Source organism: Phacochoerus africanus, chromosome 1 (assembly GCF_016906955.1).
Source record: "Phacochoerus africanus isolate WHEZ1 chromosome 1, ROS_Pafr_v1, whole genome shotgun sequence".
Taxonomy (NCBI): domain Eukaryota; kingdom Metazoa; phylum Chordata; class Mammalia; order Artiodactyla; family Suidae; genus Phacochoerus; species Phacochoerus africanus.
In genome coordinates this window covers 209,158,976-209,303,154 of record NC_062544.1, presented here as the reverse complement: position 1 = coordinate 209,303,154, position 144,179 = coordinate 209,158,976, and positions in this window count along the sequence as shown.

Here is a 144,179-nt window from a genome sequence, read left to right as displayed (position 1 = left end):
ACAACATTATCCCTTGGAAGTCAAAGCTCTGAGGTAAATTTTGCTTAGATTATAAATCCAAGCCCATTAGAATTTTAGGATTGAAACAGAAGTTTTAGTAATTGTAGCTGGCATTTCCTTTTACACATAGAATTATTTAAGCCTACAATGTGCCAAAGCTCACAAAGCAATAATTTAGGAAATACAATCAAATTCTGCCAAATTTCTTTTCATTGCAGTGTATTTTTCCCATCATGTTACACACACTTACACCACCCTCTCACACACAGTTAAAAATTACTGTACCACTAAAATACAAAAAAATTAAAACACATAAAAAGTAATGAGTTCAGGAAATAATACATCCAGAATATGTCAATATCCTTAAATGAACCTTGAATGAATTTAAGAAAAATTATAATAAACATAATAGCTTATCTCATGGATTTACAGTGTAGTTTAAAAGCCTAAAATGTAAAACAATGGGTAATAATAAACCTGTATATTCAGTGAAGTTTGGAAAAATGGGTATTTCCCAAGTTAATTTGACCAGGTAGTAAAGTATGTATTTTATTTGCTTTGTTTTATTTTGTTACTTTGTTGGATTGTTATAGTATTAAGGACAATGCTGGGTACAAAATACTATCTTGTATTAATTTGTATTTTTCTAAATGTCAACACAGTAGATATAGAAATGCATGAAAAGATTTCCCAAGAGATAAATAAAAACTTACCTACAAGACTCAAGGATTGAGGATCTACTTAAGCTTTATCCTAAGATAAACAAAACTATAAGAGGATGTCCTTCCTACTCTAGCAATGAGAAAAATCCAAATACACATGACCCTTGAATAACTTAGGTCTGAACTGCATGGGTCCACTTATACACAGATTTTTTTTCAGTAAATACCTACTACAGTACTACACAATCCACAGCTACGGAACCACAGATAAGAGAGCTGACTATAAGGTTATATGGGGATTTTTGACTGCATGGGGGGGAGCACTTCTAAACCTGTGTTGTTGTTAAAGGATGAACTGTAATCTAAAAATACATATTTTTTCTTGAATCTGTCATAGGTCACAACTCAACCAAGTGGTTCCAAGTGAACTGAATTCTATAGAATTATAAGCCCCTCTCAGTAGAGATGGGACCACGGGAATGTACACCTTTGGCAGCAATGCTAGCACAGAAACAGGTAACAAGAAATCCACTAAATTTTACAGAATTCATAAAGGCTGGGTGTGGGAGTCCCAGAAACAAATAATCCTCCACTGGGTGCTCAGAAGAATTATCAGAAGCAGTACAAGAGACTGAAGACAGCCCTGTCCATGTCACAGACATACGGGAATAATTGGCTGCTGTTGGAGAACAGACACAAAGCACTACTTACATATATAACAAAAAGATTAAACAAAGTAAAAACTTAAAACATGGAAGAGGGGCTTCCAGTATTCTTTCCTTGAGTACTATGCAAAGATCCACTGCTTCTGAGGGGATGTGTAGAAGCAAAAACTGCCTTTACTCTGGAGAGGGACAGAAACAAACTATTGGTACCAGGATAATGCACTATGCTAGAGCAGAGGAGGGCCACTACTGAAGGAAGAAAAAAGAAATTCTTCAGCTCCAATCTTGCCATGGACACAAAGCAGAGTCTGGCTGCCATGAGTAGGAGGGATAGGAACACCGAGAGATCCTATCTCCAAGAACCAGGTACGCAGACCTCACCTAAGAGTGAGATTAGATCAGGAGAAATGAGAACACCTACTGTTCCCAACATAGGCCGAGCACTGAATAATAATCCACAATAATCTACACCATGGCAGGGGCAAACACAGGGAAAGAGATCCTTTTTTATTTTTATTTTTTAAGTCAGATGAGAAGAAACTTATGAAAGCTTAAGATGGCACAAGAACAGAGAAAAATGTGCCCATACCTCAGATGCTACACTAACCATAAGACAATGGCAGGCCTCCATTAGAGGAAATCAAAACCTGCAGAAACTATAGAAACAATGAAACTCAAATCTTACTCACCTGTTGCCTAGATTGATTCAACCTCCACACTATCAGTCTGAAAAAAAAGTATCCATTTCTGGCATAAATATTAGTCACTCTAATCTCTATGAATCTTCTTTACACACTGTACAGCATTTAATCATTAGTCATATTAGTCACCACAAATAACACTCAATTTAGCAGAAGGCAAAAGTGACTGGAAAAAGATAACCTTTCAATAAAAGATGCTGGAAGAATTGGACAACATAGCTGATATAATAAAATACTCCTGAACTATTTCTTTCACCATATTAAAAACACCTGGAACTAGGAGTTCCCGTCGTGGCACAGTGGTTAACGAATCCGACTAGGAACCATGAGGTTGCGGGTTAGGTCCCTGCCCTTGCTCAGTGGGTTAACAATCCGGCGTTGCCGTGAGCTGTGGTGTAGGTTGCAGACGCGGCTCGGATCCCGCGTTGCTGTGGCTCTGGCGTAGGCCGGTGGCTATAGCTCTGATTCAACCCCTAGCCTGGGAACCTCCATATGCCGCGGGAGAGGCCCAAGAAATAGCAACAACAACAACAACAACAAAAAAGACAAAAGACAAAAAAAAAAACAAAAAAAAAAACAACAAAAAAAAACACCTGGAACTAGACCATGTCAAAATATAAGACCTGGAGTTATAAAACTCCTAGAAGAAAACAGAGAAGAAAATATTCATGGTAGTGGTTAGGCAAAATTTCTTAGTATATGAAAAGCACTAACCATGAAGAAGAAATAGATGAACTGGGCTTCATTAAAACTAAAACTGTGTGGAGTTCCCATCATAGAGCAGCAGAAACGAATCCAACTAGGAACCATGAGGTTGCGGGTTCGATCCCTGAACTTGTTCAGTGGGTTGGGGATCCAGCGTTGCCGTGAGCTGTGATGTAGGTCGCAGACGCAACTCGGATCCCACATTGCTGTGGCTGTGGTGTAGGCTGGTGGCTACAGCTCCGATTAGACCCCCTAGTCTGGGAATCTCCATATGCCACTGGTGCAGCCCTAAAAAGACAAAAGACAAAAAATAAAATAAATAAGTAAAATACATAAAAACATGTATTTTCCAAATGACATACAGAAATGTAAAGATAATCCATATGCTAGAGGAGGGTATTTGCAGGACATGTATCTAATGATGAGACTGTATATATATTTTTAAAGGATTCTTACAAACTCAATTATAAAGTTACAAATTAACCAATACACAGATGAGTCACAGATTAAAATTTAAATATACAGATGAGTCATAGATTAAAATTTAAATAAACACTTTAAATATATATATATATATATATATGGAGATAACAACATATGAACATGCTCAACATCATATTCATCAGAAAAAAAAAATCAAGTTAAAGTAAAAGTAAACCAAAATACACACCTAAAAGAGTGGCTAAAACAGAAAAAGAAGACACTACAAAGTGCTAACAAGGATGTAGGGCAGCTGGACATTTCATGTATACTGGTGGGAATTCAAAACATGAGCCAACTTGGAAAACCATTTGGTAATTTTTTTATAAAGTTAATTTCTAAAATGAAGCAATCACAATCATTGATACATATTCAGGAAACATGAAAGCATTTGTCTGCACAAAGAGCTCCACAGACTGTTTACAGCAGTTTTATTCACAAAGCCAAAGGTTACAAAAAAGAAATGCCCATTAACTGATAAATGAATAAAGAAATTGTGGTACATCATCAAATTAGGATAATACAAATCATTTAAAGTGGGCTTAACTACTGATACATGTAACAACACGTTCATTCATTACAAAATAACTTATCCTGAATGAAAGAAGTTAAGGCACAAAAGGCAATATAATGCATGATTCCATTTATGTGGCATTCTGAAAAAGGCAAAATTACAGGCATAGAAATAAGATCAGAGGTTGCCTAAAGGAGAGGACTGATGGACTGAGTACTGATTAAAAGTGGCTTTATAGGAATTAAGCAGTAATGTAAATAGTCTATATCTTGAATGCTGGTGATGGTTACATGACTGTATATGTTTGCCAAAACTCTGAACTAAACATCTTTCTAAAAAAGGATGAATTTAAATGCATTTAAGCTATATCTTATAAAAAAAATAATACGCAGAAACCTTAATTAAAAGAGAATTGTGAGATAAGAATGGGAAGTTCTCATGCTCATCCAAGTATAGCCAAACCCAACAGGAAGAAGAAAGACCTCTTCTCCTAGCAAAAACTCACCAATGAAAAGCCACAGATTCTTTGTTTACTACGGCCCTCTCAACTTATTTTTCTTTTCTATAAAAGAGTTCTCCTTCCCTTGGAGTATGGAGGACTTGCATGTGGCTCACTAGACCTTAAACTGCATTTCTCTGCTGATTGCGAATAAAACCATTTTTGCTAGAGAAATAACTGGCAGTCTATTTTAGGTCAACCCTCAATACACATGATCTATTTAAAAAAAAAAAGAAATATGGTTTCAAGTTGTTTATGGTTTCAAGTTGTTTCATGTGTTTTTTAGCTAATAGGCTCTGGGAAACCTATTACTTAAAATTGACTCAATCTTACATTCCTTACCAAAAAATGATGGTTTTAAATCCTGCTAAATAATCCATAATGTTCTTTCTGACTCAGTAAATGATTGTGGCAATTAACTCTTACTCAGTGAATAAAACAGATTAATTCAGTACATATTACTGATTTTTAACTCATTGATTAAAGGGATTTTCACCCAAAATTTCCATAATCCTTTTGTATTTTAAAGACATCTGTAAAGGAAATATCTTAAGGGTACTTCCCTGATTGTTCAATTACTGGGAAGAACTAGAATATTAAAAACTGGTATCTTAAATACTAGATCCAAAAACAAAGAGGATTTTCTATAAAGATATATTTTTCCAGAGTTTGAATCACATCAGTATCAAGAATAGAAACTCTTCAGAGCCTAAATCTGTATTTTTATAGTTTTGAATTATTCCACAAAAATATTTTGAGGGAGAAATTATAGGTACAGAAAATACACAGTCTTACTCCAGTTACTAGGAGCAGTGAATTCTACTGACATATAGAATTATATTTCATGTCTCATATAAATGATTCAAAATTTGATGACTGTCTAAAAATACAAAAAGTATTAAAAGTTTCAATACAATTCAGACTGATAGCTGAGCATTAGCATTTTCCTTCTGAAGGTAAATTTGTATTTTACTGTTACCCAAGACTTGAGATGTGGCATTTTCTGTAAGGGATAAAAATCATAGCATCCCATCAAAAATATTTTTAATGGTAAAAGCAATGTATTTCAAAATCTGGAGTTCCCTGGTGGCCTAGTGGGTTAAGGACCCAATGTTGTTACTGCTGTGGCTTGGGTTTGATCTGTGGCCCAGGAACTTCTTCATGCCATCGGCATGACTAAAAACAAACCAACCAAACAAAATCCACCTTTCAGCTAAAACAAATTTGTAATCAAGGATTGTATGTTTCTCCTGTCCCTTTTTAGCACACAGCACATTGTCTAACATATGGTATATATTATTGATGTATTTTAAATAATAAAAAATCCTAGAAAGCATAAACTTTTTAATAATTAGTCATTTATTAACTTCACATTGACAGATCTCAAGCCTAAGGCAACAGTTATATTTAAAGTTATAAATAGGAAAATAAAGTTTAAAAATGCAATTTCAATATATTACATCTGCAGACAGGACTCTGATGTTTATTTTGATGTAGATAATAATTCCTGATTTTAAGCAATTAAGCCTAATTACTTACAAGATCTGAAACTTTGCCCTGACTTTAAATTGCTCTTATGATAGTTGTCTTAATTTCTGGAAGTAGCAAGCCTCTTTTCACCTGGCTGGTGACACCAATTCTAATCCTTGAATTAAATTTGCAATAAAGCAGATACTTAAACATAATCATTCACCCAGTTTCCAAAGATATCAATCTGAAACTCACTTTGTCCCTCCCCTTCCAAATAATCACATAGATCTGATTTTACTAGCAAAATATTTCTCATATCTTTTCCTCCTCTAAATTCCTATCACTACTATCATTACCTTTCATGTGCTTACTGCAAATGTTCTTGGCTTTTGAGCTTGTTAATTTCAAACCATTTTCCAAACTCTTCCAAAATTACCCATCTGTAATCCAAAATTTACCACTCAGCTCTCCCACTGATTATGGCTCAGTGGCCTCAAATTGCTTACAAGTTCAATTTTCTGAATTTAATTTACCTTGTAGGCTCTTCTTGATCTGGCCCTGCCTATTGCTAGCTTTATTATTAGTTTCTCTCTGCTTCAAATATTACCCTCCAACACATGTAATATATACTACAGTTCTTTTAGAAATTTTATTGCTTCTTGCTTTTCAGCCACTGCTCATATTAGTCTTCCTTCTGGATCATCTTTTTCACTTAAACTATAATCTTTTTCACCTACTGTTTAAGACTTTTCAAGAATTATCTTCTCAAAATTCTCTTCCTATCTCAAGATCTACGAATTTGGAGGAGCTATTTGATCTCTACCAGAATACTCTATCCATGTCGCTGTCATCACACTTTCCATGTTGTAGTATAATCAACTTATATTTGCTTCTCTTGTCCTTTATACTGATGGAACCTCAAAGTTAGAGCCCTTTATATTACTTTATACTCACGGTCCCTAGACTAGTGTTTAGTACATAAGAGGTGCTCAGTTATCCTTGCCAAATGAATGACTATTTTATAAGCATCAGTCGGCTGCTTGGGAAATAAATTTTGCTTTACATCTTATTTTATGAGTTCCTCTTAACTAGAACACATAAAATCAGCGAAATTTAGATATGTGGGACAATAAGAAGAATGCACTGACTCTGAATTCTAAGAATAGCCTCCTATTAAAACAAGGCAGCAATTACATTGAAGTACCTAAGATAAACAACAACCACCTATATTTGTATAAAAATTTTAAATGTGTTTTCAATATACTAGAGCATCAGTGAGAGTTTTAAAGCTTACTTTGACTAAAAGTAATAATTAATTGACTTAAAATTAATCATCTGCTTAAATACTTAAAAGATATGAAACTTTCCCTTGGCTATAAATTACTTTTGTGATAAAGCATCTTGATTTTTGAAAGTAGCTGTTTTGTACAGTAATGAAAATGAACAGAAAAAAAAAATGAGTGGAGAAACCCAATATTAAGTCTGTACCTAATTCAGAAGCTTTTATAAAATCCTTCCAAAACTGTGTTATTCAAGGTCAAATTATTTATAAAGAGAAAACTGCTGCAAGCAATTTTAAAGGTACAAATTAGTTATAACATGTGCTGTGTTAATTACATCTAAAAATATACTAAACACTTATTCTGTTAGCACTTAAACATCTGTTGGTATATGCAGATTCTCTTAGATTTCACAATAAACTAAACGATTTTTTCCTTGAAAACTGCGTAGAACAATAGGCTACTACTAAGATAACTGCTTTAAAAATATTAATGACAAAATAGCCAGTTGCTTTGATATGAGCAATGTTTTGGACTTTGTGGGGTTTTTTTCCCTCTTGATGCCAGTGTGCTCTTGAAAGGCCTATAAATGAAAAAAAAAAAAAAGGACTATTGATAAAAAACAATTTGCGATCTAATCTTAATATCAACAATCCACGGACTGACCAAAATTCTTTTGTAGCACTAATGCCAGTGGAGTAGAGCCTTCCAAAAAGTCATGTGGCATTAATGTAGCTATAGATAAATAGATAAATCCCGTCTATACTCTTAACTTCCATTTATTAAAAGTAATTTACTAAGATACTGTCTATTATATCAAGGCAGTGAATCATGTCACAGGTAATCATCACAATATATAATTTATTTATTCTTCAAACAGTTCTTCAATATCTGCCATTGTCAGTCCCTGTGGTAAGCAATGAAGAAACAGAGATGATTCAGATGAGAGCCCTGCTTAAACTCAGAGTCTTTAGGAGTTCCGGTTGTGGCTCAGTGGTTAACAAATCCGATTAGGAACTATGAGGTTGCAGGTTCGATCCCTGGCCTTGCTCATTGGGTTAAGGATCCGGCGTCGTCCTGAGCTGTGGTAAGGGTTGCAGATGCAGCTTGGATGCTGTGTTGCTGTGGTGTAGGCCAGCGGCTGTAGCTCCGATTAGACCCATAGCCTGGGAACCTCCACATGCCTCAGGAGCGGCCCTAGAAAAGGTGAAAAGACCAAAAAAAAAAAAAAAAAAAGTCTCAGAGTCTTTGTAGACCAATGGTCAGGAGAAAGAATTTCAGAAGAGAATAGCATTAATTTTAACTCAGCCATACAATGTTAAGTATTCAGAGCAACTGAAATAATAAACTAACCCTATAATAATAGGAAAAATCATAAAAATCTACACTATAATTTATTTCTTAAGTGTAAAAATATATCTAGATTTAGTCACTAATCAAATATGTGACCAGAATAATCAATGTGTATCAGTTTTTTGAGCATAAGCTTCCTGTTTCTGAGGCAGGTGTACTTAAAAGTCAGTGGAAAAGGGGTTCCTGTCGCAGCTCAATGGATTAAGATTCCCACTAATATCCAAGAGGATGCAGGATCCATCTCCCGCCTTGCTCAGCGGGTTAAGGGACCAGCGTTGCTGCAAGCTGTGGCATAGGTTGCAGATGCAGCACAGATCTGGTGTTGCTGTGACTGTGGATGTGGCGGAGGCTGGCAGCTGCAGCTCCAATGTGACCCTTAGCTGGGGAAATTCCATATGCCACAGGAGCAGCCATAAAAAGAAAAAACAAGTCAGTGGAACAGGCTCATGGGTGGTTATTTTAGAAGCTTCTAAAAAGGCCTCTGCTCTTCTTGAGATAGCCAAGACCCTGAATTTCAGGCTTAAAAATATATTCCATTGGGACAAACATTGCTTTTTTCAGGCAAACTCTTATAATTACATATACTTTTTTCCCCTCAATGTAGAATATAACAGCAGGCCAAAATCCCTAATGGAATAGCTTACTAACAAGTAAACGAAGAAATGGACTCCTGGTTTTTGTGATATTATTACTGGCTCTACTCTTCCTTCTAAGGAAGGTATGGAATCTTCATACTATTTTCAGGTTTACTTTGAAGAAACTATTGATTTGACCACTTATTAAAGCTCTGGTGGGAATTTTCAAACTCTATTTCATATTTTGTGTTAATTTTGCCAAGAATCTGATTTGTGGAAATCATATGAGTTCCTTCTTTTCTTGTACCTATATGGAAGTTTTAAAGAAAACTTTGGAAAATCTGAAGTGGAGTTAGTAGGCAGAAATTGTTTTGAATTAGAAGTAATTTGATGTTGAATGCAAAATTCCTACCAGAGCTTTAACAAGTGGTCAAAATCAATAATTTCTTCAAGGCAAGGAAGATTTTCCACTAGAGTATCTAGAGGTAGCATGGCCCTGACAACACAACACCCTGATTTCAGCCTTCTGATACTGATTTTGAATTTTTGGACTCCAAAACATTGGGAAAATAATTTTTTGCTATCTCAACCTAAAAATTTTTTTTAAAAAATTGTTTAAATCTGGAGTTCCCGTCATGGTACAGTGGAAATAAATCTGACTAGCAACCATGAGGTTGTGGGTTTGATCCCTGGCCTCGCTCAGTGGGTTAAGGATCCAGCGTTGCCATGAGCTGTGGTGTAGCTCCGATTCGACCCCTAGCCTGGGAACCTCCATATGCCGTGAGTGTGGCCCTAAAAAGATGAAAAAAAAAATTACTTAAATCTAAACTTGAAAATAGAATGAAGATACCATACCTTCCTTAGAATTAATTTTTTTTGTCTTCAATTTGGGGTCTTTTTTTTCCACTGATGATTGATGTGTCTACCTCAACTTTTATTTCTGGCCATTTGGATGAAGTTACTTTTTCAAGCAAAAAAAAATTTTAATTTTTACATCTTCCTTGTGGATTTAATCTTCTATCATCATAAAACATTCTATTTATATCTGGTAATGCTTTTTTTTGTTAAAGGCTACATTGTACTATGTTAATATAGCTAGAGCAGACCCCCTGAGCTTGATGTTCCTCAAGTATATCTTTTCTATCATTTCAATTATTTAGTTTCCTCTTATAAGAAAAAAAAATAGATACTATTTTAAGGTTGATCTGGCAATCTATGTCTTTTAAGGTATACAGTCTGTTTACATTTAATGCAATCACTGAGCTATGTTTAGTTTATATCTAATTTCTAATTTTTTTACCCTAAATGTTTCTCAATATATTTTATTTTTTGCCATCTATTAGAATAATCAAATATTTTTATTATCCCACTCTAGTTTGATTAGCTTTTAATTATACATTTTTGCTATAATTTTAGCAATTATCCAAGAGATAACAATATCATCCTTGATTTATCAAGGCTTGATAAAATTTAGTATTAGTTTACAATAAACCTTGCAAACAATGCTAGGACTTTCATACCTTTCAATTCTATTTACCAACTTTCATGTTTTACGTTACTACAGTCATGCATTTTAATTTTGTGTATACTTTAAATCACATAAGACATGATTGTGCCTATTTTTTTAACTGCCAATATTTAGTATTGTTCATAATTTTTTGCATTTATTTTGTTTTTTATTGCTTTCTACATTTCTGTGATTTTTCTATTACTTGAAATACTCCCTATAGTACTTGTTTTAATGGAATTTTGCTTGCAATTGTGTACTAGGAATGTCTCTATTAAATGTCCTTTTTGAAGAATATTTTTGCCTGGTGTAAAATTCTGATTGTCATTTACTTTTTCAGCAGTTTTCACATATGTGATTCTACTCTTTTCTAGCTCCCATTATTTCAGTTGAAATGTAAGCCATAAGTCTACCCTGACTCCTTTTAAAGTATTTTAATTCTATCTACTTTTAAGATGTTCTCTTTATTTTTAGCCATTAATAGTTTTACTTTGATGTGCTTAAGTAATTTATTTCTCAATAGGGGTTTGCCATACCTCTTGATTCTATAAATTTCTTTCACTAGTTTTGGAAAATTCTCAGTCATTATCTATTCAACTATTTCTGCACTATTTTTTCTGTCTCTTTCTTATTTACCCTTCTGGGATTTCCAATTACATGTAGTTTGACATTTACTTTATTTTTCATATATACCTTATACTCCTTTAAGTTTTTCCATTCTTTTCTCTCTACCTGCATCAGTCTAGTTATTTTCTGTAATCTATCTTATAAATAAGTGTTGTCCAACAGAAATATAATTCAAGCCACATATGTAATTTTAAATTCTCTATTAGTATATTTTAAAAAGCAAAAAAGAAACAATAAAATAAATTTTAACAATGTATTATATTTTTACCCAGTTTCATTTTAATATTTAATGAAAATAGCAATATTAGATTTTTTTCATTATTTTTATACTAAATCTTTGAAATCCAATGTACTTCCTACTCACATCATCTCAAATTGGAATAGCTCCTTTTCCAAACATTCAAGTCACATGTCTCTAGTGTCTACCTTTTTTTTTGGGGGGGGGGGTCTTTTTTTTGCTATTTCTTGGGCTGCTCCCACGGCATGTGGAGGTTTCTAGGCTAGGGGTCCAATCGGAGCTGTAGCCACTGGCCTACTCCACAGCCACAGCAACACAGGATTCGAGCCGCGTCTGCGACCTACACCACAGCTCACGGCAACAGCAGATCCCCAACCCACTGAGCAAGGCCAGGGACTGAACCAGCAAACTCATGGTTCCTAGTTGGATTCGTTAACCACTGAGCCATGACGGGAACTCCTCTAGTGTCTACCATTTTGTACAGCATTGGTTAGATCAGTAATCTTTTCATTAAGAATGTTCCTACTATTGAATTATTACTTTCAACAATTGTATTTTTAATCCTATGAAGGTCTTAATCCAATTTAGAATATGGGAAATAGGAAGATGACATATGGATATATCCGGAGTAAATGTGTTACAGGTAAAAGCAATGGATGAGCATGAAGTTGAGGATTTGGGCAAATGAATGGTTGAAGTGATTAGCATTAGAATCTAGTCTGAAAGATGATGTACTGACTTGTTCAAATGTGGTACTCGCTAGACAGTGGTAATAAGGACAGGTAAAAGACAAGACATGAAGTTCAAATGCCTCAAAGGAACATGGTTTTTAAATGAATTACATAGCAATGGCCTATAAATATCACTGTACTTTTAGGAAAAATGCAGATACCACTTCCTAGTTGTTATAGGGTGTTATAGGGAGAAATGAGCACCTTCTGTTTAAGACAGGTGTAATGGAAACAGTGTCATTAGAAGAGAGCATATTTTCAGTTAAAGGGAAAAATGAGCAGAGTTGGTTACCAAAAACACTGGGCCAGGAGGATACAATTGTTAGGTTTCAGAGATTAAGAGCATAGTGAGTACTTGGTCAAGGGAAAAGAAGCTTGAGTATCATGGTGATGAGAATACAGCACAGGAAGAAAACTAGTTATAGTATGAGGGCTTAACTAACCAGACAGTTGCCAAAATAACTAACATCACAAAGTGTCTGGCCAGTGGATAAGGTTGAGGACTATCAGGAAGTCAGTCAGGATCTGGATTATTTACAGTTTTAAGAAGTCCGGGAATAACTATGAAGAAATCACAAGTCAAATGTGGTGCCATGGCTTTGACAGCTTGTGGAAAGGGAGTTTGCCTTTGTTGAATAATGAGATGTAAGTCTGGATAAATTTTCATTACTACTTCTATCTTTTATTGATATAAGATGACTATCTTTATCTCAAGAATTTTTCTGTGAATCTTTCTATTATTTGCATCATTATCCCTTGAATACATTGCTTGTGTTGAAATAGTAATGTCCAATTTTTCACATTTCATAGCCATAAAATTTTTATTTTGGCGTGACTCATATAAACCACCAAAAATTTTAATCCAATTAAACAATCTTTGGTTTTATTGTAGGATTAGTTTCATTTTCTTTTACCTTTTGAAATAAAATATTTAGGACTTCCCATCATGGCTCAGTGAAAATGAATCTAACTAGTATCCATGAGAATGCAGGTTCGATCCCTGGCCTCACTCAGTGGGTTAAGGATCTGGCATTGCTGTGAGCTGTGGTGCAGGTCACAGATGCAGCTCAGAACTGGCACTGCTGTGGCTGTGGCATAGGCCAGCACCTTCAGCTCCGATTCGACCCCTAGCCTGGGAATCTCCATATGCTGCAGGTGCGGCCCTAAAAAGACAAAAAAAAAAAAAGAAAGAAAGAAAAAAAAACATTTAGCTTTCCTTTCTGCAATCATGTTCTCTTCCTCCTATTTGTTACACATTTTTACTATCTCCTTTGTATTTTTCTCTTTGTCCCTATCTCCTCTACAGCTTGGAAAAGTATACATCCTGTTTATATCTACTAAAAGTTTGATTAAATTTCTCTAAAAATATTATCTAAATGATCTTTCTTATAATGTTCATGTCTCTTTCTCTCATTTGGTTTTAAATATTTGTTAAAATAATGTAGTTTTTTTTTTTTTTTTTTTTGCTTTTTAGGGCCACACCCTCGGAATACAGAAGTTCCCAGGCTAGGGGTCAAATTGGAGCTCCAGCTGATGGCCTATGCCACAACTACAGCAACGGCGGGATCTGATCACATCTGTGACCTACACCACAGTTTATGGCAACACTGGATCCCCGACCCACTGAGCAAGGCCAGGGATAGAACCTGCATCCTCATGGATTCTAGTCAGATCTGTTTCTGCTGTGCCATGAGAGGAACTCCCAAAATAATGTAGTTTTTTATTGTATTATAAATTTCATTCCTGTAGTTATTCTAAACTTTGCATGTATACACACCATTATAATCAGAATAAATGCCATAAATGTCCCTCTACTAGACTCTTAAATTTTTTTGATCATTTATTTGTAGTAAATTTTCAAGTGTGTTTTTTTTTTTTTTAAAGAATAAAGAGCAGGATATGCAGGTGGCATCTTTTACAAACCAACAAATGTTTGAGAGTCTTCTATTTTCTCCATTCAGAAAGAGCTACCTGGCAGCATATAAAAGTCTTGAATGACAATAATTTCCCTTAGAATGGATGATATTTCTTCCTAGTACTTAATATTGCTAAAAAAACCAGAGTGTATATTTTTAAGTTTCATGTTTTATCCTTTTTAATTTATCAATGTAGCTAAAAATGTTTGCCTAAGGATGTCTTGGTGCTAATATCTTTCTTATTGTTTAACTTGGGAGCTATTATGCTCTTTTGATATACACTGTCAGGTCTTATGTAAAAAAAATGGTCTTCTGCTATTGCTTCTGATCCATTTGTTAGAGACTTTCATTCAAAAACCCCACATGTGTTAGCATTCCAATATAATTTCTGCAATTATCTTCTTCCTTATAATTTTAAATATTCTTTTTCTAGAATATTTTAGGAAAAAAATTCCAAATTCGTACTTCATCTTACTGGTACACACACCCTCAGAATAAGTTCTGATTTTTACCATGTCCAATGTATTTTAGTTTCTTTGAAATCTTTCGCTAGCTCATTCATTTCCTTTCCCTATATCATCTAGTTGTCCTTTTACCTCAAACCATTCTTTCTTTATGACACTGCTCCTCATCTATAGAGTTCTATATCCTCATGCATTATTTGGAAGAGGTCAAGTAAATTTCTAAAATTTTTTTTGTTATACATTAAAACATTTCAGATGAATTCTGTGCCTCTGAATATCCCTCTTGTTTCATGAAAGTTCCAATTGGCCCCTCTAAAACAATTTTACATATCCTCAGGCAACAGGGAATCTGCATAAACTCAGTATTTGTTAAGAAAGGATGGTAGATGGCTTTCATCTCATTCTCGGTCTACTGATGTGGCTGTTAAATGCCATTTACAGACCTTAAATGGAGAACAGATTAAAATTGATGCCTCCAAGTTTCCACTGGTCTGCCACCCAGGAAATGTCTGCTCTTCAGTAGTATTATCTTCCTCTTTCCTTCACAGCATGATTGTCTTGGCCTCTTGAATAGGTATATTTTCTAGTGGTCAGTGCTACCAGGGCTTTTCAAGATTCTGCCTCTGCCTACAGAGCTTATCCAATACTCAATAAATATTCCACAAATATTTAATATCTACTATGTGCCAAGTATTCTGCTTAGTGCCAATATATAGTGGTGATCAAAATAGATGCATAACACATGTCCCTAGTCCTGTGAAGCTTATTGATCAAATAAGGAAATATGCCAAATAACCACATATGCCAAAAACAATAAGAAAGTCTGATAATTGCCATGTAATCATTAGCCATTAGCTCATTTTTCAATAAATATTCATTAAGTGCCTTTTTTTTTTTTTTTTTTTTTTGCTTTTTAGAGCTGCACTTGCAGCATATGGAAGTTTCCAGGCTTGGGGTCTAATAGGAGCTACAGCTGCCAGCCTATACCACAGCCACAACAATGTGAGATCCAAGCTGCATCTGAGACCCACACAACAACCACGTCTTTGCTTGCTTGTTTGACACTAGCTCCTGGTATGTGATCAGGGGCTAGACTGAAACGCACACAACAACCACGCAGTGGATCCCCCAACCGAATGAGTGAGGCCAGGGATCAAACCCTCATCGTCATGGATACTAGCCGGGTTTGTTTCTGCTAAGCCACAATGGAAACTCCCATTAAGTGCCTTTTTGATGCCAGTCATTCCAACATTCCAGATTTTGTAGATAGATCACTGAAGAAAGATGAATGTCCTATTCTCATTATCTTTTATTTTAGTGTGCAAGCTCACTGTCAGAAGAAAATATTAAGAGATCTGATTTAGTCATTAGCAAAGGCTTCTCTGTACAGATATGAAGAATTAGTAGACATCAACCCATTTTGTTAAAAGTGAGTAGAGTGAGAGGAAGAATATTCCAAGAAAAGGAAAAAGCAAATGCAAAGGTCCTGGTGCAGGTTGGAACAGAAATCTGCGTAGTAATTTTTACAAAATTCTAGTGGAAGCCTCCCTTAGTTTCCCCCTGATTAGTTTTCTATCAATCTTTTGTTTTTAATATTGTGAAAGGCATTCTTTTATGAATTTTTCAAAAAAAAATACTGAGAAAAAGCTATTAGTTTCTTATAACCAGATGATATTTTAAACCAGGGACACTAAACCCCTTTGTAACAGCAATTTTAGTTTCTTCACAGTTTCTTATCTCATGTGGTTCATCATTTCTGCCTCTCAGCCAGCTTCCTTTTCATCTCAGTCTGTTGTCTCATACTGTTGTTGCCTGTTGCCTCATACAGTTGTTTTATATCATCTTTGAACTTGCTTCACAGATTACATGTTTTATTCAATTATATTGAGAGGAAAAACCAGAAGCTATATTAATTTATTTCCTAAAATAAATCTACAAATAAATGTTCTTATTCTATCTCTCTTTAGTATAACTTGCATCTCATTCTTTTTGACTGTAGAGTTTTTTCATAGATCTCATATCAGGTGTACCAGCTCAATCCCTAACCATCTAGAAAAACAGGGAATTCAACCTAGCATTGAATTATTCGGAGTAAGGGAATCAGATTCTTTCGGAAGCTACGTTTCAGTCTAGCCCCTGATCACATACCAGGAGCTAGTGTCAAACAAGCAAGCAAAGACGAACAGCAGTAACTGTTCCCTGATTAATTGGACTGGAGTATTTCACAGTAGTTTTGAAAAATACCTGTGTGTATGTGTATTTCCATATAAATTTGAATATACATACATGCATGTTGGAAAAAGATTTTATTTATTTATTCTTCTCAAGTGGTTATAATAACTGTAGGCACTAGAATGAAATACCTAAAATTTCACCTGACATTGCATGTAAGAAGCCATGTCAAATAATTTTAAAAAAAAATAAAACAAGAAATAACACATAGAAGTGTACCTAAAAATGTGTACAAAAAAGGAAAGTATCAATACTGGAACAAGTATGATTCTTATTAATCTATTGAAACTAGGACTCTCTTCAAGTCATCCATATCCAAACACTCCAACAAACACTCAAAAAGCTAATCTTACAATATTTTTATTTCCCATGTATATTGAACACCAAAAAAGAAGCTTCTAGTCAATGGCAGTTAGTTTCACTACATATTTCATTTCCCAATTTCAAATAATTTTGATTAGTGTTAATCTCCAAAAGGTGATAGCCTTTGAGGAAGCCTATAAACAAACTGTCTGCATTTGCAAAACTAAAGATAACACTTTGGGCTATGATGACCTCTCAGAAGAATCACCTCCAAGACAGCAAGACAGCCTTTCTCTACATATCATCTTTTTAGTTATAACACCTCTAACTACAGCTAACTTATACATCAGATGCAAATGACAGCTCTCAATGCACTAACAACTCACAAATATCTATCCCTTTAAAATCAACATGGATCTCAAAATGCCACTTTGCAAAACTAATAAATTATACTCCCAAAAATGCATCTATAGAAAAAATAATAGGTCTGAAATCTATATGTATACTTTAAATCAACCTCAATTAATAACTGAAGCATATCCACTCAGTAAATCCAGTGAGTAAACAGATACTTAACTCAAAATGTTGGAGTCCCTTATTATAGAATTTTAGGAATGGTGGAGTAATAGAGATGTCCAAAATAGTTTCTTAAGTGAATTTTGGAAGAAATAAATATTTTGGTGTCCAGCCATGTACCAATAATCCCTCCAAATATATTCACAGAGAGGTGACTGGTTGATAACTCCCATCCATAAGCAGCTACCAACTGAGTAAATAAGACACATAAATCTCTGAATAATCACATTAAAAATCATTAGCAATTCTTTTAGTCAATTAGTCTGGGACTCTCTACCTTTAGATGTAGAATGTTAAGTTATGGGGGATAAAACAAGCCCTGCTTTCAGTCACAGACAGAATAACATCGAGTGCCTGATTGAAATGAGGCTGGACTTTCTCATTATGCTATAAATTCCACTTACTAAAACATGTTCCCACAAAGTCAGAAATATACTCTCTATAGATCACTGCAAATTCTCATTTTACATTGTTTCAACATTCATATCCATTCTGTGTATCTCTTATGTCAATGACATTCTACCCTACAATGTAATAAAACTGCTATAGAAACATTGCCACTAGTTATATTTATTTATCTTACAACTGGCAAAATATTTTGAGTAAGAATTCATTAACATTTCTCCCTTTTAGGTCTTTCATAATATGAAAATTCTATTCCTATAAGTGTTATAAATTTGATTGGTGTGATTATAACAATCGTCTTACACACAAATAAAATATTTATTTCATGCAGTATGTTCTTTGAAAAGTTACAAAAATATCCTTAGTTTCACAAATATTCTCACCAACAGAAATCTCAATTTAAAATTATTTCCCTTTTGATCACCAGAGCATAAAAACCAAAAAAAAAAAAAAAGGAATGGGTTATCTTTAGCTATTTCACAAAGTTTGCAGATAAAAGGGAAAATATAAATTAATGAATTAATGTTGCATCTTATTTTGTTTAACTAGCACATAATATATTAAATGAGCTACACTGATAATCTAAATCACAAACATGGGAGTGGAGGGCTAACAGAAGGATGAGGGGATTTTGTTAGAGGAAAGAATCTCTCTTCATCATAGCTGTCAACCTAGGTAATTTTTTGAATTCTATTTAGCAATTCCCTTCTGAAACACCATCACTCCAAATCACCTCAGTAATATTTCCACCAAGTTGATTTTCCTTGATGAGATTCTCCTGCAGTGTGAAGGCATCTTGCTGCTATACCACCTGGGGCAGCTATTTCCCTGTCATACTTCAAAGCTGCAGAGAGAAGGACTTGCTTGGATGGCCACCCAGAAAACCAAATGTGAACGATACTTGTTTCCTTCTGAATCATATCCTTCTTGGCCCTTATAATAGAGGCAGGGTAAGGGTAGGGAAACATAAAGCCTAGATTTCAGATTATTGGTACAGCAAGATAGATTTTCTTCTTTGGTATATCAACTACGAGATGTAAAAAAGTAGCTTTCATATAGATTTCATAGACGATGTCTATTGGATTAGCGCCCAGTTTTCTAGAACTTAATGAATGATCAATATGGTCAACTCTGAGCAGTGCTTATCCGCCAGTTAAAGACAAATCTGCACATTAATATTGATTTCCTCTCAGTTTAATGGCTGGCTTATTTTACTTGGTTCTATGGTCTTGAATGGACTTTCTCAGAACAGCTTTCAAAAACCAAAATAATTAACCTTAAACCAAAAGAATAATAAGTAGAGTATGTCTTACTAGAGCATATAGATGCATACAATTAGGACAAAATATCTACCTTGAAAAACAAAACAAAGAATTTTACACCAAAATGTTAATAGTTACACACTACAATTACAGAAATGCACTGCCCTTTCTCCTAACCAACATGCAAACACTGGTTGTTGATAGTATGTGTTCCTTTGTTTGTGTGTATACATGTCACTATTTTATACCCTTAGAACCTAGATCTGCTTATGTTCAATATTGGGTGACCAGTGTTCCAGTTTATTACCTTTTCAGGCAGAGGAAAACACTGACATTTTCACAAAAGATATCATCATCAAATAAGGTTTTTTCAATGATGGCAACATAACTAGAGGAAGCAAAATAAGGCTGAATCAACTTGTTATTAACAATGGGTAAGAAAAGCAGGGAAAAATCTCCGTATGGATCATCAATGCACAAGGTTCACCAATGGTGAAACTTCAATGAAACAAGGAAATATTATATTCCTCCTCTTGTAAATACTTCTGATAAAAAATACTTCTGGATATTGTGAAAGAAAAATAAAAATGAAGTTCATATTGCAAAGAGAGTCTAAAATGGAGGGAGGAAGCCATATAGAAAGTGTGACTTATGCACCTCTCAGCCTGGATGGAATTCGATCTTTTGACCACTTACTGTCCTCATGAAGTCACCCAGAATATCTGCCAAAAATCAAGATATTTATAAGACCCTAGCCCTAAAATAACTGGTTATTCCTTAAGGACAAATATTTCTTGACTCACATTAGGGTCAATCACAATTCTCACCAGGCAACATATAACGACCTGTGGCCTTTTGTCTTTAAGTTCCCAACTTTCCTTCAGAAGGGAAGAGAACACTCTCATTTTTTTAACCTCAAGCTGCGTCTCTCAAACTTCAAGTATGAAGATCTCAAATAAACTCTTTTATTCCCCATCTCCTATATTGTTTTTTTTTTTTTTTTTGGTCAACATCAAAAGTCCACTCAGCTCTGCTGGTCCCAGTCCCCATGGTAAAAATCATCTTCACGCTCTCTCACAAGGCCCAGAATATTCTCTTCAGAAAAGGGAGCAGCATCCAGCAGCTTTTCTGGGGTTTTGGCTAGGCTCCCTTATTGTGCTCTACCTTGTTAAGAATCTGTTAGTCTTCTGACTACAATTAAAATTTGAGAGAAATGACCTAGCAGCTCTCTTAGTGACAGTTGCCAGAAATCTCCTCATGTGTCACTTATTTATAGGATCAGCAACCCCCTAGGGTTTGATGATTTTTTTTCCTCAGATAGACTTGAATTGAAACTAGGATCTCCTTATGTAATACTATTTCATTTAAACCTTGCTGCTTACTCCAAGAAAGTCCTCTTGAGCTGGGAATAGAAATCTAACACACTGGGATTCTGACATCCTTAGGTTTAAAACATTGAATCCTAGGGAACTCCCAGAGAGAGGGGGGACATGACATGGTGAAATGGGACGGGGAAGAAGGTACAGGCAAAAGTCAAAACTTCTCTTTTTATTTATGGCAAATCACTTTATCATTCTCTGTACTAGTTACTTCACCTGCATAATGGGAATAATCATCTCTGCCTTATCCACCTCACAGGATTGTTGAAAGAATCAAATAAAATGATTAGATAAAAGGGGCTTATATGTGCAGAAAACACTATTTAAATGATGATCTGTTTTCTTATAGGAGATACTATAAACTACTAGTGGCTATTTATTAGCAGATTTTTTTCCTTTGGCTATAAATCATTTTCCATTAAAAACAAATAACTTAGAGAAAGAGCACCTATGGTAAACAAAATTTGATTCATCATCTTCCTTTCTAATTAATGACACCCAAAGTCAATTGCAAAATGATAATAATCTGCTTATCTGTATTTATACTATTTTCATCCTGCTTCTCGTCATATAACCATATGTTATATGGTTAACATATCAGGTAATTTTTGACCCAAAGTTTATGTCTTTGAAGATATTTTTAAGAGGAAGTTTTCTTTTCAAGCTCTGGTACAAGGAGATGTCTAATGATTCTATACAACCATTATAAAGGAACAATACATATAGTCCTGGACCATTAGAAGCACAATAGTGGTGGTGGGAGGTGTGGGGGAGCTACAATTACCTCCCTCATCGGGATATATTCCACAAAGGGGGTCATGTGTCCTGTCTCTCCTCACTAGTTTTTAAGAAGGATTTGGATGTTCTTGATATCTCCTAAGATAAAGTTTATCATCTAGGGAATAACTAATTGCTGTATTTTTGGTAGTATTTGTTTCTTTGGAAGATTTCTAAGCATCTCTTTCTTTACTGAAAAGAGTTATATTTCTTTACTGAAATTCTGAGATCAGCTTTCTGAAGAAAATGCAGACTTTCTAAGGAAGCAAGGAAAAATCAAAGAAAATGAGGCTTACGAAGAACACCAGAGAGGATTCTGACCCTTATCCTGGCACACCAACCACCTTGCTACGTGACCTTGAAAAGTCTTTCTCAGTTCTGAACATCAGTTACCTCATTTATAAAACAGCTTGAAATTAATGATTCTAAGTGGTTCTAAAGTAAGTCAAAGTTTTATTTCTCACCTTCTATGATTCTAAAATATTTAGAGAAAAGTATGCAAAAAAATTAAAATTATTCTACCCAAATCATGCTTGAAAGTACAGAAGAAAGGGTTTTTTCCTTCCTTTTTATACAACTATCCTTGTGGTTTCAGTCACTTATTTTTTCTCAGCTGTCAGCACTTAAGCATGAAGATTAATAGTTGCATTATTTTTTTCCTCAAAGGCTAATAGCCTCTTAATTGTTTTTAATGGGACATTTTGGAGGAGCCCCATATTTCCCACACAGCAGCACATTTCTTAGTATAGGGCCTCTGATTTAACACACAGCTCGGCATCAGCTGGTAAAGAGATTATTTTTAAAATACTAAATGGTATTAGGCAAATATGTAATTAGTTTTACCATATAATTTTGGCTCAACTATGGATAACATGCAGATTGCATTTGAAAGACTTGTGTTCTTTCCTAGGGAACGGTTTCATACCAGAACTGGGATGCATTTTTCATATCAATGTAGGTCAAAATATTGCTGCCTTATATTTAGTGCATATTCTTTAATGTGGAAAGAAAGGAGATGATACTACAGTGAGGCCTGCTGAAAATTTAAGATGGGCAGAGCACATTGATAATCAGATCATTTATTTTGTGCAATTCTAAACATAAGTGTGCTTCCTGTCAATGAGCCACAGTGGCAAGTAAGGGCCAGCAAGCACAGTGCATAGATCTGAAAAAAGTATGGTCTTATTTAAATTACTCATAACTAGAATCATTATATGATCAGACCACCCAAGATGGCTGTTCTCTTGCTCTCTGTACATCCCCTGTTTGACCAAACCCTGCTCACCTACACCCTGCTCACCTAACTGACCGTCCTTCTTAATCACAGAGCCTAATCATTACATACCTATGTACTTGCCCCCCAACATCTCCCACCTGCCCCAGCTAGCGATTCTTCTAACCTTTAGATCAGAACTGTCTCTACTATGATAGTTTATCAAAGGAAAGGTATGGTAAGGAATGTATCCCTCTGCTGGTTTCCCTGGCAGCTGATGAATCAACCTGACACCAATTCCCTCTATACATGGTAATATCCCCCTTCCCGCAGTAGCCAAGATGGCTGCCATGTCCTACCCACCATTTGCCACACCTGACATTCTGGGATGTCACTCCAGGACCTTGCTTCAGAAATGTAAGACACCCCCATCCATGAAGCCATGGATATCTCTGCTGAACTGCTGACTCTGGGCTCTTTCTTTGGTCTTAAGGCTGGGCAAGTATAGGGCCTGCAGGCCTACAGGGTGCAGCCCAAGATCATTCTGGTAAAAGAATAAGTCTAAAAGTCGAGTGGCCTCATTTCAAGCTCTATTTCATTTACACACCATATATATGTAAAATGGGAAATTCCCTTCTTTCTAGAGCTTTCTTCCCTCATCTATGAGAGAAATATTGATTCCCCAAACCTCACCCCCACAGATACCACCAGAATCTACTGTCCAGCATGCATTTTCCATCTGAGAAAATAACATAACCATGTCCGATTACCAGACACCACAAAAACTTACATCATCTGACCCCTCACCTACTTGTCACCCTGCACTCTGCACTGTTCATTCCACTCCAACCAGTGTCCTCACTGCAGTTTCTTGAAATTCCCAGGATCACTCAGATTTTTGCATTTACTGTTCCTTTTACTAGGAACCTTCTTCCCTAGTTGGAAACATGATTATCATCTTCTCCTTATTTTTGTTTTAATTTCCATGTATCCTGTTAGAGAGGCTTTTGTTTTTACATTATTCAATCCCTTCTTTATGTTCTAAAATTATGTGTGATTACATATTTTAAAAATCTATTTAGTAGTTCTTTCCACTCAAAAAGCTTCATCCATAAGTGGATGAAGGGGGACAAAAGGTACAAATTTCTAGTTAAGAGTAAATAACATGGGGGTTTTACGTACAGCATGGTGACTACTGTTAGAAATACTCTATTGCATATTTGAAAGATCTCATCACAAGAAAAAAAATGTAACTATGTGTGGTGATGAATAGTAACTAGACTTATTGCAGTGATCTTTCACCATATATACAAATATTGAAGCATTACATTGTACACCTGAAACTAATATGTTATATGTCAATTATATCTCCATAAAATAAAAAAAAATTAAGTGTAAGCTCCCTGAGGGCTAGAACTATCTCTGTCTTGTTCACTTTTATATCCTAATGCCAAAGAACACTGCCCAATGTGCAGCAGGAAATCAATATATATTTTTAACTCACTGAGGAAGTTGAGTAACTCCTAAGGTTTCTTTGGCTCTGACATTTGTTAAGAATTTTATATACATATATATATATGTTTATAAAATTAAGTGAACTCTTTAAGCTGACAGTCATCTGCAAAATTCTATAATTGCGAAAACACTTGCTATTGTTTTTCTGTTTTTTATTATCATCATGCTTATTCCATTTTGTTATTATTTTCATAATAAATCCAATTAATGTTGAATATAAAGTGTAGAGAAACCAAGAGGAAGCAAGACCACAAGAAGATAAACTGGAGATGAGAAGCATTTCTGATGAAGGGCAGGGGCTGAGGAAAAGAAACAGAATTAAAGGCTGTGCAAGATGGCAGCCACTCAGAGTTCCCGTCGTGGCGCAGCAGAAACGAATCTGACTAGGAACCATGAGGCTGCGGGTTCAGGCCTTGGCCTCGCTCAGTGGGTTAAGGATCCAGTATTGCCATGAGCTGTGGTGTAGGTCACAGACACAGCTCGGATCTGGCATTGCTGTGGCTCTGGCTTAGGCCGGCAGCTGTAGCTCCGATTAGACCCCTAGCCTGGGGACCTCCATATGTCACAGGTGTGGCCTCAAAAGACAAAAGACCAAAGGAAAAAAAAAAAAAAAAGATGGCAGGCACTGATGAAAAAATAAACTTCAGTTTTCTTTCCTGTTATGTTTTAAGAAAGGTAATAACTATTCTATTGAGCCTATCATTTATATGTCTTGGAGGAAGAGAGCAAACTAGGTATTTACTTCTGATTAGTGGCTTTGAGAAGGTGGAAACAATCAAAATCTATACAGGAAAGCAAAGAGACAAGGATAGAATTGATCACACGACTGAAACAGAACCGAGAGTCACTTTCTACCTCTTTCCTAGTCACATCATAAAGTGTAAAGTTCTGGAGAATGCACTAAGCTTGAACTCTGAAGCTAATGCACCCAAAACTTTATGTGCCATACAGGACAAAGAAATAAAATGACAGCACTATGGTTTAGACCAAAAGATTCAAAGCCCACGTTTACTCTGAATCGTAACTATCTATATACATATCCATATACAAACTTGCATAATTAAAACTGGTGTTTGTGTTGTGGGAAAACAAAAACACAAACACAAAAATGTCTAGGCAGTATGTGCATTATTTTGAGCTGAAAACACGGAAGGCTCAAAAGATTCAGGAAGAAATTTTGACTTTCCTCTAATTGCCTAAAGAATGTCAATAGAGGACCTGTTTCAGGAAAGAAGCTATCACCAGAGATAACAAAGTATGAACTAGACGTGTAGACAGAAAGGAACCTAGCAAAGTCTGTTGGTTAAAATTCGTCTTTGTGTCCCACTGTCTCCCTATGGCCCAGCAAACATCTGTTTACAAACATTTGCTTTCCATCTCCATGCCAATTGCCTTCCTCCCCAAATCACTACCTTCTCTTTTGTCTCTGGCTGAAGATGGAATTTAAGTTGAGAATTTCAGCCATTTGGCAAGTTACTCAGTTTTTATGAGTCTCTCTCATGTACACAAGTTATTAAACTTTGGTTTGACCTTCTCCCTGCTAATCTGTCTCACATAAATTTAATTCTTAGACCACCAGCCAGAACATTTCTTTTTCCTGGATGGAGAGTGTTTATTTGTTCATCAAAATTATTGTACCACTAAGTGAACTTAGAAATTCAGGGAAAGGGGACTATGCCACCCTGAGGGGCCCTCCCTAGTACAAATCCTTTCCAGCCCATCTCCCATTTCCTGGCTGAAGGAAATAGACTTCTTTCAGTTGCCTATCCAGGAAGGAAGGGAATGTGGAAATAAAGGAGGTGCAATCACGAAACTATAGTGTGTGGCGTTCCCATCCTGGCTCAGTGGTAACAAACCCGACTAGTATCCATGAGGATGCAGGTTCAATCCCTGATCCCATTCGGTGAGACAACAACCCAGAACTGCTGTGAGCTGTGATGTAGGTTCCAGACGCGGCTGAGATCCCACGCGGCCTATCCCACATAGGCCGGCAGCTGCAGCTCCAATTCAATTCCTAGCCTGGGAACTTTCATATGCTGCGGGTGAAGCCCTCCCCCCCAAAAAAAAAGAAAGAAAGAAAGAAAAGAAAAGAAAAATAAACAAACAATAGTGCAGCCCCAAGGAGGGCAGGGTCCTGGTTGCTTCACAAGAAATATATATAACAGTTCTTTGAGTTCTTTAAGAATTAAGGCCCCAGCCCAGGGGAAGGATGGCAACTTCAAACTGAGCACAAGATTCCTAGAACACTGCCCTGTTATTTCACCACCAACCAATCAGAAGAAAGACACACACTTTGCAGTCCTCACCCCTAAATTTTGCCTATAAAAACTCTTTCCTGAAGACCACTGGGCAGTTTGGGATTTTCGAGCATGTCCACTCATTCTCCTTGCTTGGCCCTGCAATAAACCTTGCTCTGCTCCAAACTCTGACATTTTGGTTGGTTTGGCCTCACTGTGAGTCAGGCACAAGAACTTGCATTAGGTAACAACCTGGCAGTATCAGAAGGAACAGCTTCCTGGAGGGAACTGTCAAGTATGAAAGGAGTTAGTAAGCTACCCTGTTAAAGAAATCTTAAAGAGAATGCAGGTCACAAGTATGCAAGCAGATCCACAGACAGATCATCAAACACTAACCATAGAGGGCTTCCCTGAGAAAAGAACAAAAATAACAGTTTGCTGAGGAGTGAAAAGAAATATGGGTCACATTTTATCCTTTAGGCTTAAGATTCTATTTTAAGCTTGGAAGCTTTCATGTTCCCACTGTCAAAATGTTCTGTGCTTTGTATAGAAACATCTCTGTCATCCGGAAGCTTACATCTTTATAACTCACTGGAGGTCCCAAAACAATTATAATATTGAATGTTTGTCTGTTTCTTTAGTAAGAACTAGTAGTTACTGAGAGCCTAGTAAACATAAGAATTCCTTTAAATTTCATATGCATACTAATGCACTTCATTCTAAAACAGAATATATAAGAATATTAGTTTCTCCACTTTATGGACGAAGACACTTAAGCTCAAAAAAGTGACTTTACCTACCCAAGATATTATCTCCCTAAGAATCCTCTGCACAGCTCTCCAAAGCCTGACTCTTAACTCTTAGCTACTGTACCAGATTTTCTTACTTACATTTTTATATAAAAATACATAATAATATTCCCCATAACCCTCAAAACATCCCTATGAGGGAATCTAAGCAAGTTTACCCCCACTTTACAGCTAGGAAAACATATACATATTTTGGAGAATAATACTGCCTCTCCTCCCCCACACAGTCACTGGCAGAGTCAGAAATCAAGAGTCCTAACTAAATATTTTAAATGTGTTTTTCCACGACATTAAGCTATAATATCTAGAAATCTGCTTTTCCTATTAAGAAAGTCAGCTAGGTCAATGTCATGGGATTTAGTGAGGAAAAAAACTAATAAAATGTGATTGTAAAATCCTAGAGAATTGCTGAACGGTTGGGCTCTCCCTTGCTGGTATTCATTCTAGAAATAAATAAATTAGAGAAGCATCCTGCGTTTGTTTGTGGAAGGGAGGGAGGCAAAAGCAGTGATCCATTATGCATTGTTTTCCAGAGTAGGACACAGATCAGCCAGCAGTGCCAAAGCCAGATTTTAAATATTCATAAGGTTGTGGGTGGCTGCCCAGAATAGGCTGCACTCCAGGGAAAGACATCCCATGCTTTCTTGTCACAAGGTACGCTATAACTGTGCACAGTCACAGGGACCACAACACCCAGCAAAGGGGGAAACCCTGGCCCCCCTTAACACATTCTTTGGTAGTTTCTGCTCAGAAACAGCAGCAACACCTGGGAGAGAGCGACTGATGGAACCAGCAAGGAATTTCTTTTGCATGGATCTTGGGAGATGAAGGGATTAGTATTTTACACTAGGCTTTTCACCCATGATCTCATGATTTGCTTTGCCTGTAAGACTAATTCAGTTCGTTCAAAACAGCTTTAGGCCAATGTCCATAATAATTTCTCAAACACTGCCACTGGTATTACTTTTTGTGATAATTGTAATTATTTTGTTATTTTTCCTTAAGGAAATTGCATTTCTGTGAAAATTCATTTGGGTCCAAATAAAGATAACACCAAGGAAAAAAATCCCTACAGGTATTTTATAAGAACTCAGAGGATTCCAGTTTGTTCAAGCAAGATGAATTATTCTTAAAGAAACATTTTATTCTAAGACCATAAAAACAAGGATGATCAGAAAAGGATCCTCTAATATATTAAGTACCCAAAGGCAGATCAGATATCTTAAAATATGTTTTTGAATTTATTGATTATAACACACGATAGTAAAAAATACATTTAAATTTCAACAAAGAGAAGAGAGGGTTTGGGAATAGGCAAGAAGAGGAAAAATTAGAGAGGAGTAACATTTTTATTCCCCACAAAACAGTAATGCCATTATTAGACAAAATGCACCTGGTATTTTTTTAAATTCTATTTCATTCCATTTTATTTTTTGATTCTCTTTTCAAAGTATTCATCATAATTCTTTTTTTTTTTTTTTGGACTTTCCGACACCACAGCTCATGGTAACACAACATCTTTAACCCACTGAGCAAAGCCAGGGATAGAACCCCTGTCCTCATGGATACTAGTCCCGTTCATTACCACTGAGCCATGATGGGAAACTCCATAATCTTTTAAGTTGATTGCACATTCCACCATTCAGTCTCAGTCTGCAATTTCAAAGAAATGTAAAGACTCCTCTCAACTAAAATAACCAAAACTTGAGTCACATATTAAAGATATGTACATATTTCTTGGAAAAGAAGTATCAAAGTTTGCTTCCTCTCAGAGCACATTTGTATAATCCCAGAGGATTAAGATTTTATTCATACAACTTTTCAGAGTATAGACATGAGAGAATAAAGCCAAGTGCCAGAAATGAGTGCCAAAAGAAATTAAAAAAATAATAACTCCAGATACTGGATTTTTTTTTTTTTAGACATAGACTATGGTATAATTATAAAACATATGATTAAAGAAAGGAAATAAAGATTAAAAACATGAGTAGAGAAAAGAAGATTTTAAAATAAGCATTTAGGGGAGTTCCTTCATGGCTCAGCAGTTAACAATCCCAACTAGGATCCGTGAGGACACGGGTTCTATCCCTGGCCTCGCTCAGTGGGTTAAGCATCCGGCACTGCTGTGAGCTGTGATGTAGGTTGCAGATGTGGCTCAGATCTCACGTTGCTGTGGCTTTGGCATAGGCCAGCCTTTGCAGCTCAGATTTGACCCCTAGCCTGGGAACATCCAAATGCCACAGGTGCAACTCAAAAAAAAAAAAAAAAGAATCATACGCAAAAAAATATATATATATAATAAATGTTACTTCCAAATTTATTGGGTAGATTAACTAGATTAACTAGAATATGAGACACAGCTGAGAACAGAATTAGTGAACTAAAAAAGAGATACAAAGAGGGAGTTCCCATCGTAGCTCAGTGGTTAACAAATCCAACTAGCAACCGTGAGGTAGCAGGTTCAATTCCTGGCCTTGCTCCGTGGGTTAAGGATCTGGCATTGCTGTGAGTTGTGGTGTAGGTCACAAACGTGGCTCGGATCCCATGTTGCTATGGCTGTGGTGTAGGCTGGTGGCTACAGCTCTGATTAGACCCCAGCCTGGGAACCTCCATATGCTGCAGGAACGGCCCTAGAAAAGGCAAAAAGTCAAAAAAAAAAAAAAAAAGAGAGAGATACAAAGAAAGGATCCAGAATACAGCCAGAGAGTAAAAACTAAGATGGAAAATATGACAGATTAAGAGACATGGATGTTAAAGTGTAGAGATCTAGTACATATAATCAGTTTCATTTCAGAAGATGAATGAGGGAATAGGAAAGCAGAAATATTTGAAGAATTAATGGCCAATAATTTCCCACTGATGTAAAATATATTTATACATATAAATATATATATGGCCGTCAATTAATCAAATATTGAGTCTACTAATTAAAGAGCTCCAAAAAAGATACATGTAAAATAAAATCCATCCTTAGACACAGAAAATTAAAATCTAAAAAGAAGACAAATGGCATAATAAAAAAGGGAATTATATCTAAAAGAAATGATTATATCAAACAATTGTTATACAATTTAATTTTGAGGAATAGCAGGCTAGAACCAAAATTCTGAATAACAATAAAATGTAAGTTGGAAGAGAGTGATTAGACTTAAAGTATCCATGGACAATTAATAAGTTTGAAGGCCTTGGTGTTAAATTTTTGTTAGGTTTTATAGATACATGCAAAGGTGATGAAGTAATATCTAAGATAATAAGTAGTGAATATATAACATCTAAAATTAGACAAGAATTCATACATTGCAAAGAAGACATGAAAGAGGGTAGAAGTAACAATTTTCATTAAACCAGCTACACTAATGATGAAATGTGAAGTGCTGTGGTTTATAAACACATCAGAATGTAAATGTCAATTTTTCAAAGTCTCCTAGCATACCAATAAATGCAACTGAATAACAATTAAAAAAAAAAAGAGGATAGCAATTAAAAGCAAGACATGAGATTATGACACGGAAATTTGGTTTAAGTGAATCCAGATATATGAGAATCAAATGTGAATACATTTGTGATGGATTAACTATTGCTACAAATTCTTTATTACTCTCCCTTTGAAAGGCAGCATTTACTTCCCCTCCTGCAGTCTGCAGGTGGTGGGGGTAAACCACTGCTGTTATCTCTGACTTCAGAGGTGGGCGTGCCCTGCCACCACTAGGGGTCCCTGAACAGGCACCACTTGTGGCCCCAATCACCTCGGAGTACCAGAGAAGAGGACATTGTGACCGAACACCACCTTTGTTGCTCTTGCACCCCTGGGAGCACACCAGCCCTATTGCTGCCACTGCCAAATGCTCCATGCAGGGCCCACATGCTTGATCTCTGAAACTTCCCAGGATCCTGCAACTAGAAGCAGCCTGTGCAGCACCTCCTGTGTAGGCTAAGTGAGACAGGGTGCTTCTTGAATGGTCTGAGGTGGGCGTGGCCTGCTACCAGCAGGGGTCCCTGAACAGGCACCACCTACAGCTCCAACACCTCAGAGGAGGTCACTGCAGTTAAACACTACCCATTGCTACTCTCACTCCCCTGGGAACTCACACGCCCTGCTGCTGCCACTGCAAAATGCTTTGGGCACCTGGTAAATCTGCCCAGGCTCATTACCAATTCTCAGGGCCCTGCAATTAGGAGTAGCCTGTGCCACCTTCCTGCATGTCTTGCTGCTGTTAAGAGCCCAGCAACAAGGCACTGACTACTAGCCCTACCCATCACCTCCTTCTCCCTGGAAACACACTCAGCACCCTGGGGATAACAGCCTTCTCACACACAAGAAAGAGACCACAAATATTCAAACTCCCACACCAAAAATAAATAGTAAACCCCAACAAAATACAAAGAGTGCTCTTGCATAGAAGTAGCCCTCCCAGACTATAGTTTGGCTTCCCTAAACTCACAAAAAAAGAAAAACATAAGCAAGATGAAGAAGGTCAGGAACCACTGCCAGTTAAAAAAAAATAGAATTCACAAGGAGCAGCAAACAATGAAACACATCTCTGTAGTCTGACAGACATAGAGTTCAAAAGGGAGGTAGTGAAAATACTTAAGGAATTAAGGCTGAATATCAAGGAATGATATGAACAGTAATGCAGATTCCTTTAGAAAGGAACTAGAAAATATAAGAAGGAACATAGGAAAATTAGAAAATTCATTCGCAGAATCGCAAACTGAGCTAAAGACACTAAAGAGCAGAATGAATAATGCAGAGGAACAAATTAGAAACTTGGAAGATAGAATAATGGAAATCACTCAATCAGGACAGCAGACAGAAAGCCAAAGGAAAAAACACGAAAGCAATATAAGAGATCTATGGGATAATATAAAGTGGGATGAATCTACGCATAATGGGAATTCCAGAATGGAAGAACAAGCGATTGAAAACATATTTGAAGAAATTGCATCTGAAAACTTTCTAACTCTAAAGGATACTGATATCAAGATACAGGAAGAACAGAGTGCCCAAACAAGTTGAACCCAAATAGAATCACACCAAGGCACATTATAATAAAAATGGCAAAAGTTAAAGAGAGTGTTCTAAAGGCAGAAAGAGAAAGCAAAGGGTTAATTATCAGGGAAGCCATATGGCTATCAGCTGATTTCTCTATTGAAACTCTACAGGCCAGAAATCAGGGGCATTATAGATTTAAAGTTCTGAAAGGAAAAAAAATGCAACCTAGAATACTCTATCCAACAAGAATCTCATTTAAAATAGAAGGGGAAATAAAGACTTTCTCCAAAAAACAAAAGCTAAAAGAGTACAGCAATACTACACCCATCCTGAAAGAAATACTGAAAGGGCTTCTCTAAATTAAAAAAAAAAAAAAAAAAAAAAAAAGAAGTAAGAAGAAATAGGATGCAGGAAACCACAATTGGAAAACAATCACTTAAATAAGCCAGCATACAGATCTAAACATGAAAATGTTAAAAAAAAAAAAAAGACTTCAAAATCATAGAACATGGGGAAGCAAAGTAAGAAAATGTAGATTCTTTTTTTTGTTTGTTTTAATGTGTTTAAGCCTATATGCCTATTAGGCTAAAGCAAGCAGATACAGGAAGGGGCTAACATACTTAAAAAACAGGGCAAGTACAAATCAAAATCGAGTATTACATTCACAAAAACTAAAAAGAAACGTACTCAAGCATAAAATAAATGGAAATAATCCAACAAAAAAGAAAGGAAGAAGGGAGAAACAAAGAATCAAATGGAAAACAAGGTTTAAAATGGCAATAAATACATATCTATCAACAAAAACCTTAAATGTCAGTGGACTGAATGCTCCAATCAAAAGACACAGAGTGGCTGACTGGATGAAAAAGCAAAAACCTTCAATCTGCTGCCTACAAGAAACTCACCTTAGGACAAAGGACACATATAGATTGAAGGGGAGGGGATAGGAAGAGATATTTCATGCCAATGGACAAAACAGGAAAGAAGGAGTTGCAATACTCATATCAGACAAAATAGACTTTAAAACGAAGGCCATAAAGAAAGACAAAGAAGGACACTATTTAATGGTTAAAGGATCCATTCAAGAAGAGGATATTACAATCATCAACATATATGCCCCAAATATAGGTGCACCCAGACACACATAATAAATACTAACAGACAGAAAAGGAGAAATTGATGGGAATACAATCATAGTAGGAGACTTTAACACCCCAATCACATCAATGGACAAATCCTCTAGACAGAAAACCAATAAAGCAACAGAGATCCTGAAGGACACAATAGAAAAGTTAGACTTAACTGACATTTTAAGGACACTACAGCCAAAAAAAATCAGAATACACATTCTTCTCAAGTGCACATGGAACATTCTCAAGGATTGATCACATACTGGGGCACAAAGCTAACCTCAACAAATTTAAGAGTTTAGAAATTATTTCAAGTATCTTCTCCGACCACAATGGCATGAAACTAGAAATCAACCACAACAAAAGAAATGAGAAACAATGTACTACATGGAGACTAAACAACATGCTACTAAAAAAACCAATGGGTCAATGAGGAAATCAAGAAGGAAATTAAACAATACCTCGAGACAAATGATAATGAGGACACAACCTCCCAAAATCTATGGGATGCCACAAAAGCAGTGCTCAGAGGGTATTTCATAGCAACACAGGTCTTCCTCAAAAAAGAAGAAAAATCCCAAATTGATAGCTTAACCCACCACCTAAATGAATTAGAAAAAGAAGAAAAAACAAGACCTAAAGTCAGAAGAAGGAAGGAAATCATACAGATCACAGAGGAAAAAAACAATAGAAAAAAAATAAATAAATAAAACCAAGAGCTGGTTCTTTGAAAAGGTAAACAAAATTGACAAACCTCTGGCCAGACTCACCAAGAAGATGAGAGAAAATATCCCAAATAAACAAATAAGAAATGGAAAAGGAGAAATCACAACAGATACTGCAGAAATACAAAAAACCATAGAGAATACTATGAACAACTGTATTTGACAACCTAGAATAAATGGACAACTTTCTAGAATCTTACAGCCTACCAAAACTGAATTAAGAAGAAATAGATTAACTGAACAGACCAATCACAAGAAATGAAATTGAATATGTCATAAAAACACTCCCTGGTCCAGGACCATATGGCTTCACAGGTGAATTCTACCAAACCTACCAGGAGGAACTTACACACATCCTCCTTAAACTTTGCCAAAAGGCTGAAGAAGGAACACTCCCAAAGACATTCTACCATGCCACCATCACCCTAATTCCAAAACCAAAAATATCACCAAAAAAGAAAACTATCAGCCAATATCTTTGATGAATATAGATGCAAAAATACTCAACAAAATTTTAGCCAACCAAATCCAACAATATATAAAAAAGATGGTACAACACGACCAGGTGGGATTCATCCCAGGTTCACAAGGATGGTTCAACACACGCAAATCAATCAATAACATACACCACATTAACAAAAGAAAAGTCAAAAACCATATGATCATCTCAATAGATGCAGAGAAAGCATTTGACAAAGTCCAACATCCATTCATGATCAAAACTCTTAACAAAGTGGGTAAAGAGGGAACATACCTTAACATAATAAAAGCCGTTTATGACAATCCCACAGCCAATATAATACTTGATGGAAAAAAGTTGAAAGTCTTCCCACTAAAATGGAACAAGACAAGGATGCCCACTTTTACCACTGTTATTCAACACAGTACTGGAAGTCCTAGCCACAGCAATCAGACAAAAAAAAAAAAGAATTAAAATGCATCCAAATTGGAAGAGAAGAGGTAAAATTGTCACTGTATGCAGATGACATGATACTATATATAGAAAACCCTAAGGACTCAACCCAAAAACTACCTAAACTGATCAACAAATTCAGCAAAGTAGGAGGATATAAGATTAACATTCAGACATTAGTCGCATTTCTGTACACTAACAATGAAATATTAGAAAAAGGAATACAAAAATACAATACTTTCTAAAATTGCACCCCAAAAAATCAAATACCTGGGAATACACCTGACCAAGGAGGTAAAAGACTTATATGCTGAGAACTATAAGACATAAATCAAGGAAATTAAAGAGGATTCAAAAAACTGGAAAGATGTTCCATGCTCCTGAGTTGGAAGAATTAATATTGAAAAAATGGCCATACTACCCAAAGCAATCTACAGATTCAATGCAATACCTATCATATTACCCATGATATTTTTCACAGAGCTAGAACAAACAATCCAAAAATTTATATGGAACCACAAAAGACCCAGAATTGCCTAAGCAATCCTGAGGAACAAAAACCAAGCAGGAAGCATAACTCTCCCAGACTTCAGGCAATATTACAAAGCCACAGTAATCAAGACGATGTGGTGCTGGTACCAAAGCAGACATACAGACAAATGGAACAGAATAGAGAACCTAGAAGTAAACCCAGACACCTACAGTTAATTAATCTTTGACAAAGGAGGCAAGAATATAAAATGGGAAAAAGTCTTTTCAGCAAGTGGTATTGGGGAAACTGGACAGCCTCATGTAAATCAATGAAACTGGAACACACCCTCACACCATGCACAAAAATAAACTCAAAATGGCTGAAAGACTTAAATGTAAGACAAGACTCCATTAAACTCCTAGAAGGGAACATAGGCAAAACATTCTCTGATATCAACCTTACAAATATTTTCTCAGGCCAGCCTCCCAAAGAAAGGGAAAAAAAAAGGCAAAAATCAACCAATGGGACCTTATCAAACTGACAAGCTTTTGCACAGCAAAGGAAACCAAAAAGAAAACAAAAAGACAAGTTACGGAATGGGAGAAAATAGTTTCAAATGATGCAACTGACAAGGGCTTAATCTCTAAAATATTCAAACAACTTATACAACTCAACAGCAAAAAAGCCAACAACCCAATAGAAAAATGGGCAAAAGACATGAATATTCATTTCTCCAAGGAAGATATAAAGATAGCCAACAAGCACATGAAAAAATGTTCAACATCCGTGATTATCAGAAATGCAAATCAAAACTACCATGAGGTACCACCTCACACCAGTCAGAATGGCCATCACAAATAAGTCTGCAAATAACAAATGCTGGAGGGGGGTGTGGAGAAAAGGGAACCCTCCAGCACTGTTGGTGGGAATGTAAATTGGTACAACCACTATGCAAAAACAGCATGGAGGTACCTTAGAAAACTATGCATAGAACTACCATATGACCCAGCAATCCCACTCTTGGACATATATCCAGACAAACCTTTGCCTGAAAAAGACACATGTACCTGTATATTCACTGCAGCACTGTTCACAATAGGACATGGAAACAATCTAAATCTCCATTGATAGAATGACCAGATTAAGAAGTGGTGTATGTGCGTGTGTATATATACACATGGAATAGTAAGCTGTTAAAAAAAAATGAAATATTGCCATTTGCAGCAACATGGATAGAACTAGAGACTCTCATACCGAATGAAGTAAATCAGAAAGAGAAAGACAAATACCATATGATATCACTTATATCTGGAATCTAATATACAGCACAAATGAACCTTTCCACAGAAAAGAAAATCATGGACATGGAGAACAGACTTGTGGTTGCCAAGGGGGAGGGGGAATGAGTGGGATGGACTAGGAATTTGGGGTTAATAGATGCAAACTATTGCCTCTGGAATGGATAAGCAATTGAGATACTGCTGTATAGCACTGGGAACTATGTCTAGTCACTTGTGATGGAGCATGATAATGTGAGAAAAAAGAATATACATATGTATGTATAACTGGGTGACCTTTCTGTACACTAGAAAATCGACACTGTAAACCAGCTATAATGGAAAAAATTAAAAAAAAAATATTTCCTCTCCTAAAGAATTTGGGCTGTCTCTGAACCTGCTTAAATTATAGAGCACAGCAATGGTGCCATTTTTTAAATTCCAAGCTTAGCTTTTAAGGGAAGCTCTCATTTCTTCCTTGGAATATTGACAATTGGAGTGCTCCTGCACAAAGCTCAACTGCTGGTGTGAAAATCCCAAGTAGCATAGAAACATCCTGTATGGACTTTGGTCACAGATAAATCTCAAGTCCTACCTGACAATTATGTGAGCCTCTTAGATATTCCAGCCCAATGGAGCCCCCCTGCCCTGGGTGTTCTTGAACAACGTCCTGTGGAGCAGAAGAGCTTCCCAGGTGAGCCCAGTAAACCCAAAGAATCATGGAAGATAGAAAAATGTAGTAGAACAAAAGTTTAAACCCAGAGCATGTGATTCCATATCCCAAGCTCTTAATTTCTGTGCATGCCTCATCTCAACATTTAGTTAGCAGTTAATATGTGCCAGGCTCTATTCTAATGTCTTTACACTATTAACAACAACACCTTACTACTTCCTCTAAAGAAAACAAGGTAAAAATTTTAAACAGAAACATGACATCAGTGCCAATCAAAAGCAAGCTAGAGTAGCCTGGGAAACAACATAGACTGTAAAGAAAAAAGCAATGCCAGAGGTGAAGGAGAACACTATGGAATGACAAAAGTCTCAATAAATCAGGAAGTATGTTAATTTAAAATTCATAATCACCTAGTAACACAGACTCAAATATAATAATTTATAGACTATATTGATAAATGAAAAAACCTAGCATCATAGGGTAAGATTTTTAACATAGTCATTTCAGTAATATGTACATCAAGCAGAGAAAAAGACAGTAAAGTAACATAAGATTAAAAAATACACTAAAAATTAAACTTTATATAATTTTAATTATATATAATTAGATATATAAACTATTATAAACTATATATAAACTATATATCTATAAGCTATGTATATACATTATATATATAAACTATTGAACCAAACTGGAAATTATACATTCTTTTCAAGCTTATATAAAGATTGGTCATGTGTTAGGTAAAAAATTGTCAGAACTTGGTAGATTTTTTTATTATATTCTCTGACCACAATGCAATTAAGACATATCAATAGCACAAACATAACCTGGAAAAACCCCATATGTTTGGCCACAGGAAAGCAAAATCCTTATTAAAAAAAAAAAAAAAGCTAGCAAACTGGATCCAAGAATGTACTGAAAAGTTAACACGTTAAGACCAAGCTGGATTTATCATAAAAAACGCAAAATTCATTTCATGTACTATCTCATTCTACTGGGTTAATGTAACCATCATATAATCTTATTAAAATGGCTTGAACTCTCAAATCATCTGCCTTGTCATCTATAAAATGGTGAATTAGCTTTATTCTATCTGTATCTCAAATGATAAACATAATCAAATGAAAATAAGTTCCATGAATATAAACATGGTTTGTAAACTGAAAAACTGTAATAATATAAATTATATTATTATGCACAAAAGTTGTTATTGATATTTCTTTTTTGCGCCTCAGCCCATGTCAAAACAGGTAATAAGCTATATAGGACACTATGGTCAAAATAAGGAGTAGTGTGTTCTTAAAACTGTGAAATGCAATGTAAAAGGGTCTATAAATTTGTATGTACACTCTAAATAATGATAAAATAAATAGCTTTTTATGCATCACCCAGGTTGTAAAGTAATGGTTTCCTCAGAGGCCCACTGTGAATCTTCCTTGATTACATCCCCCTGCCTCCCACCCAAAGTCAATCCTAATCCTGAAATTTGTGTTATTTTTTTTTTGGTCTTTACAGTTTTACCATACAGCTATATTCCTAAGTGTATATATATATGCATGCACAGTTTTACCTGTTTTTGAAACTTAAATGTGTGGAATCATATTAAATATATATTTACATTATTTTCTTTTTTTGTTCAACCTCATGTTAAGATTTTTCATAGATGTAAAATGTATAGGTGTAAATCACTGATATTTTCTACTGTTTATAGCTACACTATGTAAATATACCATAGTGCTATCCATTTTAATAACTGTTTCACACAATGAGCATTACTGTCCACCTCTCTAGTTGTACAAGGGTAAAATTTATCTATATTTTACTCCCAGAAGTGAAATTGTGTTAAAAGTTGGCACATTTTAGATACAATTAGAAATTCCCAACTAAGGAGTTTGTGTCTAGATTCATTCCCATCTCCAGTGGGTGAGCTTTCCTGTTGTATCACATTTTCAAAATCCAAGATACCACCCAACTTCTCAATTTTTGTTACTAGGATGGATTGAAATGATTTCTTGGGCTTTTACTTTCCATTTCCCTGGTTAACAGTAAGATCAAGTATGTTTCCTTTTTACTCGTTGTTCATTTATTTTCCTTTCTGTACAGGGCTTCTTCATGTCTTCGGCCCATTTTATTTTTAGTCATTTCTTATTAAATATTGATAGATACAAAACAACCTTAAACAATATACCTCAGATATAAAGAATGGAAATACAATGAATACTGGTACGCTTTAAAGAAAAGTAAATTACCTTTGAATTTCCTGTGTATCCTTCTTGATTCCATTACTCTTCCTCATCCACGAATATAAGGGCAAAACTAAATCATGCATTTATTAGGTTTTTTTTAGTTTCTTACTCTCCGCTATGATTTTTACATTGTTTTACTGTACATATGTGCTTATAAACTTTTCTTCTTACCTTCATGTTTAATAACACTTTTTCTACTAGCATTTGCTGGACTAGTCAGCATTACTCAGGAGAGTGATTCAAGAACATTAAATAAAAAGCTGCAGGTACTCACCCTTCAGCAGATTATATAGGTCTGCTTTTGTGAGCAGCTGCTTAATTGCAAATTGTTGCCTGAAATTCAAAGCACCAGCTACTTTGACTTTCAATTTGGGGTTACGCTTCAATTGACTAGTTTTATTCTCTCTCCTCTTTGTGTTTAATATGATGTTAATCATCAATCCTATCTTCTGTTTATTATATACTCAGGACTCTCCGTATATCTCATGTTCATCTGAACAATCAATAGTGAGGTGGGTGTGTATTCTGTTCATTTTTTATGTAATGTTTTCCTATATATTTTACATAAACAATTTATAATACTAGTTTATTAATTTCTACAATTAAATATACAGTTTCATAAAACATAATTATATCCTCATCTTTTGGTTTCCTATGAACATTCTGGGATTGTACTTTCATTATTCTCTGATAAATCAGGTTATACCAAGAAAGCATTTTAAAAGTCTTCTTGTCACTTTTTTTTTTTTTTTTGACCGTGCCCAAGGCATGTAGAAGTTCCCAGGCCAGGGACTGAACCCATGCCACAACAACCTGAGCTCCTGCAGTGACAACTCTGGATTCTTAACCTGCTGCTGTGTGCCACAAGGAATTTAAACTCTTGGGAATTCTAGTCCCATTGTGGCAGAGTAAGCATCCTTACTCTTCCTCACCCACAAGTGTAAGGGCAATACTAAATCATACATTTATTAGGTTGTGTTTACTTTAGTTTAGCTGTCCTGCTTTCCAAATAAAACTAAAAACTATGGGAAAAAATACAAATGTTAAATAATTTATAATGTGAAAGAATAAATAAAACCAGGCTGACTATAGCAAAAGGACAAAATCTGAAGACATGACTTCCTTCAGGAGGAGTTTCTTGTTGAGTTTCAATTTGTTTTCCTTTCATGGTTTACCACAGTTTTGAGTCCTAGTCACAGTGCTCTTTAGTAGCAAAACTGAGATAGAAATTTGACAACTTCCTGGCCAGGGGGACTGGAGAAAAGAGTTCTTGTGGGCCAGAGAGTGAAGGGAGGGTTCCAGAGGAACAGACCTAGAAAGGGGAGACCCTAATCCTGAGCATAAACCATCTAAATTCTCAATCCAACCGCTCTACCACATGTGCATGGGACACTCACAATCCAGTGAAGCAAAAGCTTAGAAACTCAATGAATATTTGTGCAACAGAGGGTCAACAAGGAGTTATGACCTTTAAGTAAAAGGCTAAAATAAAAACAAAAACATTCTCCAGAGGATTATATCTACTACATATTCACAATGTCCCAAGATTAACCCAAAATTATTCAAAGAAGAATCAGGAAAATATGATCCATTCTCAAGACAAAAGACAATCAACAAATGCCAACTGAAAAATGACTTAGAGGTGGTTGGAATTATCAAAAGCTTTAGAACAGCTTTTATAACTATGCTCCAAGAGGTAAAGGAAAATATAACTGAAATAAATGACAATAGAAAAGTATTAGTAGAGACATAGAAAATAAATAGAAGCATCAAATGGAAAATACACATTTAAAATAAAAGAATGGATTATCTCACTAGCAGATTGTAGATGAGAGAGAAGAGTCATTGAAATTAAAAATAAAATAAAAATTATCAATCATTTTCCTTCTACTAGAAAATCTGAATATTTTTTATAGTGTAGGTCCTCTAGTGATAAGTTCTTTCAACTTTTAAATGTCTGAAAACACCTTTATTTTGCCTACTTTAAAGTACATTTTTTTAGTTATGGAATTTTAGGTTTATGGCTTCTTTTTCAGTAGTCGAAAGAACAATAGTATGCAATCTTCTCATTTGTTTTATTCCACATATAAAATGTGGAGGGGCCTTTCCATATGAGGTAAGGGGCATTTCTCAATTATAAGCAATCCTTATAATTGCTCCTTTGTAAGTAAAGTACCATACTTTTTCTTCTCTGGTTGCTTTTATGATGTTTTTCTTCATTGGTAGTTTTGAATGGTTAGATTATGATGTGCTATTTTTCCCCAAAAAGTTTATTGAGGATCTTGTATCTTCAGCCTTAAAATTTTCATTAATTTTTTTTTTGTCTTTTTGCTATTTCTTGGGCCGCCCCTGCGGCATATGGAGGTTCCCAGGCTAGGGGTTGAATCGGAGCCATTCCCACCAGCCTACGCCAGAGCCACAGCAACGCAGGATCCAAGCCGCGTCTGCAACCTACACAACAGCTCACGGCAATGCCGGATCGTTAACCCACTGAGAAAGGGCAGGGACTGAACCCGCAAACTCATGGTTCCTAGTCGGATTCGTTAACCACTGCACCACGACGGGAACTCCTCATTAAATTTTTAAAATGTTTGACCATATATCTTCAAATATTTTTTCTGTCACCACTTCTCACTCCTCTAATTTAAATATCCAAAGTAAACATACGTTAGGCTAATTAAAGTCATCTAATAGCTCAATGATGTTCTGTTCTTTGTTCCTTATTATTCTCTGCATAGTTTGTTTCATTTTGATAACTTTTATTGCTATTGCTATGTCTTCAAATCCAATGACACATTCTTTTCTAATGTCTGATCAATTGTTAATTCATTTCTAGTTGTTCGCAATGAACATGCATTGCTTGTAAAATCAGAAAGAAAATAATAAATGTTATTTAAAATGGCAAAAAAGCAATTTACCATAAATGTATGACTTTATTTATGGATCTTTGATTCTATTTCATTGGTCTATATGTCTGTACTTCTGTCAGTACCCATAGTCCTGCTTATTGTACCTTCATCATAAAGTTTGAATCAGGAAATGTATGTCTCCAGCATTCTTCTTCTTTTCCAATATTTTTTTCCCTTTTCTTTTTTTTCTTTTCTTTTCTTTTTTTTTAATATTCTGTGTCCCTTGCATTTCCATATGAGGTAAGGGGCCTTTCTCAAGCCTTTTCTGAGCAGGTGAATAACATTGCTCATGCAAGGGGCCTTCAGGATCCCCAAGATTATGGCAAGTATTTTCAAATCCCATTATGGACATCTCATTCCTCAATTTTTTTTTCTCTTTTCAGTCAACTTTCTGTTCGCCCTAACTGATGGTGCTACCTCTGGCAGCTGCAATGTTAAAAAACTGTCCCTGGATGTTTCCCAAAAATGCCCTAGCAATAGAGCTATTCATACAGAGTGAATTCTGCCTGAGGTCAAATAAGGAAAAGTCTTAAGAATAAAGCGTTTCAGTGAGCTTCTAGACAGGTCAAATAGTGACACTTCTCTGGGGGGGATGTAGGGGATTTTTATTTTTATTTATTTATTTATTTTTCTTTTTAGACTGCATGTGTGGCATATTGAAGTTCCCAGGCTAGGGACTGAATCAGAGCTATAGCTGCTGGCCTATACTATGGCCACAGCAACACCAGATCTGAGCTGCATCTGCAACCACAACTCACAGCAATGCCAGATCCTTGACCGACTGAGCAAGGGCAAGGATTGAACCTGCATCCCCATGGATATTACTTAGACTCGTTACTGCTGAGCTGCAATGGGAATTGCAGGATTTTTAAATCTATTCTGTTTTCTCCAGTGGCTGCTGGGCTGCTGGTAATGCTGTTGATTTTCAAAGCTGCCACAGAGCTGGGGAAAGGGGGACAGAATTAGAGCAAATTAAAAACACCACAAAACTCAATGTTATTACTGAGATACAGCAGTTTTTCTTGAATAACACTCTTTAGAATGTTTCAAGCATTTCATTAATTTCTGGAGTTCTGAAAGTGATTTTGACAGATTTTGCCAGTGTTCTCATTGCTTTTATGGAGAAGCAGATTTTTCTGAGGACTTTAATCTGCCATTCCAGAGTGCTTCTATCTTTGATGGGATTTAAAGTCCTCCAGTCAGGTCTATAGCTAATCTAGATTCCCTACAAGCTTTGTCCCTCTAGGTTCCACTTGCTAGTCTTATGCTTCTTTACTCTGGGATTTTACTTTGTTGGTTTCAAGGTAGAGATTTTTTTTTCTGTTTCATTTTTAACCTGAAAATCCATGTGTTTCAGATGGGAAGGGTACCTTTCTGCATGAATTCTATAAATATAATATTGAACAAAAGTATAAGAACATTTGTTTAAATGATGGCAAGAATTCAGTAACGTGAGATGATTTGAAGATCAAGAACAAAACAATCTTTCTAAACTTCCCAGTGCTGATGAGAGATGAGAGCCATAAAAAAGATGAGAGCACAGCTCTCAGTCAGGAAAAATGGCAACTCTTCCAATACAATGGAAAGAAAGAATGGGAATAGTAATGGCCAAATACCAGGAAGTCTAGGATTGGGGAACTGGCAGTTAAGGATGATGTTGTTTTATGATATTTTTTATGTGAATGGAATGTAGAAAAAGGTTAGAAATGGTAGAATATGCTCTTGAAAAATATGAAGCCATGTTGAAAAAACAAATGTGGGGTATAGAGGGAGAAACCCAAGGATTCAGAGAGTAAATATTTCTCAGCTTTGAGAACATTGTAAGAGTGGAGATCATAAATCTGTAATGCCAATAATCTGCACCATTATGCGATTTAATATAACACTGGAATGCTACCAACTAAGGCTCACGCCATGTGGAACCCCTTCCTTTTCCACAAATATATTATGCCATTATGCTCTTTTATACCTTTATGCCTTGTTGAATGCCTTTCTCCAGTTGTCTATAATAAAGAGAATCCATTAAGAAGCACATTTTCAGGAGTTCCTGTTGTGGCTTAGTGGAAATGAATCTGAATAGCATCCATGAGGATGCAGGTTTGATACCTAGCCTCGCTCAGTGGGTTAAGAATTTGGCATTGCTGAGGCTATGGTGTAGGCCGGTGGCTACTGCTCCAATTTGACCCCTAGCCTGGGAATGAACATCCATGTGCTGCATATGTGGCCCTAAAAAGTCAAAAGAAAAAAAAGAAGAAGAAGAAGCACATTTTCATATCTAATCCAAGCTCCATTATCTAATTAATATTTATCAGTGTGAAAAGATAAGCTGATCCCTGTTTTAGTCAGTTCAGGCTGCTATAACGAATTATCATAGAGTAGGTAGCTTATCAAGAACAGAAATTTATTACTTAGAGTTCTGGAGGCTGGGAAATTCAAGATTAAGATGACAACTGATTCACTGTCCAGTGAGAGAACATGTCCTTGTTCATAAACACTGTCTTCTGGCTCTATCATTAATGGAGGAAAGGGCAAAGGAGCTCTGTGGGTCTCTTTTACTAAGGGCACTGATTGATGAGGGTTCCCTCTCATGACCCAATCACTTTCCAAATGCCCCACCTCCAAATACTATCACCATAGGCATTAGTATATTTTGAGGAGACAAAACATTCGGCTCATAACAATCCCCTTTTTATTATTTCAGGTTATATGTTATGATCATCCTCAGATGGCTTGAGACTTCATTAATAGAAATTTTAACACATTATTGGTCTTCATTGTAAATATATCCGCTGCTCTATACTAGATTTTATACACTTTGAGTGCAGAAAGCATGATTGTCCCTATTGAATACTTAGTACTTAACCAGGTAGCCAAAACATAATAGGCACACTGTTGACTGAAGCAGAGAGGCATTTCCTTATGACCAAAAAAAAAAAAAAAAAAAAGGATGTAGAGATTTCAGAGACAGACTACTCACTTCCTATTTTTTATGAGTCCTCTTTAAAAATTGCTGAACCAAGCAATATATATATTTATTTTTTTGGTCCTTTTGCTATTTCTTTGGGCCGCTCCCCGTGGCATATGGAGGTTCCCAGGCTAGGGGTTGAATCAGAGCTATAGCCACCGGCCTACGCCAGAGCCACAGCAATGCGGGATCCGAGCCGCGTCTGCAACCTACACCACAGCTCACGGCAATGCCGGATTGTTAACCCACTGAGAAAGGGCAGGGACCGAACCCGCAAACTCATGGTTCCTAGTTGGATTCGTTAACCACTGCGCCACGACGGGAACTCCGTCAAGCAATATATTGTAAAAACAAGCTTAAAGGCAAAAGATGGATAGGCATAAACAATAGATAAGTATTTTTTCTCTCCATGACTCTAAATAAGGTCAGAGGTTTGAGGCACTCTTAAAAATCATGCATTCCAGTTTCAAATAGAAGTGAAAAAAATCTTTACATATTTATATGTAAATTATCTCTAGGATATATTAAAATGAATAAATAAAAGTGAATAAAATTTATATGTTATTGCTTAGATAAGAACTGGAAATACGAATATATGTAGGTGTATATCTTTATTAACAAGATATGTAATAATTACCCTCCAATGAACTTAAAAGTTTCCTTACTTTACCTACAACTGCTGATTGTTTAATTTTTCCCCCTAAAGTGTATGCCTCCCTTAAAAAAACACTTGTAAAGTCATCTTTTCTGAGGACATTATTATCTACAACAAATGTGTGATCTTCTCCTTGAAGAGTGCAGGTGTCTGCATGTGAAATCTGACACTTGAGTTGCTAGGGTAACAGTCTGCTCCTTGATAATGAAAAAGAAATAGGTACTAGAATAAAATAGATGCACTATGCAAATAGACCAGCTACAAAGTCCATTTAAAAAAATATGTCTTGTTCCAATTTTGAGTGAAACACAGATAAATTAGGAAATGGGAACTCTTAGACTCATATTTTTCAGCTTCTCCCTGAGTCTGAGGGTGCTTCTCCCATGCTACTTGCCCCAAATTCTCAATACACTCTTACTTTCTTCTTTTTCTTCTTAGATAAGGCTTGCACCTTTATTTGTTAAGCTGTTAAAAAATGTTTACAGCTTGTAAAGTGTAACGTTTCTCCTAAAATGATTTTTTTCCATACTGAAAAAGTAAAAGAAAAGTGACTCCCACACTCTCTGCCTCTCCCTCTGCCAACCCAGTACTTTCCAAATGATGCTGAAATGATACTACTTAGATGTTCTTTTCCTAAGCCAAATACTTAGTTCTTTGGTCCCCTGATATTATTGCCTTAATATTATTACTCCAAAATCATCCTTTCTGAGTTGGGAATACAGATCCTGAAATCTAGAATATAATTTCAAGAGACACACAAAATTATGTAGAAAAATAAATCAACTGAGTCCTAATATATTACCTATATTATTAGTGATTTATTTAATCAAGGAAAAGCCAATACTTCTAAAATTTAGTTTCATCTGTGAAACGAGGAGGCAGGAGGTGGAGAAGCTGGATTTTAAAGGTTGCTTAACATAGTTATTACCTCTATTAAACTATTTTCAGTTCTCTCACTCAAATTTTTGTTCAGATAATATGGACTTGATGTCATTCAAGTTACTTTCTGCTCTAGCATTGTGTGATCACTTTTTACAATAATTTCTTTTTAAATAAAAAATTAAAATGTGATTTTCCTTATATAATATGTGAAAATCAAAAATTTTAGGTGAGATACGAGTTCAAGAAACCTTGATGGCCAATGCAGCAAAATATCAAAGCAGAAATTGACTTCAGTTACTCTAGAATTAAAAAAACCAATAATAAATCAGCAACAAAATATGATATACGAAATACAAAAGAAAATTAATACATGCACTGAAATTATAAGAGGAGGATATAAGAAGTAAAAATAATGTTAGAAGACATAGGTGCAAAGAAAGTACTGTTTCAACAGGTGAAATGGAATTAATCAGTGAACAAAAGTGCCCTCAGTTCGAGCATTGTGCAGTTTCACATCTAGGTCATGTTTGTCATGTTCTGGGACTTTGCATGGATGATTCTTTTTGTCTGAAACACCTTCCCTTTTCTAACAGTTCCTCATTGCTGTTGGAATGAAACAAAATTCAATCCAAATTCTTCACCTCACCTAAAGGCCCTGCAAGAACTAATCTTTCCCAACTTTTTGATCTCATCTCAACCTTCTCTCTTGCCATACCAGCCCTCTTCACCAAGTTCTTTACTGTTTCCAACTTTCCATATATGCTATTCTCCCTACCTAGAAGGTTTTTTTTCCTTTTATTCCTCATCAACTTTTATACTTCACCTACTTCTTTTATTTTTACCTACATCCACCAGGTCTCATTTCATGTATCATTGCAAGGAAAATCTTTAAATCCACCCTTACATTGGACAAGGGACTCTATTACATGTTTTCAAAGCACTCTGTAATTTGTTTCTTTAGAGATTTTATTACCGTTTCTAATCACATGCACTTATGTGATTTTTAAAATTAATATCCACCATGCAGCATGAAACTTTAAAATCCATGTAAGCATCGTTACTTTTTCCTTGACAAGAAACTGAATCATTCTTCTAGACACCCCAGCACTTAGCAAAACAACTGATATGCCAGTCAATTGCTAAACACTTTTTAATGAATTGTGTTAATAACTTGCAGTTAAAGAGATTATTACCTGATGAGAGAAGTATTGCCATTCTATCTTCTCATCAAAAAAGTACACAGTAGGCTGATATGCCTAAAAAATTTCCACACATGCTTTAAAAACATTTAATGACAGATAAAATGAGCTAATACCCACAAACACCTAGATTGGCTCGAACACTTAGATTGGCCACAAACACGTAATTGGAATTCACTTCTCAAGATTTCTCTTGAATCATCTTCTCTTACACAATGGAACATAATGGAGGTTAAATAAAAGTCTTTCTTTTCATTGTAATTGCATATAAAGTGTTGTTGGTGAAGGATTTAAAAAGTTTAACTTAAAACATTCACCTCTCTTCAAATATTTTTTCTCTCCAAGAGCTAAAGTCATATTCGGAAAGTCAGAAGTTTGTTCTCCAGAACCACTAAACAATTTTAGCAAACAATCTTCGTGTGAATATCAATTTTTGTATATTTAAAGATGATAAAATCCACAGAATTTTCATTGTTACATTTAATTTTTTTTTTTTTTTTACTGAAAGCATGAGATAATAAATGCACAGAGCCTCAGGTTTTCATCTGGGCAAATACATGCTTTCCTCTGTGATTTTCTTCTGGAAATTGTGTATTTGAGTGTGTGTGCAACAAACACATTCTCTATGTTAAATGCTAACAACTACTTCATTTTCAAAGAGAATATGGTTCTTCCTAGTATCACTGCCATTTAAATATATCTTCTCAATTTCATACAAGAAAACTTACATATAAATGTAAATCTCATAAAATATTTTGAGATTTATTATCTCTCTGGATCTTCAAAAACTCTTCCAGGATTGTTGGTCAGGGTCTGTATCTCTATATGACAGATGAAGAATCTGAATCCCTGAGAGACTGATTTGCAAAAGGTTGTTCTTGAAGTACTGAATATAAGGTTGCCAGGCAGAGTTCTATTTTCTGCTCATACAGAGAATATATGATATGTATCCTGGAATTGTATTACGAATTATAAATATGTGCAAATATGTTTCAAATAGCACAAACTCCATTCCCTAAGGATAGTGGGCCTCAAAAAAATCTTGCTTTTATTTGACTATAAGGGGAAAAACGGTGGTTTTGTGGTGGGATTATTTTCTCTCTTTTGTAGCCTTTACAAAACCAAATGATTATTTCTCAATCCATGGACATGTAGCCTATGGGTCATCTGTGGCTGTGTTCCAGTCTGTGGTTATGCTTGTGTTTGCCCTTTGAGTTTGCTTATTTTGGAATATAGGCTGAAGGCTTATTTCCCACAGGGGCCATGTACCTCCTCATGCAATAGTACCAGTGAAAAACTAATAAAGAGACTCCTCAGTTAAATACAGTTGGGAGACCATGGAGGTGTGGAGTTTTCACACCCTATGATGATAGCAGAACCTAACAGGGAGAAGAAAGACTTCTATTTTCCTGGCAAGAACTCAGCCAATGAGACTGTCACAACTCAATCAATGAAAAGGCATGAACACTTTCTTTATTACAGCCCTCTCAACTTCCCTTTCCCCTCAATAAAAGAGATCTCTTCCCCATTTTTGCTGGGTCTTGCTCATGGCTCACCAAGCTTGCAGACCCAAACTGTAATCCTTCGTTGATCTGGAATATACCCATTTTTGCTGGAAAAAAATAACAGGTAGGCTATTTGTTTTAGGTCAATATTTTGGTGGCCCATACAGGGACCCAGAGAAGACCACCAAAAACTCTGAGGTGAGAGAGCAGAAGATGCAGTACCCACATTGAGCCCATTATTACTCTCTGCTTTTCTCACTGACTCTGGGGTTTAAGGGTAAGTTTTTCTCCTGGATCTAAGCTTTCAATCTTTTTGCATTATAAAGCTCTCCTGGCTTTACTGGGGATCATCTTTAAGATTTTTGTCTTTTATGAGTAAGTCTTTGTGTATACAAGTGCTCATTTGGCACTTGAGCTTTTTTTTTATTCCTTCTTCTTCTCATTTTTTGGCAGCCCCATGGCATATGGAGCTCCCAGGCCAAGAATTAGATCATTGCCACAGTTGAAATATAAGTCACAGCTGTGGCAATGCCATATCCTTTACCCACTGTGCTGGGCCATGGATCAAACCTGCATTCCAGAAATCCCAAGACACTGCCAATCCCATTGCACCATAGCTGGAGCTCCTTCAACCTAATTTTTAAGTCATATTACTCCAAATAGATCTGGCTAACCTAGAGCCTATTCCTTTTGGAACAGGGACTGATTCATTATAACTGTGCTGGTTCAGTCTTTGGGCTATTCCTTGAAATAGAAGCTGTTTTATTAGATATGTGCTGAAAAGCTTTTGGCCTGGCTCTTCTGGGAACATACTGTCTCCTTAGAACTAGCTGGTATTAGGCATGTGGGCTGTTTAACTGTTTGAGCTATCTGAACTTATTAAGCTGTTTAGGCTGTTTGAAATTTATTTTTTTACTCTAGAGAAAAACCTTTAGATTGTTCAGAATCTAAATGGGATTCTGATTATTTAAATATTTTGAGGGTGTGCCCTCTCCTACAGGGACCACAGCTGATTTTCTGTTTAAAAACAGTGGTCTTTCTTTATGCACTTTTATATCATGGCAGTCCATTGGATCAAGGGCAATTCAAAATGTTGATGGCCATGAAGGAGAACTTTTGAAAACCTTAAACTTAATTTTCTTAAAATTGACTTGGACAACCATAGCTCTAGAGATTCCCAAAACGGAATGAAATGCCTATTTTGATTGGTATTTTGAGGCTTCCAATGTTTTCACAAGCCTAAAATTGCCTCTCTGCAAGATAAAATTTTAATATTAACTGAGGCTAACAAACAATTAAAGATAAAATGCCTTCTGAAGCCCCATGCCTTTCTTTCCTGGCTTCTTTGTCCAGGCTCCATTACTAACACCATCTCCTCTCTCTCCCTTATCCCCTTGTGCTCAGGCCCTTCCTCCAGCACCATTTTTCTCCTTTCTTTCTATGATACCTGCACCTCCTCTATAACCTCAGTTCCTCCCTATTAATTCTCTCTTTAAACCTCCCTTTTTTTCTGAAATTCTCCCCATCCCCTTTGTCTATAAACCTATAAGAACCTATTTCTTTAAAATTAAGCCTCCTGAGCATCTAGAAGCCAAGCCCCTAATTTCTTATAAGGGCTTATAAGCCTGGACTAAAGGTGAACTGTGAACCAGAGTCAAAGAATTTTCCAAGCTAACTGAAGACCCTCACAGATTTGCTGAAGAATTTAATATAGCCACTCAAATTTACCAATCTAGTTTCTCTGACTGACATCATCTAGTTTAAATGTTTGTCCGTGAAGTCCAAGCCTAGCATTGGATGAAAACAAATAATTGAGAAAATCCCAAAAGCTTTCAAGAAATAACTGGGAGTCCAGTCTGCTAAATTATTACATGATAGGGCTCCAGCAATTGCTAAGTGACCTCATTAAGCAATTCCTAGAGCTTTTCAAAGCCTGTTAATAGGAACAAAATTCAGGCTTGTGCACAAAATCTAATGAATCTGTTCATGAATATTAATACAGACTTTGGATTATTTTTAGGTAAAATTCTGGTCTTCCTTCCAATGTTGATTCCACCTGGGTATGTCTTAACTCAATATTAATCAATGGGCTGAAATGAAAACTTTCCCTTTAGTAAAAAGGACGAAGATGGGATGGGAAACCCTGTCCACTCCATATTTAATCTAGCAAACCAGTTCTCTCTCATTTTAGATGAGTCACCTAAAAGGAAAACAACTAAAATTCTTAATCCCCAACTCTAGTAAATGAAGGGCCATAAAGGATCTATTATTGTAAAGAGATAGGACACTGGAATAGAGATTGCTACAAATGTAATAAGCACTTTAGGTGCCGTCAGCCCTCTAATCAGCCTTTCCATTGTCCTCCCAATTCTCAATGACTGGGCTCTGAGAAACTACAGAGGCTCTTCCCAATCTTCCCTTTTAATTGGCTTGGAGAAACATTTTTCCAGATTGGGGATGAATCTCTTTTGGTTCTAATTAGACTCTGTTTACCACAGCCCTCCCTACTTCCTTTTTCCCTCTCTTTAAAAGAGTTCTCCATTTATTTTGGGGGGTAACTGACATGTCATTCACCATGGCTGCAGACTCTGAATTGTAATTGTTTGTTGATCTTGAATAAATTCATTTTTGCTAAAGAAATAACAAGTAGTTTATTTTAGGTCAACAGACCAAAGAGCAAAACAGAAGAACTTAGGTTGTCTCTAAGTGCTTCTGATTATCCATAGTTGCATCATGTTTGCTTATAGTCTCTTGGCCAAAGTATGCTACAGACTAAACCACAGGTCGACATCCTGGTGATGTGAACTTCTCCCTTAAGAGTTATTGGCAATGAACAATTGGTAAGCAAGTATAATCATAAAGAAAAAAGTTAACTATTATGAAAAAAGTAGTATATCAAAGACTTCTCTCTTGATCACAAATATTTATTCTCTCATGTCTACATGCAAAATATTCTAGTTTTTTCCCAGGGAAGATACCCTAAACTTTCACCCCACCAGCTTCTCAGCCTTGAAGTCCAGGACTCATAATAGCCATTATATCAGACCCACATTTAGCTTCTTTTGGTCCAGAGACCTGTAACTAAAAAGATAAGTTTGCACTCCCCTCACACAGTAATGCACAATCCATTTTAAAAAGGAAAGAAAGAAAATTGCTCATAGGTCACTGGGCTACAGAAATTATTTAATTCCATTAGGCAAGTATTATTAAATTTCTTACCTTGAAGCTTGGTAATGTGCCCTTGATTGAGCCGAGGTCCTCCTTTCTATAACTGAATTCACAGTTTATTATTCTCCAGGAATCTTTATTCTGCCCTCTGAGAGTTCCTCTCTTTTTCATTTTTGTCCTTGTCCAAATCTGAAGAAAGCAATGAAGAATGTGACCTCCTTGGAAACTGAGCAGTTTTTCGGCCTACGTAATGCCTGCAGATATTCTGAAAATCAATGTTGTTTCACATCAGAAATAATCAAGATTTCTCTTAATTCAGGTTTGATTTCAGGCAACAGCTTGTGCTATTATACACAATGCTTTTCAAGTAGCATATTCTCTACATCAAAAGCTTCTTTGAAAGATCACTTTTAATCCCTTTGTCTGGAGCCATTATGTCCAACTAAAAATATGTGTTTGGGTCCATATTAACTATAGAGATATCTTAACAAAGGGATCCATGGCTTATATCCTTGATTAGCTTATGCCTTGAGATTGAGTCTGATTCTTTGAATAATTTCTCTATTTGTTCTTTTATCTATTGGACATGAGTTGGAGTTGCAAATCTTCACTTTACGAGACTATGAATTTCTGGATTATTTTTTTTCCCTTACATCCCTGCCTACAAAAAGGCCAAGTCTTTTCTAAGTACATATAGTAGTGTCCGTCTCATATTACTTCTCCAATGCATTTGGTAAACAAAAAACACAGTAAAATTATGTATCACAAAACTCATTCCCCTAAATCTACAAATTTATTAGATACATTGCTTGCCTTCCAAGTTCTCAAGTTCTCAATACCATAAGTGTACCAATCTTTACCCCCAGTGATATTTATTGACATATTTTCCACACTCTAAAATCTTTCCATCACTGACCTACTATACATTTCTAATGACATAGCTTGGGATATTTTGTTAGGGCAGCACATATTTCTGGTACCACTTTTTGTATGTCAGCTTTGCTATGTAACAAACAACAACACCAAAACTTTACTGATTTACAAAAATAAACTTTTTTCACAAACTCTGGATGTTATGACTTTTTTTTTTTTTTAGGGCTGCACTTGCAGCATATGGAAGTTCCTGGGCTAGGGGTTGAATGGGAACTGCAGCCTATGCCTGTTGTGCAGGCTGTGACTATGCCACAGCCACAGCAACAGCAATGGCAACACTGGATCCCACCCACATCTGTGACCTACACCACGGCTTGCAGCAATGCCAGATCCTTAACCCACTGAGTGAGGCCAGGGAGTGAACCCATATCCTCACTGATACTAGTCATGGTCTTAACCTGCTGAGCCACAATGGTAACTCCATGCTATGGCTTTTCTTGTCTCTGTTCCATATGAGTTTTTATTCTAGGAAAGAGGCTGTGGGAGCAGCCTTTGTCTAGAACCACCCCACCTTTTTAGGAATTGAACTGTTTTCTCAGTCTACGTTATGTATGCAGATATTCTGAAAACTAATGATTGTTTCACATCGCAAATTGCAATATACTCCCTGCTTATGGCAGAGAAAAAGAGTGAAAGTTATCAGAGAATTTTTAAGCAGATATGAATGTCTTAATACATATGTTAGAATGCCTGATTTTTTTGTAGACAGTGTTCTTCTGCTACAATAGAAGCCCTTAATGGTATTATTCTGAGTACTTCATTGCCAACAGTCTCTGAAGTAGTGACTCTGAACATTGCTTTGCTGTCATTCATAAATCTTAGATCTATTAAAACTAGCAGATCCTCAGAGGTTATGAAGGTAAACTTATTATTATACAAATGGGAATTCCAAAGGGTAAAGAGGTGTCTTTCAAAAGGTAATACCATAAGTTAGTGTCTAAATAAGGGACAGAATTTGGCTCGTCTCACTCTTAGGGTTTTGTCCACTACTTTATGCTTCTTCCTTCTGAAAAACATGAAGTTATTTAGTAAAATCAAAGCTTTTTTGTTATTACTGCTGTTTGTGTTATTAATATATATAATGAAAAACTATCCAGTCTCATATTCACATATACTGTTTCACATGCATATACACTATCTGTCAGCTTAGGCTAAATTATACAGCATGTCTGCATCAGTTAGTTTAGGCCAGGTTATGTTATAGTAACAAATGACCCTCAAATCTTAGGCTTAATATGACAAAGATTTTTTTTCATTCATGTTTATGTGCACTTTAGGGTGGCATATATTTGTTTCATTGCAGTAAGAAAGATGGTAGGGCTGTGCAACAGCTCTAATTTCCATCCTGCCCCCACTGGAAAGTCTTCCAAATAACTTGTGCTCATGTACCATTGGCTAAGATTTATATTGATTGGGATTGATAAAATAAGTTTTCCATGGGCAAAGTTTTAGGGCAGCAGAAGAGGGGGAGAGCAGGAAATATTTCAGCTATGGTACAATTTGCATGCACAGATAATAACTCAGAGAAAAATAATATGACCATTTTCATTACTTTATTTCATTGGAATAATAGATTTTTAAATATTTTTGGAAAACTGATCAAAATATGTATAAAATGAAGCTCTTGCTGATTTTATCATGATTGTATCCTAGAATTCTCTTTCTAGCATGAAGTAGCAAGCACCTAATAAACCAATCTTCACACAAGTAAGAGATCTTGACTCTCAAAATACAGCTACCTGAGGGCATTGGAGATAGAAGCTGAGCAAGTACCCTTTGAAGGGGAAATGAAACTTGGAGTCCATGCCAGCAGGGAATGAGTACATTCTTTTCTAGCTCCTCTGCACAGAATGCAGTCACAGCAGCAGTACTGGACATGCGGTGGCTATAACTTTGGTAGAAAAAAATTCACCCTCACTTTGGCAGCAGAATCAGTGAAGAGAACCCAAAGAAACCAGGGCTTTGGGAAAGGAAAAATCCAAAGAAAAGGAATCCCTAAAACCTGAATCACTGACCCCTGAAGTATATATACATGGGGAAACTGAAAGCAATTAGGAGTTAGGGTTTGAAGAACTAAAGCACAATCTGAGCCACTGCCACTACAATTTACTTTGAGCTTAATTTGAGTCTAAGTTAATTTTCTGCTAAACAAAAGCACTAGAACTATTTATAGTACTATAGCAATATTTAGAACCTACATAACATTCACAATGCCCAACATCCAATCCAGAATCACCACATTTACAAAGAGCTAGAAACAATGACCCATTTTGAAGAAAAAGAAAATCAACAGATCTCAACCATAAGATAGCCAGATGTTGGAATTATAAGACAATAACTTTAAATACTGTTATAACTATGCTCAGTAAGAAAAATAGACTTCCAAGAAATAAAAGATAGGAAGTCTCAGCAGAGAAATAGAAAATATAAAAAGGAACAAAACAGAAATAGTAGAATTGAAAAATACAAAATCTAGGGAGTTTCCACTGTAGCGCAGCAGAAACGAATCTGACTAGGAACCATGAGGTTGCAGGTTAGATCCCTGGCCTTGCTCAGTGGGTTAAGGATCTGGCGCTGCCTTGAGCTGTGGTGTAGGTTGCAGTTGTGGCTTGGACCTGGTGTTGCTGTGGCTCTGGGGAAGGCCAGCGGCTACATCTCTGATTAGACCCCTAGCCTGGGAACCTCCCATATACCATGGGTGCGGCTCTAAAAAGGACAAAAGACCAAAAAAAAAAAAGAAAGAAAGAAATAAAAATACAAAATCTAAAATACAAATTTCTTGGATAGGATTAAGTAGCAAAATGCAATCTAAGTGAAGGAATATAGGTGAACAGAAATAATTCAATTTGAAGAAGAGAGAAAAAAGACTATGAAAAAATATAAAGTGGACCTCAGAAATCTGTGGGTCACTTCAAAACATGGAGGTAATTAGAGTTCTAGAAAAGAAAAGGAGCAAGCTTGTGGTAGAAAATTTTTGAACAAATAGTAACCAAGTCTGGCAAAATACATGTATTTATTAATTCTAAAAGATCAGCAAACCCCAAATGAGATAAACTTGAAAAGAATCACACCTATGCACATCATCATTGTCAACTACTAAAAGCTAAAGGTATGGAGAAAATGTTGAAATAACCCAGAAAATAAGAAAACTTTACATCCAGAGGGCTGATGACTCAAATGATGGTAGACAGGACATCGGAAGCCATTAAGGATAGACAAGAGTAGAACAGTATAAAGTCTAGAAAGGAAGAAATTAATGGTTAACCTAGAATTCTATATAGAGTAAAAATATCATTGAGTTTTTTTTTTTTTGGAGACTTTTTCAAATAAAGAAAAACTATGGAAAATAGAGTTTAAATTCTTCAGGCTTGGAGAAAATTGATATCAGAGGAAACTCAAATTTTTCAGAATGAATAAAGTTTAAATGAATAAAGATTTAAAGTAGCCAATATATGGTTAAGTACAAAAATAATTTCTCATAATTTCCCTACTATACTAGGTTAATACAGAAAATCAACTTCATTTTATACACTGCAGCAAACACGTGGAAAACAAAACTTTAAACAATTTATTTTGCATTTACCTCCAAATCATAAAATGCTTACATAAAAACTTTCAAATATGTGCAGTATCTTTACACTGTAAATTATAAAGAAGTAGCAAAATCAACAAAAACTGAAATAACTAGAGAAATACTACACATTCACGGATTGGAAAAATCAATATTAATAAGATGTAAAATCTCCCAAAGTAATCTATAAATTCAACAAGATCTCTCTATGAAGTCTAGAAAACGTGTTTATAGAAATTGAAAAGTCGATTTTAAAATTTTTACAGAAATGCAAATAATCTAGAATAGTGAAAGAAATGTTAAACAAAAGTAACTCTGAATGACCTACACTACCTTAATTTGAAAATTATAGTAACACTATAATAATCAAAACAATGGAGTACTGGCCCAAGAACAGATAGATCAATGGAACCAATTAGAGTATCCAGAAATAAACCCAAACATTGATGATGAATTGATTTTCAAAAAAGATGCCAAGCCAATTCAATAGGGAAAACATATTTTCAAAACACGGCACTGAAACAACTAGAAACCGGTTTGAAAAAATAAAAAATAAAAAAACCTCAACTTTAACTCACACAAAATTAATCCAAATAGGTAAAGGGCTAAATATAAGACTAAAACCATAAAACACTTATTTTAAAACAAACACAATTTTGGACACTTAAGGGTAAGCAAGCACATCTTAAGTAAAATATATAAGGCATAATCATAGGATATATAAATACATATGCACATATACACACATATATATAAGAATATACATATAAAAGACATACATATATGTTTATCTCAAATAACTTTTACCTAGAAAATACAAAAATTCTTACAACCCAAGTTTGAAGAAAAAAATCTGTTTTTTAATGTTCAAAAGATTCAAATGGACAATTTACAAAACAAGATATATAGTCATAAACACGTGAAAAGATACTCAATATTATTAATCTTTAAAAAATGCAAACTAAAAACACAATGAACTACTTCCTAACACCTATAAAAACAGCTAAAATTAAAAAGACTGACAATACCAAATGTTGCCTAGGATGTGGAGCCACCGACAGTCTCATAAACCTCTGGTAGGAGTGTAAAATGATACAGCTGACAAAAACAATTTGTCAGTTTCTTATAAAGTTAACAATAAGCTTTCCCTTTGACTCAGCCATTTCACTCCTAGATAGTTACACAAGATAATAATACCAGATGTCCATGAAAAGATATATACATAATTGTTCATAATATCTTCATTTGCAATACTCCAAAATGGAAATGAGGCAATATTCATCATGGGGTGAACCAAGAAAGTAAAAAAGTAAATGTCATCCATTCAATGGAATTCTGTTCAATAATAGGAGGGATTAAACTATTGATACATACAATAATACAGATAAATCTCAAAATACTTTTGCTGAAAGATGCTACACACAAAAGATGATAGTAGGAGATGATTTTCTTTAAAAAAAAATGCAAACTAACCTATGGTGACCAAATCATGTATGTGGTTGCTTGTAGCTTGGGAGGGAGTGAAGGACTTCCTGTAAAGGTATAAGAAGGATCTTTTAGGGATGATGAAAATGTAATCTATCATGTGATGGTGAGTTTATGGGTGTATACAGCCGTCTAACTCATTGATCATACATTTTAAATAAATACCATTTCTTGTGTTGTGTTTTTATCTTTTTTTAATTTTTTTTTGTCTTTTTTTTTTTTTTTTTTTTTTTTTGCTATTTCTTTGGGCTGCTCCTGCGGCATATGGAGGTTCCCAGGCTAGGGGTCGAATTGGAGCTGTAGCCACCGGCCTACACCAGAGCCACAGCAATGCGGGATCCGAGCTGTGTCTGCAACCTACACCACAGCTCATGGCAACGCCAGATCCTTAACCCACTTAGCAAGGGTAGGGACTGAACCCACAACCTAATGGTTCCTAGTCAGATTCATTAACCACTGCGCCACGATGGGAACTCCTTGTGTTGTCTTTTTGCTCAAGAAATTTGATATAAAAACATTTGGGTATAGCTCTATTTTTGGTTTGTTTTGCTACTTTCCAATCTGAGTGATAATTTCTGTTCCTGGTGATGGTACCCTAGATTACTGCAGATCAATTATTCTTCTCAAAACAGCCAGAAAACATGGAAATCATATTTAAAAGGATCTACCTGATGGTCTTACCAATATCTTCTAAAAACATCAGACTTCAGAGGCAAACACAGAGAGGCAAGAAACCCAGAGAGGTGGGCTGATTTTTTTTTTTTTTCTTAAGGAATTTGTGGATTTGCAAGCTATACCTGAGAGGCTGAAAACCATTAAGAGTTTCTGACAGTCTAATGGAATTCATTAAAAAAAAAAATGGAACACATGAACCACTAAGTAGGTCTCTGATAACATGGGTACCTGGAAATTCCGGGACAATTTCCATGAACAGAGGTAGCTAAAATGACAGTAATGAGAAAGAAGCAATCATTTGACTTGGAGGGAAAAGCACATATAATAGATGATACTGATGCTAAACTTTGAATTTGAGTTGTAGTTTCCCATGAGGTAGTGGAGCTGGTATTTCTAAGCAGAAGGTATAATTAATGACTAGTCCTCCATAAGGTTTCTCAGAGAGCTTCCTTCCCTCAGTACATAGCAGAAGGACAAGACAACAAGTTCCAAAATGTACTGAGGAGGTTCCAGCCTTTTCGCAGAAGTGACAATTAATGTACTTGCTTGCTCAGTTTCTTTCCCATAGTTAATCTACATTGTTCTAGAAGCAGAGTCCTACAGATTGCCATTTTCAGTACATAATAGCTGGTCAGGATGTAATATTAAATACCAAGAATGAACACCTCTCCTTTTAAAATTTTTACATAATTTATTTTCCTTATAATAATTTGCCTCATTCCTGTCACAAAAGTTTTTAAAAATTTAGCACTGTATTAACAAGGGCAGAATTCTTTAGAACAATCAAAATCATGGTGTACTTGGAATAAATTAATATCAAATTGTGCTTATAGTCAGATAATCCAATTCCCTCCTTTGAAATGAAATGGAGACCACTGTAACGAAGAGTAAATGTACACATTTGTTCTTCTATACAGAGACTCCTTCTTTATATGAACTCAACCATAATTTGAATCAAGTTAGGAATCTAGGGAAACACTCACCTGTGAGCACATACACAACACACTCACACATCCATGGTCAACCCTCTGGAAACTGGGTTCAAGAACTAGATCTTTCCTCAGAAGGGCCAAAGATTCTGAATATTTTGATGATACTCCATCTCCCCTCAGGAAAATCATGTTTCAAGTGCAGTAGCTCCTCAAAGTAGCAGCAATCCATGTATTAGATTCAGTAGTCAGTGATTCCTGGGTTCTGAGTGTACAGCAAAGAGGCAAGCAGAAGCCAGAGGCACCTACTTCTAAAACTAAGAAGCAGGGCAGGACAACACTCGGAATCCTTGTTTTCAAAGTCTCAACTGAAAACTCACCTGAAACCCGCACTGCTTACGGGGTTCAGGTTCATAGGCAGTGTACTTATACATGATTCTCCTAAACCTGAATATGGGAAGTGGGAGGGAGATGGGACAAAGAAAGTGAGGGCAGAAGGAGCTGTCCTTTAGCCTGACACCTCACCACCCCCTGCCATTTAGTACATTTATGGGGTTTTCTTAGCATGAGGGTGGGTGAATGCTGATCGTTCCAGCCCAACCCAGACACATAGAAAGCTCAGCCCATAGAGTCCCATACACATATACACACAACACATCTAAGCAATTCTAAACAGCCACGCTATCTTGTTTCTGGGAGATCAACAGTGTTGAAGTCCCCTCTCAATTGCCCAAGGATGGTTTAGAGAAATACAGTGACATCAAGGGAGAAAAGCATTAGGGTAGGCTCCAAACTGAGAATCCCTTCTGCTTATTTCTCTCCAGAAGAGTAATGGACTTAAATGATGTTTTAACTGCATATGCTATCTACATGTTCTTATGTACATGATACATATGTTTAACAGAAATTAAAGTGCCTGGATTCAAGTTTGTTTGTTCCTTTCCCACAGCCTACAAATTCCTCTTGCCGCTTCCTCTTGCCACTGGGAAAGAGGAATGAACATCTTCACAGTGGTCTTAACTAGGATCCAACATTTGGACTATGCCTTCATGAACAAGAAGAATCACTTCACACACAAACTTGTAATGGCTTGATGTCTGCATCATCAAGGGGCACTGGTCTCGCATTTTCCAAACAATCTCCAGTGGCTAACAGGCAGGTTTCTCTCAATTAGACACATGGTGACCAACACACCGGTTAGACCTATCCCAGCACTACAGTGAATTAGGATGGGCTCGTCATCCACTCTCAGGGACTTCACATAGTTGACAAACTCCAGAAAGTCTGAGGATTCATCAGATATGCCATGCTCAGGCCAAGCAACACACTGATGATGCATTATAATGTGCTCTTCTCTGGTCTCAGTTTTGTAATCAAGCAGGACCCTATGAGCCCTTCCCAGGATAGACCCCCCACCCCCACCCAGGTCCTGCACCAGTATTTTGTCTGTAGAAAAACTTTAGTCAAAGAATCAATTTAATCAGAGAAGTGAGAAAATATAGAGAAAATTTTAAACAGTCAAGCAAGACAAAATAATAATAAAATCAAAGAGCTTTGGTTCTTCCTCAAGAACAATAGACAATATTTTGAGCCATGTCCTTGGAGCTGTTTTGCAGGTAGAAAAAGTCAACTGTATTCTGCCCACAAGCACGTAGACCCCAGACTGGTTGGAACCAGAAGGTTGATGACACTGACTCCCAACTACCTCACCACCAACCAATCAGGAAAATGTCCATAAGCTGATCACACCCTGCTCCTTGACCACTGTAAGACTCCTCACTAACTCTTCCACAGGGGGCACAGTACTTGAGGCATAAGCCTGTTATGTTCCCTTTTGACTGGCAATCAAAGCTTCTTTTTCTGTTTCCTCCAATTCTGTCTCCACATTTCTATTTAGCATTGGTGTACAGAGGTAGCTGATTATTTCAGCAACAGTATTCAAGACCAGCAGTTAACAGAACATACGTGATGGTGCACCCTCTGACATCGGATTTTAAAGCTGCAAAGTCCATGATGTTGGGAGGTTGGAGTTTTTTTGGTTTTTTTGTTTTGTTTTGTTTTGTTTTTGGGTTTTCTTTTAATACCTATTCTTTATTGATTATGGATACTTTCCTTACTAGCCATATACAGTACTGGCGACATTTGGACTGCCCTCACTCTCGAGAGTCCTCTGGGTAACTTCTGATCACAAACTACTTGTTGAAATTGTGCACAGGTGCTGAGATCAGCTCAGCAGGATGGGGCTGGAGAATGAGTGCTGTGGAAAGAGCCAACACAAAACAAAACACAGAGATAGTAAAGGTGGGAACCCGGGGGACTCAAGGTCTCTAGGCTCTTATTTTACTCTTTTGAAGAGATCACATGAGGAGGGGCTATGGGTGGATAATCAAGCAAGAAGATTGGAAAAACATGTCTCGTGACATCTCCCCCTTTTTGTTTTTACAGGAGGGCAAAAACAGATCCCACAACTTCCTTTCTTCACTACTTCCCAAATCGCTTGCTTCCCACATCTACAGACAGAACACGAGTCCAAGTTAAGTCTCACGTAGAACTCCTCAGGCTTCTGCCATGCGTAGACTGACCAGCTTCCAGGGGTGGCCAGAGCAGGGCTTAGCGTTCTCTGACAATGGCGAAGAGTCTCTGGAACTTGACCATGAAGGGATTCTCGAGGTGCTGCACAGCCTCCCAGGTGTCCATGTCAGCCGCGGATGCAGACTTCTTGACTATGATGTGGTAGCGGAGGAAGGTTCCATGGGGTAATAACTATAACCTTTATAGCAGTTGAGGTTCTATGCAACCCTTAATTTACAAATGTAAATCAATAGCCACATCAAAGAATGTATTAAGGCCCATATTCTCAATCCCCACCCCTGAGTTGGAGAGTCTAACTGTGGGAAAAGGGGCGACGACCGCTCTAACTTCTTCCTGATAAAAAGGGGTGTCATTAGGGAAAGCAGTTAGGTCTCCATTCATGGGATGGTCAAGTGGGCCTTGATACACTACTTTGGATACCCTTTCTACCAACTTTTGAACATTGATAGCTTTTAATCAGGATGTAATGAAGCAAGAAATACAATTAATTATACAGGGTCTGAATAAAAGGATCAAGATCACAATGAATACAGTGAAAGAAACATTTTCACCAGGAAGAGGAGGTCAGCTGGTTCCACAAAGCAGCTCCAAAAGCTGGAGCTGGATAGGACAGCTCATGAATCTACTGTTGAAGATCTAACAGGGAATGAGACACATTCTGTGAACAATTAGGAATACAACATTTAGATTTTATAATAAAAAGGCCTTAGTTAAGGAAATGCAGAAACCTTGATTAGGCTCCATTGGCATATATTCCCCCCTCTTTTTTTTAATTTTATTTTTTGGGGCATTCAATTAAGCATGGTCTGTGAAATAACTAATTGTGAACTGAAAGGAAATAATATATTGCTCAGATTAACCTGATACTTTCCATGAGCTTCTGCATTAATCACCAGGTTTTAATACTAATAAAAGAAAAGCTTTACATTTGACTGACATACACTATCATTTTGCTAAAATGTGAGGGATTGCTGAGTAGTTATGTTGTGAGCCACATGGGAAGTCCTCCATTGCCATGTGAATTGAGGCTTTAACCTCTTACAAAATATCTCTTTCTAAAAGAGGAGGTGGACTCTGGAACAACCAGAAAGGCATTGAAAAAAAGAAAATGGATTCCCAGTCACAACTCAAAGGTTGTGTAAAAATTTTGTAACCAGCTTGCCAGAAACATGAATGTGGCAGATTCATGAGGGAGGGGCCCAGGATTGGAGAGAAGGACTGAAAAGTGGCTCCATATTCAGGAGGAAGTCAACAGGCTGTCTTCCTACATTTAGAGTCACTCAGGGCTCCTGAGTGGTGATAAGGACAGGAGCCATTATGGAAATGTCCCACCAGTCTTGATCCTGGGCCTGAGGGGTCCACCACAGAGACCTTCGTCTTCAGGGGCAGTCCCTCTTCCAGTGATCTCGCCAACATAAGGGGCACAGTTGAGTTTAAGGGCATTCCCATTTAAAGGATCCTTCTTTTCCACAGAGGAAACAGGCTCCGGGCATAGGTCTCTGCCCTAGTCCTCTCACCTTGGAAACTCCCAGGTTGACTCCCCATAGCGCCGTACTAGAGCCTCAGTCTTTTCTCTGTCTCTCTTCTTGTTCTCCTTTCATTCTTCCTGGCCCCGATTATAATATGTTTGAGTTGCTACTCTGAGGAAGTGTTCCAGGTCCTGATCAGGGCCAAAAGCCAATTTTTTTGGAGCTTTCTCCATATATCTGGCACCAATTGAGCTATGAATTTATCCTTAAGAATTATTTGGCCCTCCATTGTTTCTGGGTTCCTTGGTATATGTTTTCTCAATGCCTTTCTGAGTCTTTCTAAGAAAGTTGATGGACTCTCTTGTTCCCCTAGTAAACCTCCAATAGTTTTTAATGGGCTTTACTCGTGAGGCTTTTGATCCCTCTACTATGCAAGTAACAAAATGATTTCTATGCCAATTGTGGTTATCTCCCTCATCAACAGACCAACTGGGATCACTCATAGAAACCACCTGACACCCTGTGGGGAATCTTGTTCTATCTCTTCTAATTTGCCTCTGGCATTTATAGCATCATTCCCTTCATCTGCCCCAGCTTTGATTTGAGCAGTTTTGAAGACTTATGTATATATATATTTTTTTCTTTTCTTTTTTTTTTCTTCTTTATTCTTGTTGGCCTGATTGGCTGGAGACTGTCCAAGAGAGTAATTTATTAACAGAACACAGAGGTTGATGGCCCATATGAACAGGAATCTGCTTCCCCTTAGGAGACTAATCCCATACAGTTCCATAGGAACCATTAAGCACTATGACCCCCTCCGTAGCCCTGCATATATTCTAATGAATTTGATTTTTCATTCTGTTGAAGGTACATAAAGTCCTGTCAGGCATCCCATATTAACTGGTTCCACCTGATGGTAAGTGAAACTCCAGCCTGTAACTATTTGGAGTGAGAGGCTTTCTTTAAATTAGCCATTGCTTGGGCTAACATTGAGGTCTTAAAGGACTCTGTCCCCACTCCCTGACAGGCTTTAATATACTCAGCATTGCTAGCTTTTCCTTTTAAAAATCCTATGGCCTTTTTGCAATCAGTATTTGCATTAACACCATAGTTTTGAACGGCCTGTTTTAATTCTTTAAGAATTTTAAAAGGAAAGGGCTCATGAATGAACTCTTAAACTCCATCAGGGTTGGCGGGATCAACGCCTGGAGCCGCTGTCTCCCTGACAGTTACTGGAAAGGCTAAATGTATGGCATCCAAATCGCCTTCCCTTGGAGCCTGTAATATCCCTGTTGAATGGATGATAGACAGTTTTCAGGGATAATGCTCATCTTCTTTGCAACCCTAGAAATAGAGGTTTGATGAGTCCTCATCACCTTACTCCTAATTGGAGGCAATTGAGAAATATCAGCATCAACAATTGGAGCCAAAGGCTCAGGAGCCAAATATTCTCTATGATAATTTTGTTCAGGGACTGCATACTTAGGTTCCTCCAACAAAGGTGTAAACTCCCCTTCTTCTTCCTCTTCTAAGTCCTCTGTGGTTTGTGGAGGTTCTAAAACTGATTTAATTAAGCTCCAAGTACTCCAAATAGACACAGGAATTGAAACACCCTCATCATGCAATATCCTAGGTTCCATTCCTATGCTTTCCCATATCTTTAAATCTAATGTTTCTAATGTAAGAAACCAATCACAATATTTCTCAATAGCCTGAAAAAGTTCCAAAAGCTTACTTTCACTTATTTTTGCACCCCCTTTTTTAAGGCGTTGTCCTAACAAACAAATGTAAGGACTATAGTTTCCTGCAATTACCTTATTTCCCATTTTACCCTGTAAATACCTGAGAGAGGGAACATATCCGCAGGATTTCTTCAGCGTGGCCACGCAAAATTCCTCCCTTCTTCTCAGGGTCCACAGCACTTACAATGAATAAAAATTCCCACTGCAGTCGCAGTCCTTCATTCTTCATACCTGCCTGTTTGCCCGCCCCACGTTGGGCGCCACTTGCTGAGACCAGCTCAGCAGGATGGGGCTGAAGAACTTAAGGAAAGAGCCAACACAAAACAAAACGCCAACACAAAACAAAACACAGAGATAGTAAAGGTGGGAACCCGGGGGACTCAAGGTCTCTAGCACCAAGAACCCCGCCTCAAGAAACCACATGCTTTTATTTTACTCTTTTGATGCGATCGCATGAGGAGGGGCTATGAGGGGATAATCAAGCAAAAAGATTGGAAAAACATGTCTTGCAACAGTGGATGTTCAAGCAAGAAGATTGGAAAAACATGTCTCGTGACACACAGGTATGTGACAGGGGTCCCTGAGAGTCAGTGTAGTTGTTCATGAGGTTGGCAGCAGAAATATCTGTGTTCACATAGCTGGCTTTAATATAATCTTCATTCCCTGTACTAATACCCAAATGGTATCATAAGGCAGTACATCTTTATGTTGGTTTTTGTCCAAATTTTGAGGCAGTTTGCAAACATAATCTATACTTGACTTCTTTTTATAGAGTTATGAGCACTCCTCTTTTAAGAACCTTTATATTCTCAATATTATTCTTCAAAATGACCTAATTTTCAGGTAAATCTTGAGCAGAAAAAATGTTATCAACTGGCATTTACCAACCTCAGTCCTGACCTTGGGGCCAGAAAATGATGATTTGTTCTTGTTCTGCTAGAGTGTGACCTTGACCAATTAATTCACCTCTCTGAACTTCAGATTTGGACAAGGCCATCAGACTAGACTATAAAGCTATGAATAGCATGCCAAAAACAGCAGAGGGAATATTAAAATGCCAATCAATTCATTTGCTATATATCATGCTGATTGCAATAAAAATCAGTACCATACATTCTGCCTACTATGTGAAAAGTTCCATGTTAAATCTGGTATCATTGAGTTAGCCAGAAACATTGCCGACATCCTAATAATTTCTGTGAATCTTAAATGATGGCTGAAGGTTTCCGATATTAAATAGTAGTAACATGTCCAAAGGGAACAAAGGGAATTTTCTTTGAAAATTTCCCTTCTTCTTAAACTTCCTCATTAACTTAGCTTTTCCTTCCCTGGGTATAAAAACAGCTGAGGCAAAAAGACCGCATTTATAGTACGGTGACAAATTTTATAGAATTGATTTTTTAATTTTTAAAATGCCTAATTTGGAAAGGAAGAGAAGCATGCAATTAAAACAAATTACAACTGATAATGATTATGCAGAGGAAAAATTATCTTGGCATTTCCAGTTTCTTAGATCTTTTATAAACTAATTCTGGGTACCTTCATATTTACTTATTATCTATAGATATTTCTGCTGTTAATATTTTCCTGTAACAAGTAAGGTGGCAAAGATCGGTTGTGTGACATGAATCTTGAGATACAGACATAGTTTATTCTAAGTTCTCAGAACTTTGAGACATTTCATTAAAAATAATGAAATAATTTCTAATCAATAGTCACATACCCATGTAAACACACATATCCACTAACCACAGATATACTCTGTAGGGTGTGATAACAGATTGTGATCGTCTTTTTTTTTTCTTTTAGTGTTTTCAAATTTGTTTTATCCCAATGCATAATTTCCCTCTTAGTTGCCTCCCATAATACATCAACTGCAACATATACACACTACTGCATAAAATAGATGACTAACAAGGACCTATTGTATAGCACAGGAAAATCTACTCAATAGTTTATAATAACCTATATACGAAAAAAGAATGGATATATTTGTGTGTATGACTGACTGATGTATGACTTTGCTGTATATATGTACCTGAAAATAATACAACATTGTAAATCAACTACATGCCAATACAATTATTTATTTTAAAAAATCAGTGAAAATAAGTAATTTATTTCCTTAGCTGCTTTGGGAAAATAAAAAATCAGTCCGATAAGAAATAAGGATCTATCAGCCTGATCAGAGCCCCTTTAGGGAAGATTTTCCTTCCTGATAAAGCCCCCTGCTTAATTGGCTTGACCCTTCATCCTGCCTTGAATGCAAATGTGAAATCTCTTCTAGAAGCTGATGCAGGCATCAGTCGTTAAGCTTAAAAAAAAAAAAAAGTCAACATGTTCAGCATGGTAGAATAGAAAATTAGCAGAAGTCTAGATACTTCGTATCATTGAAAGTAATCCAACCTGGAACCAACTCCTTGAAAAGATATTGTTATGTGAGTTTATTAGATAGCTTCTATGTTTATGCTATAATTTCTCAGGTATTTTGACACTCTGCAGCCAGACATCATATACAAAGCATTAATAAATAGCCCATTAAATGAGTTGATACATGCAGAGCATTTAAACCCATTCCTGGCGTATAGCAAGGGTTACATGAGTGTTTCTTTGTTGTTGTTTTTATTATCTGAGCTCAAAACACTTATATCCATATGACTATTCACCCTCTTCATTTGGATGTCTAAGCACCTCAAACTTAATATATAAAAGCTCAAAGATTTCCTACCTCCAAACGCAATTCCTCCTAAAACTCCAATCAATTAGCATTGCTGCTCATACCAAAAATTTGACACCTTTTTGATTACTTTCTCTCAATGCTTACTTTCAACAAATTAATATAATTGTTAGCATTACTCAGAAAAATCATCCAAATCTGATTATTCTTTACTATCCCAACTGCTGTCACCCTAGTCCAAGTTCTGGTCTACTCTCACCCCTGCAATTAGTGTTCCTGCTTTCACTTTTTAGGCTGCTAAACTGCATGCTCCACACAGGAGCCCAGAATAATCCTTTTAAATATAAAACAGAACATGACAGATCATGTTGCTTCCCTACTTAGACTCCAATGGTATTTCACCATTCTTGGAATATAATTCAAACATTTACCATGATCTGTGGGACTTTGTGGTCAGACAACTGCCCATAGCTTTGGCTTTCTTTTTATTTTTTATTTTTCAATCGCTTGACTTCAATAACACTAGACTTATTGGTATTCCTTGAAGCCAATAATTCTTCCCTGACTCAGGACCTCTCCACTTTCTGTTTCCTCATCCTGAAGTGCCCTCTGCCTACACCTGGCTATGGCTTGCTGCCTCATTTCATTCAGGTATCTGCCAAAATATCATCTCAACAGATGGTGTCCCTCACTGACCCTAGTGAAGAAAGCATGGTGGAAGCAGAAAACAGCATATTTGGATTAAAGTACCATAGGATCTTGAGAGTTGGTTAGTATTATTGAGAAAAGTCTCTGAAGTCTTTTACATCTCACCTTTCTTATCAGTAAAACAGGTGAAAATAATGCATGATCATAAGGTATGGCCAAATTCTGAGCACACATCTGCATGAAAATGGTTCATCAATCACCTAACATGGTCAAGTTGTAAGATTCTATTTTATAAGTGATTGTGAATAACAGAGAATGATATTTTGCTGACGATGGTAATATGGCAAAACTATATATACTTCTATATTGATAAGACGATTTGGATTTTACAACTTCACAAATGGTTATACAGTGATCCTCAAAATAGTCCTGTGACAATAAAAAAAATATATATAGTACTACTAAAATCATTTATGTATGAGAAAACTGAGACCCTAAACAGCGAAATAACTTACATTCACAGCCTAGAAGGATTAGAATTTATACTTATTCCAACATTTTTACAACTAAAAATTTAATACCTTTCGAGGAACACTTACAATAGGTCTAAATGCCAAAGAGGAAGATATAAACTTAAATACTCTATCTATTAAAATCCACATTGACAAATTATTTAGTAATTTCCACTGTGTTTATACAAATACTGAACTATTCCTGCTTACACAAGAGTTTATTTTTCATTGCTACAGTTATCAAAGCAAAGAAATTGGAAATGGTTTGTAGAGCGTTACTAGTACTCTTCTGAGTTCCTGAGTTCGTCACTACAAATGAGAGGCTTTCATAGACCATAAAATTAACTTCCTCTACTGCCACTTGCCCATCTGCACGACAAGGCAACCTATACATCTTTGTTAATTGGAGAAAGCTAGTTTGGTTTATTTTCCTTTCCTTCCTACTAGCGAGACAAGCTATGTGAAGTTTTCCAGAGGGAAAACTCTCCTTGACAAGACTTATTCATGACAAGATGTCAAAGCAATATAGGGCAAAAGTTCCAAGGAGTGAATATGAGTGAATATTGTCCCCCAAACACTATATGCAATCAGGAAACTTTTCCAGATCAAAGATCCTTGACGTATATAGTTCAAAAATTTTTTTATACTTTAGTATTCTAGAAATGGGAAATACAGTAGGGTTACTCAAACTTTAGTCTACCATTATCCAGGAAGCATCATGCTTTAAGTCTAATGATTCTAGAATATGCTTTTCATGATCATGGGTTCAAACTGCAGCACATCATCATCAGAGAAATCAGCACACCAGGGCAACTTTTCAGTTTGAAAATATATGTCTGTGTTCTTTGTTTAAACTTGATTGATGTCTTGATTTCTACTATGTTCAAGGTTCTGTACTATATACCAAAGAAGACACAGAGATAATTAATTTTCTGACCTATGGTAGTTATGGTTTAATAGGAGTGATGAAACCATTACATAGATAACCTTAGAATGAAGACAAACGTAAAATTTCTGGAGTTCCCGTTGTGGCTCAGTGGTTAACGAATCCAACTAGGAACCATGAGGTTTTGGGTTCGTTCCCTGGCCTTGCTCAGTGGGTTAAGGATCCAGCGTTGCTGTGAGCTGTGGTATAGGTTGCAGACACAGCTCAGATCTGGCATTGCTGTGGCTGTGGTGTAGGCTGGCGGCTACAGCTCTGATTAGATGCCTAGCCTGGGAACCACCATATTTTCTAGGGTGCAGTCCTAGAAAAGACAAAAAAATAAAAATGAAAAAAAAAGACAAAAAATTTCTATCAAAGAAGAAGAAGATACCAAGTCTGGGAAGTTTAGAGTAATGAAGACTTATCATAGATTCTGGGTTATAGAGCTGGAAGGTAGTTAAAGATTATTTAGTCTAAGTCTCTTCATTTTCCAAATGAGGAAATCAGAACCCTGGGTGGAAAAGTAATTCTCCCTATTTCATACAGCTAATTAGTAACAGACCCAGAAAGAACAAAAGTTCTCCAAGTTCTCTGCCTTTTGATCCTTATAAGAATGGATGTTCACAATGTTTAAGAATAACAACCTTGGGGCTCAGGAGGATTGAACACCTGGATGTTTTTAATATCAAGCAGTCAAGTAGTTGCCACACTCATTGTTTAGAATTTTGGCCAGCCTCTCATGCTGCACCCAACTCGAACTATTCCAAAGGGAGCTCTTCAGGGGAACAGAGTAGAGCATTAAGAAAAGAAACAAAACACAATTCTAGCTTTGAACAACCCATAAAAATATCTAACTCATAAATTGCGTTGTAGCTCAGGATTCGGCCTCTTCTAAACTCTGTCTATAACCTTTAATCCCAATGTCTTGAACCTCTGCCACTGTGACCCATAAATCCCAATCTCCTGACCAGTTTTCTTTCCAGTACTCAGGTTCATACTGCCTATTGGGCAGTTACACATAGATATTTAATTTGTACCTCAAACACAAAATATTTAAATCTGATTGCATTATTTCCCTCGCCTTATACATTTTTCCAGTTTTATTCCCTCTCCCCATGTAATGAGAAATGCAAAATTCTCAAATAACTTTAAAACATGTTTATTAATAATTCAGTTTCTATCCTGTATCTTCCTCTGTGAAAGGTTCCCTGGCTGTTCTTTCTTCTAAGCTCTACCGCTTCCTAGACATGGTAAGTTTCTTAAAGTCCCTGGGGGTTAACATCTTCAATTGTAAAATAGGTATTGTAATTTCACTTACCCTAATAAGATTGTTATGGCGGCATTATGGGGGTTATTGGGTGACTACTTCTGCTTACTTTTTACCTCACTTTCTACATTATCTATAAAGAGCAGGCATGTTACCTTAAAAATTACAATAAACTTACAAGACCAAAGCAAAAAATACATTGAGTATTTTTTCATGTCATTTTCTGATTATTTTATGCAAAAAATAAAATGTACCTATTGTTTTAGGTTCAAAGAGTAATCACTGATGATATAACAAAAAGTAAGTCCCTTCATCCATGGCAGAAAAATTGTGCTCGACAAAATTCACTTCCTCTTTTCCTGGGCATACTGCCAAATCACTATATTTTCAATCTCACTGGCAGTCCACTATGGCCTAATGATAGTTTCCTAGCCAATAAGTAAAAGCGTAATGTGTCACCTCCAGGCTTTCCCATAAACCACTCCCTACACACACACACACACACACACACAAACACACACACACACACACACACACACACACACGCATGCATGCACACGCCCACGCACACACACTCACTATTCTCTGGGATCTTTGTCCTTCTTTCAGCTGAATTTTAATATTCAAGAAAACTTTGGAAGCCACAGGGAAAAGAGACTGCAAACTTGATCACCTTGAGCTCCTGAATGACTGACTATATTAAGTGAGAGAGGACCACCTCCAGCATTACAATCAGTGCAGAATCTCCATGGATTGATTGATAAGTGAACAAAAAATAGACTTCTGGTGCATTTCAGCCATTACACAATTTGGAATCAATATATTATAATAGTAAGCCAATTTTAAATACATTTGACTTCCTGCTTATAGTAATTAGAATAGACTGTGTTTATTATGCGATAAACAGAACCCCAAACCCATAATGGTTTAACACAGTAAGAGCTCTCTTGTTCCTAAACTTCTTGCCAGTCCTGGTGACCCTAAGGCATCTGTTCTACATGGAAAAAGGCAGGCATCCAGACTGCTATTATCTTGTAGCTCTGTCTTTTCCCCAACACAAAACCTTCTGCATAAGGAGAGGGACAGAAAGAGATGGAAGAGTTTAAAAAGGGCTTTCCATTTTTCTCAGCTCAAAAGTCACTCTCAGTCACATTTTATTTTCCAGGACTAGTTTCATAATTTTAGATAAATGTAAAAAGTTTAGAGAATGGAGTTCCTGTCATGGCTCAGCAGAAACAAATCTGACTGGCATCCATGAGGACGCAGGTTCAATCCCTGGCCTTGCTCGGTGGGTTAAGGATCTGGCATTGCCCTGAGCTGTGGTGTAGGTCACAGACGAGGCCTAGATCCCATGTTGCTGTGGTTGTGACATAGGCCAAGCAGCTACAGCTCTGATTCAATCCCTAGCCTGGGAACCTCCATATGCCGCGGGTGCGGTCCTAAAAAGACAAAAAAAAAAAGTTTAGAGAGTATAATCTTATGTGTGTTCAAGAAGGAAGAGAGAACTGAATATAAATGACTATCAGTCATGTCTATCATGCAACTGCAATCTATTTCTTATGTAACTACCAGAAAAATTCTGCACTCATGAAAGCATATTCATAGAATATTAGATTAATGAGTCTACTATAGACAGTTTCATGTCTTGCTTTTTTATAAAATATATTTTGCAGATTAAGATTAGATAATTCCTCCTTAAGTGCTGCATTTTCAAAATATGTCCCCTATTGGTGGACATTTGTTTGCATATACTTTCTTACAAACAATATTGCGGTGAATATTTTTTGGGTATTTATAAGACTATTTATGAGATAAATTCCTAGAAATAAATTCTCTAGGCTATATTTGCATTTTTTGAAATATATTTTCATGATTATATAACATAATTTCTTCAATGAGCTTGCCTCAATTTACACATTCTTACCAACAGTTTATAAGGGCAGTTGTTTCCCTTCAGTCCTTCAAAGATGCTATGTTACCAAAATCATGTAAGGAGGGAATCATGTTATTTACATATTAGCCCATCATATATTTATTTGTCTTCTTTTGTTTTTCTTTCTTTCTTTTTTTTTTGGCCACCCCATAGCATATGGAGTTACTGGACCAGGGATCAGATCCTAGCGGCTAGGGCAACACCAGATCCTTAACCCACTGTGCTGGGTTAGGGATCAAACCTGTGTCCCAACACTCCAGGGATACCGCCAATCCCACTGCACCACAGAAGGAACTCCAGGCCATCATATATTTCTGTTTAACTAAAAAAATTTTGCTCAACATTTACTTTGTTCCTAGTATTCAGAATTATTAAAAATGTTGTGTATAGATGTGTATCCACATTTTATTTTATTAGAAGTCCCTTTTAGAAACAGAATACTGGATCCAAGAGTGTAAAATATGTTAAGGTTCTCAACACATCAAATTGCTTTACAAAAAGGTTTTACCTATTTACACTATCACCAGAATTGTATGAGGGCCCATCTTACTGCACCTTCATCTACATTAGGTTTTATGATATTTCAATCTTTGAAAACCTATATACATAAGGCTAGTACTGGAATTTGATAATGCCATCTCTAAAATAATTAACTTATGAGATATTAGCTTGGCAGATACACAATTATCAAAAATATTCTGGGGGGGAATACATTCTTTTTTAATCTAATATCCTTTTAAAATTTAGCATCCTCTCTTTGCATGTGGTTCTTGTGAAGGTGTGAATCATATCATCTTGCTGCAGGATTCCCCTATCTCCCATTGTGGCCAAGTTCCCCAAGCTATACATATTCAAGATTTTCATTTATTTATTTATTTAGGCACATGGACGTGCCTGCGCCAGGCGTTGAACCCAAGCCACAGCAGTGACAATGCAGGACCCTTAATCACTAGGCCATCAAGGAACTCCCAAGATTTTCTTTAATACTGATAATGAGACAAGCTGGGACCTGGGACTCTTTTGCTGTGTTGCTTGTACCTAGACAAACATCTCCTTAAGCAACACAATATAAGAAACTAAGAGATTAAAAATAACTGCATGCATGCACAGTTGAGGCAAATTATGAATAAGATGCAAAAAGACCAAAAACCCAACTTCCACTTCTGAGGAGCCAGTAGTAAAAAAAAACAGGGTACCAGGAGCAAAACCAGGGTACTGAGCATGAACTCTGCACACAGCAACCCCTAGAGGGTGGGCAGACCACTGAAGCCACCCCTCTGGCCCAACCCCCTGGACCAACCCCTATTGTCACCCCATATAAGGAACCAACTCACTCCCCCTCAGGAAAAAAGCAAGGTGAACCTGTTACTTGTTTTTGATCCCCAATCCCTCCTGCTGCAGCAGAGGTCTCAATAAAGTCTTCCCTGAATTTTCTATTGATTAAGGAGGCCAAGAAATGTAGTCAGTAACAAAAGAACCTAGTTCCCACTTCCTTTTATGGGTTACTTAACTGAGAGGAAATAGTATGGGAACTGCCCGGGGGTATGTCTTATTTAAAATATGAAAAATGAGTTTTTTGCAGAATGAAGTTAAGGATAAATAGGAAGAAGGAAAAGAGAGAGAGAGTATATTAGTAGTGCTGGAGATCCCACTGTGGCACAGTGGGTTAAGAATCTGATTGTAGCAGCTCAGGTCACCGTGAAGGCATGGGTTAAAGGATCACAGCTGTGGCGTAGGTTACAGCTGCTACTCAGATTCAATCCCTAGCCTCGGGGAACTTCCATAAGTGGTGGGTGAAGTCATTAAAAAAAAAAAGTAGTGCTAAGTGCATAATTCCTGTCCTAGATGCTTTATTTTTCTATAGTTCTTCCTTTGACTTCTAAACACCCTATTCATCCTAGCCAGTGAAGGTTTTGCTTGTTTGTTTTTATTTGTTTTTTGTATAAGCTAATTTGAGTTAAGTTTCTGCCATTTGCAGCTGAAATAATCCTAGCTAATACAAACACTAAAGCAGTATGCATACACCCTTCTCTGCTACTTTGCATTCTAATAAGCAGAATGTCATGCAGGATATACAATACAAATCTTACTAAATTTCATTTTAAAAAGCAGTGTTAAATCTACAGGTACCTTCCAAATAATCAAGGAAAGGTTTTTGCAGAGCTAGGTATGACTTTAACATTATTCATTTGATTGCAATGTATTAATAAAAGTTGACAATCCTTTTTGGATATAAATGATAATTTAAAATTTGATAAGCCCTAACCTACTACCTCTAACCCAATTTCAGAAGATCGTTACCTGGTGTGCTTTTGATTAAAAAAAATAAGAGTCAGTAGTCTATATTTTGGAATAAAACTTAGATTAAGAAGTAGAGGCTTACATCTGGACATCCAACCAACCTTATCTGAATGACTTCTAGAGTCCCTCGTGGTTCCCATATTGTAATTAATATCAACTTGGTAGTAAATTTCATTTCAAAGTAGCAAATCTATTGCTAATCCAATCCAATTTATGTTGCAAGAATGCAATAATATATTGCTTTGATTTATTCCCCAATTCACATAAAAATGAACATTTTAAAAATCTGATTTTACCTACTTTAACTCACAGTGTTGTGTTTCTGAATAGCCTAGGTCAGTTAAAGTATTATATATAATTTGACACTTTAAAATCATTAGTAGAAGAGTTATATTACTGAGGACCAGACCATGTCTATGCAGAAAAGCCCCAGTTATATTAAAAAGTATTTAATTATATTTTTAGATTTTTTTACAAGAACTCTGGTTTTAAATATCTTTTATTTAAATAATCACACCATTTGTACATTTCAGTTGAATATGTAGATATGGGCAGGTTTTTTTAGAAAGAAATTAAATCAAGTTTCCTTTGGGAATATAATTGCTTTGCCTTGATATGGATCTTTTCAAAGTTAGCATACTAAAATTGTGTTCTTTATTTTTCATCTAACCTAAGTCCTCAGAAAAATGAAGTGATGTTAAAAACTATGTTTTGCAAAGAGAGTGAGAGTAAGAGTTCCAATTATCTACCAGTTTTCCAGCCACCTTAATACAATTCTACTAATAAAAATTTCACTGAGCATCTGGGGTCCAAGACTATGTGTCAGATATCACAGAATATAAGAAGATGAAACAGAGGCAACTGTGTTCTCAGATTAATGTATTGTTGAACAAAGTGGAAAAATCCATACAGTCAAAAGAATTAATTCAGTTATTACATATTTATTGAGCATCTGTTTTCTCCAGTCATCATTCTAAAGTGCTGTGAATACGGTAGTGAATGATGTAGGCAGGTGTGTACAGCAGATAGGGGGTGTGCATTTTAATGTGGGAGACAAGAAGTTTTAGGAGATACAACATGATGACAGAATAGCCAGTGACTGGGAGGTTACTTTACTTTGAATCATCAGAGATCTTGGATGACAACAAAGAGTCAGCCAGAAAGAACTGGAGAAAATATGCCAGGATGAGTGAAAAACTAGGCCTTAAGGCCTTTATTATATGACAAATATTATGCAGTGTATAGTAAAAGGATGAGTGTGCTAAGGTGCCCTAGGTCAGGAGACTATAGAGGCGCAATAAGAAACATGTGGAAGTGAAGATAGGGAACTCCTGAAAATATCCAAATGAACCTCACATTCCAGTAGGTTGTGGGGAGTTCCCATTGTGGCACAGCAGAATGAATCCAACTAGTAACCATGAGGTTGTGGATTTGATCCCTGGCCTTGCTCAGTGGGTTAAGGATCTGGCGTTGTTGCCCTGAGCTGTGGTGAAGGTCACAGACACGGACATTGGACCCCTAACCTGGGAACCTCCATATGCCACCAGTGAAGCCCTAAAAAAGCAAAATAAAAATAAAGTTTCAGTAGGTTGTCATCAAATAGACATGTGTATCAAGATCAAAGAATAGAACTCGAATATTAAACTTCTCTTTTTTTTTTTTTGGCCACACCCATGGCGTGCAGAAGTTCCCAAGCCAGGTGTGGAACTAGGACCATAGCAGTGACTTGAGCCACCACAATGACAACACTGGATCTTCAACCTGCTGTGTCACAAGAGAACACCAGAACTCAAATTCCAGAGATCTGCTGTTTAACATAATGCCTATAATTAGCAATAGAGTGTTGTGCACTTAAAAACTTGTTAAAAGAATAGGTACCACGGTTAAGTGTTCTTACCACAAAAATAAAGTCAAGAAAAAGTCAAGAAACAAGTCTTTTGGAGGTGATGGGTATGTTATTACCTTGATTGTGGTGATGTGTTCATGAGTGAAGGCAGAGGCCCAAACTCATCAAAATGTATACATTAAATATGAGAAAGTTTTGCTTATTAAGCATATCACAATAAAGCTGGAAATAAGAAAATAAAAAGCATAAACCAAGAATTTCTAACAAACAATCATAATCTTCCACTACTTTATCTAATAAGGTTAAATGCTTACCATCACAAAATCAAAGAATAACATGGGGAAGTCTTTAAAGGATTTTTTCCAAAAATAGCATAAAAGAACATCTAGTTACTTATTTCAGAACCTCAGATCAAGTAATTTTCCCTAATGTCCAAGATGATACTAATTTCAAGAAAGAAATTTAATTTTAACTCTTAAAACTTGGAATTATATCACCTTTACCCCTGTCCTGAGAAATTGGTTTTTTTTGTTTGTTTGTTTTTTGGCCATGCCTGTGGCATGTGGAAGTTCCCAGGCAAGGGGTCAAACCCATGCCACAGCAGTGACCCAGGCCACTGCAGTGACAATGCCAGAGACTTAACCTGCTGCACCACAGGGAACTCCACAAATTGGTTTTTAATATTTGTTTCATGGTCTGAGATACAAAGATATATTCTCATTTCCTAAACTTTCAAATATTTGAGTGAACCCAAGCCACTACAGCACAATATGAAGTTTATTAGATGTAGTTGTTTAAAATGAATATTTAAAGCATCAAAATAGGTGAATTATTTTCATATTTTGTAATTAGAGATGATTCAAGGTCATTTCCTTAAATAATATGAGACTCATTCACTTGCATTCAGAGATGCTTTCTAAAAGGGTCAAAAAAGAGTGGGATTTATAAGATTTGGTGCTATACAGATAATCTCTCTAAAATATACTGTCTTACAGTTCTTCAGCATTTTTGAAATTTAGCTTAATTTTGCCTAAAAACACAACATAAAAATAGACAGATATAACTTTTGACTGCTGCACAAAAAAGTCTAAATATTGGTAGAAATTGAATATGTGAGAAGAATTGAATATGAGAAGATCCTTTTTCTATCTCTTTGACTAGACTAAGGAAGATTGAGAAAACACATGTTATTAACTGCCCATATCTCTGCCCAATGATCTATCAATCTAACCAGCAGCAAAACCAAATACCTACAGTGAAGATAAATAATGAGTGGTTTGCTAATCTGGGCTTGGTATCAGCAAGGTATTCTCCAGCATGGAAACTTCAGAAGATACTTAATGTAATTTCAAGAAAACATAGCACTGAAATGTTTTCTCAGGCCCCCTAAACTCCCTTGTTGATCAGATCCAATTACAAATCTCCCCACACGATTTACAAATATCTGACCGTTTTGAATTATCAATTTTAATTATTTGTGTTTTAGAAGTACTAACCAGGAAGAAGAAACAAAAAGACATTAGAGAAGAAGCCTACATTTTATTTCTAAAGCAAGTAACGCTGAAGGTTACAATTACTGTTTCTTTCAAATCTAGTACTTCTCACGGTGGGCGGGGTGGGGGGGGAGCCACATAAGTAATTAACACATGCTGTCTCAAAATAAAATAAAACTTTCAAAAATCAAAATATTTATGGTGCTTTCCTGTTTGTTGGTTGTTAGAGACAGGGAACAGTTGCCTGCCTCTCTCGGCTCAGAAGATGATGTCTCACACACCGTCCTTGCTGAGTTCAATAAATTTGACACTCATCCTGCTGAACTGATGTCATCCACATCTCACCTCACACTTCAATTTGTCTGAATTCCTTTGATCACAATTGCTCTATATCTTGATGCTTTTATTCATAACTAAGAAAGACATTTTGGATGCTGTCTTCGGCTTTCTTCCAAAACTCCAAAAGCTGACATGTTTTAATTCAATAGCCAACCCTTCACAGCTTAATCATTTCAAGTATATCCTGATATTTATTTTATATATTTTTAAGTTGTTAAGAGTTTTGTACCCTTTCAAAAGGGATATTTTTCTTCCTGCGATCCAACTGCTTGTCGTTCTCTATGCTGGAAGTTGTTATTCATCCTCTGAGAAAGCAAGGAGGTTCGAAGCCAGGGATGCCAGCCTAGCACTTTGATCTCATCACACTGACGTCTGAGATGTATTACCTCTCTGTGGCTCTAAAAGATCTAGACACCTCAGGTAAAATTATGGGATAAGTCCACCTACAAGTATTCTGTTTAGGCCACAAGTTCATTTGTTTGTTTGTTTTCCTAACTGTGTCTTTAATCTTTTCGATAGATATAGGACTTTGACATTCTGTAAGTTTCCCAGCTCTTACTATTGGGAGAAAGATGTCTTCATAAATCTCTCCCAGAAGAACATGGCAATTGAAACTGTTAAAGCTAGAAATCATGTGATGTAATTGTAGGAACACTTGCTCAGCCAGTGATTCTTGGTATGACCTTAAGTAAATCACTTTTCCTTTCTTTTCCTCAGCCATTTTTTTCACTTGTGGATCGAAGAGAGATTACAGTTCTCTCTTCTGTTCTTGCACGGGATAGACTAGAGGGATAACCTGAGAGAAATGGCATGCTGCAGTGACATAAGTGATTATTAAAAAATGAGAATGTAATAAAGACACTAGTAAGAACAACTATAAACTAAACAGTCTCTCCAAATCTCTTACATTTCTCTATGCTAACAACAAACCATTAGAAAAAGAAATGAAGAAACAGTCTCATTTTCAGTGCTATTTTATATGAGATTGTTTCAGCAAAAAAAAAAAAAGAGTAAAATACATTTTACAGAAATAGAGAAAAAAATCCTAAAATTCATATGAAACTACAAAAGACACCACATACCCAAGGCAAATTTTTTTCCTTCTCTCTTTTTTTTTTTTTTTTTGGTGGAGGCTCATGCCCCCAGCATGCAGAAGTTCCCAGGCCAAGGATCAAACATGTACCACAGCACGTACTGAATCCTTAACCACTTGGCTACCAGGGAACTCCCCAAGGCAATATCTTAACCCCATAAATATTACATTACTTTAATGCTAAAGCAATTAAAAAACTAAGAAACTACATCTCAGAGGAAAATCTGAGAAAATACCAGTAGACCTTTCATGAGATTTAATCAGCTGATATATATAGATTTATTTAACCTCTATGCTACTGTGTTTGTTATACTTCAGAACAAATCCTTGCTTTTCATATTTTAGAAACAGTAGCTCTTAAATTATGAGGAAGATTTTCTTTTATTAATTTATTCATTCAACACACATGTGTCAAAGTCTAGTATGTCTTAGGTATTATTTTATTTTTTTTAATTTTAATTTTAATTAATTATTTATTTATTTTGTCTTTTCTAGGGCTGCTCCCACGGCATATGGAGGTTCCCAGGCTAGGGGTCGAATCGGAGCTGTAGAACACCGGCCTACGCCAGAGCCACAGCAACTCCGGATCCAAGCTGCATCTGTGACCTACACCACAGCTCATGGCAACGCCAGATTCTTAACCCACTGAGCAAGGCCAGGGATCGAACCTGCAACATCATGGTTCCTAGTCGGATTTGTTAACCACTGCGCCACGACGGGAACTCCATGTTAGGTATTATTTTAAACATTGAATTTGGCACTATGCTGAAAAGACAAAACCTCTTTTATTCTAGTAATAGGAGAAAGACTAGTCAAAACACAATAATAAAAAGATTATTGCAGATTTTGATAAATAAGCACATTTAGGGTATGAAAGAAATGAGCAGATTAATGAGATGGAGGATAACTGTGGGAGGAGAACTACCAAAGCTGGAGAGTTTTAAGGAAGGCACCACCAAGAATTTCCTTTACAAGCTAAAACCTTAAGGGTAAGAATTCCAGGAAGAGAAAGCAGCAATTTTAAGCCATCAATGACAACAAGGACTGGATACATTTAAGAAACAGAGGAGACTACTGTGGCTGGACCATGAGAGGAATAGAAAATGATATGAGTATGGAGACATAAGCAGAGAACACTGAGTTTTAGGTCTTGAAGACAGTGATAAGTAATCTATAATTAAATTTAATAGGATGCTTCTGAAAGCTACTAAGCATGATCCTATTACCATTTTTAAAAGATCTCGATCTCTCTCTCCCTCTTCCTCTCTGTGTGCAGGTACAAAAGCAGAAGCAAGAAGACCATTTAGTAAGTGATTCAAGCTAATCAGACGTGAGTGGATCCTGGCTGCACACTCAGGTGATAAATGTAAAAATAAACAGAACTGGAAAAATTCACTTGGCACAGATACCTAGAAAAATGTCTGGATTTATGTGGAAGACAAAGGAGGAATCAAGAAGATGCCTATATTTTTGCAGCAAATGTGAGATGGTGGTAGTAGTTCCATTTACAAAGGGGAGATAACCTGGCATATGAATGACAAAATCAGGAATTTTTGCTTTGTTTTGTGTGTGTGTCTGTTTGTGTGTGTGCACACACATGCTAACAGTAAGGTGAAAGTAAGAGTCTGGAGCTCAGAATAGGAGATGAAAATTTGGAAGATATTAGCATAAAGTCATTGAAGTTAAGGTGGTTATTTAAGACAGAAAATTTGATTACAAAGAAAAGGGCACAGGTGATGCAACATTTAAAAGATTCACAGAGGAGTTCCCCTAGCAGCTCAGCGGAAACAAATCTGACTAGCAACCATAAGGATGCAGGTTTGATCCCTGGCCTTGTTCAGTGGGTTAAGGATCCAGTAGTGCACTACCTGCAGTGTAGGTCGCAGACATGGCTCAGATCTCACGTTGCTGTGGCTATGGTGTAAGCTAGCAGCTACAGCTCCAATTTGACCCCTAGCCTGGAAACTTCCATATGCTGTATGCAGCCTAAAAAGACAAAAGTCAAAAAAAAAATGCACAGAAAGAAAAGATCTCATAAGGATTTTTAAAAAATGGAACCTAGTGAGGCTGATGAAAAAATAGAAGCATGTATTCGTATGGAAGCTTATAACAGAATATTTTAAAAATAAGCAAATGGCAGTCTAAAAGAACAAACTATACATGGAAAATGTGACACCAAGATGGAGATTCATTAAGAAATAAAGAGAATCGGACCTGAAAAGAATCTTGGATAGTGGAATTATAAGAGAAAATATAAACAACTATAGTTAATATGATTAGTGAAAGGAATTAAACTTGACACTGAGTTAGAAATCAATAACAATAAAATATCCTAAAAAACATACTAAATATTTGGAACTAAAACATACCCTCATGAATAAATCATGGGTCAAAACCGAAATCAAGGAAAATTAGAAAATATATATTAACCAAAAGCTAATGAAAACAATATACTAAAAAATCAAAATGACAAAAGGAGCGATAAGCCATTGTTAATATGAGAAAGGGAAAGCAACAGTGGAAAGAAAACTATACTTAAGTAAAATATATTTTTTATTCTATTATTGAGTTCTAAATGGCATTTAATGATAAATCAAAATTTATAACAATGTTTTATGTGGTTTTCAATATATATGGGGAACATATCTAAGATAAATTATATTATACATGGTGAATGGTAAAGAGGAAATATAGTTTTTGCACTTCACTTAAACCTGCAAAATGTCAACACTGATATGATAGACTATATGTTATGTATATACTATCTAAAAAAAGAAATGCTAAGAAAGCTATATAGAGACATGCATTCTAGAGTAGCCAGATTCACAGAGATAGAAAATGGAATCGTGGTTGCCAGGGTCTGGGGAAAAGGGGAGTTTGGGGATTTATTATTTAATGGGTACTAAGTTACATGATGAAAGAATTCTGGAGATGGGAGATGGGGATAACTGCACTTTTAACAAAGTAAATATAATTACTACCACTAAGCTGTATACTTAAAGATGGTTAAAACAGTTATTTCATTATACACATTTTACAGAAATAAATATAAATAGGTATATATAATAAAGATATGCTCAAAATCACTATAGATAAATAAAAATAGAATTCAAAAGTTGTTCAAGTAATCTACAGGAAGGCAGAAAAAGAAAAAACAAAAATAAAAAAAAAAAGATGAGACAAAAAATTCAATGTCAGACTTAAGCCCTAATGTATCAACAACAGACCAAAACCATGATCTGTGAAAGAAAAAAAAAATGATAGACTGGACTTATTAAAACGAAAAACATCTGCACTGTGAAAGACACTGTTAAGACTAAAGTAAAAGCTATTGATTGGAAGGAAATATATGCACACGCACATCTGATTAAGAACTTTAATCCAAAACATACAAAGAAACTTAAAACTATTGAGAAAGCAACCTAAGAGAAAAATGGGCAAAAGCATGCAGAGGGGAAATTAAGTCTATGAAAAGATGTTCAAGGCCACTTGTCATTAAGGAAACATATTGAAACAATAAGGCAAAATCCCAGACACCTTGGAAATTTGACAGTTGGAAGTGAAAGGGCTCCCAAAATGGCATATTGATTGTTTTGAATTAAAGATATTTGAGAAACAGCCTGTGCAAAGAACATTCTGACCCTCCTCTGAAAGTAAGAAATAAAACTACCAGAGATAGGTATCCTCCCTGCATTAAGAAGCAGACAGACATCCTTGAGACCAGACAAAGAGAGGGAATCCTGGGTCAAGAAGTCTGTATAAACAAACTGCTTAGATTCACCACTAGTTATGAGCCCACGTTTCTTCTCATCAATTCTCAGAAATGAATTGTTTCTTTGTCTAAAAGGCATAAAAGCTGCCCATTTGTGCTCATTTCTCATATCTATGGGTCTCCTATATATGAGACCTCCATAATATGAAATTAAAATGTGGTGGGTTTTTTTGTTTGTTTGTTTACCTGCCTTTTGTCAATTTAATTATTAGGCCTGACAAAAGAACTTAGAAGGGAAGGGGGGAATAATGTCTCCCTTCCTGATAGAAGTTTCTTACAAAGCTAAACACAGTCTAGTCAAAAATGTATGTCCACACAAAATGTTTAAAGCAGCTTTATTTACAATTGCCAAAAGCTGGAAGCAAGCAAGACTCTCCTTTAAAAAAGTGACTAAACAGACTATAGTGTATCCACAGATGGAATATTATTCAGTGATTAAAAGGAATGATCTATTAAGCCATGAATGAATATAGCTGACTCCAATGCGTATTGCTTAGTAAAGAAAGTCAGTCTGGAAAGGCAATGTAATATCTGGTTTCAGCTGTATATGACATTCTGGAAAAGGCAAAACTCTGAGATAGTAAAAAGATTAGTGGTTGCTTGGAATTCAAAGGGCAGAGGAGAGTTGAATAGGTGAAGCGCAGGTGATTTTTTCAAGGTGATGAAACCACTCTGTGTGATTCTATGATACTTATGTAAACAGTTTGCATTTGTCAAAATTCATAGAATTTTATAGTTCAATGATGAACTTTAATATATGCAATTTAAAAGTCATTTTAAATTTTGGGGACCCAGGATGATGTGTAGATTATGATTAAAGAATCCACCTGCATTAAAATTTATGAAATAACCTCTCTGAAGAGAACAGGGGAAAGTTTTGCTTTGATAACAAGTAGAACTTTTAAGCTAAGGTCAAAAGGAAGTAGTCATAAGCATTACACTCTAGATGATAAAGTTTTAGCTATAATGGTACAGGTTAAGAATTCGAAAACTTATTTGCATGTACATCAAAATTGAACAGTTAATTTAATGGCAGATGGTGGGAGCCAGATGTGGAAGGTTAGAGAAAAACAAGATTATGAAGTCCTATAGTAATGGATTAGAGATGGACGCATTACCCATATTTGGCAAAATATAGAAACAAATGGCAAAATATAGTAATATTTATAGATAAGTGTATATACACTGATTAGTGTATATTCTTGCTCTATTAGTTGAGATGACCTAGAGTCAATGACATCTCAGTAGCAATGAGAACACCTAGCACCCAGATCTTGATTTCTAATATCACTTCTAGTACCAGTTTCCAATGACAGGAACTAGGTCTCCTTGGATAAATGGCTGTTTCTAGGACTGGATAAGAAAATATAAGTTCAGAAGCTGAACCTGGAGTTCTTGCAGTCCTTCAAAAAACATGATTATGGAGATACATTAAGCAGATACAGAGGCTAACGGAGAGATCTTCCAATGGCTAGTACTGGAACAACTTGAATAATAAAACAGTATTGGATTACAACCAAAATTATAAAATAAATACCCATGAGTCCATACTGACATATATACACACATACATATAAGTGGCAGAAAACAGACAACAGTCCTAGGCAAAATTCTAAATAATTAATGTAGAAATGCCATCCTACAGCAGATGAACTATAACGCCACTCCTTATGTTTGTGTTGTGTATGGTGAATTCTCTCCAAAGGACTGTATAAAAACAGAAAAAAATACAGTAATTTTACAATGGATTAACTGTCTAGTTTGCTAGTTTAACCAATAACCAAGATTACTATCAAGAGTGAAAAATTCACTTGTCAGTACACCTATGATATGATATGATGAGAACGATATTTCGTGCCTTTTTTTTTAACTTGTGGTCTTCTCAAAACCCTATAATGCCATTCTCATCATGAAAAACAAGGAAAGTTTGAGAAACAGTCATAGACAAGAAGAATCAGAGGAGACATGATAACACATGGTAAGAATGGGGTGGTCCTAGTAAAGAAAAGGGACATTAGGTAAAAATGAAGAAAATCTGAAAAATGTATGGACTTAAGTGTATATCTCAACAACAAATGGATTTTTAAGATATATGCACTTTCACTCAGGAAAAAAAAAAAAAGGAAGGGAAGAAAGGAGAAAGGAAGAAATAGAGTGACCTGGTACACAATAACCTGGATGCATCTCCAAAGAATTATGCTGAGTAAAAGGCCAATTCCCAAAGGTTATATACTGTATGATTATATTTATATAACATGACTAAAATGACAAAATTATAAAATAGGGAACATATTAGTATTTCTAGGGTTTAAGGAAGGGGTGGGAAGGGAAGCAGGAGAGAAGTAGGTGTGACTGTTAAAGGGCAACATACGAATCCTTCCAGTAATAGAAATTTTCTATATTTCAAGTGTGTCAGTGTTTATATTCTGGTTGTAATATCGAACTATAGTTTTAAAAGATGTTACCATTGAGGAGGCCTGGGTGAAGGGTACATAGTCTATTCCCTAAATAGACTAATTAAGGGGAAAAAAGAAGGAAAAATCATCAATATCATGAATAAAACTGGAATTTCTGTTACTGTTCCTATAGACATTAAAAGGAAAATAAGAAAATAATACGAACACCAGTATGCAAACAAATTCAACAATATAATATGAATACTATTATGGCAACAAATTCAACAATTTAAATAGGAAAAATCCTTGAAAAATACAACATGCAAAAGTTAACACAACAATGATAAAATATGAATATTTTATATGTACATTTTATTTAATTTTATTTATTTATTTATTGTCTTTTTAGGGACGCACCCATGGCATATGGAGGTTCCCAGGCTAGGGGTCAAATCTGCAGCTGCCAGCCTATGCCACAGCCACAGCCCCTTGATCTGTAGGTCACAGATCCAAGATACATCTGTGACCTACACCACAGCTCGTGGCAATGCCATATCCTTAACCCACTGAGCAAGGCCAGGGATCAAACCTGCATCCTCGTGGATGCTAGTTGGGTTTGTTAACCACTAAGCCGTGACAGGAACTTTGATATATGTACATTTTAAAATCACATTTATTCACACACATAAAACCCTATGCCAAATTTATTTCAAGTGTGAATTATATTAAAGATCCAAGAAATAAATAATGCCAATATTATAAAATCTTTTTCAGAAGATAGAGGAAGAAGCCATGCCCAAATCAATTTGTGAGGTTAACATAAACCTAATGGTAAATAATCACAAAGACATTTTACACAAAAAATAATTATGACCTAATAACTCTCATGAACATAGACATAAAAATCTTTAACAAAATATTGTAAAATTAAACCCAATAATATATAATATTATAATATAAAGTAAACAATAAAATTTCACCCCAGAAATGCAAGATTGATTTAATATCAAAAATCAATCCATGCTGGAGTTCTCCTGTGGCGCATCAGGTTAAGTATCCGGCATTGTCACTACAGTAGTTTAGGCAGCTGCCGTGGCATGGGTTCAAAACTTGGCCAGGGAATTCCACATGCAGCAGGCCAAAAAAAAATCCATGTAATTCGCTGTATTACCAGAATAAAAAAAAAGGGGGGGGACTATTTCAATACCTGCAATTGATAAAATTCAACACCAATTCATGATAAGACTCTAGCAAAACAGAAATAGTAGGAGCATCATCCAAAATGTATCACTAACATTATACTTAATAGTGATAGACTGAACAGTTGCTGGGTAAGATCAGGAACAAAGCAAGGAAGCTCACTTTCTCTCTAATCAACACTGTATTGGAGGTTCTATTAATTGAAATATGCAAAGTATAAACAATAAAATATATAAAGTTCAGGAATAAAGAAGTAAATACTGTCCCTTTTGGGAAATGTCATTTTTGCTTGTTAAAAAAAATCCCCACAAATCTACAAAGCAACTATTAGTATCAATGAGTGAATTTTAAAAAAGGTTAATAGGATAGAGAATTAATATTGAAAACTATTTTCCATGTGCATATACTAACACCAAGTCAATATAAAGGAAAACCTTTTATAAATTTGTTTACAATAGAAAAATACAGCAAGGAAAACCAGGATCTCCACACAAAAACTTACAAAATATTGTTGAGAGAAATTAATGAAGGTCCAAATAAATGGAACAATATATTTTTGTAAATGAATTGAAAGACTTTGTTAAAGTGTATATTCTCCACAAAATGGTCTACATTTTCAATGCAGTTCTAATCAAAACCCTTGAGGCTTTTTTGTGTTGGACATGACAAGCTGATTCTAAAATCTGTATGAAAATGCAAAGGACCTGGCATTACCTTGCTAAGCACTTTCTTAAAAAGAAAAACAAAGTCAGAATAATTATATACTTGATTTGAAGATTTAAAGAGCAATCAAGACACTTGGGAATGGGAAAAGTTTAAATATATAGAACAATGGAATAAAAATTTAGTGTTCAGAAATAGACCTGTACAAATTTAGTTAGCTGATTTTTGACAAAGGTGCCAAGACAATTCAATAGGTAAAAGAAATCCTTTTCAATAAATATTGCTCGAACAGTTAGACTTCCACATAGTTTGTTTTTTTTTTCCTTTTAAATGAGACATCCTTATCTCACACCACATACAGGAAATTGTGCATAAAGCTAAATCTACAACATAAAGTTAAAGCATTTCTAGAGGAGTTAAGCCTAATTTTCTTAGAACACAAGCACAACCATAATAAAAATGTTGATAAAGTGAACTTAATTGAAACTTAAAATGTTTGCTGCTTGAAATCATACTAATGAAATCAAAGGACAACCGTAGACTGGGAAATAATACTCGTAACACATATATTAGACAAAGGACATGTATCCAGAAGACATAAAGAACTTCTATAACTAAAAAATAAAAATGAAAATAACCTAGTAAAAAAAAAAAAAAGGGTAACAGCACTGAAAAAATACATCAGCAAAGAAGATATACAAATGGCCAGTGGGCTCCTGAAAAGATTCTCAACATCATTAGTCATCAGTGAAAAGTAAATGAAAACCATAATGGAATGAAACCACACAACTTTTAAAATGAACATGATTAAATAAAGACTGAAAAGGTGTTGTTATGTATAGTAACTGGGCTTGCTAAACACTGCCGATGAAAATTACATCCAGTCACAGAAGCTGGGGTCACACCAGGAGAAAACATGTGAAGGCTCCAGTCTTTTCACAAGAAAATAGGTTAAAAAAGCAATACCTTTATGACCCAGTTTGAATATAATTTCTTTTGTCAACTTTCCATTCATTTGCCGCCCATCTCTTTTCCACAAACCTTCACAAAGTACTCTACTTTTTAAAAAAATCTATGTATCATCATTACCTTGCTAAGCAATGGAGTAAAAAATCATCAGCCAAGACACACATTCCTGGCTGTCTGGGAATGTATGTGTTTTCAAAATACTTAGTTGAGGAGTTCCCAAGGTGGTGCAGCAGAAACAAATCAGACTAGGAACCATGAGGTTGCAGGTTCGATCCCTGGCCTTGCTCAGTGGGTTGAGGATCCGGCGTTGCCATGAGCTGTGGTGTAGGTTGCAGTCATGGCTCAGACCTGGCATTGCTGTAGCTGTGGTGTACGCCAGTGGCAACAGCTCCAATTGGACCCTTAGCCTGGGAAATCTCCATATATGCGGCAGGTGCGGCCTTAAAAAAACAAAAAGACAAAAAAAAAAAACCTAGTTGATATTTCTATTACAGCACAGCTACAGTATTTTACATTGAGCATAAGTGCGCCTGTATTCTCCACTAGGTTCTCAGTTGACTATCAAAAAATATATCTATTAACTTGTATTTCTGGCATTTAAAAAAAATTTATTGTTATTTCCCCAATACAATTTTTTTTCTATTGTACAGCATGGTGACCCAGTCACACATACATGTATACATTCTTTTTTCTCACATTATCATACTCCATCATAAGTGACTAGACATAGTTCCCAGGGCTACACAGCAGGATCTCATTACTAACACATTCTGAAGACAACAGTCTGCATCTATTAACCCCAAGCTCCCAATTGCTCCCACTCCCTCCCCCTCCCCCTTGGCAATCACAAGTCTTCTCCAAGTCCATGATTTTCTTTTCTGTGGAAAGGTTCATTTGTGCCATATATTAGATTGCAGATATAAATCATGTCATATGGTATTTGTCTCTCTCTTTCTGACTTTACTTAGTATGAGGAGTCTCTAGTTCCACCCATGCTGCTGCAAATGGCATTATGTCATTCTTTTTATGGCTAAGTAGTATTCTATTGTGTATATATACCTCATCTTCCTAATCCAATCATCTGTTGATGAACATTTGGGTTGTTTCCAAGTCTTGGCTATTGTGAATAGAGCTGAAATGAACATTCGGATGCATGTGTCTTTTTTAAGGAAAGTTTTGTGCAGATATATGCCCAAGAGTGGGATTGCTGGGTCATATGGTAGTTCTATGTATAGTTTTCTAAGGTACTTCTATATTGTTCTCCATAGTGGTTGTACCAGTTTACATTCCCACCAACAGTGCAGGAGGGTTCCTTTTTCTCTACACCATTTGTTATTTGTTATTTGTGGACTTATTAATGATGGCTATTCTGACTGGTGTGAGGTGGTATCTTTTTGGCATTTTTGATTCCATAGCACCCACTACCACCATAGTGCTTGACACACAAGAGATACTACAAGGAACAAAAGAAGGGGAGAGGGGAAAGAAGGAAGGAGTGAAACAGAGCAGGACCCTGTGGAGTCCTGGGGAGAGGGAGGACAAAAGATTTCCTTGATTTGTTTTTTTCTTCCTTGAGCTTCTGTAGGATCAAGTATGAGCCAGTTTAATTTTGCATGAGCTGCTCTAGACTGATCAGCCTTGATGGCGCAAAGATACAAACCTGCAACTAATGTTTTCCAGAGGAGCAGTGGGAGGGGGCTCCTTGTCCAAATTCCAGAAAGCACCCCATGTTCACTTAGCCAATAGTCACTATCTTTGAAATTAACTGACCTAATCTTAAACGTTTTTTAGAAATGTTCCAAAATGGCCAATGAATACAAGAACACAAGATTGCTAATTATATCTCCTGCATCACCTAGGTGGCAAAAGAACTTTCACAAACCATCAGAGCTTAACCACCAACACCCCTTCCTTCTTTTTGCTTCTTTGTTCTTCCTTCCCCTTTAAAAGTCCTTTGCCTGTGTAGAGATGTTAAGATGTTTTTTTAAGGACACTGGTCCACCATTTTCTTGGCTACCTGATTTTCCCAAATAAAGTTGTTTTCTTTGCCCCAAACCTTGTCACACATTGGTCTGTCAGGAGCAAGTAGTGGAATCGGGTTTTGGTACTAGGAGGAACATACTTTAGTCTTTTACCTTATTTGTTTGAATATTTTTCACAATCTGAAATCAGCAACATTTCTATAAGCTTATGAAGCCAGCTTAGTTGAAAGAAAAATAAATCTGCCTCCGTAAAAGCGAACACTGGGCACTGGGTTCATTCTGAGGTAATTATCCAATTAATTGGACATTTATCCAGAAGACAGGACTACCAAGCTGAAAGCCAGTTTAGACAACATTAGCAGGTATTTCACAGGGATTTTTCACGAGTGCTCCTTTGTGTCTGTGTGTGTGTGAAATTCCTGCTGAGAATCTGGTTTGGAGACTAGCCATGTGCAACATCCCAGCTGGGCCACCGCCTTCCTAAGCCCCATCTTCCAGCCAAAGGCTTAAGTGAAGGAGGCTATTTGCTCTGGGTTGAACAATTGCCTTATTCTCCTCTTGGTCTCCAAAACCATACCTATTATGCTGGTTCACAACACAGGGAGTCCCCCAGTGAAACTCGAAATTGTCCCCTCTAACAGGATGGCAAGAAGAGACAGAAGGGGCAAAACCACTCCAAATTGGCAGATGGTAGGTTTATGAGCAAGGAACCTTACATATGAAGCCAGTCTTGGGTGGGCACAACTCCATATCTGTCTGCCAGAATCTCCAAAGTTTATGTTATGTAGCAGCTATAACGGGGTTCAATCACTTATAGAGTCCTGATGGTCTCCATAACACATTACCCTCTCAAAGCAAAGTGGCTCTAGTACAGGAACAGTGGGCAGAATGTATATTCCAAGGAGAGGGGAGGGAGATAATGTGCCTCTGATCGCCTAGATCAACGGGCAGTCATGTCCTCTTGATGACCCCCTCCAACACAGCAGCATGGTCCAGCCATGGTTTCCATACTAGGATTGCACAACAAACCAATGTCTGAGTGCCCATTATGAACCCCTCTTAATGTTCAAAGGAAGATCCTCTTTTCCTAATGTGCTAGAGTTCATAAGAAAGAAAGAGCCTAATTCTGCAGCATATTCCCAACCACTGTTTGAGAGTTTTAGAGTACTGCCTCAACCTTAGAGTTATAATTGAAAAAAAAAAAAAAAAAAATGAAGGGCCAGGCAGTCACTGCTTTAGAAATCAAGAAATAAAGAGAAAATACTACTTAGTACTAATAACAATAATAATAACAATAGCTTTTATTCTATACTGTCACAACCATATATATTAATTCAAAAAATTCATGAGATAAAAATATTACACTTATTATCCAGATGAAAACAGTGAAGACAACAGAGAGGCTTAATTTAAGCCATAGAAGTAGCCTCAATGTTCCCTTACTTGAGCCCCACTTTAAAAATGAAGGCTCTTGAGAGAAATAATATTACTGCATTACAAAAACAATTAAAATATTGTCTTCGCTTAAAAAAAACCAAAAAACAAAAAACAAAACCTCTAACGACGATTTCATTTCTAAAGACAGGCTACAATAGTTCCACAGGCAACGGCAGCCTGAATTATATTTTTTTTCCCTAAAACTGTTGCAGCTGCTGTTTTCTCTGCTTAGAAATATTCTTTCTTAGATACTTACATGACTCAACACCTCACCTCATTCATAGCCCTACTCAAATATCACTAAATGGGCCTTCTCTGACCATCCATTTTTAAATAACAACCTCTGTCACTTTCCATACTTTTATTTCATTTTTCTTATAATGTTTATTAAATCCTAACACCATAGTTAGCTTGTATTTATTTGCGGTTTTTTTTTTTTCTATCTCCCCCTCTAGAAGGTAAGCATCATGATATCAGGGACTTACTCATGACTGTATCCCTGGTGGCTTACAACAGTGCCTGGCACAGATGAAGCTCTCAGTAATTATGTGCTGATTTAATGGATAGATGAGCTTTCTAAGCAGCTCATATAGATCACTATTTATAACACTGCATTATAATACTATCTCCATATCCCCTTATCCATGCAAATACACAAAGGCACATAGCACTCATACTAACACACATGCACACTGACACTTGTATACAAGAATTTTTTATCAAATTTAGCAAACACTAAGCAGCAAAATTTCCACCAAGTTCTGTTAATTTGAGTACATTATGCTGTGGAAGGGAAATGAGCTCAAGACATGATCTTTGCCTTCAGAGAACCCATTGCCTGGGTATACCAAAGGAAGAAAAAACTTTCTCTTATTCAGGCTGGAGCATCACTGATTGTTTATCTCTATGGTGTGTGCTGACAAAGAAATATAAACTATTATATGGATAACAACTTATTGGTTTATGACATCTTTAAAGGAAATCTGGAAAGGTTTTCACACAAAATTTCTGGAAGAAGTAAATGAGCAATATTTCAATCAGTAGAGAAGGATAGAGAAACACATTCCAGCTGGAAGAAATTATGCAAGAAAAGACATAAAGGATGGGACTGTAAGGCATGTGCAGAAACCATGTCCAAGTTCCTAAAGGACTGCACATATGGAGGCAAGTTCACAGAATGAGTACGTTAGTGTCAGCCTTTGGCAATATTTGAATGCCATTTATAGACATTTGGACTTTTTTTTTTTTTGTCTTTTGGGGGCCGTACCCATGGCATATGGAGGTTCTCAGGCTAGGGGTCTAATTGGAGCTGTAGCCGCTGGCCTGAGGCATAGCCATGGCAACAGTGGATTCTTAACCCACCGAGAGAAGCCAGGGATCGAATCCACAACCTCATGGTTCCCAGTCGGATTCACTTCCATTGTGCCACGACGGGAACTCCTGAATTTATTTTCTTGTTAAGGAGAAGCCATTGGTGGTTTTGCCTAAGGGAGAAATATTAAACAGCAATTTTGTGGTATTTATTTAATATCAGACATCATTCTCAGAAATTATATATACATAGTCTTGTTTAATCCTTTCAGTAAGTCTGAGAAAAAGAGTGAGGAGTTGAAGAAACGGATTCCTGGAAAAGTCACAACCTGAAAGGGTAAAATGGCTTGTAAGTCCAAGAAGTAGTTTTAAAACAGGTCTCCCAATTTGGGATTCACGATTTGCTCCAATCCACCAACCCTGATTAATCTCTAGTTTAAAACATTACTTTGGAGATGTTATTTATTACCGATTGTAGTGAGAAAAAAAAAATCTAGTTATGGAGTTCATTTAGGAATTTTTTGCAAAAAAAAAAAAGTAGAGGAAGAAATAATGAGAGCTTGAACTAGAACAGAGGAATGGAAATGAAAGGACAGATGGGATAGGTAGTGTGAGGTTATTACACAGACCACTGGACAACTGGGTATTTTCCCTCTGGGGGAGTTCAATTTTGAAGAAGGAAATAAAAGTAAATTGCATTTCATTATTATTTATTTATTTGGTCAACTAGCTTAGGGGAAGAAAAATGAAAATAGCAGTAGAATGTAAAAGCAGGTGACAAGAAAGACTTTTAAAGGAAATGGGCACTGTAATTCCTTTCCTTCTCTATCCTTCTTAAAAAAGAGACATAAAAGCTTTCAGTGTTCGTAGGTTTCCAAATCCACCCACTTACACCTGTTCAGACACATCTGTTTTCTTGTATAATGGAAAAATTGCAACAAATAAAAAGGCCAGCTAATAATAACACCGTGAAGAGAAAAAAAGTGTTTGTTAGTTTATTTAGTTTTATTTTGTTTTTTTTTCTAGGCTAAAAAAAAGGTAATTTTTAGAATAACATCTTTTTAGAACTAAACTGTACATTATTGGTTAGACCGGGGCATGAATTTGATTTCTTGTATTCCCTATTTCTTAATGTCGTTAGTACATTTTATTATTTTCATATTGTTCAATAAATATGCGAGTATTTGGAGTATTTTCTGTCATCATTTAATTTATTAAGCTTTGGATTATACATATGCAGAAAAAGAATGAATTCCATTATCTCAGAATATAGTCAAAACTGCTAACATCTTTTATTTTAGATCTGTGAAGATTCTAGCAGCTCTAAATAAATTGTAATCTAGCACAACAATGAATTTTAGCAAGGAAATATCTGGCTGAGAAGATGATATATTGGACCTAAGAAATAAATGAAGGAGACAGCTGAGATAGGAGATAACTGTGCCTCAGGCTGAGCGGCTACAGCCCATCTCTTGATGACATTTTGAGATAAGACACCTGTAGGAGCATTAGGCCCTGGCCAGGTGAGAGACAAGGTGACCGCAATTTCCTCTCACCCAACTTTGGTTGAGAGGGACTTTCCAGCCTGACAGATGCTCAGAGAAGGTCCTCAGTTTATAGAGGGAGCCTAAGGAGAGAGCGTTGCCAGCCCATAATACGTCCTTCCAAACCTCCCAGAAACCTTCACACTAGAATTCACTTTGGCTGAACGATTCCCCTGCCCACTAGGAAGGACCCCAAGTCTGACCAACTATGGACACAAGATAATTGGCTAAAGACAATCCCCTCCCGTAACCTAGAGAACCCCCCTCCCCGTTAAAGCAATCTAAGCCACCCCTATTGGGCACAGCTCATTCTGCTAGTTCACCCATTTGTGCCCTTTCACACATCTTGTGCTTTTAATAAACTCTGCACTTGCTTCACAATCTTGGTCTCCTTCCTGACTTTCTTCTTTTTTTTATAATTTTTTTTTTATTTTCCCACTGTACAGCAAGGGGGTCAAGTTATCCTTACATGTATATCCTGCTGAACAGCATTGAGAAATTTGTCTGACTTTCTTCTTTAAGGAAGACAAGGACCCGAGGTTCTCTGACCACCAAACTCACAGATACGCTAAAACCAAGAGAGAGACCATTTAAGACAAAGCTAATAATGAACGTAAAGATTTTGAAACCAAAATTAACCTGGAATTTTCAATGGATAGAGAAAAGTCCAGTGTGAATGAGGGGAGAGAGACAGTGAGAGGGAACATTAGAAAAGCCAACAGGAACAAGACTGTGCTTGCCTAGGGACCCATGAAGGACATATTTTTTTCTATTTACAGAGGAAATTCATTGAAATTTTATTCAAGTCCAATTTAGGTTTTTGAAAATTTACGCTGCTAACTCTGTAGATAATGAATGTAAGAAGATAGGAGTGGAAGCAGGGAGACCAATTAAAAGGCTTTTACAATAGTCCAGGTAGGAAATGACTAACGTTTCAGACTGGAGCAATGGGGATGACATTCAGTGTTCATATTTGGGATATGCAGTGCAAAAATGAGTATCTCTGCTAATAAATTGCCATGGAGTTTATGTCTCTAATTCATACTCAGTCTAGGTTGCACAAAATTTCCTTTAGTTTAAAGAAAGAAAACATAATTCTGTGATGTTTTAAGTAATGATGCCTTTTTTTTTTTTTTTTTTAGGGCCGCACCTGTGGCATGTGGAGGTTCCCAGGCTAGGGGTAGAATTGGAGCTGCAGCTGCTGGCCACGGCCCCGGCCACAGCCACACTGGATCCAAGCTGCATCTGTGACCTACATCACAGCTTACCACAATGCCAGATCCTTAACCCACTGAGTGAGGCCAGGGATTGAGCCCGCAACCTCATGGCTCCTAGTCAGGTTCATTAACTGCTGAGCCATGAAGGAAACTCCCATGATGATGCTTTAAAATATAGTTTAAAAACTAGACAATACACAATGCTTTACAGTATCAAAGTTTCCCTTAGATATTAATAAAGTCATTTTACCCATAAAAGAACATTGACAAAGTAACACTTAAAACAAATACAATTGTTCATTTACGTGATTTATTCCTTATAAAATCTTCTCACTGTCTTATCATCTATCTGCTTTAAATTCATTGAATTTTGGTGTCATTTTAGCAGAGGTTTTATTTAATGAGTATGTCATATGTATGAGTTTCAACAAAACTGGGTCATTATAAACAGAGATGCATTTAAGAGTTAATTTATTTCCCATATACATGAAGCTTAGGTTATGGGCTTCTCTGTGCATGAGTGAAGTATAACTGAGCCATCTGATAGTAAACGTGGCTAATACTTTTAAATGAAAGCCTATTCTCAATCTAGAGAAATGCCTATTTGGTAGGAATTATGCGAACAGTTTATATTTTCTGCTAAAATATGTTCAAATTCAAGTAGTGCCTCCATAATGAGATACTCTACATTAAGCTCTAATAATGGTTTGCTGCATGATCATCACAATGATAATGTGTGTAATTTATCACACCTGCCATTGAAGGAGCTCTAGGAATTTCACAAACAGCCACTCATTAATCTATTCATTTAGCGTCTTTCTTCTTGAAAGTTTCTAAAGCTATTTAAGAAACTCTACAGCAACTATGGGAAAGAAAAAGGTTTTAAAGAATTCAGTAAAAAAAGAAATTCAAAGAGGTACAGGGTCACGAAGATGATAAATTCCAACTGAAACTACCTGGAGAACTGTCACAATCAATTACATATGTGATAGACTCCTATTTTATTAAACTGGGAAACACCCTAAAATATTCAGATCGAATTCTTCATTTTAGAAGTTGCACATCCCACTGACTCACATACTCATCTGCTCTCCCTAGAGACTTGAAGCCCACTGAAGACCCAGTAGGTCTGTCACTCTAAGACACATCCTTGTGTTTCTCCAGTGTGGTATAATTTTATACTCAAAGACTGTTTCCCATGTAACTAAAACTGATGCTATGTTTAAGCGTAATATACTTGGTATTCTGAAATACCTATACTATTTAATAATAAATAATAAGCTTATTCTGAATATACTAGTTAAGGTATATGTTCTTGATTGGTATAAAAGGGTAGGCTAGCTAGAATGTTCACAGACACCAAGCAATTGTTCTTTAATTTTATGATCCCTATAATACTTATATTACATTATTGATTTTTAAGGACAGAACACTTTCATTTGGCAGAGGTTATATAATTTTACCAAACTCTAACGCTTAATCAAAAAAATTTTAAAGGATATAACAAATACCATGAAAAAAAATATTTCTAGGGGTTGGGTCAGAAAGAGATGAATAGGCAGACCATGGAGGATTTAGAGGGTAGAGAAAATACTCTGTGTGACACCATAATGATGGATACACATGTCATGGTACCTTTGTCCAACCCACAGAATGTGTAACACCAAGAGTGAACCATAAGGTAAACTACAGATCTGGGGTGATTATGATGTATTGATGTAGGTTCATCAACTGCTACATATGTATCACTCTGGTTAGGGATATTGATAATGGGGTAAACTATGTGTGTGGGATGTCAGAATGTATATTGGAAATCTCTGTACTTTCCTCTCGGTTTTGCTGTGAACATTAAACTGTTCTAAAAAGCAAAGTCTTAGGGAGTTCCCACTGTGGCTCAGCGGTAGCAAACGCAACTAGTATCCGTGAGGACACAGGTTCAATCCCTGGTTTCACTCAGTTAAAGGTTAAGGATCCAGCATTGCCGTGAGCTGTCGTGTAGGTCGCAAATGCAGTTCAGATATTGCATTGCTGTGGCTGTGGTGTAGGCCAGAGGCTACAGCTCCAATTCGACCCCTAGCCTGGGAATTTCCATATGCTGCAGGTGTGGCCCTAAAAGACAAAAATAAATAAATAAAGTCTTAGGTGACTGTGACTTTGGAACCCAGTGGGCATGTGCCAGGGATTTACCTCCAAGGTGAATCACCTTGAGGAAGTGGCCAGATCATGGCCCAGGTGATGGAGTACCTGCAGCATCTGGCACTTGTGGGCACACCTGGGGAAAGCTAGTGCCATTGTGGACCAGCTCCACCATGGACATTCACAGAGTGGAGCCCATGGTGTCAGTACTGGAGCACAGATGTCCACACTTGAGATCCAACAATGTGGTAGAATGTACCAAAGACTAAGATCGTATCCCACTTGGCTGAGTAATTATTTGGGGAAGGGGTGCCCTCTTCACAGTTGGAACAGGTGAACAAGTAGAAGCACAAGGATAGTATTTGATATTCTGAACACTAATGGTCCCAATTTCTTCAGTCATTTGAGAAAAAAAATGATGGTAAAGTATTTTTTAGTAATTAACTCCTCTAAAGATGGAATTGGGAGAAGTTCCCATTGTGACTTAGTGGTAACAAAGGCAACTATTATCCATGAGGATGCAGGTTCGATCTATGGCCTCGCTCAGTGGGTTAAGGATCTGGCGTTGCCGTGAACTGTGATGTAGGTCGCAGACTCAGCTTGGATCTGGAGTTGCTATGCTGTGGTGTAGGCTGGCAGCTGCAGCTCTGATTCAACCCCTAGCCTGGGAAATTCCATATGCTGTGAATGCAGCCCTAAAAAGACAAAATAGTAATAATAATAACAACAACAACAATAATAATAAAGATAGAATTAGGAAAGATATAGCCCAAAAAAAGGCAATGAGGCAGTGAGTTCCTTACGCTACTGGAAATAAAAGGTATTGCCAATTTCTAAGAAAATGGATAAAGTATTTACTGTCAGGCTGGTCAGTATGGAAGATGTTATCCCTTTTTATCTCATCCACAAAACTGTCTACCAAACTGCACTCATGTGAATTTTTCTATTTATGTAACTGTTAGACGTTGCATCTGATCCCTATGTAACAACGTGTACTTTTTAGATGCTGTTTCTGTCCGCCCTGAGAAGCTTTTTATCTTTAACAAACACACTTGAATCTGTGCCTGAGTACCCACTTTGTTCCTAGCAGAGGGAACTTTCTGCTAAGGTCTGAGGAGTGCTTAAAATAGACTAAAGCTTGGAAACTCCTAACCTAGAACCACCCACTATCCCACAAAGTGATTATATGCAAAAAGGATACTAGCCTCACATATAGTTTCTCTTTCTGAAAAGACTTTTTCACCAAAATAGGCTTGGGATAGCAAACAACACTATATTGTATATTAACAATTTGCTAAGAGGGTAGATCATGTGTTAAATGTTCTTACCACCACATATAAATAATAAACAAGTAGGGAGGAAACTTTGGGGGGTGATGGTATATGTTCACGACCTTGATGGTGGTGATGGTTTCATGGGTGTACATTTAACCCCAAGCTTATTCAGTTGTAAATATTACATAAATACATCATTTTACATATTAATCAAACTTTAATAGTGTTCTTCAAAATAAAGTTTTAATTCAAAACAAAGTAAAAAATATAATCTGAGGATAAGAAGTTCCCGTTGTGGCTCAGTGGGTTACGAACCCATCTACTATCCATGAGGATGCAGGTTCAATCCCTGGCCTCACTCAGTGGGTTAGGGATCTGGCACTGCTGTGAGCTGTGGTGCAGGTCACAGACACAGCTCGGATCCCACACCGCTGTGGCTGTTGCACAGGCAGGTAGCTGCAGCTCTGATTCAACTCCTAGCGTGGGAATCTTCATATGCCACAAGAGCAGCCCCAAAAAGAAAAATATATACAATGTATATGTGTATATATTTGTATACATATATTGCTGAGACCAGCTCAGCAGTTTAGGGCTGAAGAACGGGTGCTGTGAAACTTAAGGAAGAAGTTAACATAAAACAGGACAGAGACATTTATCTTAATTAAAGGTGGGAACCGGGGGACTCAAGGTCTCAGGGACCAAGAGCCCCACCTCAAGAAACCACACCGCTTTTATTGTGCTCTTTAGGATTACACAAGTGAGGAGGGGGCTATAGGTGCAGGATATAGGGTTTTTTTTTTTATTATTTTATAAGTTCTTTTATTATTTTAAAAGTCACGTAGCTGGTAGATGGTTAAGCTTTTACTCTGACCTTTAGGCATTTAACAATCATTAGCATTTGAGGAAGCTTGGCATTAGCTATCTATGCATAGCATCTAGAGAATCATCACTGCTTCTGCAAACTGCATGCCTATCTGCATGCCTAGGTTTGCACCTTGGTTCTCTTTGCTAATGCATATTCTGCTAACGACCCCTCATAAGCCCCTTGGGGCCATGAGGCTCTTCTTTCTTTTATTCTTAAGAGGACATATCATGCTTGTGCAAACAGCGTGCCAATGTGTACAGGTCCAGCGTGCCTAGACCAATGCATTATGTCCTCATTCAGCTGATCATATGAATAACTTATGCCTTTAGGTCTTTGTTCTTAAGCTTAAGTCATTCACCAGCACTGCTTTTTGACTATTTTTCAAGCAGGAATATGGGGTAAAGTAAAGCAGGACGAGATGGAGTTTTCAGCAGAGGCTAAGAAAATATTGTAGAAACAGTATATGTGTGTGCATATGTGTGTATATATATATAGATAGATAAAAATAAATTGATTTAAGAAAACAAATTTTAAAATTATATATAGTTACAGTTTATATTTACAAAGAATAATCTCATAATGAAAAGATGTTTCACTTTATAAAAACATTAAATATGGGATTTGTATGGATAGCACTTTACATATCCCTGTTTAAACCGCATATACTGTGTTGGAATGCTATTTAAAGCTCATATGATGGGAAAGAGTTTATACTAGGAAAATATTTAGATGTTTCTTTACAAGTAATATGTTTGAATGGAGATGAAAAGCTACAAAGCTTTGTGAGGAAGGAGGAAGCAGCTAGCAGATGCAGTCCATTAATTATGTAAATGTCAAATTCAGTATCCATCTATAGGTGAAGTGGGTTAGGCAGAATAAAACGTCCTCTAAATTAGGTAGAAAAGGACAGTCCCATTTGGAAGTGGCATATGTAGATATAGTTGTCTTTCAGAAAGAATGGAAATAGAGCACATAGCTGGATTTGAAAATGATGCTGGCTAAACCTGTCTCAGGTTTTGCACAGAGAATGCCTTCCTCGTTTTCTATGGATATCAGAATCAATTCCAGAAGAAAATGCATGAAAAACTCAAAACAAATAATTCTTGGGAGTGGCTAGAAGCCTGAGGATATCTGATCCCAAGGAATATTGATTGTGAAGAGAATATTTAACAAACACTTTTGTAGACATCACTCTCTGTGTTAAAATTTGGCCATTTTACTATGAGGTTATCAAAAACCAATTTTTATCATGAAACAATACATTACAGGGAGGATTGAGTTACCCAGGTACTCCTCTTACACCCCATTGCCCCCTTTTTCAAAAGGTCTTAAAAGGCTTTATGTTGCATGTATCAGCACCACTCCTGGTCACATACATCTTACCTCCTGTATTTGCTTTCACTGAGAATAAATTAACTTGTTTCAGTGCCATGAACTTATGTTCTTTGACCTTCATCTTTGCTGATATATGTAAAGAATCCATTTATTTAAATTGCCCTATAGTATATCACGTTATGGATATAATTCATTCATCCAGTCACCTGTTGATGAACATTCAGATGACTGTCTGTCATAATACAATAGTGTTCTCTTCTGTTTGCATTTTTTTTTAATCACATGTCTACTTTGCTGGAAGTGTTTTCACGTCTTTAACTCTACTAGAAATTGTTACATTTATCAAAGTGTATTTCCCAGTATCTGCTCTATCAAAAGAATTATCATTTGTTTTGTTTCATTCCTAACTAAACATACATATGTCAGGTTTTAAATGTATTCATGACACAGCTGAAATGTTATCTTGGTAACTATAAGTTGTTCTAGAAGCATGATCATCTTTCCACGTTACTTGACTAGTTAGTTACCCTCTGATTTAAACATTAACTGTATTTCCTTATTTTTTATTTTATTTTTTCATTTTTTAAAGTTTTATTGAAGTTTTATATGCATCATCTCAAATAATACTCTAAATCTTATTTATGTGGTAATTCAGGTGAGCAAATTTTGATTCAGCAATTTTTCAATAGTTATGATGCCAATAAGTGTGAAGACTGGAAACCAAATATGTATGTTGTATTCAAGACCAAATACAATAGGTGACCAATCATTGCTCTCCACTACATAGTAGATTATTTGAAATGTAAGAGAAAATACAGAGCATCACAAGATTGCCTAACCTATACTTGTAAACCTATAAAGTGCTGGCAAATGCTTTAAGTTTTTCTTTTAAATTAACATATTATTAAGAAGAGTATTTACAGCATCATCACATCTTACATATCTATTTTTATCAAAACTTTTAAGAAACACAGGTATAATTTTTGTGTACAAAAGGCACACAGCAAGTATGATAACAAGAGCCAGACTGCTAGCCAGACATTTGCCTATACTCTGTCCATTGACAAGAATAGCTTTTCCTTTTCATCACAATGTGCTCTGGCTGGGATCCTATTATTTTAGCCTATGAAATAAGGGGGCTAGATTAATGTAACTCTCTAAAGCTACATGAAGAGAGCAATTTATAAAGGAGAGAGGAAGTATAAAAAATCAGACAGAAAGAATTGGCAATTAAAAACTGATTCTAAATCAACTGGCTCTACTTATGCTAAAAAAAATTTCCTACATTACACTGTACAAGAGTTCCAGAGTAAAATCTTGAGTAAGCCTTAACATTTCAGAAGAAAATATTTTCTGTTACCTCAGTATAGGAAGGAATTTTCAAAAAGAGGAATTGGAAAGTGTAAAATATAAAGAAAAAGACCGGTAGATTCAACTACATTAAAATTAAATATGTGAATATATAAATATCATTTAGAAAACTTTAAGCATATTGAAATGCATAGGGATGAATACATAAATTTATTAATATATTATGGATATCTATTGACAACAGATATTAAGATTATACACACACACACAAATTGAAAGAATGTCAGAGTTTAGAAGATTATACTAGTATCAAGAAATAAATGACAAAAAATCCCAATGCAGAAGCAGAAATACTTTTCATAGACTTTTAAAAAATAACTGGAAATTTCCACACAAGATTTTTTTTTAATAAAGATACTAAATAATTACTCTGCTTAATAGGTATGAGGTTTTCTTTTGGAGTGATAAATACATTTTGGAATGAAACAGAGATACTTGTGGCCCAACATTGTGAGTGTGCTAAATGCCACTGAACTTTTCATTTTAAAATGGCTAATTTTGTTACATAAATTTTTTTCAATAAAAAATTCAGAGAGATTAGATGAAGAAAATCTTGTTAATTTGACCACTGAAACGATTATTCTCTTAAATTCTACCATAAGAACAGAGAATAATTTGATTACATGTTTAAATATAGGATATAATCATTTTAATGTACTAAATATGAAGTGAAAATTGATGATTCTAACATCGTGACAAGATCAAGGACAAGAAAAGTTAGAACATAGCATCTTTTGCCAGATGTCTGGCACACTAAGCCAGACTGTTTCATAAAATATTATGTACGCTGTAGGAAATATTTGATTTCCACTGAGACAAGGTTAGATGACGACACAAGCAGCTTATTCATTCCCTGGTGGCTGCATGTTCAAGGTCTAACAGTTGTTACCATTTTCTCCTCTTTTACTTTTTTGCTTCTCTGTTATTACCAATTTACCCTAATCTCTGAACCACAGTGAACCATACAGATAATCCCATTATCTCATTTCCCCCTCCTGTAGTCCACTAACTGATACAGAAGGAAATCAGATCAGTTCATCCAGAAGCTTCATTTAGAGGGTTGGACTGGAAGCCCGTAACACAATGGTTGGAGTAGGTACTCAGGTGCTCAACTCCTGGGCTTTCAATCATAGCTGGTGAGAAACTGATGTGATGTAGGCTTCTTACTTCAATTATATAACATTGGAGATGTGACTTAAATTCCATATACCTCAGTTGCCTAATTTGTATTAATGAGACTGATGATAGTAATAGTACCTACTTCCAAGGTTATGAATATATTGAAAAAAATTAATATAGAGCACTTAGAACAGCTGTGTCACATGATAAGGACACAGTATATTTCACTGTATTGAAATGATCATTTCAAAGCACTGTGATGATCTTTATAAGCACAGACTCAAAGCAAAGCATTTTGACTATTAGGGCACCACATTCTGCTCATATCAAGTCTAATACTTTTTGAATTATGAATCAGTATAATTTCAAAGGAAGAAACTGCACCACCTGGAATCACAAATACTACAACAATTGAATGTAAATTTCTGAGTATTTCATAGTATACAATTGTGGGAGTTGTTTATTAAAGATATGTGTAAGGCTTCTGTCTTTGTTTCTGGTGCTGGAGACTGAGGTGGGGAAGCAAAGCAACAGTCATATATTTGTTATACTAGAAAGGCTGGTGTTGGGGCACCAGGCACTGTGGCAGCTCACTGACACTGCTGCTTAGGGCTGGCTCACCTTGTAAACGTGAGGTGACAGCTGGGTAACTATTACTGCAGTTCCCACCAGATGCTCCTTCAGTTTCTCTGATCTATGTCAGGTGTTGTTTTCCAACCTGACAAAGGGCAATCACAGAATTCAAGCTGGAAGCTTGACAGTGGTGACAGACAAATGTGAGTCTCAGTGCATTGTGGATCCAGTTATATATCATGGGTTTATCCTCACTTTCATCACTGTTCATCCATCTTTCATCTCTAACTGTCTGCTGATCCACTAGGTCTTCCAAATCTTATGCAAAATATCTTTTGTGGCCTCCAATAATTTGGAACTTTTCAGTAAAGGGAATTCTTGGAAATTCAGTCCCAGTTTAGCTAAATTGAAAGAATACAAATCCTCTACAATCCACCTTTGGTCAAGCTGGCATCCATTTATACCTCATTTAGCCATACTGCAATTAATTTCCAAATAAAGACAAGAAGAAAGCCATGTTTCTACCTAACACAACTCTCCTTTACAAAACCAAAAACATGAGAATCCTCTCCTCCAAAGAGGATATGAATTCCTTAACCTATTCTGAGGTGATGTTCATTCCTCTACTAGCTAAGTCACATTCTCCCTTTCAGATCCTAAAATATAAATACTGAGATATAAAGGTAACTACTATAAATACATTTTATCATAGATAGCAGGAAACAGGAGAGGTGAAGAGAAAATATTGTTAATATACATACAGATCTATTCATATGAACGTAAAGAAGAAATATGCATGACTGGTATAGTCCACATTTCTGCACCTGGCCACAGTGTTATAACTGGCATCTATAGCCACCTTTTCCCACCACCTGTTCCTACATTCCCCTTATCCTCAGCTAGTATCTCATCTGGTTATGGTTACTTTCTGGATAGAACATCCCACATGTTCATTCTTGAAGGATCTGGATCATTACCAGACCTATCTGTATTAGGCCATTAAAGTTTTTCCATTGACTTTAATCATAGGATATGCAATTATGGAAAAGCATCACAAGGGATATGCCTGGATTATCAGAGACATATTCCTCTTTATTCACCTCATGTAGTAGCAACATATAAAATTATAAATACACACATACATAGTCAAATATGTATAATTCTGTATTATATATTATATATATATGTCTGTATATATGTATATATATATATTCAGTCAAACAAACGATTTAGTGTAGGTATCTGACCTAACGCCATTGTGGAAATCAGTTAAATAGTCAATGTAAGATTATTGTAATTCAGCCTGAATTCCACAGGGTAGGCAGCATGGAAAGGAATCTGGGTATGAAGTTGGTGAGAACATGGACAAGCTGGAGCCCATGGATACAAGCTGGAACCCATGAGGACAAAGGCAATTTCATATCAGCCTTGCACCATCTCCAAGCCTCCAACTTCAGTGCTGCAGTTATTCTGCAGGACCTACTGATGCCTTTGACCTGGAGATAAACATGCATCTGGCCTAAAAGTCAAAGAAGCCAAAAGATGATTCAAGTGAACTACACTAACGAGGACCAGGCAGAGAAAGGAATTCAGAAAAACATACAGCCCACTTAAATTGGTACAATACAAATCTATCATACATTACAATAAAATTCACCTTGGGTTAGAATGTAACAGGTTTCTAATTGTTTAAAATTCATCCTTTTTTTCCTTCCAAAACCAGAGATGCACTGCCTATTCTAAAAATGGAGAATCCTCTCCTAGAAGTTGAAGTTCTACATTCCAGAATTAGTTTGGCAACTGGGAAACTGTGATATTTAGTAACTTACTTAACAATTGCGAGACTCTGCTTCCCTCCTCCCCCCATGATTGGCACAAGTAAACCTAACCTCTTATTCTTCACTGATATAGGTAAATGAGAAATGGATGTTGATATATTCTCCAATTTATAAAGAGTAATGTACACACAAGTAATACAATTATTAAATCTGTTTTTGTTTTTGTGAACAACAAAAATAGATGATGTGATCAGAACTACAGAAATTGTAATTGATCTTATGTGGTCTCAGCCCACATTATGACATTTTTTCCAGCATTTCAACAAGCTGCCTGATTTACTTATGAAGTATTTTCTTTCCATGTGGCCAGCAGCAGGAAATGAAATCCATTATATCCCCACATAGGTGGTTAATTTGTTTGAACTGTCATTTAGCTGGGCCTTTGGTATCTTCCTAATGATCTCCCTGGTGCAAGGCAGTGCAACTCCTGAATGTTACCTGTCACCGAAACAGCTGTTTTCAAAGATGCTATTTGCTCTTATTTTATGGATTAGTATTATTCCACGCTTTAATGAAAAACACATAATGTACTGGCATCCTAGAAGAAAACACAGGAGGTAAGTTCCTTCACATCAGTCTTGGCAATGATTTTTCTGGATGTGATACCAAAAACAAAGGATTTGACACCAAAAACAAAGGCACAAATGCAAAAATAAACAAATGGGACCATCTTAAACTAAAAGGATTCTAAAAACAAAGAAACTTCTCAGCAAAATAAAAAAGCAACCTATGGAATGAAAAAAAAATATTCACGAAGAATATATCTGATAAGGAGTTAATATCCAAGATGTATAAAAATTACACAAAAACAAATAGGAAAAAAAATTCCAATTAAAAATGGGTAGAGGAGAGTTCACATCATGGCTCAGTGGTTAACGAATCCAACTAGGAACCATGAGGTTGCAGGCTCGATCCCTGGCCTCGCTCGGTGGGTTAAGGATCCAGCGTTGCCATGAGCTGTGGTGTAGGTCACAGACTCAGCTTGGATCCCACATTGCTGTGGCTCTGGCATAGGCTGGCAGCTGCAGCTCCGATTAGACTCCCTAGCCTGGGAACCTCCATATGCTGCGGGTATGGCCCTCAAAAATACAAAAGACAAAAAAAAATGGGTAGAGGAACCAAATAGATATTTTTCCAAATAAGACATACAAATGGCCAACAAGTATATGAAAAGGTGACCAGCATCACTAATGATCAGGTAAATGCAAATCAAAACTACAATGAGATATCATCTCACATCTGTTTTTATCAAAAAAAAAAAAAAAACCCAGAGATAAGCAAGTGCTGGCTCTGATGTGGAGAAAAGGGAGACCTTGTGCACTGTTGGTGGGTGTGTAAATTGGTATGGCCACCATGGAAAACAGTAGAACGTTCCTCAAAAAATTAAAATAGATCTGCCATATGATCCAGCAATTCCACTACTGGATATATAGACAAAGGAAATTAAAATAGGACATCAAAGAGATACCTGCATTCCTATGTTCACTGTAGCATTATTTGCAATAGCCAAGATAAGGAAACAATTTAAGTGTCTATCAACAGACGAATGGATAAAGATGTATATATATTAAATATACACATATATCCATATTGAATATATAATACATAGGTAGTATATATACATAATGGAATAATAGTCATCCATGAGAAAGAAGGAAATACTGCCATTTGAGGCAACATGGATGGACCTTGGGGGCATTATGCTAATGAAATCAGACAGACAGAAAATGACAAATACAGCATTGTGTCACTGATATTTGGAATCTAAAAACAAAAAAAGAAAAAAAAAGGTCGGTCCCCAGGGACTGGAGAGTACAGGAAATAGGTAGAGGTTGGTTAAAAAGTACACACTTTCAGCTATAAAACGAATAAAGTCTGAGGATTTAATATATAACATGGTGACTATAATTGATAACACTGCATTGTATGATTGAAATTTGCTTAAAAAGTAGAACTTAAACGTTCTCACCAAAAAAAAAGATAAATATGTAATGGACATGTTAATTGACTAAATGAAGGGAATCCTTTCACAAATTTTTAAAAAAGTGCATGCGTACACATACACACACAAACACACACAACATACAGGGCACTAAGCCAAGCACTATGGATAAAGTTTAGAGCGAGGGTGACTGTAGAAAAGAAAAGAAAAAAGTGGGAAAAAAATCATTTTTTTAACTATAAAAAAGTCATAATCTAGTAAGAAAAAAATACAGAATGCCACAAATGAGATAAGAGAAATAAACTGATACTGGAGTCAAAGGAGTGGGGGTTTTGGGTCAAGGGCAATCAGGACGAATGTCATTATGAAGAAACTTACTTTAAACTGGACCTAGAAGGATGTTCAGAATTTCATTCTATGAGGATAGGATACGTGTGTGCTGGAGACAGGACACAGGGTAAAGGGAGAGAAAAGATTGTGTATGGAAGAAGAACTGGTCATGAATGTGGTGAGTTGGGACTGGGATAACCTAAGTACATAGTTTGTGTATGTCACAGAGAGCAGAGGACTGAAAATGCCCACTTATTAGTGATACAATCAAAGCAGTGCTTAGAGGACTGTGCTCTTGGTCATGGGGTGAGAGACCCAAGGATGGGTAAGGAGTTGGCTTGTATTAGTGCTTGTATGGGGGAAAGGCTCACAAGGGTGTAGATCATGGTCCACAAAAGAAATGCATGTCCAATGCAGGAAACAGAATAAAATGAAAAAATTGTATCCCATTAGATCTCTGTCCTTTTTAAAATGCTACCTGTTCCTGCCTGAAATGAGATACATTTCCTTGGGGAAAAAAAGTAAGGTGTCATAATTATTCATTGCAGCACCATCTTTTTGAAATATTAATGTTGAAGAAATATTTAAAGCAAACAAGAAAGAACGAGGATTTTGTAAATCCCCATAATCCTTATCCCCATCATTTTTGCTCTGAAGGATTCGCAATTGGAAGATCATTTCACTATACAGAGGCATTAGGTGAATGCAGCTCCGTTCTGAGAGTAGCTTAAGGTTATCCACAGGTGATCGGGACCAGCAGCTCACCTCCCTGCCTGAGAGTAAACATTATGGCATGTTTGAAAGTTGAATGATTCACAGTATCTTCTCTCCAAAACACAATGAAGCCACCATTCAAAACTATGTTCGCTGACATGCACCATCACCTATATTTTTCCGTCTGACATCAGCTTAATACAGCACAAGAACTGGCCAGAGGCCAGCCTCCCAACCTACCATTATCACCTGCTTCTCCCATTTCATCTTTATCCTTATAATTTCTCAGATGTCTCAAGCTGTTTTAATTATGCATGCTTCCATAATTTTGCACATGCCACATGCTTTTCTCCTTGCCTAGAGTATTGTAACCCCCACTCAATCTGTCTGAACAATTACCATTCTTCCTCAACTCAGGGTAAATACCATTTATTCTAGGACATCTTTTCTGACTTGGTCAAAATCTCATGAGAAATACTTTTCATGACCTGTTAACACTGAACTGTGTGCATACTTCCAGTATTACATTTACTGATACAATGAATTGCCAATATCTATTCATAGATCCCACTCAGAAGTATATACTATTCCACAGTCTCCATTTTATGCAGTTATCTAGCTCTAGCCATATTTTATTGCTCTACCCTTGTTTATCCTTCACCTTATCTTTGTATCCTGCTTATAACTCATATTGCTTTATAGTATGTAAACTTTTTTGGTTACATTAAATCATTTTTTGGTGCAAGAAGAGAGATTTATAAATGAATAAATGTGTGAATAAACAAAGGAATAATCTTTCCTACTGTTCAGTGCAATCCTTTTGGCAATCACTGTCCAGAAGGTAGTAGAATAGATGGCATGTTGGAAGTGTTGGATCAATTTGATTCAAAAATCAAATTGAAACTTTTCTTTAAGAGCTACTTTTGAACATTTGAAAATAAATAAATTAGCATTTACATCTTAGCGTATGTGTTGCCAAAGCGAGCACATATCTTAAATGATATATTTGTTGAAATAAAAGGTACATGCTTTTTAAAGTGAATAAAATGTTATTCTGGTTATTTAGGTAAGATTTTTCCAGTGTTCTTTTTAGTGGTATCAAATAGACCAACTTTAGGTATTCTATCAACAAGGGCACTCCACGTCCTCATGCAGAGAAAAGGGTGAAAAATATGAGAGGTATATTATGCAAATGTAAACTGATCACCTCCTGCCTCAAAATAACTTTCTTGTGTTCTGTTAATCTCCTGACTCCATTCCTTTACCACTCAAAGGAGAAAAAAAAAGTTAATTTTTTAAAAGGTACATATATAATTAAAATAAGTAGAACACTGAAGTCAGAAAAGAGTGTTATTTGTTCATTTTGTTTTGTTTTTCATTTACTTCTTGACTTAACTAGATTGTATTGATTGTTTTAAAAATAACTGGTGGTTGGAATGGTCTTGGAATTACACCCCAGATAGCATTAAAAGTCCTTTATATCTAGAATTCGGAGTTCCCATCATGGCTCAGTGGTTAACGAATCCGATTAGGAACGATGAGGTTGCGGGTTCGATCCTTGGCCTTGGTCAGGGGGTTGAGGATCTGGCATTGCCGTGAGCTGTGGTGTAAGTTGCAGATGTGGCTCAGATCCCACGTTGCTGTGGCTCTGGCCTAGGCCAGCGGCTACAGCTCCGATTAGACCCCTAGCCTGGGAACCTCCATATGTCGCCATAGTGGCCCAAGAAATGGCAAAAAGACAAATAAAATAAAATAAAATAAAATAACTAGTGACTTGTGCAACTATATCTGATCAACTGAAGAGTGTATATCGATACAAATGTGTATTGGAACTTAAGAAGGCGGTAGGTTAGATAATCATTAGGATGGTATAATTATATCATGCATGGTTTTCAATAAAACAATTATTCTTAAGGGACCCATATTATTAACTAATTCAACAAATAATTATGAAGAACATGCTTTGTGCCAGGCCCCCATCTTAGGCGCTGACAGATCAGTGAGCAAAACAAATGAAATCCCTGCACTCATTAAACTCATATTCTAGTGAAGCAGATGAGCAATTAAGTGCACAATGCAGTGTGAGCTACAATGATATGATGTAAAGCAAAGAACTATAAGGAAACTGTTGTGCTGCTTTAGGGCAGTTGTTAAAAAAAATCTGTGAAGACTTAACAAAAGATCAGAGAGAGGAACAACAGCTGGGGGAAGAGCTTTCCTGGCAAAGTGAAAAAAACATGCAAAGGTTTTTACATTGTTTTCTATAGCTTCTACAGAAACTGTCTCAACTCATTTAAGTGATAAAAACTGTCCAAAGAGCTGGTACGCACCAACAGCATCCTCACTTCTAGTCATAATCTTAATTTTTGATCACAGAGGAAGCCATTGTTTTCTACTAGTTTTTGATTTGTTTCGTCTTGTTTTGCTGTGTTTTTGTTTTATTTTTTTGTTGTTTTGTAAGTTCCCAATGAGGTAATTGTCAAGACCAATAATACTGCATTGTTAACAAGAGCTTTGAAAATAAGGAATGTTTCTTCCCTTTAGGCATCTTGCTCACTTATGGTTAGTTGTCATAATCTTGAACAATATAATTACAATCTAAAGTAAAAGTGTAGATAGTATGAAGTAACAAGGTATTAAAGAATCAAATGCAATGTAATGAAAGAGTTAATGCTAGTTATTTGAAAGACCTGAATGAGCAAGCATTTTCTTAAAGGAGAGGTGAAAGCAGTTAGCAGAGGTCAGGCCACTAACTATATATCAGAATAAGCCTCATGCCTGCCTCCAAACTCCAGTAAGCCTCATCTGTATTTACTGATTTTAAAGGAGTCAAAGGAAAATAGTGTTCCATTATTTATGATTATGATTACAAAGTTAAAATAACAGAGAAATTGAAAGTTGCTTCTTGGAGTTCCCGTTGTGGCTCAGTGGGTTAAGGACCCAACATTGTTTCTGTGTAGATGCAAGTTAGATCCCTGGCTTTGCTCAGTGGATTAAGGATCCAGTGTTTCCATAGCTGCCACTTAGGTCACAGATGCAGCTTATGTCTGGTGTTGCTGTGGCATAGGCTAAAGCTACACCTTTGATTTGACCCCAGGCCCAGAACTTCTATATGCTGCAGGTATGGCCATAAAAGAAAAAAAATTGCTTCTTTGATGGAAAAATATGCAGGATTGAAATAGAAAAAAAATGGTCACAGTATTAGGATATAATGGAAACAAATCATTTAAAAGATTGATGATGTATCATGACAGGTTGAAATATGTCTTTATCTTTTAAATTTATATTTTGATCAACCACTGAGGCAAGTGACATATTAAAATCTATTAACATCAGTTATTCTGTCCTCTAAGTAACTTTGGATAGTGTAAGAACAACTTTAAAATTGAATGGACTTCTTTCTGCATTATGAGATATGCTATTTGACCTTTTATTTTTATTTATAGAAATGCTTATTCTAAAAGTCATTTGATATGCCATTATATTGGGCATAAAATATTTCTTCCTGTGATGTCCCTTTTACCTTTCTTTCATCATTAGCATATATTTTACTTTTACTTCAATGCCTACAATCATTTCAATGGAAAAACATTCCTAGATCATTTGTGAAATTGAAACACCATATCCAGGACAAACTTGTTGATAAGAAAAACATTTAAATACTTGAAAAATCTTTTTATTGATCTTTCCTCAGTTCAAGATACAGACATAAATGATGGGGGAGATAGAGAGTGAAGGTAGTAGAGGCAGAGGGAAAACCTTATTGAAGACCTATTAACTACAGAAGACAGTGAGAAGACAGGTGTGGTTCTGGCAGGCACAGCTCAGCTGCAGGACTATAAGAAAGCCAGGGGCCAAAATGGGTAAGGGACAGTATTGGCAGCTGTGAACCCTCTCTCTAAGTCTCACCAACCTAATAACAGCTATGGCTTCACATTACCTTGAAAAATAATTATATTTAATTTAATTAATTTATTTTTTGGCCACCCAGCAGAATATGGAGTTGGTGGGCCAGGGATCAGATCCAAGCAGAAGCTGCAACCTACACACTGTGGCTACAGCAAGACTAGATCCTTAATCCACTGTGCCAGACTGGGGAACAAACCTGTGTCTCAGCACTGCAAAAACATCACTGATCCCATTATTCCACAGTAGGAACGCTCAAAAGTAATTGCAAATGTTTACTTTATGAGAAAGTGAGCAACAATTCCTACTTCTCTGTAGCTATGCCAGAAGCTATTTCTGGAAGCAGGAGAGCAAGTTATGGGCCTTGAAGGCTAGTTATCAAATGTTATAAGAAGTAAGAAAATCAGTTTCCTGGATCAGGGATTAAGATGATAGAATAGAAGGACTGGAGCTCAATTTCTCTCCTAAAAACAACAAAATTACAACCAAATGGACTGGAAACTTTCAAAAAGATATCCTACTCCAGAAGACAAAGAGGAAGAGACATCAAGAGGTAGGAGGGCGATTACATGATATAAGCAACCCCATACCTACTAGGTGGGAAGCCCCACAGATAGGAAAGTAACTGTATCACAGAGACTCACCTAAAGAAGTGAGAGTTCTGAGCCCCACATCAAATCCCCATGCCTGGGGATCTGGTTGGGAGAAAGAGCCCCAGAGCATCTAGCATTGAAGGCCAGTGGGGCTTGTGTGCAGGAGCTCCATAGGACTGGGGGAAACAGAGACCCCATTCTTAAAAGGCACACACAGACTTTCACGTGCACTGGGTCCCAGGACAAAGCAAACTCTCCATAGGAATCTGGATCAGACCTAACTGCAGTTCTTGGAGGATCTCCTGGGAAAACAGGAGGTTAATGTGGCTTGTTGTGGGGGAAGGGCATGGAAGCAAAGCTCTTGGGAATATTCATAAGCATTCATCAGCATACATTTCTCTGGAGCTGGCCATTTTGGGAAAATCTGGCCCCACCCATCAGCACTGAGAAGCCCCAGGGCAAACAACAACCCAGGTGGGATCACAGCCCCATGCATCAGTAAACAGGCTGCCTAAAGAACCCCAAGGCACACAGCTGTTTCTAACCTCACCCAGACAAAAAGCCACACCCACCAGAGGGATAGAAATCAGCTCCACCTACCAGTGGGCAGGCACCAGTCCCTCCCATCAGGAAGCCTACAGCAAGCCCCCATACCAACTTCAGCCACAAAGGGAGCAGACACCAAAAGTAAGAGAGACTACAACTCTACTCTCTGTAAAAAGGTCACCACACCAGACAGGGAACTATAACTCAGATGCAGGAGAAAGAAAAAAACCCAGAAAAACAGCTAAGTGATCAGGAGATTCTCAGCCTCCAGGAAAAAAGACTTTAGACTGTTAATGCTGAAGATGATGCAAGACATTGGAAATAAACTGGAGGCAAATATAGATAACTTACAGGAAACACTGAGTAAAGAGATACAAGATATAAAACTTAAGTAAGAAGAGATGCAAAATAAAATAACTGAAATAAGAAATTCATTAGAAGCAGCCAACAGCATAATACAGGAGGTAGAAGAACGAATAAGCAAGGTGGAGGACAGATTAGTGGAAATCACTGATGCAGAACAGAAAAAAGGAAAAAGATTGAAAAGAAATGAAGAGAGTCTCAGAGAATTCTGAGACAATGTTAAATGCACCAACATCTGTATCATGGGGTGCCAGAAGGAGAAGAGAGAGAGAAGGGGACAGAAAAAATATTCGAAGAGATAATAGCCAAAAACTTCCCTAACATGGGAAAGGAACCACTCACTCAAATCCAGGAAGCACAACGAATACCATATAAAATAAACCCAAGGAGAAACATCCTGAGGCACATATTAATCAAACTGACCAAAATTAAAGACAAAGAGAAAATACTGAAAGCAGCTAGGGAAAAGAAACAAATAACATACAAGGGAACCCCAATAAGATACGACACCCCAAAACTCTGCAGGCCAGGAAAGAGTGGCATAATATACTTAAAGTGATGAAAGGAAAAAACCTCCAACCAAGATTACTTTACTCAGCAAGGCTCTCATTCAGATTCAAAGGAGAAATCAAAACCTTCACAGATAAACAAAAGCTAATTCAGCAACATTAAACCAGCTTTATGAAGAATACTAAAGGAACTTCTCTAGGCAGAAAAGAAAAGGCAACAGGAAACAAAAATACCACAAATGACAAGGCTCACCAGTAAAGATATATATACAGTAAAGATACGAAACAATCCATGCACAATTATGCCACCAAAATCAGAAATCATGAGAAGAGGTGGGTACAAATGCAGGACACTGGAGATGCACTTGCAATTAAGAGAACAACAACTTAAAACAATCTCCTATATATATAGACTCTTATATCAAAACTTCAGAGTAACTGCAAACCAAAAACCTACAACTGATACACAAAAAAATAAGAAAAATCAACTCAAATACAACACTAAAGATAGTCATCAAACCACAAGAGGAGAGAACAAGAGAAGAAGGGAAGAAAAAAAGAGCAACAAAAACAAATCCAAAGCAACTAATAAAATGGCAGTAAGAACATATATATCAATAATTACCTTAAACGTTAATGGATTAAACACCCTAACCAAAAGACACAGACTGGCTGAATGGATACAAAAACAAGACCCATACATATGCTGTCTTCAAGAGACCCACTTCACTTCTAGGGACACATACAAATTGAAACTGACAGGATGGAAGAAAATATACCATGCAAATGGAAATCAAAAGAAAGCTGGAGTAGTAATACTCATATCAGACAAAATAGACCTTAAAATGAAGAATATTTTAAGGAACAAGGAAGGTCACTACATAATGATCAAAGGATCAATCCAAGAAGATATAACAATTTTAAATATCTACGCACCCAACATAGGATCACCACAATATATAAGGACAAATCGACAATAACACAATCATAATGGAGGACTTTAACACCCCACTTACAGCAATGGACAGATCATCCAGACAGAAAATCAATAAGGAAACACAGGCCCTGATTGAAGCATTAGACCAGATGGACTTAATAGATATTTACAGGACATTCCATCCAAAAGCAACTGAATACACATTCTTCTCAAGTGCACATAGAACATTCTCTAAGATAGATCACATCCTGGGCTACAAATAAAGCCTTGGTAACTTTAAGAAAATTGAAATCATGTCAAGCATCTTTTCCGACCACAATGCTATATGACTAGAAATCAATAACAACAACAAAAAAAACTGCAAAAAACACAAGCACGTGGAGACTCAACAACATGCTACTAAACAACCAATGGATCACTGAAGAAATCAAAGGGGAAATTAAAAAAGACCTAGAAGCAAATGACAATGAAGAGATGACACTCCAAAACCTATGGGATGCAGCAAAAGCCATTCTAAGGAAAAATTTATAGCAATACAAGCCCACCTCAGGAAATAAGAAAAAGCTCAAATAAACAAGCTAACTTTACATCTAAAACAGCTTGAGAGAGAACAGACAAGATCTAAAGTTAGTAGAAGGAATGAAATCATAAAGATCAGAGCATAAATCAATGAAATAGAAACAAAGAAAACCACAGAAAAGATCAATGAAACGAAAAGCTGGTTCTTTGAAAAGATCAACAAAACTGATAAACCCCTAGCCAGACTTATCAAGCAAAAAAGAGAGAGGACTCAAATCAATAAAATTAGAAATGGAAAAAGAGAAGTAACAACAAACATCACAGAAAAACATAGGATCATGAAAGACTACTATGTGCTACTATATGCCAATAAAACAGAAAACCTAGAAGAAATGGACAAATTCTTAGAAAAGTACAATCTTCCAAGACTAAACCAAGATGAAATAGAAAAGATGAACAGACCAATCACAAGTACTGAAACTGAAACTGTGGTTTAAAAACTTCCAACAAACAAAAGTCCAGGAGCAGGAGGCTTCACAGGCAAATTCTATCAAACATTTAGAGAAGAGCTAACACCTCTCCTTCTGAAACTATTTCAAAAAACTGCAGAGGAAGGAACATGCCCAAACTCATTCTATGAAGCCACCATCACCCTGGTACCAAAACCAGACAAAGATTCCACAAAAAAAGAAAACTACAGGCCAATTTCACTGATGAACATCGATGCAAAAATCCTCAACAAAATACTAGCAAATTGAATCCAACAATACATTAAAAGGACTGTATATCACGATCAAGTGGGATTTATCCCAGGGATGCAAGGATTCATCTATATCCGCAAATCAATCAGTGTGATACACCACATTAACAAACTGAAGAATAAAAACAATATGATCCTCTCAATAGATGCGGAAAAAAGCCTTTGACAAAATCCAACACCCATTTCTGATAAAAACCCTTCAGAAAGTGGGCATAACAGGAACCTACATCAATATAATGAAGGCAATATATGACAAACCACAGCTAACATCATTCTCAATGGTGAAAAGCTGAAAGAATTCCCACGGAGATCAGGAACAAGACAAGGATGTCTGCTCTCGCCACTACTCTTCAACATAGTTTTGGAAGTCCTAGCCACAGCAATCAGAGAAGTAAAAGAAATAAAATGAATCCAGACTGGAAAGGATGAAGTAAAACTATCACTATTTGCAGATGACGTGATACTATACCTAGAGAATCCTAAAGACTCTACGAGAAAACTGTTAGAGCTCATCCATGAATTTTGCATTTCTATATACTAACAGTGAAAGATGAGAAAGAGAAATTAGGGAAGCAATCCCGTTTACCATCACATCCAAAAGAATAAAATACCTAGGAGTAAACCTACCTAAATAGACAAAAGACCTGTACTCTGAAAACTATAAGACATGGATGAAAGAAATCAAAGGTGACACAAACAGATGGAAAGACATACCAGGCTCTTGCACTGGAAGAGTCAATATTATCAAAATGACTACTACCCAAGGCAGTCTACAGATTCAATACAATCCCTATCAAATTACCAAGGACATTTTTCACAGAACTCGAACAAAAGATGTTAAAAGTTTTGTTAGAAGCACCAAAGACCCCGAAGAGCCAAAGACATCCTGAAAAAGAAAAATGGAGCTGGAGGCATCAGGCTCCCAGACTTCAAACTATACTACAAAGCGATAGTCATCAAAACCATATGGTACTGGCACAAAAACAGAAATCTAGATCAGTGCAACAGGATAGAAAGATCAGAATTAAATCCACGCACTGACAGCCAACTAACCTATGACAAAGGACGCAAGAATATACAATGGAGAAAAGACAGCCCCTTCTATAACTGGTGCTGGGAAAACTGGACAGCCACATGGAAAAGAATGAAATTAGAACACTCCCTAACACCATACACAAAAATAAACTCCAAATGGATTAAAGACCTAGATATAAGATCAGACACTATAAAACTTAGAGGAAAACATAGGCCAAACACTCTCCAACATAAATGACAGCAACATCTTCTCAGATCCACCCCTTAGAGTAATGACAATAAAAACAAGAATAAACAATGAGACTTAATTAAACTTAAAAGTTTTTGCACAGCAAAGGAAACCCTAAACAAAATGAAAAGACACATCACAGACTGGGAGAAAATATTTGCAAATCAATTGACTAGCATGAGATTAATCTCCAAAATTTATAAGCATCTCCTACTGGTCAATACCAAAAACAAACAAATCCATCAAAATATGGGCAGAACCAGTATCACCAGGACAAGCCCTGCCTGGCCATGGGAAGTGCACTTCCACGGTGGTGCACACCTGCCAGTCCAGCCCACCCTTGAGAAGTGCTCCTTTGCCTCAGAGTGTCCCTGATAGCCCCGCCCATGCTCAGGAAACACCCTGCTGCCTCAAAGAAGGCTGGCCAACACCATCTGCACCTCAGGAAGCAGTGCCAGGGAAAACTCTGCCCAGCCTCAGGGAGTGCACCACCACCACAAAAAGAAAAACACAAACAAGATGAAGAAGCCCAGAAACCATTCCCAGTTAAACCAACAGGAGCACTCACCTAACGCAGTTGACAGTGAAACAGACCTCTGTAGTCTGACAGACTTAGAGTTCAAAAGGGAAATAGTGAAAATACTGAAGGAATTAAGAGAAGATATGAACAGTAACACAGACTCCCTCAGAAAGGAACTAGAAAATATAAGGAGGAGCAAAGAAAAACTAGAAAATTCATTTGCAGAGATAAAAACTGAGCTAAGGGCAGTAAAAACCAGAATGAACAATGTAGAGGAATGAATTAGTGATGTGGAAGATAGGATAATGGAAATCACCCAAACAGGACAGCAGACAGAAAACCAAATGAAAAAACATGAAAGCAATATAAGACACCTATGGGATAACAGAAACCGGACCAATCTATGCATAATAGGAATCCAGAAGGAGAAGAAAAAGAAAAGGGGATTGAAAATACCTATGAAGAAATCGTTGCTGAAAACTTTCCAAATCTAAAGGATACTGATTTCAAGATACAGGAAGCACAGAGGGCCCCAAACAAGTTGAACCCAAATAAACCCACACCAAGATATATTATAATAAAAATGGCAAGGGTTAATGATAAAGAGAGGATCCTAAAGGCAGCAAGAGAAAAGAAAAGTGTCAATTATAAGGGAACCCCCATAAAGCTATCATCTGATTTCTCTACAGAAACTCTACAGGCCAGGAGGGAATGGCAAGAGATATTTAAAACACTGAACACTGAAAGGAAAAAATACGCAACCTAGAACAATCTATCCAGCAAGAATATCATTTAATATAGAGGAGGAAATAAAAAATTTCTCCAACAAACAAAACCTAAAAGAATACAGCAATACAAAACCCATTCTAAAAGAAATATTGAAAGGGCTTCTCTAAATTAAAAAAAAAAAAAGAGGAAGAACTAGGATGGAGAAAACCACAATCAGAGAGCAATCACTCAAATAAGCCAGCATACATATATAAGCATGAAGATATTTAAAATAAAATAAAATTTTAAAAAAAGAGACATCAAAATCATAAAAAGTGGCCAAAGGAAGTAAGGAAATAAATACATCTTTTTTGTTCTCTCTTTTATTCTTTTTTCTTTTTTAATTTTATTATGGTAATGAAGTGTTTGAACCTACAGGAATATCAGGTTAAAACACACAATTATAGGAAGGGGTTAACATACTTAAAAAACAGGGCAAGCACAAATCAAAATCGAGTATTACATTCACAAAAACTAAAAAGAAACGTACTCAAGCAGAAAGTAATTGGAGACCATCCAACCAAAAAAAGAATGGAAGAATGGAGAATCACAGAATCAACTGGAAAACAAGGTTTAAAAATGCAATAAATACATATCTATCAATTATCACCTTAAAGGTCAATAGTCTAAATGCTCCAATCAAAAGACACAGAGTGGCTGACTGGATGAAAAAGCAAAAACCTTCAATCTGCTGCCTACAAGAAACTCACCTTAGGACAAAGGACACATATAGATTGAAGGGGAGGGGATAGGAAGAGATATTTCATGCCAATGGACAAAACAGGAAAGAAGGAGTTGCAATACTCATATCAGACAAAATAGACTTTAAAACGAAGGCCATAAAGAAAGACAAAGAAGGACACTATTTAATGGTTAAAGGATCCATTCAAGAAGAGGATATTACAATCATCAACATATATGCCCCAAATATAGGTGCACCCGGACACACACAATAAATACTAACAGACAGAAAAGGAGAAATTGATGGGAATACAATCATAGTAGGAGACTTTAACACCCCAATCACATCAATGGACAAATCCTCTAGACAGAAAACCAATAAAGCAACAGAGATCCTGAAGGACACAATAGAAAAGTTAGACTTAACTGACATTTTAAGGACACTACAGCCAAAAAAAATCAGAATACACATTCTTCTCAAGTGCACATGGAACATTCTCAAGGATTGATCACATACTGGGGCACAAAGCTAACCTCAACAAATTTAAGAGTTTAGAAATTATTTCAAGTATCTTCTCTGACCACAATGGCATGAAACTAGAAATCAACCACAACAAAAGAAATGAGAAACAATGTACTACATGGAGACTAAACAACATGCTACTAAAAAAAACCAATGGGTCAATGAGGAAATCAAGAAGGAAATTAAACAATACCTCGAGACAAATGATAATGAGGACACAACCTCTCCAAATCTATGGGATGCCACAAAAGCAGTGCTCAGAGGGTATTTCATAGCAACACAGGTCTTCCTCAAAAAAGGAGAAATATCCCAAATTGATAGCTTAACCCACCACCTAAATGAATTAGAAAAAGAAGAACAAACAAAACCTAAAGTCAGCAGAAGGAAGAAAATCATACATATCACAGAGGAAATCAATAAAATAGAGATTCAAAAAACAATAGAAAAAAATCAGTAAAACCAAGAGCTGGTTCTTTGAAAAGGTAAACAAAATTGACAAACCTCTGGCCAAACTCACCAAGAAGAGAGGAAAAAACCCAAATAAACAAAATAAGAAATGAAAAAGGAGAAATCATAACAGATTCTGCAGAAATACAAAAATACATAGCATGGGGAATACTATGAACAATTATATGCCAACAAATTTGACAACCTAGAAGAAATGCACAACTTTCTAGAGTGTTACAGCCTACCAAAACTGAATCAAGAAGAAATACATCAACTGAACAGACCAATCACATGAATTGAAATTGAATATGTCATAAAAACACTCCCTACAATAAAAGTCCAAGACCAGATGGCTTCACAGGCAAATTCTACCAAACATATAAAGAGGATCTGGTGCCTATCCTTCTTAAGCTTTTTCAAAAGGTTGAAGAAGCAACACTCCCAAAGACATTCTATCATGCCACCATCACCCTAATTCCAAAACCAGACAAAGATATCACCAAAAAAGAAAACTATAGGCCAATATCTTTGATGAATATAGACACAAAAATTCTCAACAAAATTCTAGCCAACAGAATCCAACAATATATCAAAAAGATCATACACCATGACCAGGCGGGGTTCATCCCAGGTTCACAAGGATGGTTCAACATACGCAAATCAATCAGCATCATACACCACATTAACAAAGGAAAAGTCAAAAACCATATGATCATCTCAACAGATGCAGAAAAAGCATTTGACAAAGTCCAACATCCATTTATGATAAAAACTCTCACGAAAGTGGGTATAGAGAGAACATTCCTTAACATAATCAAAGCCATTTAAGACAAACCCACAGGCAATAAAATACTCAATGGAGAAAAGGTGAAAGCCTTCTCACTAAAATCTGGAACAAGACAGGGATGCCCACTTTCACCACTGTTATTCAACATAGTACTGGAAGTCCTAGCCACAGCAATTAGACAAACAAAAGAAGTAAAATGCATCCAAATAGGAAGAGAAGAGAGAAAACAGTCACTGTATGAAGATGATATGATGCTATATATGGAAAACCCTAAGGACTCAACCCCAAAACTACTTGAACTGATCAACAAATTCAGCAAAGTAGGAGGATATAAGATTAGCATTCAGAAATCAGTCGCATTTCTGTATACTAACAATGAAATAGTAGAAAAGGAATACAGAAATACAATACTTTTTAAAATTGCACCCCCAAAAATAAATACCTGGGAATACACCTGACCAAGGAGGTAAAGGACTTATACGCTGAGAACTATAAAACATTAATCAAAGAAATTAAAGAAGATTCAAAGAAATGGAAAGATATTGCATGCTCCAGGGTTGGAAAAATTAATATTGTAAAAATGGCCAGACTACCCAAAGCAATCTACAGATTCAATGCAATCCCGCTCAAATTACCCATGACATTTTTCACAGAATTTCAACAAACAATCCAAAAATTTATATGGAACCACAAATGAACCAGAATTGCCAAAGCAATCCAGAGAAACAAAAACCAAGCAGAAGGCATAACTCTCCCAGACTTCAAGCAATATTACAAAGCCGAAGTCATCAAGACAGTGTGGTACTGGTACCAAAACAGACAGACCAACCAATGGGACAGAATAGAGAACCTAGGTATCTACCTATGGTCAAGTAATTTTTGATAAATGAGGCAAGAATATAAAATGGGAAAAAGAAAGTCTATTCAGCAAGAATTGCTGGGAAACCTGGACAGCTGCATGCAAAGCAATGAAACTAGGACACACCCTCACACCATGCACAAAAATAAACTCCAAATGCCTGAAAGACTTAAATATAAGACAAGACACCATCAAACTCCTGGAAGAGAACATAGGCAAAACATTCTCTTATATGAACTCTACAAATGTTTTCTCAGGTCAGTCTCCCAAAGCAACAGAAATAAAAGCAAAAATAAGCCAATGGGAAATAACCAAACTGATAAGCTTTTGCACAACAAAGGAAACCAAAAAGAAAACAAAAATACAACTCACAGAATAGGAGAAAATAGTTTCAAATGATGCAACTGACAAGGGCTTAATCTCTAAAATATTCAAACAATTTACACAACTCTACAGCAAAAAAGCCAACAACTCAATGGAAAAATGGGCAAAAGACCTGAATAGACATTTCTCCAAGGATGATGTACAGATGGCCAACAAGCACATGAAAAAATGCTCAACATCCCTGATTATTAGAGAAATGCAAATCAAAACTACCATGAGGTACCACCTCACACCTGTCAGAATGGCCATCATTAATAAGTCCACAAATACCAAATGCTGTAGGGAGTGTGAAGAAAAGGGAACCCTTCTGCACTGTTGGTGGGAATGTAAGCTGGTAATCCACTATGGAGAACAGTATGGAGGTACCTTAGAAAACTATGCATAAAACTACCATATGACCCAGCAATCCCACTCCTGGTCATATATCCGGACAAAACTTTCCTTAAAAAAGACACATGCACCTGCATGTTCATTGCAGCACTATTCACAATCTCCAAGACATGGAAACAACCCAAATGTCCATTGACAGATGATTGGAAGAGGAAGATGTGGTATATATACACAATGGAATACTACTCAGCCATAAAAAAGAACAAAATAATGCCAATTTGCAGTAACATGGATGGAACTAGAGACTCTCATACTGAGTGAAGTAAGTCAGAAATAGATAGACAAATATCATATGATATCACTCATATCTGGTATCTAACATAACATAACAGCACGAATGAACCTTTCCACAGAAAAGAAAATCATGGACTTGGAAAATAGACTTGTGGTTGCCCAGGGGGAGGGGAGGAAGTGGGAGGGACTTGGACCTTGGGGTTAACAAATGCAAACTATTACTCTTGGAATGGATTTACAATGAGATCCTGCTGTGTAGCACTGAAAACTATGACTAGATACTTACACATAGCTATATGACAATGTGAGAAAAAATTATGTATACATGTATGTGTAACTGGGTCCCCAGGCTGTACAGTGGAGAAAAAAAAGAATAAAAAAAATTAAATAAATTTTAAAAAATGGGTAGAAGGAGTTCCTGTCATGGTGCAGTGGTTAACGAATCTGACTAGTAACCATGAGGTTGCGGGTTCGGTCCCTGCCCTTGCTCAGTGGGTTAAGGATCCAGCACTGCTGCGAGCTGTGGTGTAGGTTGCAGACACAGCTCGGATCCTGCGTTGCTGTGGCTCTGGCATAGGCTGGTGGCTATGGCTCCAATTCGACCCCTAGCCTGGGAACCTCCATATGCTGCACATGCAGCCTCCAGAAAAGTCAAAAAAAAAAAAGACAAAAAAATGGGTAGAAGTCTAAACAGACAATTCTCCAAAGAAGACATACAGATGGCCAAAAAACACGTGAAAAGATGTTCAACATCACTCGTTATTAGAGAAATGCAAATCAAAACCACTAGCAGGTACCACCTTACACCAGCCAGAATGGCCATCATCAAAAACTCTACAAATAATAAGTGGTGGAGAGGGTGTGGAGAAAAAGGAACCTCATTACACTGTTGGTAGGAATGTAAATTGGTGCAACCATTGTGGAAAACAGTATGGAGATTCCTCAGAAAACTAAAAATAGAAGTACCATTTGATCCAGCAATCCCACTCCTAGACATCTATCCAGAGAAAACCATGACTCAAAAAGATACATATATTCCAATGTTCACTGCAGCACATTTGCAACAGCCAAGACATGGAAACAACCTAAACGTCCATCAACAGAGGAGTGGATGAAGATGTGGTACATATACACAATGGAACATTACTCAGCCATTAAAAGGAAATAAATAATGGCATTTTTAGCAACACGGATGGACCTAGAAATAATCATGCTAAGTGAAGTCAGTCATACAATGAGACACCAACATCAAATGCTTTCACTGACATATGGAATCTGAAAAAAGTACAGACTGAACTTCTTTGCAGAACAGATACTGACTCACAGACTTTGAAAAACTTATGGTTTCCAAATGAGACAAGTTGGGGGGTGGGGGGATGTACTGAGGGTTTGGGATGGACATGCTTTCAAATTTGGTTGTGATGACTGTTGTACACCTATAAATGTAATAAAATTCATTAAGTAATTAAAAAGAAAAAGAAAATCGGTTTCCTAACTAGTACAAAGAACAGATGCTAAAGGTTTAAAATAAGTCAAAGAAAAAGAGGAAGAAAAAAGTAAGGCAAAAAATCTTGTGTATGTACAGACAAAGCTTTAGAATAAAGATCAGAAACTGAAGGTTCAACTGGGAATAATAAGGTCACATTATCACGAAACTGACTGGCCAGGTGAACTGAAGAGAACATATTTCATCAAAAGCTCCAGGAGGATGGTTCAGTTACGGACAAAGAAGTAAAACTGTCACTCTCTGCATATGACATGATACTAAAGTCTACCAAAAAAACCAAAAAATCCAAACCAAAAAAAATTTTAGAATAAATGAATTCAGTAAAGCTGCAGGATAAAAGCCTAATATGCAGAAATCTGTTGATTTTCTGTACACTAATAATGAACTATCAGAAAGAGAAATTAAGGAAACAATTTCATTTATAATCACATCAAAAATAAAATATCTAGGAATAAATTTTACCAAGGAAATGAAAGACCTATACTTAGAAAATTATAAAACACTGATGAAGGAATTTAAAAATGATACAAAGAAAATAGAAAGATAACCTGTGTTCTTGAATTGAGAGGATTAACATTGTTAAAATGTCCATACTACCCAAAGCAATCTATAGATTTAATACAACCTCCATCAAAATACCCATGACATTTTTTCACAGAACTAGAACAAATAATCCCCAAATTCCTACAGAACCACAAAAGCCCTTGAACTGCCAAAGCAGTCTTGAGAAAAAAAGAACAAAACAGAAAGAAGCAGTTTCCCCCTTACTTCAGACTATACAACAAAGCTACAGAAACCAAAACAGCATGGTACTGACACAAAAACAGACACATAGATAAATAGAATAGAAAGTCCAGAAATAAATCCACACACTTACAGTCAATTAATCTATGACAAAGGATCCAAGAATATACTCTTCTATACAATGGAGAAAAGATAGTCTCTTCAATAAATGGTCTTGGAGGAACTGGACAAATACATGTAAAAGAAGGAGATTAGAACATTTCCTCAAACCATATACAAAAATTAATTGAAAATGGATTAAAGACATAAACATCAAACTGGAAATTATAAAACTTCTAGAAGAGAACATAGGCAGAACACTCTGATATAAATCGTAGTAATATATTTTTAGACCTGTCTCTGAAGACAAAAGAAATAAAATAGAAACAAATGGGACCTAATAAACTTAAAAGCTTTTGTGTAGCAAAGAAAGCCATTAACAAAATGAAGACAACCTAATGATGATAAAAAATTGTAAATGAAATGACTGATAAGGGGGTAATACCCAAAATATATAAACAGCTCATATAACACAGTATCAAAAAAACCCTACAAAAATAGGCAAAAGACCTGAATAGGTATTTTTTTCAAAAGATAGCCAAGAGGCATATGAAAAGATGCTCAACATGGCTAATCATGAAAGAAATGCAAAGCAAAACCATATGAGATATCACATCACAGCTGTCAGAATAGCTATCATCAAATGGTCTATAAATAAAAAATAGTGGTGAAGATGTGGAGAAAAAGGAATCGTAAACTGATGTGGCCACTATGGAAAATAGTATGGAGGTTCCTCAGAAAACTAGAAGTAGAATTATAATATGATACAGCAATTCTACTGCTGGGTATATATCTGAAGAAAATGAAAACATTAATTTCGAAAGGTACAAACACCCCAATGTTCACAGAAGCATTATTTACAATAGCCAAGGAAGCAACCTAACTGCCATCAATAGAAAAATGGATAAAGATGTGGCATATATATGTATGTATGTATGTATGTATGTGTGTGTGTGTATATATATGCATACACATATATATGCGTACATATATTTATGCCACATCTGTATATATGCATGTATGTATATGTGCATGCAGTGGAATATATACTCAGCCATAAAAAAGAATGAAATTCTGAGATTTGCAACAACACAGAGGGATACAGAGAATATTTTGCTTATTGAAATAGGTTCAAAAGACAAAGACAAATACTCTATGTTATCACCTATATGTGGAATCTAAAAAAATAAAACAAACAAATGTGTGCAACAAAACAAAAATGGACTCACAGAAACAAACTAGCAGTTACCTGTGGGGAGAGGGAGGAGGGGAGGGGCAAGATTGGAGTATGAGATTAAGAGTCACAAACTACTACGCATAAAATAAATAAGCAACAAGAATATACTGTACAACACAGGAAAATAATGCCATTATTTTGTAATAATTTTAAACAGAATATAATCTATAAAATATTGAATCACTATGCAGTACACATGAAACTAATATATCAACTACACTTCAATTAAAGAAAAACTTTCCAGTGTGTATACCATGTTGTTGTTTTGTTTATTGAAGTATAGCTACTGTACAATATTATGTAAGTTACAGGTGTACAATACAGTGATTCACAATTTTTAAAGGTTATACTCAATTTTAAAGGTTACACTATAAATGAATATATTCCCCATGTTGTTTAATATATAACTGTAGCTTATTTTATTTAACATATATATTTTTGATGAGTTTGGATATATGCATACCATAACCACAATGAAGGTAATAAACATATCCATTCATCCCCAAAAGATTTATGTTCGTTTGCTGCTTCTGCTTCTTCATTTTTGGTAAGAAAACTTAACATAAGATCTACCCTCTTACGTTTTGAAATGCGTAACACAAATACTGTTAGCCATAGGCACTAGTTGTACAACAGATATCTTGAACTTATTCATCTGTATAACTGTAGTTTTATACCCATTGAACACGTAACTGCAGCTTTATACCCGCTAAACAACTCCTCATTTCTCTCTTCCCCTTATCTGTTGACAATCACCATTTTATTCTCTGCTTCTATGAGTTTGACTATTTTAGATTCCTCATTTAAGTGGAATTATGCAGTATTTGTGCTTCTGTGACTAATTTCCACTGGCATAATTTCTTGCATATCTGTCTAGGCTGTTGCAAATGATAGGGTTTTCTTCCTTTTTAAAGATAAACAATATTCCATTGTATGCCTATATCACATTTTCTTTATTTATTCATCTGTCAATAGACCTTTGCTTCCATATACTTTAGATAACGTGAAAAACGCCACAATGAATATAGGATAGCAAATCTTAGCAAAGACATGGAGAAATTGCTGGGGGAATGTAAAATGGAAAAACACTGTGAAGGTTCCCCCCAAAATTAAAAATAGAACTACATTATGATATAACAATCCCACTTCAGCATATATATCCAAAAGAAGTGCTATCAGGATCTTGAAGGGATAATTCAATGTACACGTGCAGGAACTCCACATTTTAAGCTACTGACATTTAATTCAAATCAGTTTAATGTATTAGGTAGCCAAAATAAAACGCACTGCATGGTCACATAAGACTACGTTTTTGACTTCCGAATCAGAGCCATATGAAAACAACCTAATTGCACTGCTCTATGTAAATAAGAAATGAATACTGACTTAAGCTGTGCAAGATAAACATAAAGATAACTGCAGAAAACACTTGGAAAAATGTTCCAATATTTGGACTGACTGGCAGCTAAAATAGTCTTTGTTACACATGGGTGCACTAGATTAATTCAATTCAGAATGCTTGTTTTGAAGAGGATCTGGTTTCTTATGTGGGCAGATTTTGCAGAGTCATTTTATAAACATGTACAGAAACGTAATTCTACAATTATGTGTGAATAAAGCATTAATAATAATATGTACTAATAATTTAATAATTACACATAATAATGGAACCAAGTTGTGTATATTTATATAGTATATGTGTGTATATGAAACCTTAGAAAGTTACTCACTTGTTTATTCTTGAATGCACTCCTTGATGACCATGGAAATAACACCTATTATTGCCTAGCAGGATTACTATAAGCATCAAATTATATTAGAGGTGAAACTTTTTTGTCAAATGCCATAATGTTTTAAATAGACCTCAATATTTGGTAAAGTCATTCTTGCATTATTCAGATAATTTACTCTCTAAACAAAGGAGAAAATGGACTGGTAATAGATGCATAACTTATCAGTCATAGCTACAAACTACAAGTAGGATACTGCATTATAGCTTAACCCTACCAGCTTTGTCAATATGAAAGTTATCTGGCTGTGTTTGCCAACAGTATCTGTTTGCTTACGAAATTAATAGACTAACAGGAGGAGAGTTCACTGGCGGGACTTAGAATACCTTTGTGTAATGTGATTCAGAAAGAACATCCTACGAATCAGCCATCCTTTATATGGGATTCTTAAACATAAAATACAGCCTGCAGTGATATAATATCACACAATTATCCTAGTTGAGTCGCCTCTTTCCAAAAGAAGAAAGTCAGCATGAGGTTTATCTAATACTCATTATTCAAGGGCATTAACATGGTCAGCCAACTCCAGAATAGTCACAGAGACACAGAAGATCTGCTAGCCTTGGGCATCACAGGCATTTGACCCTCCACCCCCCGCCCACAACTCATTGGGTATGACACCAGAATAATACTTAGAACTTCACCCAAGGCTGTATAAATAGTCCTTATTGATATGAGATCAGACCTCAATAGGAAGTAAGTCTGTATTTGCAAATTTCGTCCTTTCACATTAGCTAAGATTAAGATCGAATTAGCCAGCTGGGGAAAGGTCACAAAATCTGTATAGTTAATCTCAGTTAAATTATATTTACACTGTTCTATGACCTTAGGCAATTTAACTGCCATTTCCTCACTTTAGTGTCCTTATTTATAGTATTAGAGGGGTGGACTAGGTAATCTACAAATTCCTATAAAGTTTTAATAATCATCTGTTTATATGAGCTTATCAGATATTTCACTTTGGAACTGGAGAACAAAAAGTTAATGGCAAGTACATACCAGAGCCAGGAATATAATCAGTATTGAATATATATCTACTATGCTTCTTTGGCTAGTTGTTTTCTTTTTCTCAGAGTTCAGAAATGATCACTGCTTAAAATGTTTCTATATCGTTTCTCTTAATTACTATGTTGCTAAGGTTAAAATAAACAATCATTTTTCTTACTAAAAAAATGGAAAATAGTATATGTATTTTTGTTTGTATTTAGCCTCAGGTATATTTCACATATAAACTCAGGGGGGAAATAATGCTCAAACCCTTCAATGTATGTGTGAAAATGTATCTCTGTAGAACTATCGAAAAAAAATGTTCAGATGGCAAAGACCCTTACAAAGCATCAAGCCCATCCCCTGGCCTCTGTAGTAAGGACTCAACAATACCCAAGACTGCAGAGTGAGGTAGTAACTTAAGACATAATCAGCAAGAGTGGTGTGATTTCTGATTTAACATGGAACTTACTCATAAATAATGCCCTACAGGGGTACACAGTTTGAAAATAACAAATGCCTTATTGATTTATGCAACTATTTCTGTATGTGGAAGAATGGACTGCTTGTCAAAAATAGAACACTGTTACCCTAAAGAATGAAAGTGTACATGGCTACATTGTTCTGCGCTTTTCAAAAATACTTAAGAAATTAGGTTTAAAATTCTACCTATATACATGGCTAAGACTGCTTGGCAGTCACAATTATCTACTGAATACATTTTACGTTTTTTAAATGGTCTGGTAATGGGAGGCGTGTGACAAGTCATGTCCCTCCCATGTGCCAGGAAGATAAAATAGTGCATACGCATGTGTCCTCTCCCTGTCTCTCCCTCTCTCTCTTTCACACACACACACACACACACACACACACACACACACACACACACGATAACTACAAAGGGCTAAATTGCATGAAAATAACAATCTATATAGTAAGAAGTTAGAATAGAGAACTGTCAGTGAATGATGACTTTTATGAAACTCTCATTTGAAATAGGGGGACTTGAACTAAAGCATGAAAGATGGCTAGGATTTGGATAGGAAGGAAAGAGAGGGGAAGATATTCTCAGGAAATAGAAGGAGAATATACTTAGACTATTTGGAGCCCAGACTGAGCAATTTGTTGGCAAGAAGAGCAACTGTCAAGGCAATTTTTTCTACCCTTGATCAGAGAGTGTAACAAATATGCTGAAAAAATAAGGCAATGACAAAGGACCATTCTTAATGGGTAAAGGGCTTCAGCCAATAAAAGATATGGAGTTGGGAGTATAGGAACAATGCACTGAAGATGAAATACAGCAATGCTATAAAGGATGGACTGACTCTGAAAAAAAAACGCTAGAGGCTAGGAGACCAGCAAGGAGGCTCTTACAGAAATTTCAGTACAAAGTAAAAATGGTCCAAAATGAGACTAGAAAAAAACCTGACAAAACAGAACATTTTCAGAGAAACGCTTCTGACATTTAATTGCAGACCTGCTGCAAAGGATAGAGAAAACCTTCAAAAGTTTATTTCAAGGTGAAAAAAAGAGGAAGCAAATTGGGATAGGTATCAGAACCATAGAAATGAAAGGGTTAGAGGTGTAGAGTTTGAAATCTTAATGTGGCAGATATAAAAATAGCATATAGAAGAGAATTTGAATATGATGAATACATTTGGGAACTATCAACTTGACACCATGAAAACAGACATATTCTACATGAAAATAAGTATGGTGTGGTTGGTAATATTGTTTAAGGTTACAGACATCTGGAGAAGGTAATAAAAAATATAGACCTTCTAGAGTTCTTGCAGTGGCACAGTGGGTTAAGAATTCTGACTGCAGCAGCTCAGGTTGCTGCACAGGTGTGGGTTCAACCCCAGCCGAGCACAGTGGGTTAAAAGATCTGGCATATGGAGTTCCCGTTGTGGCTCTGTGGTAACGAATCTGACTAGTACCCATGAGGATGCAGGTTCTATCCCTGGCCCTGCTCAGTGGGTTAAGGTGAGCTGCGGTATAGGTCTCTGATGTGGCTCGTATCCCACGTTGCTGTGGTTGTGCTGTAGGCTGGCAGCTGCAGCTCAGATTTGACCTCTAACCTGGAAACTTCCATATGTCACAAGCACAGCCAGTTGCAGATGCAGCTCGGAGTCAATCCCTAGCCTGGGAACTTCCGTACACCACAGGTGCAACCATAAAAAAATAAGATAGATGATAGATAGATAGATAGATAGATAGATAGATAGATAGATAGATAGATCTTCTTCCCAGGTAAAAGAAATACTCATAACACTAAAATATATATATATATATTTGCACATAATTTAAGGAGGTCCTCAGATTCCAAATAAAGCAAAGACAGTTGGGTATTTAGAGCCAATAAGTAGAATGAGGGGGGGGGGGGTCAGTGCATAAAAAATTACTAAGAATAATTAGATTAGATATCAAGGGTAGAAAGATTCATGATAAAGGCAAGCTAAAATAATCTTATACCAAGGACAGGGAAATTCTCAATACATTTGCCTAGCCAATTCTTTACTAAAACTGAGCTGGGCAGGTGGAGTGAGGGTAGGGACCGAGGTCAAAAAGAGGAGCCTGATCAAAGTTTGATCAGGAAGGGAGTCTTTGTCAATCTCTTCATTTGCATTCATCTCATCGTTCAAAAATATTTATTGAATTCTAATTATGTAACATTGTGTTAAGGATATTTCGATAAATTAGACAGGTCTGTCTTTGCCCTTGTAGAACTTGGATAATTGCTACTCTTCATTTATGTCTCAGCTTATAGATTTACTCCTCTCTGAAGATTTCCTGACTCCACTTCACCTGTATCTCTACCCCCATTATAGACTTACCTCTCCAGGATGTAAACCTCCTGTTTGTCTATATATCCTATTTGACTGTTAAGCTCTACAGGATATGAGCTGTACTGGCCTAGTTCACTCATCCTCAGGAATGAGCACTAAACCTGGCCAGTAGCAAACAGTTAACAGAGTTGGCAAAATACGGACAATAAAAACTAGGAATAGCCCAGTGACGCCAAACACTAACCAAGAGATGTGCTGAAGACACATTGTTTCCCAGATACAAGGACTACAGAAAATGAGCAGAGAATGAAGGACTGAAAAGACACTATTAAAAGCAGAAGTCCCAAGATCTTTTGGGTTATTGACGTCTGAAGTTCTCAGAGGACCAAACAGCAAAGGGGCTGGGATTTTAGATAAAATTTATCAGAACAGAAAACATGGGCCTGATCCCACAGCAAATGACTCTGGACTCAATCCCTGGAGCAGCCATAATACTTTTAGCTAACAGAAGTTCTCAAAGCTCAGTTTAATTTGTGGTTTAGTAAGTTTCTTTCTCTGGACCTCACTTTTCTCATTAGTAAAATGTGGATCTGGGACCATGGAAGGTCTGGCAGTGAAATACATGAATATACGGTGTAACATATATGAGCAATAATTTTAAGAATCCATGAATCCTTGGACTACTTGCGTGTTTTGAAGCAAAAGAGGATTATCTAAGGAATTATTTTTTTCAAAAATAGTGACATGAGGGTTGTAATGAATAGTAGAGTCTAATTAATAGCATATCATACTAATCTTTGTATAGCCAATTTCCAGCACAACTATCATCTCTTATTTTCTAACTGAAAATCAAATTATTAAATACCTTTGAATCAGGTAAGAAGGAAAGATTCTTTAGTGAAAAGCACATGGACTCAGAAGACCAAGTGACTAGGGCAGAGGCCTAGCTCTGTCAACTGTTAGCTATGGGACCATAAGCAAATACTTAAACTCTCTGTACTTTGATTTTCTCATGAGAGAAATGGGAGTGATTATACCTTCCTTACAAGGTTTTTATAAATACCACACACACCAATACCTGTGAAGGGCTAAAAGCATTACCTCGTACATAATAAAAGCTCCAAAAATGCTTTACTTATTATCATAAGGGAAGAATGCCAGAATTGGTTGCATAACAAGTGTCAATCACAATGCTAGGTATTTTTATACATATTATACCATTTGATTCCAGCTATAAAAAGGTTGTAGATCAGAAGTCTAACATGCAAGTCTTTTCTCATATCCATATATCTGGGCAGCTCAGTGATTCCAGCCATCTAAGTATCTGTGGGACTGTACTGGGTGTCACTCTAATTCTGAGTATTACTTGAATCTTAGAATTCGGAGTAAGGAAAACTACCGGATTAAAAAACAAGGAGAAATTAAGAAAACACTCATGTTTTCTTTTGATTTCCTATAGATTAAACATCATGACTGACTTTCCTGTATCTGACTAATGTAATTACAACAACAACTCATACTTAATCACATTATATGGATAATCCAAGTGCATACCTTTATTTCCTTAGGTCTGAGAATCTAAGATGGTATTTCAAGGTTAAATGCTTCTAATGTTAGCCAAATCTGAATCCAGAAGTATTTCATATTCAGTCTATGTCTCACAAATGACTTAGGGTTTATGCTTTTACCTATCTATTTAGCACAAATAATACAAATTTGCTCTTGTTAAACTATGTCTGAATAATGATTTCAGCTTTTTATTATTAAGAACACAATGACATTCTATTACCCTAAAAATAATACCATCTTGGGTTATATAAAAAATAAGTTTTTCCAACTTTTCTCCAGTCTCTTATTTTCTCCCAAATCATTAAACCCTAAACAAACATTTATAACTCTGAGTGCCATTGTCCAGCACCTATATGCTTGTGAGCAAGGATTACAGAAAACAAAGAACTGGACAACATGAATGTCATTTATCATCACTCCTTTGGTTCTGGATATAATGTGCCTTTAAATTATTGATACTTGTATTATACATTTCAGCTTATAGCAGAATAGTCTTGCGTATTATGTCCTTATAACAACCCTATAAATCAGTCTTATTTTTTTTTTTCCATTAGACAAATCATGGAACTGAAGGGCCCATAAGTGAGTCAGGAATAGAACCTGGGCCAAACCTTCTACATCTCCTCCCACATGTGACCACACCCATCCCTCCCTGCCCAGTCCTGTCCTACTAATTCAAACACCCCTTTTTTTTCCTCTATTCTACAGTAATTTTACATGTACCATCATGGTTTTCAGGGAGACTATCTGTAACCATGTGTTTAAAATGCAGACCTGTAAGAGAACACTGAACTAAGCCCACTGACTCTTAATAAAATTATGGGCTCAACCCTTCGTTGGTCTATTTATTTCTCCACATTTTTCATTTAAAAAAAAATTCAGTTTTTTTTTTTCACCTTCAAACCAAAATCCCTAGATAACTAGTCTTATCTGCATTAATGAGCTACACACAAGCTGTTCATTTTTGGTAGAGTTGATGATAGAATATCATGTTCGCCTTGTCCTGTAAACAGCTGTTAGAGGCCCAGGTGTCTGGCCAGCGATAGAAGAGAGAGAGATTTCTAAATCCCTCTAGGTCAGTGATTCTAACTTTGCTGCACATTAGAATCACCTGGGGAAATTTTGAAAAATACTGATGCCCAGGCCCCTCCTCCAGAGAATCAAATTTAATTGGTCTGGCGTGGTCTGGCATGCTGCCTGAGCACTGAGATTTTCAAAACCTCCCTGAGTGATGCTAATGTCAGCCAGGGTTGAGAAACACTGACTTAAGACATAACCTGGAGCAGTCCTCCTCAATAAGGGCCACACGTTAGGATTCCCTGGGGGACTTTTAAAAATACTGTTGCCAAGACCTCATCCAAGAGCCAATTAAATCTGAAGCTCTGTAAGTAGGGTCCATGCATTTTTAGTTTTTCAAGCTCCATGGTGATTTTGCTGTGTATTCAAGTTTAGGGATCACTCTTCTAAAAATCCTTATCAAAAAATTTAAAAATAAAAAAATAAAGTCCTTATCATTCAATATGTGGCCTCTAGATTAGAAAAGAAAAAAAAAAGAGTTCCCATCGTGGCTCAGCAGTTAACAAACCCCACTAATATCCAGGAGGATGTGGGTTCAATCCCTGGCCTCTCCTAGTGAGTTAAAGATCCGGTGTTGCCATGAGCTGTTGTGTAGGTCACAGATGCCGCTTGGATCCCGAGTTGCTGTGGCTGTGGTGTAGGCCAGCGGCTACAGCTCTGACTGGACCCCTAGCCTAGGAACCTCCATATGCCATGGGTATGGCCCTAAAGAGACCAAAAAAAGAGCAAAAGCAAAATAAAAACAATCAAACCCTCGCACCCGAAAGCTTGCTGGAACTGAAGAATTCAGGCTTCACAGACATACCAAATCAAAATGTGCATTTTAGTGAGATCTCATGTAATTGACAGTCATATTAAAATGTGAGCGGCTCTGTTCTGGATTGCTTTTCTCAAGACCTGAGGGCAGTGTTAGCTCTGGGCTAATGGGCAGTTCTCCCATTTCTTATCATTTGACCCTCAAGTTCCATGTGAAAATGTACTACTGACTAGGATAGTTGAGGTAAATTGCCTGTCATGTCTCCCTAACTGCCACAGAATACAAAAATGATTACTTATACCTTATCACCATCGAATAGTTTTCTACTAAACTAACTCCTGAACCTCTGTAATCTAAACTGATTTAATCACTTTCTTGCTAACCTTTCACCATCTATTCCACCTACCCTCTATTCAAATACAAATCACTGTGTTCTCCCAAGCAAGATTCGCACCTTCTAGCCTCCTACCTGTGTATCCATCTCTACCTAATATGCCTTCCTTCCTGTTCAAGTATATCCTTTAAAGCTCAGTTAATGCTATTGCTACATGATGATTTCTTTGATTCTGCCCCATCCCCATGTGGTAACAGTCTCTCCCAGAACAGAATTATTCACAGCATCCTACCTGTACCTCTCTTGAGGCCCATTTTATATTCTTCATGTCAGTTTTCCAGACTTTTTTACATCCTCTGTTAGATGATAAGTTATGTTAGGAAAAGATCCATGCATAATTCACTTCTTTAAAATTCACACTAGGGAGTTCCTGTCATGGCTCAGTGGTAATGAACCTGACTACCAGGAGGATGCACTTGAGTTCGATCCCTGGCCTCTCAGTGGGTTAAGGATCCATTGCCATGAGCTGTGGTGTAGTTCAGACGTGGCTCGGATCTCACATTGCTGTGCCTGTGGTGCAAGCCAGCAGCTGCAGCTCCAATTCAACCCCTAGCCTGGGAACTTCCATATGCCACAGGTGTGGCCCTAAAAAGACCAAAAAAAAAAAAAAGAAGAAGAAGAAAGAAAGAAATCCACATTACATTTCTTAAAGCCATATATATAGTAAGTAATTTTTCTCTTTATTCTTACTTTTTAATGCTTAACCAGTTCAAGCCAGGCTTCTTGGTAGACTGTCATCTGCCCTTCCTTTTGAACATAAAAACTGTTCAGTTCTCTCTGCTATCAGCTCTGCCCTGGAAAGATGAGCATTTATAAACCATGGTCTTTGCAGAATGTAATTATGAACCTCTAAGGAATAAACTGTTTGGGGCAGTTTGGAAACTTTATTCAGTAAAATATCTTTTCTGAAGAGCTTCTCACAGGCATTGTTTACTCTGCATGACACACTTTGGGATATTTTTAATAACAGTGAGTGATAAGTCATCGAAGCTAAATATAGGACTACTCAGTCTCTCGAGGCTTAGCTAGATATTTTGTCTATGTTTCTTCCTTTCCAATGAGAATATGGAAGTCCTGACCAAAAGAGACAGACTACAGTAGCATAATTCTCAGGCTGAATGGGTGAAATTTTGGGACAAGACATCATCATAGTTAGAAAATAAGAAAATAGCAACAAAAACACTGTTTTATTGCTAGGAAAACTCCTGTGTTACAAGTGGATTGAATAAGTACCCTTAGCATGCAGTCTGATATGTCTGAGAAATCAGGAAATACATACTGAGTTCAAACTATCTTAGGAAAAGTTTGCACAAGCGATGGTCTTGGATGTAACGCATTCTACTCTGCTTCTTTGAAAAATATGAATAAAAGCAGGAAAAGGAAGCAAATCAAAAAATACTTTTATCACCTCCAAAAACCTTAGAAGTTGCTATAATTCTGAGAAACAAAAACAAAGCAAGCCACAGAAGCAGCTGTAACAGACGGTACTAATTAGTATCTTAGAATTCATTGGAAACTATGTCAAAGTTGACTGGATAGTTGCAAAAATATCTCTGATTAGTTGTTCTAAAGTACTCTCATAAATGTATTGGGATGGTGCACAGCATTGTATCAATGTTGAAAAATTCAAAAAAGACATAGTGATGTAGACACTGTCTAGTTATTATTTCCCAGTAGTGAAACTAATGATAAAGCATCTTTCCATTTCCTATTAGATGGCTTTAGAATGGAGGGATAAATGGATTGAAGGGGATAATAGCTTAGTCCCTACAGCTAAAGGCTAGGGAAAAGAGGTCAGATATATTTATTTTATGTCTGATATCTATATTTATCTCTGTTGACTCTGATTCCAGACAATCCCAATGACTACATCTTTTGTTCCTGTTTTCTGCAAAAGGATAAAAAGATATTTCTGGCGTCTTTTTCTTGATGATTCCAAAAACACATGGACTAAAATGATAAGATTATTGGTATAGAAATGTTTCATACTGAATTACTCTGCACCTTTTCAAATGGTTTTAAGATAAAGCCCCACTACCTCTGTATCATTGGTTGTAGTGACATTGAAAAATTTCACCTCCACACAGTTCTCCCCAGCCAGAAGCTTTTTATGTTTAAATTGTTTTAATCACTCATAAATATCCCTGCCAATTCAATTGCCAGAGGATTTAATGACATTTTTCTTATCATTTAGACCAGTGGCTCCTAAACTTACAGACAGACTAAAATTACTTGGGTGCTTAAAAAATACTGATGCTTGGGTTGCAACTTTTGGATGCATATATAACTAGTCTTGTATGTGGTCTGGGGAATCAGTATTTTTTAAATCTTCCTATGTCATTCTAAGATGCAGACCAGATTGGAAAATAACCGTTTAGACCAAACCTTTCAACAATGGATTTCGATATCCCTTTTAACCCTCATAATATTAACGGCATGAATTCTAATCTCTACTTGACCATTTTGTTTCAGATTTTGTGTTGGATACCCTCAAAGTTCAGGAAATTCTTTAGAACATCTGACTCCAAATCTGAACATAGATGACCTACTTCACAGGGCATTGATAAATAACAGTAAATGTCCTATAAAAACTCTTTCCAGGAAGTAAAGGAAAAAGAAGTGAACAATTACCACCTCTACAGATGCTGCCTCTATTTGCCTCGTTAGCCATTTGTTCCCAGATACTGTGTATGTGACCACTTTTTCCTACATTAATTTCAGACCTACTACTTGTCCTATAACATACTAAGATTGTAGTCACATTTCCTTCTTTCTTTGCTTTTTTGTATCTCATTGGAAGTCATAATAATAGATGATTTTATATAAGCAAATCATGATCAATATTGGTATGAACGTGTGAATCAAGTAAAACATGTTTAGAAGTCTTTAAATAAAAAGTATATAAAAATGTAAATTAACAACAAAATTGATTTGTTCACTGTGACATTCATGTAGCTTCTCCTTCTGGACTCCACATTCCCTACAATGAAATGCTGGCTATACTATATGCCAAATGGAAAATATTCAAGGTGGATGGCCTTATGAGAAATTGTTGTACCTGCCAGGAAATAACTCTCAATTGTGGAAAAACAGCCCCCAAAGTAAGAAAACCCATTAATCATATGCAGGCTCAATACAAAAATGGAAACATAATTATGAACTACAGTATTCACTGGTACTAATATGTATTTTCCACTCCCATGCCTAATTATCCTTGCTATCAAACTGTAGAAGATGCTTTTTGTGAATTGTCCTAAACTGATCTGTCATGCCCAAGTCCAGGTCACAGTGGTTGTAGAAGAATTTTGAGTTTGGTAAGTACTCCCCTACAAGCTTGCTATTAATTATCAAGATTGCAGGTCCCAGAAAAAAAATGCATAAATAGAAATATTTATTAGCTAAAAATCTACTATCAGGTTAGTGCAAGATAAATTATGCAATATGTTCTGGACCTTAAGAAAGTCTAGCCTTCCCGTTCTTTCAGAGATTATAATACCACCTTGCAAGAAAACATTCACTGGAGACAGTCAAGACTTCAGAGGCATGATTCTGTTTTCTTTATAGTTGTTACCCCTTAGGCTTTCTGCTGGGCAAGCAGAAGTCAATTTTACGGCTAGTCCGTAAAATCTTTGGGGAATCTGTTGACGAAGGGCAGAGGACTTGTGGATTATTAGACACTGTTCATGCAAGTATATGATGTGTCTCAAATATTTTTAACAACCTACCTCTTGGAAAGCTTTAATTTCACCAGTAAAGGACCATTTATAGGATTCATCCATTCATTGCACTAACAGGACCCCAAGCTTACTGCTAAATACCCATTTCTGGCACTCAGGATGAAAACTAGCAAAACTTTGATTATAGCTGCAGAAATACAATGGTCATAGCTGCCCCTCTAGGTCTACTGAGTAGAATCTTATAGAGATTTAGAGTTTGTGTCCCTGAGTAGAATTCCAGCTGCACCTGAGATTTGCTTAACAGAAAATATATTTATTTGTTTACTTGTATATGCTGTTATATATTATCTATAGATACCTAGTATGTGTTTATATGTATATATATCATATTGTCTACACTAATTTAAAATTAATTAGTCATTATATCAATGCTGTTTCAGTTTCTGTCCTACAAGTTGTTTGTTTCCTTCTTCTTTCCCCCCAGTTTTTTACCTACACTTGCCTCCCTTACAGAATTAAAACCTCTTAAGGCCATAAATGCATTGAGGGGTATTTTCTGACCCCTCAAGATTTACCATGCTATTTTGCCAACAATATGCTTAATACGTATTTTAAATAATAAATGATTTTCCAAAAATTCAAATTTTCAATCTATGTTTAACATTTTAGCTTTTGATTACTTTGAAATTTATCTTTGAAACTGTCCTGATATTTTCATCGTCAAAAAGGGACACTCGGAGTTCCCGTCGTGGCGCAGTGGTTAACGAATCCGACTAGGAACCATGAGGTTGTGGGTTCGGTCCCTGCCCTTGCTCAATGGGTTAACGATCCGGCGTTGCCGTGAGCTGTGGTGTAGGTTGCAGATGCGGCTCGGATCCCGCGTTGCTGTGGCTCTGGCGTAGGCCAGTGGCTATGGCTCCGATTCAACCCCTAGCCTGGGAACCTCCATATGCTGTGGGAGCAGCCCAAGAAATGGCAAAAAGACCAAAAAAAAAAAAAAAGGGGGGACACTCTAGGCAGAAATTGGTCATTAAATGCTTAGTGGCCATTAGACTTCAGAAATTAAAGTATGACTCTTGGTCATTTTTTGAGAAAAAAGACAGCAAGTTATTTCGCATGGCTCAACAACCTAGTACAGGACACATTTGCCAAACCAAAACCACCCACTTGCCACCAGTAACAAACATCCCTACAGTAATCTCAAATTTCAGCCACTTACTTTGTGAGAGAGAAGATAAATCGCAAAGATGCAATCATCATTACTCACCTACCTTGCCAGAGTTTCCATCTTATTTCCGGTTACTTCCTCACAGGCATGCTGGAAGATAGATGTG